Here is a 144,179-nt window from a genome sequence, read left to right as displayed (position 1 = left end):
CAGCCCTACACTTTACCCTATGCCGTACCCTACTCCTGGCCCGTACGCTGGCACTGACCCGTGCGTCAGCACGTAGCCTGAACCTCCCACGTTTCCGTACCCTCACCTGTGCCCTAAGCCTTGCCGTTCCCTAACCCTAACACGAGACCGGAACGGAAACCCACCACCAGCTCTACACCTAACCTTACGCCGTACCCTATTCCTCATCCGTAAGCTGGCACTGACCTGTGCGTCAGCACGTAGCCTGACCCTCCCACGTTTCCGTATTCTCACCTGTGCCCTAAGCCTTGCCATTCTTCACCCTAAGCCTAGCCTGGAACGGAAACCCACCACCAGCCCTACACCTTACCCTACGGCGTAGCTTACTCCTGGTCCGTAAGCTGGCACTGACCCCGGCGTCAGAACGTAGCCTGGCCCTCCCACGTTTCCGTACCCTCACCTGTGCCCTAAGCCTTGCCGTTCCCTAACCCTAACCCTAGCCCGAAACGGAAACCTAACACCAACCCTACACCTTACCCTACGCCATACCCTAATCCTAACCCGTGCGTCAGCATGTACCCTGACACTAACACGTTTCTGTACCCTCACCTGTGCCCTAAACCTTACCGTTCCCTAACCCTAACCCTAGCCCGGAACAGAAGCCTACAACCAACCCTACACCTTACCCTACGCCGTAGCCTAATCCTAATCCGTTCGCTGACACTGACCCATGCGTCAGCACGTATCCTGACCCTAACACGTTTCCGTTCACTCACCTGTGCCCTAAACCTTGCCGTTACCTAACCCTAACCCTAGGCTGGAACGGAAACCTACCACCAACCCTACACCTTACCCTACGCTGGACCCTAATCCTAACACGTGCGTCAGCATGTACCGTGACCCTAACACGTTTCTGTACCCTCACCTGTGCCGTAAACCTTGCCGTTCCCTAACCCTAACCCTAACCCACAATGGAAACCTACAACCAACACTACACCTTACCCTACGCCGTACCCTAATCCTTCTCCATACGCTGACACTGACCCGTGCGTCAGCACGTACCCTGAGCCTAACACGTTTCCGTACACTCACCTGTGCCCTAAACCTTGCAGTTCCCTAACCCTAGCCCAGAAAGGAAAACTACCACCATCACTATACCTTACCCTACGCCATACCCTAATCCTAATCTGTACGCTGACAATGACCCGTGCATCAGCACATACCCTGACCCTAACACGTTTCCGTATCCTCACCTGTGCCCTAATCCTTGCCGTTCCCTAAGCGTAACCCTAGGGCGGAACGGAAACCTACCACCAACCCTACACCTTACCCTACGCCGTACCCTAATCCTAACCCGTGCGTCAGCATGTACCCTGACGCTAACACGTTTCTGTACCCTCACCTGTGCCCTAAACCTTGCCGTTCCCTAACCCTAACCCTAGCCCGGAATGGAAACATGCCACCAACCCTCCACCTTACCCTACGCCGTACCCTAATCCTAATCCGTAAGCTGACACTGACCCGTGCATCAGCAAGTACCCTGACCCTAACACGTTTCCGTATGCTCACCTGTGTCCTAAACCTTACGGTTCACTAACCCTAACCGTAGCGCGGAAAGGAAACCTACCACAAAACCTACACCTTACCCTACGCCGTACCCTAATCCTAATCCGTACGCTGACACTGACCAGTGCATCAGCACGTACCATGACCCTAACACGTTTCCGTACACTCACCTGTGCCCTAAACTTTGCCGTTCCCTAACCCTAACCCTAGCCTGGAACGGAAACGTATCACCAACCCTACACCTTACCCGACGCCGTACCCTAATCCTAATCTGTACGCTGACAATGACGCGTGCGTCAACACATACCCTGACCCTAACATGTTTCCGTACCCTCACCTGTGCCCTAATCCTTGCCGTTCCCTAAGCCTAACCCTAGGCCGGCACGGAAACCTACCACCAACCCTACACCTTACTCTACGCCGTACCCTAATCCTAACCCGTGCGTCAGCATGTACCCTGACCCTAACACGTTTCTGTACCCTCACCTGTGCCCTAAACCTTGCCGTTCCCTAACCCTAACCCTAGCCCGGAATGGAAACCTACCACCAACCCTCCACCTTACCCTACGCCGTACCCTAATCCTAATCCGTAAGCTGACACTGACCCGTGCGTAAGAACGTACCCTGACCCTAACACGTTTCCCTACACTCACCTGTGCCCTAAACCTTGCCGTTCCCTAAACGTTACCCTAGACCGGAACGAAAACCTACCACCAACCCTACACCTTACAATACTCCGAAATCTCATACTAACCCGTGAGTCAGCACATACACTGACCCTAACACGTTTCCGTACACTCACCTGTGCCCTAAACCTTGCCGTTCCCTAACACTAACCCTAGCCCAGAATGGAAACCCACCACCAGCCCTACACCTTACCCTACGCCGTAGCTTACTCCTGGTCCGTAAGCTGGCACTGAACCCGGCGTCAACACATAGCCTGACCCTCCCAAGTTTCCGTACCCTCACCTGTGCCCTAAGCCTTGCCGTTCCCTAACCCTAACCCTAACCCGGAACGGAAACCCACCACCAGCCCTACACTTTAACCTATGCCGTACCCTACTCCTGGCCCGTACGCTGGCACTGACCCGTGCGTCAGCACGTAGCCTGACCCGCCGACGTTTCCGTACCGTCACCTGTGCCCTAAGCCTTACCGTTCCGTAACCTTAACCCTAGCCAGGAATGGAAACCCGCCAACAGCCCTACCCCATACCCTACGCTGTACCCTACTCCTGGCCCATACGCTGGCATTGACCCGTGCGTCAGCACGTAGCCTGACCCTCCCACGTTTCCGTACCCTCACCTGTGCCCTAAGGCTTTCCGTTCCCTAACCCTTACCCTAGCCCAGAACGGAAACCCGCCACCAGCCCTACACCTTACCCTACGCCGTACACTACTCCTGGCCCGTACGCTGGCACTGACCCGGGCGTCAGCACGTAGGCTGACCCTCCCACGTTTCCGTACCCTCACCTGTGCCCTAAGCCTTGCCGTTCCCTAACCCTAACCCTAGCCCGGAACGGAAACCCGCCACCAGCCGTACGCATTACACTACGCCGTACCCTACTCCTGGCCCGTACGCCGGCACTGACCCGTGCGTCAGCACGTAGCCTGACCCTCCCACGTTTCCGTACCCTCACCTGTGCCCTAAGCCTTGCCGTTCCCTAACCCTAACCCTAGCCCAGAACGGAAACCCCCCAACAGCCCTACACCTTACCCTATGCCGTAGCTTACTCTTGGTCCGTAACCTGGCACTGACCCCAGCGTCAGCACGAAGCCTGACACTCCCACGTTTCCGTACCCTCACCTGTGCCTTAATCCTTGCCGTTCCCTAACCCTAACCCTAGCCCGGAACGTAAATCCGCCACCAGCCCTACGCCTTACCCTATGCTGTACCCTACTCCTGGCCCGTACGCCGGTGCTGACCCGTGCGTCACCACCTAGCCTGACCCTCCCACGTTTCCGTACCCTCACCTGTGCCCTAAGCCTTGCCGTTCCCTAACCCTAACCCTAACCCGGAACGGAAACCCGCCAACAACCCTACACCTTACCCTACACCGTACCCTACTCCTGGCCCGTACGCTGGCAATGACCCGTGCGTCATCACGTAGCCTGTCCCTCCAACATTTCCGTACCCTCACCTGTGCCCTAAGCCTTGCCGTTCCCTAACCCTAACCCTAGCCCGGAAAGGAAAAACGCCACCATCCCTACGCCTTACCCTACGCCGTAACCTACTCCTGGCCCGTACGCTCGCACTGACCCGTGCGTCAGCACATAGCCTGAACCTCCGACGTTTCCATACCCTCACCTGTGCCCTAATCCTTGCCGTTCCCTAAGTGTAACCCTAGGCCGGAACGGAAACCTACCAGCAAACCTACACCTTACCCTATGCCGTACCCTAATCCTAACCCGTGCGTCAGCATGTACCCTGACCCTAACACGTTTCTGTACCCTCACCTGTGCCCTAAACCTTGCCATTCCCTAACCCTAACCCTAGCCCGGAATGGAAACCTACCAACAACCGTCCACCTTACCCTATGCCATACCCTAATCCTAACCCATAAGCTGACACTGACCCCTGCGTCAGAACATACCCTGACCCTAACACGTTTCCGTACCCTCAACTGTGCCCTAAACCTTGCCATTCCCTAAACGTTACCCTAGCCCAGAACGAAAACCTACCACCAACCCTACACCTTACCCTACGTCGAACCCTCATACTAACCTGTGCGTCAGCACATACACTGACCCTAACACGTTTCCGTACACTCACCTGTGCCCTAAGCCTTTCCGTTCCCTAACCCTAACCCTAGCCGGGAAAAGAAACCCACCACAAGCACTATGCCTTACCCTACACCGTTGCCTACTGCTGGCCCGTACGCCGGCACTGACCCGTGCGTCAGCACGTAGCCTGGCCCTCCCACGTTTCCGTACCCTCACCTGTGCCCTAAGCCTTGCCGTTCCCTAACCCTAACCCTAGCCCGGAACGGAAACCCACCACCAGCTCCACACCTAACCTTATGCTGTACCCTATTCCTCATCCGTAAGCTGGCACTGACCCGTGCGTCAGCACGTAGCCTGGCCCTCCCACGTTTCCGTACCCTCCCCTGTGCCCTAAGCCTTGCCGTTCCCTAACCCTAACCCTAGCCCGGAATGGAAACGTATCACCAACCCTACACCTTACCCTACGCCGTACCCTAATCCTAATCCGTACGCTGACAATGACCCGTGCGTCAGCACATACCCTGACCCTAACATGTTTCCGTACCCTCACCTGTGCCCTAATCCTTGCCGTTCCCTAAGCCTAACCCTAGGCCGGCACGGAAACCTACCACCAACCCTACACCTTACTCTACGCCGTACCCTACTCCTGGCCCGTACGCCGGCACTGACACGTGCGTCAGCACGTGCCCTGGCCCTCCCACGTTTCCGTACCCTCACCTGTGCCCTAAGCCTTGCCGTTCCCTAACCCTAACCCTAGCCCGGAACGGAAACCCGCCACCAGCCCTACGCCTTACCCTACGCCGTACCCTACTCCTGGCCCGTACGCCGGCACTGACCCATGCGTCAGCACGTAGCCTGGCCCTCCCACGTTTCCGTACCCTCACCTGTGCCCTAAGCCTTGCCGTTCCCTAACCCTAACCCTAGCCCGGAACGGAAACCCGCAACCAGCCCTACGCCTTACCCTATGCCGTACACTACTCCTGGCCCGTACGCCGGCACTGACCCGTGCGTCAGCACGTAGCCTGGCCCTCTCACGTTTCCGGACCCTCACCTGTGCCCTAAGACTTGCCGTTCCCTAACCCTAACCCTAGCCTGGAACGGAAACCCGCCACCATCCCTACGCCTTACCCTACGCCGTTGCCTACTCCTGGCCCGTACGCCGGCACTGACCCTTGCGTCAGCACGTAGCCTGGCGCTCCCACGTTTCCGTACCCTCACCTGTGCCCTAAGCCTTGCCGTTCCCTAACCCTAACCCTAGCCCGGAAAGGAAACCTACCACCAAACCTACACCTTACCCTATGCCGTACCCTAACCCTAACCCGTGCGTCAGCATGTACCCTGACACTAACACGTTTCTGTACCATCACCTGTGCCCTAAACCTTACCGTTCCCTAACCCTAACCCTAGCCCGGAACAGAAACCTACCAACAACCCTACACCTTAACCTACGCCATACCCTAATCCTAATCCGTTTGCTGACACTGACCCGTGCGTCAGCAAGTACCCTGACCCTAACATGTTTCCGTACCCTCACCTCTGTCCTAAACCTTGCCGTTCCCTAACCCTAACCCTAGCGCGGAATGGAAACCTACCACAAAACCTACACCTTACCCTATACTGTACACAAGCCCTAATCCGTACGCTTACACTGACACGTGCGTCAGCACGTATCCTGACCCTAACACGTTTCCGTAAACTCACCTGTGCCCTAAACCTTGCCGTTCCCTAACCCTAACCCTAGCCCACAATGGAAACCTACCACCAACCCTACACCTTACCCTACGCCGTACCCTAATCCTTCTCTATATGCTGACACTGACCAGTGCGTAAGCACGTACCCTGAGCCTAACACGTTTCCGTACCCTCATCTGTGCCCTAAAGCTTGAAGTTCCCTAACACTAACCCTAGCCTGGAACGGAAACCTACCACCAACCCTACACCTTACCCTACGCCGTAACCTAATGCTAATCCGTACGCTGACACTGACCCGTGCGTCAGCAAGTAACCTGACCCTAACACGTTTCCGTACCCTCACCTGTGTCCTAAACCTTACGGTTCCCTAAGCCTAACCGTAGCGTGGCAAGGAAACCTACCACAAAACCTACACCTTACCCTACGCCGTACCCTAATCCTAATCCGTACGCTGACACTGACCCGTTCGTCAGCACGTACCATGACCCTAACACGTTTCCGTACACTCACCTGTGCCCTAAACCTTGCCGTTCCCTAACCCTAACCCTAGCCCGGAATGGAAACGTAACACCAACCCTACACCTTACCCTACGCCGTACCCTAATCCTAATCTGTACGCTGACAGTGACGCGTGCGTCAGCACATACCCTGACCCTAACATGTTTCCGTACCCTCACCTGTGTACTAATCCTTGCCGTTCCCTAAGCCTAACCCTAGGTCGGCACGGAAACCTACCACCAACCCTACACCTTACTCTACGCCGTACCCTAATCCTAACCCGTGCGTCAGCATGTACCCTGACCCTAACACGTTTCTGTACCCTCACCTGTGCCCTAAACCTTCCCGTTCCCTAACCCTAACCCTAGCCCGAAACGGAAACCTACCACCAACCCTACACCTTACCCTACGCCGTACCCTAATCCTAATCCGTACGCTGACACTGACCCGTGCGTCAGCACGTACCCTGAACCTAACACGTTTCCGTACCTTCACCTCTGCCCTAAGCCTTGCCATTCCCTAACACTAACCCTAGCCCAGAATGGAAACCCACCACCAGCCCTACACTTTACCCTATGCCGTACCCTACTCCTGGCCCGTACGCTGGCAATGACCCGTGTGTCAGCACGTAGCCTGACCCTCCCACGTTTCCGTACCCTCACCTGTGCCCTAAGCCTTGCCGTTCCCTAACCCTAACCCTAGCCCGGAAAGGAAAAACGCCACCAGCCCTACGCCTTACCCTACGCCGTAACCTACTCCTGGCCCGTACGCTGGCACTGACCCGTGCGTCAGCACGTAGCCTGACCCTCCGACGTTTCCGTACCCTCACCTGTGCCCTAATCCTTACCGTTCCCTAAGTGTAACCCTAGGCCGGATCGGAAACCTACCACCAAACCTACACCTTACCCTATACCGTACCCTAATCCTAACCCGTGCGTCAGCATGTACCCTGACCCTAACACGTTTCTGTACCCTCACCTGTGCCCTAAACCTTGCCGTTCCTTAAACCTAACCCTAGCCCGGAATGGAAACCTACCACCAACCCTCCACCTTACCCTATACTGTACACAAACACTAATCCGTACGCTTACACTGACACGTGCGTCAGCACGTATCCTGACCCTAACACGTTTCCGTAAACTCACCTGTGCCCTAAACCTTGCCGTTCCCTAACCCTAACCCTAGCCCACAATGGAAACCTACCACCAACCCTACACCTTACCCTACGCCGTACCCTAATCCTTCTCTATACGCTGACACTGACCAGTGCGTCAGCACGTACCCTGAGCCTAACACGTTTCCGTACCCTCACCTGTGCCCTAAACCTTGCAGTTCCCTAACCCTAACCCTAGCCTGGAACGGAAACCTACCACCAACCCTACACCTTACCCTACGCCGTAACCTAATGCTAATCCGTACGCTGACACTGACCCGTGCGTCAGCAAGTAACCTGACCCTAACACGTTTCCGTATCCTCACCTGTATCCTAAACCTTACGGTTCCGTAAGCCTAACCGTAGCGTGGCAAGGAAACCTACCACAAAACCTACACCTTATCCTACGCCGTACCCTAATCCTAATCCGTACGCTGACACTGACCCGTGCGTCAGCACGTACCATGACCCTAACACGTTTCCGTACACTCACCTGTGCCCTAAACCTTGCCGTTCCCTAACCCTAACCCTAGCCCGGAATGGAAACGTATCACCAACCCTACACCTTACCCTACGCCGTACCCTAATACTAATCTGTACACTGACAATGACGCGTGCGTCAGCACATACCCTGACCCTAACATGTTTCCGTACCCTCACCTGTGCACTAATCCTTGCCGTTCCCTAAGCCTAACCCTAGGTCGGCACGGAAACCTACCACCAACCCTACACCTTACTCTACGCCGTACCCTAATCCTAACCCGTGCGTCAGCATGTACCCTGATCCTAACACGTTTCTGTACCCTCACCTGTGCCCTAAACCTTCCCGTTCCCTAACCCTAACCCTAGCCCGAAACGGAAACCTACCACCAACCCTACACCTTACCCTACGCCGTACCCTAATCCTAATCCGTACGCTGACACTGACCCGTGCGTCAGCACGTACCCTGACCCTAACACGTTTCCGTACCCTCACCTGTGCCCTAAACCTTGCAGTTCCCTAACACTAACCCTAGCCTGGAACGGAAACCTACCACCAACCCTACACCTTACCCTACGCCATACCCTAATCCTAATCCGTACACTGACACTGACCCGTGCGTCAGCAAGTACCCTGACACTAACAAGTTTCCGTAACCTCACCTGTGTCCTAAACCTTGCGGTTCCCTAACCCTAAGCCTAGCGCACAATGGAAAACTACCACAATACCTGCACCTTACCCTACGCCGTACCCTAATCCTAATCCGTACGCTGACACTGACCCGTGCGTCAGCACGTACCCTGACCTAACACGTTTCCGTACACTCACCTGTGCCCTAAACCTTGCAGTTCCCTAACCCTAACCCTAGCCCAGAACGGAAAACTACCACCATCACTATGCCTTACCCTACGCCATACCCTACTCCTAATCTGTACGCTGACAATGACCCGTGCGTCAGCACATACCCTGACCCTAACACGTTTCCGTACCCTCACCTGTGCCCTAATCCTTGCCTTTCCCTAAGCGTAACCCTAGGCCGGAACGGAAACCTGCCACCAACCCTACACCTTACCCTACGCCGTATCTAATCCTAACCCGTGGGTCAGCATGTACCCTGACCCTAACACGTTTCTGTACCCTCACCTGTGCCCTAAACCTTGCCGTTCACTAACCCTAACCCTAGCCCGGAATGGAAACCTACCACCAACCCTCCACCTTACCCTACGCCGTACCCTAATCCTAATCCTTAAGCTGACACTGACCCGTGCGTCAGAACGTACCCTGACCCTAACACGTTTCCGTACCCTCACCTGTGCCCTAAACCTTGCCGTTCCATAAACGTTACCCTATCCCGGAACGAAAACCTACCACCAACCCTACACCTTACCCTACGCCGAACCCTCATACTAACCCCTGCGTCAACACATACACTGACCCTAACACGTTTCCGTACCCTCACCTGTGCCCTAAACCTTGCAGTTCCCAACCCCTAACCCTAGCCTAGAACGGAAACCTACCACCAACCCTACACCTTACCCTATGCCGTACCCTAATCCTAATCTGTACACTGACACTGACCCGTGCGTCAGCAAGTACCCTGACCCTAACAAGTTTCCGTAACCTCACCTGTGTCCTAAAACTTGCGGTTCCCTAACCCTAACCCTAGCGCGGAATGGAAAACTACTACAATACCTACACCTTACCCTACGCCGTACCCTAATCCTAACCCGTGTGTCAGCATGGACCCTGACCCTAACTCGTTTCTGTACCCTCACCTGTGCCCTAAACCTTGCCGTTCCCTAACCCTAACCCTAGCCCGGAATGGAAACCTACCACCAACCCTCCACCTTACCCTACGCCGTACCCTAATCCTAATCTGTACGCTGACAATGACGCGTGCGTCAACACATACCCTGACCCTAACATGTTTCCGTACCCTCACCTGTGCCCTAATCCTTGCCGTTCCCTAAGCCTAACCCTAGGCCGGCACGGAAACCTACCACCAACCCTACACCTTACTCTACGCCGTACCCTAATCCTAACCCGTGCGTCAGCATGTACCCTGACCCTAACACGTTTCTGTACCCTCACCTGTGCCCTAAACCTTGCCGTTCCCTAACCCTAACCCTAGCCCGGAATGGAAACCTACCACCAACCCTCCACCTTACCCTACGCCGTACCCTAATCCTAATCTGTACGCTGACAATGACGCGTGCGTCAACACATACCCTGACCCTAACATGTTTCCGTACCCTCACCTGTGCCCTAATCCTTGCCGTTCCCTAAGCCTAACCCTAGGCCGGCACGGAAACCTACCACCAACCCTACACCTTACTCTACGCCGTACCCTAATCCTAACCCGTGCGTCAGCATGTACCCTGACCCTAACACGTTTCTGTACCCTCACCTGTGCCCTAAACCTTGCCGTTCCCTAACCCTAACCCTAGCCCGGAATGGAAACCTACCACCAACCCTCCACCTTACCCTACGCCGTACCCTAATCCTAATCCGTAAGCTGACACTGACCCGTGCGTAAGAACGTACCCTGACCCTAACACGTTTCCCTACACTCACCTGTGCCCTAAACCTTGCCGTTCCCTAAACGTTACCCTAGACCGGAACGAAAACCTACCACCAACCCTACACCTTACAATACTCCGAAATCTCATACTAACCCGTGAGTCAGCACATACACTGACCCTAACACGTTTCCGTACACTCACCTGTGCCCTAAACCTTGCCGTTCCCTAACACTAACCCTAGCCCAGAATGGAAACCCACCACCAGCCCTACACCTTACCCTACGCCGTAGCTTACTCCTGGTCCGTAAGCTGGCACTGAACCCGGCGTCAACACATAGCCTGACCCTCCCAAGTTTCCGTACCCTCACCTGTGCCCTAAGCCTTGCCGTTCCCTAACCCTAACCCTAACCCGGAACGGAAACCCACCACCAGCCCTACACTTTAACCTATGCCGTACCCTACTCCTGGCCTGTACGCTGGCACTGACCCGTGCGTCAGCACGTAGCCTGACCCGCCGACGTTTCCGTACCGTCACCTGTGCCCTAAGCCTTACCGTTCCGTAACCTTAACCCTAGCCAGGAATGGAAACCCGCCAACAGCCCTACCCCATACCCTACGCTGTACCCTACTCCTGGCCCATACGCTGGCATTGACCCGTGCGTCAGCACGTAGCCTGACCCTCCCACGTTTCCGTACCCTCACCTGTGCCCTAAGGCTTTCCGTTCCCTAACCCTTACCCTAGCCCAGAACGGAAACCCGCCACCAGCCCTACACCTTACCCTACGCCGTACACTACTCCTGGCCCGTACGCTGGCACTGACCCGGGCGTCAGCACGTAGGCTGACCCTCCCACGTTTCCGTACCCTCACCTGTGCCCTAAGCCTTGCCGTTCCCTAACCCTAACCCTAGCCCGGAACGGAAACCCGCCACCAGCCGTACGCATTACACTACGCCGTACCCTACTCCTGGCCCGTACGCCGGCACTGACCCGTGCGTCAGCACGTAGCCTGACCCTCCCACGTTTCCGTACCCTCACCTGTGCCCTAAGCCTTGCCGTTCCCTAACCCTAACCCTAGCCCAGAACGGAAACCCCCCAACAGCCCTACACCTTACCCTATGCCGTAGCTTACTCTTGGTCCGTAACCTGGCACTGACCCCAGCGTCAGCACGAAGCCTGACACTCCCACGTTTCCGTACCCTCACCTGTGCCTTAATCCTTGCCGTTCCCTAACCCTAACCCTAGCCCGGAACGTAAATCCGCCACCAGCCCTACGCCTTACCCTATGCTGTACCCTACTCCTGGCCCGTACGCCGGTGCTGACCCGTGCGTCACCACCTAGCCTGACCCTCCCACGTTTCCGTACCCTCACCTGTGCCCTAAGCCTTGCCGTTCCCTAACCCTAACCCTAACCCGGAACGGAAACCCGCCAACAACCCTACACCTTACCCTACACCGTACCCTACTCCTGGCCCGTACGCTGGCAATGACCCGTGCGTCATCACGTAGCCTGTCCCTCCAACATTTCCGTACCCTCACCTGTGCCCTAAGCCTTGCCGTTCCCTAACCCTAACCCTAGCCCGGAAAGGAAAAACGCCACCATCCCTACGCCTTACCCTACGCCGTAACCTACTCCTGGCCCGTACGCTCGCACTGACCCGTGCGTCAGCACATAGCCTGAACCTCCGACGTTTCCATACCCTCACCTGTGCCCTAATCCTTGCCGTTCCCTAAGTGTAACCCTAGGCCGGAACGGAAACCTACCAGCAAACCTACACCTTACCCTATGCCGTACCCTAATCCTAACCCGTGCGTCAGCATGTACCCTGACCCTAACACGTTTCTGTACCCTCACCTGTGCCCTAAACCTTGCCATTCCCTAACCCTAACCCTAGCCCGGAATGGAAACCTACCAACAACCGTCCACCTTACCCTATGCCATACCCTAATCCTAACCCATAAGCTGACACTGACCCCTGCGTCAGAACATACCCTGACCCTAACACGTTTCCGTACCCTCAACTGTGCCCTAAACCTTGCCATTCCCTAAACGTTACCCTAGCCCAGAACGAAAACCTACCACCAACCCTACACCTTACCCTACGTCGAACCCTCATACTAACCTGTGCGTCAGCACATACACTGACCCTAACACGTTTCCGTACACTCACCTGTGCCCTAAGCCTTTCCGTTCCCTAACCCTAACCCTAGCCGGGAAAAGAAACCCACCACAAGCACTATGCCTTACCCTACACCGTTGCCTACTGCTGGCCCGTACGCCGGCACTGACCCGTGCGTCAGCACGTAGCCTGGCCCTCCCACGTTTCCGTACCCTCACCTGTGCCCTAAGCCTTGCCGTTCCCTAACCCTAACCCTAGCCCGGAACGGAAACCCACCACCAGCTCCACACCTAACCTTATGCTGTACCCTATTCCTCATCCGTAAGCTGGCACTGACCCGTGCGTCAGCACGTAGCCTGGCCCTCCCACGTTTCCGTACCCTCCCCTGTGCCCTAAGCCTTGCCGTTCCCTAACCCTAACCCTAGCCCGGAATGGAAACGTATCACCAACCCTACACCTTACCCTACGCCGTACCCTAATCCTAATCCGTACGCTGACAATGACCCGTGCGTCAGCACATACCCTGACCCTAACATGTTTCCGTACCCTCACCTGTGCCCTAATCCTTGCCGTTCCCTAAGCCTAACCCTAGGCCGGCACGGAAACCTACCACCAACCCTACACCTTACTCTACGCCGTACCCTACTCCTGGCCCGTACGCCGGCACTGACACGTGCGTCAGCACGTGCCCTGGCCCTCCCACGTTTCCGTACCCTCACCTGTGCCCTAAGCCTTGCCGTTCCCTAACCCTAACCCTAGCCCGGAACGGAAACCCGCCACCAGCCCTACGCCTTACCCTACGCCGTACCCTACTCCTGGCCCGTACGCCGGCACTGACCCATGCGTCAGCACGTAGCCTGGCCCTCCCACGTTTCCGTACCCTCACCTGTGCCCTAAGCCTTGCCGTTCCCTAACCCTAACCCTAGCCCGGAACGGAAACCCGCAACCAGCCCTACGCCTTACCCTATGCCGTACACTACTCCTGGCCCGTACGCCGGCACTGACCCGTGCGTCAGCACGTAGCCTGGCCCTCTCACGTTTCCGGACCCTCACCTGTGCCCTAAGACTTGCCGTTCCCTAACCCTAACCCTAGCCTGGAACGGAAACCCGCCACCATCCCTACGCCTTACCCTACGCCGTTGCCTACTCCTGGCCCGTACGCCGGCACTGACCCTTGCGTCAGCACGTAGCCTGGCGCTCCCACGTTTCCGTACCCTCACCTGTGCCCTAAGCCTTGCCGTTCCCTAACCCTAACCCTAGCCCGGAAAGGAAACCTACCACCAAACCTACACCTTACCCTATGCCGTACCCTAACCCTAACCCGTGCGTCAGCATGTACCCTGACACTAACACGTTTCTGTACCATCACCTGTGCCCTAAACCTTACCGTTCCCTAACCCTAACCCTAGCCCGGAACAGAAACCTACCAACAACCCTACACCTTAACCTACGCCATACCCTAATCCTAATCCGTTTGCTGACACTGACCCGTGCGTCAGCAAGTACCCTGACCCTAACATGTTTCCGTACCCTCACCTCTGTCCTAAACCTTGCCGTTCCCTAACCCTAACCCTAGCGCGGAATGGAAACCTACCACAAAACCTACACCTTACCCTATACTGTACACAAGCCCTAATCCGTACGCTTACACTGACACGTGCGTCAGCACGTATCCTGACCCTAACACGTTTCCGTAAACTCACCTGTGCCCTAAACCTTGCCGTTCCCTAACCCTAACCCTAGCCCACAATGGAAACCTACCACCAACCCTACACCTTACCCTACGCCGTACCCTAATCCTTCTCTATATGCTGACACTGACCAGTGCGTAAGCACGTACCCTGAGCCTAACACGTTTCCGTACCCTCATCTGTGCCCTAAAGCTTGAAGTTCCCTAACACTAACCCTAGCCTGGAACGGAAACCTACCACCAACCCTACACCTTACCCTACGCCGTAACCTAATGCTAATCCGTACGCTGACACTGACCCGTGCGTCAGCAAGTAACCTGACCCTAACACGTTTCCGTACCCTCACCTGTGTCCTAAACCTTACGGTTCCCTAAGCCTAACCGTAGCGTGGCAAGGAAACCTACCACAAAACCTACACCTTACCCTACGCCGTACCCTAATCCTAATCCGTACGCTGACACTGACCCGTTCGTCAGCACGTACCATGACCCTAACACGTTTCCGTACACTCACCTGTGCCCTAAACCTTGCCGTTCCCTAACCCTAACCCTAGCCCGGAATGGAAACGTAACACCAACCCTACACCTTACCCTACGCCGTACCCTAATCCTAATCTGTACGCTGACAGTGACGCGTGCGTCAGCACATACCCTGACCCTAACATGTTTCCGTACCCTCACCTGTGTACTAATCCTTGCCGTTCCCTAAGCCTAACCCTAGGTCGGCACGGAAACCTACCACCAACCCTACACCTTACTCTACGCCGTACCCTAATCCTAACCCGTGCGTCAGCATGTACCCTGACCCTAACACGTTTCTGTACCCTCACCTGTGCCCTAAACCTTCCCGTTCCCTAACCCTAACCCTAGCCCGAAACGGAAACCTACCACCAACCCTACACCTTACCCTACGCCGTACCCTAATCCTAATCCGTACGCTGACACTGACCCGTGCGTCAGCACGTACCCTGAACCTAACACGTTTCCGTACCTTCACCTCTGCCCTAAGCCTTGCCATTCCCTAACACTAACCCTAGCCCAGAATGGAAACCCACCACCAGCCCTACACTTTACCCTATGCCGTACCCTACTCCTGGCCCGTACGCTGGCAATGACCCGTGTGTCAGCACGTAGCCTGACCCTCCCACGTTTCCGTACCCTCACCTGTGCCCTAAGCCTTGCCGTTCCCTAACCCTAACCCTAGCCCGGAAAGGAAAAACGCCACCAGCCCTACGCCTTACCCTACGCCGTAACCTACTCCTGGCCCGTACGCTGGCACTGACCCGTGCGTCAGCACGTAGCCTGACCCTCCGACGTTTCCGTACCCTCACCTGTGCCCTAATCCTTACCGTTCCCTAAGTGTAACCCTAGGCCGGATCGGAAACCTACCACCAAACCTACACCTTACCCTATACCGTACCCTAATCCTAACCCGTGCGTCAGCATGTACCCTGACCCTAACACGTTTCTGTACCCTCACCTGTGCCCTAAACCTTGCCGTTCCTTAAACCTAACCCTAGCCCGGAATGGAAACCTACCACCAACCCTCCACCTTACCCTATACTGTACACAAACACTAATCCGTACGCTTACACTGACACGTGCGTCAGCACGTATCCTGACCCTAACACGTTTCCGTAAACTCACCTGTGCCCTAAACCTTGCCGTTCCCTAACCCTAACCCTAGCCCACAATGGAAACCTACCACCAACCCTACACCTTACCCTACGCCGTACCCTAATCCTTCTCTATACGCTGACACTGACCAGTGCGTCAGCACGTACCCTGAGCCTAACACGTTTCCGTACCCTCACCTGTGCCCTAAACCTTGCAGTTCCCTAACCCTAACCCTAGCCTGGAACGGAAACCTACCACCAACCCTACACCTTACCCTACGCCGTAACCTAATGCTAATCCGTACGCTGACACTGACCCGTGCGTCAGCAAGTAACCTGACCCTAACACGTTTCCGTATCCTCACCTGTATCCTAAACCTTACGGTTCCGTAAGCCTAACCGTAGCGTGGCAAGGAAACCTACCACAAAACCTACACCTTATCCTACGCCGTACCCTAATCCTAATCCGTACGCTGACACTGACCCGTGCGTCAGCACGTACCATGACCCTAACACGTTTCCGTACACTCACCTGTGCCCTAAACCTTGCCGTTCCCTAACCCTAACCCTAGCCCGGAATGGAAACGTATCACCAACCCTACACCTTACCCTACGCCGTACCCTAATACTAATCTGTACACTGACAATGACGCGTGCGTCAGCACATACCCTGACCCTAACATGTTTCCGTACCCTCACCTGTGCACTAATCCTTGCCGTTCCCTAAGCCTAACCCTAGGTCGGCACGGAAACCTACCACCAACCCTACACCTTACTCTACGCCGTACCCTAATCCTAACCCGTGCGTCAGCATGTACCCTGATCCTAACACGTTTCTGTACCCTCACCTGTGCCCTAAACCTTCCCGTTCCCTAACCCTAACCCTAGCCCGAAACGGAAACCTACCACCAACCCTACACCTTACCCTACGCCGTACCCTAATCCTAATCCGTACGCTGACACTGACCCGTGCGTCAGCACGTACCCTGACCCTAACACGTTTCCGTACCCTCACCTGTGCCCTAAACCTTGCAGTTCCCTAACACTAACCCTAGCCTGGAACGGAAACCTACCACCAACCCTACACCTTACCCTACGCCATACCCTAATCCTAATCCGTACACTGACACTGACCCGTGCGTCAGCAAGTACCCTGACACTAACAAGTTTCCGTAACCTCACCTGTGTCCTAAACCTTGCGGTTCCCTAACCCTAAGCCTAGCGCACAATGGAAAACTACCACAATACCTGCACCTTACCCTACGCCGTACCCTAATCCTAATCCGTACGCTGACACTGACCCGTGCGTCAGCACGTACCCTGACCTAACACGTTTCCGTACACTCACCTGTGCCCTAAACCTTGCAGTTCCCTAACCCTAACCCTAGCCCAGAACGGAAAACTACCACCATCACTATGCCTTACCCTACGCCATACCCTACTCCTAATCTGTACGCTGACAATGACCCGTGCGTCAGCACATACCCTGACCCTAACACGTTTCCGTACCCTCACCTGTGCCCTAATCCTTGCCTTTCCCTAAGCGTAACCCTAGGCCGGAACGGAAACCTGCCACCAACCCTACACCTTACCCTACGCCGTATCTAATCCTAACCCGTGGGTCAGCATGTACCCTGACCCTAACACGTTTCTGTACCCTCACCTGTGCCCTAAACCTTGCCGTTCACTAACCCTAACCCTAGCCCGGAATGGAAACCTACCACCAACCCTCCACCTTACCCTACGCCGTACCCTAATCCTAATCCTTAAGCTGACACTGACCCGTGCGTCAGAACGTACCCTGACCCTAACACGTTTCCGTACCCTCACCTGTGCCCTAAACCTTGCCGTTCCATAAACGTTACCCTATCCCGGAACGAAAACCTACCACCAACCCTACACCTTACCCTACGCCGAACCCTCATACTAACCCCTGCGTCAACACATACACTGACCCTAACACGTTTCCGTACCCTCACCTGTGCCCTAAACCTTGCAGTTCCCAACCCCTAACCCTAGCCTAGAACGGAAACCTACCACCAACCCTACACCTTACCCTATGCCGTACCCTAATCCTAATCTGTACACTGACACTGACCCGTGCGTCAGCAAGTACCCTGACCCTAACAAGTTTCCGTAACCTCACCTGTGTCCTAAAACTTGCGGTTCCCTAACCCTAACCCTAGCGCGGAATGGAAAACTACTACAATACCTACACCTTACCCTACGCCGTACCCTAATCCTAACCCGTGTGTCAGCATGGACCCTGACCCTAACTCGTTTCTGTACCCTCACCTGTGCCCTAAACCTTGCCGTTCCCTAACCCTAACCCTAGCCCGGAATGGAAACCTACCACCAACCCTCCACCTTACCCTACGCCGTACCCTAATCCTAATCCGTAAGCTGACACTGACCCGTGCGTCAGAACGTACCCTGACCCTAACACGTTTCCGTACCCTCACCTGTGCCCTAAACCTTGCCGTTCCCTAAACGTTACCCTAGCCCGGAACGAAAACCTACCACCAACCCTACACCTTACCCTACGCCGAACCCTCATACTAACCCGTGCGTCAGCACATACACTGACCCTAACACGTTTCCGTGCACTCACCTGGGCCCTAAACCTTGCCGTTCCCTAACCCTAACCCTAGCCCAGAATGGAAACCCACCACCAGCCCTACACCTTACCCTATGCCGTAGCTTACTCCTGGTCTGTAAGCCGGCACTGACCCAGGCGTCAGCACGTAGCCTGACCCTCCCACGTTTCCGTACCCTCACCTGTGCCCTAAGGCTTGCCGTTCCCTAACCCTAACCCTAGCACGAAACAGAAACCCGCCACCAGCCCTAAACCTTACCCTATGCCGTACACTACTCCTGGCCCGTACGCTGGCACTGACCCGGGTGTCAGCATGTAACCTGACCCTCCCACGTTTCCGTACCCTCACCTGTGCCCTAAGCCTTGCCGTTCCCTAACCCTAACCCTAGCCCGGAACGGAAAACCTCCACCAGCCCTACGCCTTACCCTATGCCGTACCCTACTCCTGGCCCGTACGCTGGCACTGGCCAGTGCGTCAGCACGTAGCCTGACCCTCCCACGTTTCCGTACCTTCACCTCTGCCCTAAGCCTTGCCATTCCCTAACCCTAACCCTAGCCCGGAACGGAAACCCACCACCAGCCCTACACTTTACCCTATGCCGTACCCTACTCCTGGCCCGTACGCTGGCACTGACCCGTGCGTCAGCACGTAGCCTGAACCTCCCACGTTTCCGTACCCTCACCTGTGCCCTAAGCCTTGCCGTTCCCTAAGCGTAACCCTAGGCCGGAACGGAAACCTACCACCAACCCTACACCTTACCCTACGCCGTACCCTAATCGTAACCCGTGCCCTGACCCTAACACGTTTCTGTACCCTCACCTGTGCCCTAAACCTTACCGTTCCCTAACCCTAACCCTAGCCCGGAATGGAAACCTACCACCAACCCTCCACCTTACCCTACGCCGTACCCTAATCCTAATCCGTAAGCTGACACTGACCCGTGCGTCAGAACATACCCTGACCCTAACACGTTTCCGTACACTCAGCTGTGTCCTAAACCTTGCCGTTCCCTAAACGTTACCCTAGACCGGAACGAAAACCTACCACCAACCCTACACCTTACCCTACGCCGAACTCTCATAACGACCCGTGCGTCAGCACATAAACTGACCCTGACACGTTTCCGTACACTCACCTGTGCCCTAAACCTTGCCGTTCCCTAACACTAACCCTAGCCCAGAATGGAAACCCACCACCAGCCCTACACCTTACCCTACGCCGTACCTTACTCCTGGTCCGTAAGCTGGCACTGACCCCGGCGTCAGCACATAGCCTGGCCCTCCCACGTTTCCGTAACCTCACCTGTGCCCTAAGCTTTGCCGTTCCCTAACCCTAACCCTAACACGGAACGGAAACCCACCACCAGCCCTACACTTTACCCTATGCCGTACCCTACTCCTGGCCCGTACGCTGGCACTGACCCGTGCGTCAGCACGTAGCCTGATGCTCTCACGTTTCCGTACCCTCACCTGTGCCCTAAGCCTTGCCGTTCCCTAACACTAACCCTAGCCCGGAACGGAAACTCGCCACTAGCCCTACGCCTTACCCTACGTCGCACCCTACTCCTGGCCCGTACGCCGGCACTGACCCGTGCGTCAGCACGTAGCCTGACATTCCCACGTTTCCGTACCCTCACCTGTGCCCTAAGCCTTGCCGTTCCCTAACCCTAACCCAAGCCCACAATGGAAACCCGCCACCAGCCCTACACTTTACCCTACGCCGTACCCTACTCCTGGCCCGTACGCTGGCACTGATCCGTGCGTCAACACGTAGCCTGACCCTCCCACGTTTCCGTACCCTCACCTGTGCCCTAAGCCTTGCCGTTCCCTAACCCTAACCCTATCCCGGAACGGAAACCCACCACCAGCCCTACACTTTACCCTATGCCGTACCCTACTCCTGGCCCGTACGCTGGCCCTGACCCGTGTGTCAGCACGTAGCCTGACCCTCCCACGTTTCCGTACCTTCACCTGTGCCCTAAGCCTTGCCGTTCCCTAACCCTAACACTAGCCCAGAACGGAAACCCCCCAACAGCCCTACACCTTACCCTACGCCGTAGCTTACTCCTGGTCCGTAACCTGGCACTGACGACGGCGTCAGCACGTAGCCTGACCCTCCCACGTTTCCGTACCCTCACCTGTGCCTTAATCCTTGCCGTTCCCTAACCCTAACCCTAGCCCGGAACGTAAGTCCGCCACCAGCCCTACGCCTTACCCTATGCTGTACCCTACTCCTGGCCCGTACGCCGGTGCTGACACGTGCGTCAGCACCTAGCCTGACCCTCCCACGTTTCCGTACCCTCACCTGTGCCCTAAGCCTTGCCGTTCCCTAACCCTAACCCTAACCCTAACCCTAACCCGGAATGGAAACCCGCCAACAGCCCTACACCTTACCCTACGCCGTACCCTACTCCTGGCCCGTACGCTGGCAATGACCCGTGCGTCATCACGTAGCCTGACCCTCCAACATTTCCGTACCCTCACCTGTGCCCTAAGCCTTGCCGTTCCCTAACCCTAACCCTAGCCCGGAAAGGAAAAACGCCACCAGCCCTACGCCTTACCCTACGCCGTAACCTACTCCTGGCCCGTACGCTGGCACTGACCCGTGCGTCAGCACGTAGCCTGACCCTCTGACGTTTCCGTACCCTCACCTGTGCCCTAATCCTTGCCGTTCCCTAAGTGTAACCCTAGGCCGGAACGGAAACCTACCACCAAACCTACACCTTATCCTATGCCGTACCCTAATGCTAACCCGTGCGTCAGCATGTACCCTGACCCTAACACGTTTCTGTACCCTCACCTGTGCCCTAAACCTTGCCGTTCCCTAAACCTAACCCTAGCCCGGAATGGAAACCTACCACCAGCCCTCCACCTTACCCTATGCCGTACCCTAATCCTAACCCATAAGCTGACACTGACCCCTGCGTCAGAACGTACCCTGACCCTAACACGTTTCTGTACCCTCACCTGTGCCCTAAACCTTGCCGTTCCCTAAACGTTACCCTAGCCCGGAACGAAAACCTACCACCAACCCTACACCTTACCCTACGTCGAACCCTCATACTAACCTGTGCGTCAGCACATACACTGACCCTAACACGTTTCCGTACACTCACCTGTGCCCTAAGCCTTGCCGTTCCCTAACCCTAACCCTAGCCGGGAAAAGAAACCCACCACAAGCACTATGCCTTACCCTACACCGTTGCCTACTGCTGGCCCGTACGCCGGCACTGACCCGTGCGTCAGCACGTAGCCTGGCCCTCCCACGTTTCCGTACCCTCACCTGTGCCCTAAGTCTTGCCGTTCCCTAACCCTAACCCTAGCCCGGAACGGAAACCCACCACCAGCTCCACACCTAACCTTACGCCGTACCCTATTCCTCATCCGTAAGCTGGCACTGACCCGTGCTTCAGCACGTAGCCTGAACCTCCCACATTTCCGTACCCTCACCTGTGCCCTAAGCCTTGCCGTTCCCTCACCCTAACGCTAGCCCGGAACGGAAACCCATCACCAGCCCTACACATTACCTAAGGCCGTACCCTACTCCTGGCCCGTACGCCGGCACTGACCCGTGCGTCAGCAAGTAGCCTGGCCCTCCCACGTTTCCGTACCCTCACCTGTGCCCTAAGCCTTGCCGTTCCCTAACCCTAACCCTAGCCCGGAATGGAAACGTATCACCAACCCTACACCTTACCCTACGCCGTACCCTAATCCTAATCCGTACGCTGACAATGACCCGTGCGTCAGCACATACCCTGACCCTAACATGTTTCCGTACCCTCACCTGTGCCCTAATCCTTGCCGTTCCCTAAGCCTAACACTAGGCCGGCACGGAAACCTACCACCAACAATACACCTTACTCTACGCCGTACCCTAATCCTAACCCGTGCGTCAGCATGTACCCTGACCCTAACACGTTTCTGTACCCTCACCTGTGCCCTAAACCTTGCTGTTCCCTAACCCTAACCCTAGACTGAAACGGAAACCTACCACCAACCTTACACCTTATCCTATGCCGTACCCTAATCCTAATCTGTACGCTGACACTGACCCGAGCGTCAGCACGTACCCTGACGCTAACACGTTTCCGTACCCTCACCTGTGCCCTAAACCTTGCAGTTCCCAACCCCTAACCCTAGCCTGGAACGGAAACCTACCACCAACCCTACACCTTACCCTATGCCGTACCCTAATCCTAATCTGTACACTGACACTGACACGTGCGTCAGCAAGTACCCTGAGCCTAACACGTTTCCGTAACCTCACCTGTGTCCTAAACCTTGCGGCTCCCTAACCCTAACCCTAGCACGGAATGGAGAACTACCACAATACCTACACCTTACCCTACGCCGTACCCTAATCCTAACACATGCGTCAGCATGTACCCTGACCCTAACACGTTTCTGTACCCTCACCTGTGCCCTAAACCTTGCCGTTCCCTAACCCTAACCCTAGCCCGGAATGGAAACCTACCACCAACCCTCCACCTTACCCTACGCCGTACCCTAATCCTAATCCGTAAGCTGACACTGACCCGTGCGTCAGAACGTACCCTGACCCTAACACGTTTCCGTACCCTCACCTGTGCCCTAAACCTTGCCGTTCCCTAAACGTTACCCTAGCCCGGAACGAAAACCTACCACCAACCCTACACCTTACCCTACGCCGAACCCTCATACTAACGCGTGTGTCAGCACATACACTGACCCTAACACGTTTCCGTACACTCATCTGTGCCCTAAACCTGGCCGTGCCCTAACACTAACCCTAGCCCGGAACGGAAACCCACCACCAGCCCTATGCCTTACCCTACGCCGTACCCTACTCCTGGCCCGTACGCCGGCACTGACCCGTGCGTCAGCACGTAGCCTGGCCCTCCCACGTTTCCGTACCCTCACCTGTGCCCTAAGCCTTGCCGTTCCCTAACCCTAACCCTAGCCCGGAACGGAAACCCGCCACCAGCCCTACGCCTTACCCTACGCCGTACCCTACTCCTGGCCCGTACGCCGGCACTGACCCATGTGTCAGCACGTAGCCTGGCCCTCCCACGTTTCCGTACCCTCACCTGTGCCCTAAGCCTTGCCGTTCCCTAACCCTAACCCTAGCCTGGAACGGAAATCCGCCACCATCCCTACGCCTTACCCTACGCCGTTGCCTACTCCTGGCCCGTACGCCGGCACTGACCCGTGCGTCAGCACGTAGCCTGGCGCTCCCACGTTTCCGTACCCTCACCTGTGCCCTAAGCCTTGCCGTTCCCTAACCCTAACCATAGCCCGGAAAGGAAACCTACCACCAAACCTACACCTTACCCTACGCCGTACCCTAACCCTAACCCGTGCGTCAGCATGTACCCTGACACTAACACGTTTCTGTACCATCACCTGTGCCCTAAACCTTACCGTTCCCTAACCCTAACCCTAGCCCGGAACAGAAACCTACCAACAACCCTACACCTTAACCTACGCCATACCCTAATCCTAATCCGTTCGCTGACACTGACCCGTGCGTCAGCAAGTACCCTGACCCTAACATGTTTCCGTACCCTCACCTCTGTCCTAAACCTTGCCGTTCCCTAACCCTAACCCTAGCGCGGAATGGAAACCTACCACAAAACCTACACCTTACCCTATACTGTACACAAGCCCTAATCCGTACGCTTACACTGACACGTGCGTCAGCATGTATCCTGACCCTACCACGTTTCCGTAAACTCACCTGTGCCCTAAACCTTGCCGTTCCCTAACACTAACCCTAGCCCGGAACGGAAACCCGCCACTAGCCCTAAGCCTTACCCTAAGTCGCACCCTACTCCTGGCCCGTACGCCGGCACTCACCCGTGCGTTAGCACGTAGCCTGACCCTCCCACGTTTCCGTACCTTCACCTCTGCCCTAAGCATTGCCATTCCCTAACACTAACCCTAGCCCAGAATGGAAACCCACCACCAGCCCTACACTTTACCCTATGCTGTACCCTACTCCTGGCCCGTACGCTGGCAATGACCCGTGTGTCAGCACGTAGCCTGACCCTCCCACGTTTCCGTACCCTCACCTGTGCCCTAAGCCTTGCCGTTCCCTAACCCTAACCCTAGCACGGAACGGAAACCCACCACCAGCCCTACGCATTACCCTACGCCATACCCTACTCCTAGCCCGTACGCTGGCAATGACCCGTGTGTCAGCACGTAGCCTGACCCTCCCACGTTTCCGTACCCTCACCTGTGCCCTAAGACTTGCCGTTCCCTAACCCTAACCCTAGCACGGAACGGAAACCCGCCACCAGCCGTACGCATTACCCTACACCGTACCCTACTCCTGGCCCGTACGCCGGCACTGACCCGTGTGTCAGCACGTAGCCTGACCCTCCCACGTTTCCGTACCCTCACCTGTGCCCTAAGCCTTGCCGTTCCCTAACCCTAACCCTAGCCCAGAACGGAAACCCCCCAACAGCCCTACACCTTACCCTACACCGTAGCTTACTCCTGGTCCATAACCTGGCACTGACCACGGCGTCAGCACGTAGCCTGACCCTCCCACGTTTCCGTACCCTCACCTGTGCCTTAATCCTTGCCGTTCCCTAACCCTAACCCTAGCCCGGAACGTAAATCCGCCACCAGCCCTACGCCTTACCCTATGCTGTACCCTACTCCTGGCCCGTACGCCGGTGCTGGCCCGTGCGTCAGCACCTAGCCTGACCCTCCCACGTTTCCGTACCATCACCTGTGCCCTAAGCCTTCCCGTTCCCTAACCCTAACCCTAACCCAGAACGGAAACCCGCCAACAGCCCTACACCTTACCCTACGCCGTACCCTACTCCTGGCCCGTACGCTGGCAATGACCCGTGCGTCATCACGTAGCCTGACCCTCCAACATTTCCGTACCCTCACCTGTGCCCTAAGCCTTGCCGTTCCCTAACCCTAACCCTAGCCCGGAAAGGAAAAACGCCACCAGCCCTACGCCTTACCCTACGCCGTAACCTACTCCTGGCCCGTACGCTGGCACTGACCCGTGCGTCAGCACGTAGCCTGACCCTCCGACGTTTCCGTACCCTCACCTGTGCCCTAATCCTTACCGTTCCCTAAGTGTAACCCTAGGCCGGATCGGAAACCTACCACCAAACCTACACCTTACCCTATGCCGTACCCTAATCCTAACCCGTGCGTCAGCATGTACCCTGACCCTAACACGTTTCTGTACCCTCACCTGTGCCCTAAACCTTGCCGTTCACTAACCCTAACCCTAGCCCGGAATGGAAACCTACCACCAACCCTCCACCTTACCCTATACTGTACACAAACCCTAATCCGTACGCTTACACTGACACGTGCGTCAGCACGTATCCTGACCCTAACACGTTTCCGTAAACTCACCTGTGCCCTAAACCTTGCCGTTCCCTAACCCTAACCCTAGCCCACAATGGAAATCTACCACCAACCCTACACCTTACCCTACGCCGTACCCTAATCCTAATCCGTACCCTGACACTGACCCGTGCGTCAGCACGTACCCTGACCCTAACACGTTTCCGTACCCTCACCTGTGCCCTAAACCTTCCCGTTCCCTAACCCTAACCCTAGCCTGGAACGGAAACATACCACCAACCCTACACCTTACCCTACGCCGTACCCTAATCCTAATCCGTACGCTGACACTGACCCGTGCGTCAGCAAGTACCCTGACACTAACAAGTTTCCGTAACCTCACCTGTGTCCTAAACCTTGCGGTTCCCTAACCCTAAGCCTAGCGCAGAATGGAAAACTACCACAATACCTGCACCTTACCCTACGCCGTACCCTAATCCTAATCCGTACGCTGACACTGACCCGTGCGTCAGCACGTACCCTGACCCTAACACGTTTCCGTACACTCACCTGTGCCCTAAACCTTGCAGTTCCCTAACCCTAACCCTAGCCCAGAATGGAAAACTACCACCATCACTATGCCTTACCCTACGCCATACCCTACTCCTAATCTGTACGCTGACAATGACCCGTGCGTCAGCACATACCCTGACCCTAACACGTTTCCGTACCCTCACCTGTGCCCTAATCCTTGCCTTTCCCTAAGCGTAACCCTAGGCCGGAACGGAAACCTGCCACCAACCCTACACCTTACCCTACGCCGTACCTAATCCTAACACATGCGTCAGCATGTACCCTGACCCTAACACGTTTCTGTACCCTCACCTGTGCCCTAAACCTTGCCGTTCACTAACCCTAACCCTAGCCCGGAATGGAAACCTACCACCAACCCTCCACCTTACCCTACGCCGTACCCTAATCCTAATCCGTAAGCTGACACTGACCCGTGCGTCAGAACGTACCCTGACCCTAACACGTTTCCGTACCCTCACCTGTGCCCTAAACCTTGCCGTTCCATAAACGTTACCCTATCCCGGAACGAAAACCTACCACCAACCCTACACCTTACCCTACGCCGAACCCTCATACTAACCCGTGCGTCAACACATACACTGACCCTAACACGTTTCCGTACACTCACCTGTGCCCTAAACCTTGCTGTTCCCTAACCCTAACCCTACCCCTGAATGGAAACCCACCACCAGCCCTACACCTTACCCTACGCCGTAGCTTACTCCTGGTCTGTAAGCTGGCACTGACCCCGGCGTCAGCACATAGCCTGACCCTCCCACGTTTCCGTACCCTCACCTGTGCCCTAAGCCTTCCCGTTCCCTAACCCTAACCCTAGCCCGGAAAGGATACCCACCACCAGCCCTACACCTTACCCTACGCCATACCCTACTCCTGACCCGTACGCTGGCACTGACCCGTACTGGGGCTCGGGCTATGACTGGGGCTGTGCATGGGGCTACGGCTAGGGCTGGGCCTGGGGCTTTGTCTACGGCTGGGGCTTGGGCTGTGGCTAGGCCTAGGGCTAGGCCGTTAGTTAGGAATAGGGTCAAGGCCTTAGTTACTGTCACAGTCAGGGCCTTAGGTTTAGCATCAGAGCTTTTGTTAGGTATAATGACACGGTCTGACTTAGTAGTAGTGTCAAGGCCTGAGTTAAGGACAATGTCAGGGAAAGGCCTAGGAGTAGCTTAAGGGCCTTTGTAGGATAAGCATCAGAGGCTGGGGCTCGGGCTGGGTTTGGGGCTGGGACTGGGGCTGGAGCTGGGGCAGGGGCTGCGGCTAGGGCTGGGGATAGGGCTAGGGCTGTGGCTAGGCCTGGGCTGGGACTGGGGCTGGGGATGGGGCTAGGTTTAGGGCTAGGCCCTTAGTTAGGAATAGGGTGAAGGCCTTACTTAAGGACTGTGTCAGGGCAAGGCCTAGGAGGAGCATAAAGGCCTGTATAGCATCAGCATCAGTGGCTGGGGCTGCGGCTGGGGCTGGACCAGGGGCCTTAGTTAGAAATAGTGTCAAGGCCTTAGTTACCACATTGTCAGGGGGAAGGCCTAGGAGGATCATAAGGGCCTCTATATGTTCAGGATAAGGGGCTAGGGCTGGGGCTGGGGCTGGGGTTGGGGCTAGGGCTGGGACTGCGGCTGCGGCTGGGGCTAGGGCTGGGCTTGGGGATTGGGCTCGGCCTGGGGCTGGGGCTAGGTTTGGGGCTGGGGCTAGGGCTGGGTCTGGGGCTAGTGCTGGGGCTGGGGCTGGGGCTGGGGCTGGGGCTAGGGCTGGGACTGCCTCTGCTGCTAGGGTTAGGGCTGGCCCTGGGGCTTGGGCTTGGGCTGGGGCTGGTGCTAGGGCTAGGGCTGGGGCTGGGCCTAGTGCTGGGGCTGGGGCTGGGGCTGGGACTGGGGCTAGGGCTAGGGCTGGGGTTAGGGCTGGGGATGGGGCTGGGGCTAGGTTTAGGGCTACGGCCTTAGTTAGGAAGAGGGTCAAGGCCTTACTTAAAGACTGTATCAGGGAAAGGCCTAGGAGGAGCACAACGGCCTCTATAGGATCAGCATCAGGGGAAGGGGCTGCGGCTGGGGCTGGACCTGGGGCCTTAGTTAGAAATAGTGTCAAGGCCTTAGTTACCACATTGTCAGGGAAAGGCCTAGGAGGATCGCAAGGGCCTCTATAGGATCAGAATAAGGGGCTAGGGCTGGGGCTGGGGCTGCGGTTAGGGATAGGGCTGGGGCTGGGCCTTGGGTTCGAGCTGCGGATCGGGCTGGGGCTGGGGCTGTGGCTGGGACTGGGGCTATGGCTAGGGCTGCGGCTGGGGCTGGGGCTGGGGCTGGGGCTGGGGCTAGGTTTAGGGCTACGGCCTTAGTTAGGAAGAGGGTCAAGGCCTTACTTAAGGACTGTGTCAGGGCAAGGCCTAGGAGGAGCACAAAGGCCTCTATACGATCAGCATCAGGGGATGGGGCTGCGCCTGGGGCTGGACCTGGGGCCTTAGTTAGAAATAGTGTCAAGGCCTTAGTTACCACATTGTCAGGGGAAGGCCTAGGAGGATCGCAAGGGCCTCTATAGGATCAGCATAAGGGGCTGGGGCGGGGGCTGGGGCTGGGGCGGGGGTTGGGGCTAGGGCTGGGACTGCGGCTGCGGCTGGGGCTAGGGCTGGGCCTGGGGATTGGGCTCGGCCTGGGGCTGAGTTGGGGCTGGGGCTAGTGCTGGGTCTGGGGTAGTGATCGGGCTGGGGCTGGGGCTGGGGATGGGGCTGGGGCTGGGACTGGGGCTGGGGCTGAGGCTGGGGCTGCGGCTAGGGATAGGGCTGGGGCTGGGGCTTGGGTTCGGGCTGGGGATGGGGCTGGCTCTGGGGCTGGGGCTGGGGATGGGGCTGGGACTGGGGCTGGGGCTAGGGCTGGGGCTGGGGCTGTGGCTGTGGCTGGGACTGGGGCTAGGGCTAGGGCTAGGGCTAGGGCTGCGGCTAGGGCTGGGGCTGGGGCTGGGGCTAGGTTTAGGGCTACGGCCTTAGTTAGGAATAGGGTCAAGGCCTTACTTAAGGACAGAGTCAGGGTAAGGCCTAGGAGGAGCACAAAGGCCTCTATAGGATCAGCATCAGGGGATGGGGCTGCGGCTGGGGCTGGACCTGGGGCCTTAGTTAGAAATAGTGTCAAGGCCTTAGTTACCACATTGTCAGGGGAAGGCCTAGGAGGATCGCAAGGGCCTCTATAGGATCAGCATAAGGGGCTAGGGCTGGGGCTGAGGCTGGGGCGGGGGTTGGGCTAGGGCTGGGACTGCGGCTGTGGCTAGGGATAGGTCTGGGGCTAGGGCTTGGGCTTGGGCTGGGGCTGGGGCTAGGTCTGGGGCTGGGGCTACGGCTGGGTCTGGGGCTAGTACTGGGGCTGGGGCTGGGGCGGGGCTAGGGCTAGGGCTAGGGCTGCGGCTAGGGCTGGGGCTGGGGTTGGGGCTAGGTTTAGGGCTATGGCCTTAGTTACGAATAGGATCAAGGCCTTACTTAAGGACAGTGTCAGGGCAAGGCCTAGAAGGAGCATAAAGACCTGTATCGGATCAGCATCAGGGGTTGGGGCTGCGGCTGGGGCTGGGGCTGGGGCTAGGTTTAGGGCTACGGCCTTAGTTAGGAAGAGGGTCAAGGCCTTACTTAAGGACTGAATCAGGGCAAGGCCTAGGAGGAGCACAAAGGCCTCTATAGGATCAGCATCAGGGGATGGGGTTCGGCCTGGGGCTGGGGCTAGGACTGGGGCTACGGCTAGGTCGGGGGTTGGGGCTAGGGCTGGGCCTGGGGATTGGGCTCGGCCTGGGGCTGGGGCTAGGGATGGGCCTGGGGCTGGGGCTGGAGCTGGGGCTGGGCCTGGGGCTGGGAATGGGACTGGGGCTAGGGCTAGGGCTAGGGCTGCGGCTAGGGCTGGGGCTGGGGCTGGGGCTAGGTTTAGGGCTACGGCCTTAGTTAGGAAGAGGGTCAAAGCCTTACTTAAGGACTGTATCAGGGCAAGGCCTAGGAGGAGCACAAAGGCCTCTATACGATCAGCATCAGGGGATGGGGCTGCGACTGGGGCTGGACCTGGGGCTTTAGTTAGAAATAGTGTCAAGGCCTTAGTTACCACATTGTCAGGGGAAGGCCTAGGAGGATCACAAGGGCCTCTATAGGATCAGCATAAGGGGCTAGGGCTGGAGCTGGGGCTGGGGTTGGGGCTAGGGCTGGGCCTGGGGACTGGGCTCGGCCTGGTGCTGGGGCTAGGGCTGGGGCTGGGGCTAGGGCTGGGTCTGGGGTAGTGATGGGGATGGGGCTGGGGCTGGGGCTGGGGCTGGGGCAGGGGCTGCGGCTAGGGATAGGGCTGGGGCTGGGGCTTGGGTTCGGGCTGGGGATGGGGCTGGCTCTGGGGCAGGGGCTGGGGATGGGGCTGGGATTGGGGCTACGGCTTGGGCTGGGGCTGGGGCTAGTTCTGGGGTTGGGGCTACGGCGGGGTCTGGGGCTAGTGCTGGGGCTGGGGCTGGGACTGGGGCTAGGGCTGGGGCTGGGGCTACTGCTGGGGCTGGGGCTGGGGCTAGGTTTAGGGCTAGGCCCTTAGTTAGGAATAGGGTCAAGGCCTTACTTAAGGACAGTGTCAGGGCAAGGCCTAGGAGGAGCACAGAGGCCTCTATACGATCAGCATCAGGGGATGGGGCTGCGCCTGGGGCTGGACCTGGGGCCTTAGTTAGAAACAGTGTCAAGGCCTTAGTTACCACATTGTCAGGGGAAAGCCTAGGAGGATCGCAAGGGCCTCTATAGGATCAGCATAAGGGGCTAGGGCTGGGGCTGGGGCTGGGGCTGGGGCTGGGGCTGGGGCTGGGGCTGGGGTTGGGGCTGGGGCTGGGGCTGGGACTGCAGCTAGGGCTGGGGCTGGGGCTGGGGCTGGGGCTGGGGCTGGGGCTGAGGCGAGGGCTGGGTCTGGGGCTAGTGCTGTGGCTGTGGCTGGGGCTGGGGCTGGAGCTAGGGCTGGGGCTAGGGCTGGGTCTGGGGCTAGTGCTGGGGCTGGGGCTGGGGCTGGGGCAGGGGCTGGGGCTGGGGCTGGGGCTGGGGCTGGGGCTAGGGCTGGGGCTGGGGCTGGGGCTTGGGCTGGGGCTAGGGCTGGGGCTGGGGCTGAGGCAAAGGCTAGGGCTGGGGCTGGGGCTGGGGCCGGGGCCGGGGCCAGGGCTGGGGCTGAGGCTAAGGCTAGGGCTGGGTCTGGGGATAGTGATGGGGCTGGGGCTGGGGCTGGGGCTGGGACTGGGGCTAGGGCTGGGGCTGGGGCTGGGCCGGGGTTTGGGGCTAGGGCTGGGACTGCGGCTGCGGCTAGGGCTGGGGCTAGGGCTTGGGCTCAGGCTGGGGCTGCGGCTGGGGCTAGGGCTGGGGCTGGGGCTAGGGCTGGGCCTGGGGCTGAGACTGGGGCTAGGGCTAGGGCTGCGGCTAGGGCTGGGGCTGGGGCTGGGGCTGGGGCTAGGTTTAGGGCTAGGGCCTTACTTAGGAATAGGGTCAAGGCCTTACTTAAGGACAGTGTCAGGGCAAGGCCTAACAGGAGCATAAAGGCCTCTATAGGATCAGCATTAGGGGATGGGGCTGCGGCTCAGGGTGGACCTGGGGCCTTAGTTAGAAATAGTGTCAAGGCCTTAGTTACCACATTTCAGGGGAAGGCCTAGGAGGATCATAAGGGCCTCTATAGGATCAGCATCAGGGGCTGGGGCTGGGGTTGGGGCTAGGGCTGGAGCTGGGGCTAGGGGTCGGGCTAGGGCTGGGGCCTTAGTTAGTGTCACTGTCAGGGCCTTAGTTAGGTTTAGCATCAGAGCTTTCGTTAGGTATAATGACAGGGCCTGAGTTAGTAGTAGTGTCAAGGCCTGAGTTAAGGACAGTGCCAGGGCAAGGCCTAGGAGGAGCACAAAGGCTTCTATACGATCAGCATCAGGGGAAGGGCCTGTGCCTGGGGCTGGACCTGGGGCTTTAGTTAGAAATAGTGTCAAGGCCTTAGTTACCACATTGTCAGGGGAAGGCCTAGGAGGATCGCAAGGGCCTCTATAGGATCAGCATAAGGGGCTAGGGCTGGGTCTGGGGCGGGGGTTGGGGCTAGGGCTGGGGCTGGGGCTGGGGCTAGGGCTGGGGCTGGGGCTGGGGCTGGGGCCGGGGCCGGGGCCAGGGCCGGGGCTGAGGCTAAGGCTAAGGCTGGGTCTGGGGCTAGTGATGGGGCTGCTGCTGGGGCTGGGGCTGGGACTGGGGCTGGGACTGGGGCTGGGGCTGGGGCTGGGGCTGGGGCTGGGCCGGGGGTTGGGGCTAGGGCTGGGACTGCGGCTGCGGCTAGGGCTGGGGCTGGGGCTGGGGCTTGGGCTCAGGCTGGGGCTGCGGCTGGGGCTAGGGTTGGGGCTGGGGCTAGGGCTGGGCCTGGGGCTGGGACTGGGGCTAGGGCTAGGGCTGGGGCTAGGGCTAGGGCTGGGGCTGGGGCTAGGTTTAGGGCTAGGGCCTTACTTAGGAATAGGGTCAAGGCCTTACTTAAGGACAGTGTCAGGGCAAGGCCTAACAGGAGCATAAAGGCCTCTATAGGATCAGCATCAGGGGCTGGGGCTGCGGCTGGGGCTGGACCTGGGGTCTTAGTTAGATATAGTGTCAAGGCCTTAGTTACCACATTGTCAGGGGAAGGCCTATGAGGATCATAAGGGACTCTATAGGATCAGCATCAGGGGCTGGGGCTGGGTCTGGGGCGGGGGTTGGGGCTAGGGCTGGGGCTGGGGTTAGGGCTGGAGCTGGGGCTAGGGGTCGGGCTAGGGCTTGGGCCTTAGTTAGTGTCACTGTCAGGGCCTTAGTTAGGTTTATCATCAGAGCTTTCGTTAGGTATAATGACAGGGCCTGAGTTAGTAGTAGTGTCAAGGCCTGAGTTAAGGACAGTGTCAGGGCAAGGCCTAGGAGGAGCATAAAGGCCTCTGTAGGATCAGCATCAGGGAATGGGGTTCGGCCTGGGGCTGGGGCTAGGACTGTGGCTGGGCCTGGGGCTGGGGCTGGGGCTGCGGCTAGGGTTACGCCCTTAGTTAGGAATAGTGTGAAGGCCTTAGTTAGGGTCACAGTCAGGGCCTTACTTAGGGTTAGCGTCAGAGCCTACGTTAGGTATAATGTCAGGGCCTGAGTTAGAAGTAGTGTCAGGACCTTAGTGAGGGACAGTATCGGGGCCTCGGTTAGGATGAGCGTCAGAGCTTTTTTTATGTATAATGGCAGGGCCAGAGTTAGGAGGACATCCAGTCCCTTAGACAGGGACACTGTCAGGGCCTTAGTTAGGGACAGTATCACAGCCTGAGTTAGTAGTGTCAAGGCCTGAGTTAAGGACAGTGTCAGGGCAAGGCCTAGGAGGAGCATAAGGGCCTCTGTAGGATCAGCATCAGGGGCTGGGGTTAGGCCTGGGGCTGTGGCTGGGGCTAGGGCTAGGGCTAGGTCTGGGGCTGGGGCTGGGGCTGGGGCTGGGGCTAAGGCTAAGGCTAGGGCTGGGGCTGGGGCTAGTGCTGGGGCTGGAACTGGGACTGGGGCTAGGGCTGGGACTTGAGCTGGGGCTTGGGCTGGGGCTAGGTTTAGGGCTAGTCCCTTAGTTAGGAATAGGGTCAAGGCCTTACTTAAGGACAGTGTCAGGGCAAGGCCTAGGAGGAGCACAAAGGCCTCTATACGATCAGCATCAGGGGAAGGGGCTGTGCCTGGGGCTGGACCTGGGGCTTTAGTTAGAAATAGTGTCAAGGCCTTAGTTACCACATTGTAAGGGGAAGGCCTAGGAGGATCGCAAGGGCCTCTATAGGATCAGCATAAGGGGCTAGGGCTGGGTCTGGGGCGGGGGTTCGGGCTAGGGCTGGGACTGCGGCTTCGGCTAGGGCTAGGGCTGGGGCTAGGGCTGGGGCTTGGGCTCGGGCTGGGGCTGGGGCTGGGGTTCGGGCTAGGGCTGGGACTGCGGCTGCGGCTAGGGCTAGGGCTGGGGCTAGGGCTGGGGCTTGGGCTCGGGCTGGGTCTGGGGCGGGGGTTCGGGCTAGGGCTGGGACTGCGGCTGCGGCTAGGGCTAGGGCTGGGGCTAGGGCTGGGGCTTGGGCTCGGGCTGGGGCTGGGGCTGGGGCTAGGGCTGGATCTGGGGCTAGTGCTGTGCCTGTGACTGGGGCTGGGGCTGGGGCTGGGGCTGGGGCTGGGGCTGGGGCTGGGGCTGAGGCTAAGGCTGGGGCTGGGGCTGTGACTGGTGCTAGGGCTAGGGCTGGGGCTGGGGCTGGGGCTGGGGCTGGGGATTGGTTTAGGGCTAGGTCCTTAGTTAGGAATAGGGTCAAGGCCTTACTTAAGGACACTGTCAGGGCAAGGCCTAGGAGGAGCACAAAGGCCTCTATACGATCAGCATCAGGGGATGGGGCTGCGGCTGGGGCTGGACCTGGGGCCTTAGTTAGAAATAGTGTCAAGGCCTTAGTTACCACATTGTCAGGGGAAGGCCTAGGAGGAGTGCAAGGGCCTCTATAGGATCAGCATAAGGGGCAGGGGCTGGGGCTGGGGCTGGGGCTGGGGCTTGGGCTCGGGCTGGGGCTGGGGTTGGGGCTAGGGCTGGGTCTGGGGCTAGTGCTGTGGCTGTGGCTGGGGCTGGGGCTGGGGCTGGGACTGCGGCTAGGGCTAGGGCTAGGGCTAGGGCTAGGGCTGGGGCTGGGGCTGGAGCTGGGGCTGAGGCTAAGGCTAGGGCTGGGTCTGGGACTAGTGCTGGGGCTGGGGCTGGGGCTGGGGCTAGGGCTGGGGCTGGAGCTGGGGCTCAGGCTAAGGCTAGGGCTGGGTCTGGGGTTAGTGCTGGGGCTGGGACTGGGGCTAGGGCTGGGGCTGGGGCTGGGGCTGGGGCTAGGTTTAGGGCTAGGCCCTTAGTTAGGAATAGGGTCAAGGCCTTACTTAAGGACAGTGTCAGGGCAAGGCCTAGGAGGAGCACAAAGGCCTCTATACGATCAGCATCAGGGGATGGGGCTAGGGCTGGGGCTGAACCTGGGGCCTTAGTTAGAAATAGTGTCAAGGCCTTAGTTACCACATTGTCAGGGGAAGGCCTAGGAGGATCGCATGGGCCTCTATAGGATCAGAATAAGGGGCTGGGGCTGGGGCTGGGGCTGGGGCTGGGCCGGGGGTTGGGGCTACAGGTGGGACCGCGGCTGCGGCTAGGGCTAGGGCTGGGGCTGGGGCTCGGGCTGGGCTGGGGCTGGGGCTAGGGCTGGGGTTAGGGCTGGAGCTGGGGCTAGGGGTCGGGCTAAGGCTGGGACCTTAGTGTCACTGTCAGGGCCTTAGTTAGGTTTAGCATCAGAGCTTTCGTTAGGTATAATGACAGGGCCTGAGTTAGTAGTAGTGTCAAGGCCTGAGTTAAGGACAGTGTCAGGGCAAGGCCTAGGAGGAGCATAAGGGCCTCTGTAGGATCAGCATCAGGGGATGGGGTTCGGCCTGCGGCTGGGGCTAGGACTGGGGCTGGCCTGGGGCTGGGGCTAGGGCTGGGGCTGCGGCTAGGGCTACGGCTACGCCCTTAGTTAGGAATAGTGTGAAGGCCTTAGTTAGGGTCACAGTCAGGGCCTTACTCAGGGTTAGCGTCAGAGCCTACGTTAGGTATAATGTCAGGGCCTGAGTTAGAAGTAGTGTCAGGGCCTTAGTGAGGGACAGTATCGGGGCCTCGGTTAGGATGAGCGTCAGAGCTTTTTTTATGTATAATAGCAGGGCCAGAGTTAGGAGGACATCCAGTCCCTTAGACAGGGACACTGTCAGGGCCTTAGTTAGGGACAGTATCACAGCCTGAGTTATTAGTAGTGTCAAGGCCTGAGTTAAGGACAGTGTCAGGGCAAGGCCTAGGAGGAGCATAAGGGCCTCTGTAGGATCAGCATCAGGGGCTGGGGTTAGGCCTGGGGCTGTGGCTGGGGCTGGGGCTAGGGCTGGGGCTGGGGCTGGGGCTGGGGCTGGGGCTAGGTTTAGGGCTAGGCCCTTAGTTAGGAATAGGGTCAAGGCTTTACTTAAGGACAGTGTCAGGGCAAGGCCTAGGAGGAGCACAAAGGCCTCTATACGATCAGCATCAGGGGATGGCGCTGCGGCTGGTGCTGGACCTGGGGCCTTAGTTAGAAATAGGGTCAAGGCCTTAGTTACCACATTGTCAGGGGAAGGCCTAGGAGGATCTCAAGGGACTCTATAGGATCAGCATACGGGCCTAGGGCTGGGGCTGGGGCTGGGGCTTGGATAGGGCTGGGGCTGGGGCTTGGGCTGGGGCTGGGGCTAGGGCTGGGGCTGGGGCTAGGGCAGGAGCTGGGGTTAGGGCTGGGGCTGGGGCTAGTGCTGGGGCTGGGGCTGGGGCTGGGGCTGGGCTAGGGCTGCGGCTAGGGCTGGGGCTGGGGCTGGGGCTAGGTTTAGGGCTAGGGCCTTAGTTAGGAATAGGGTCAAGGCCTTACTTAAGGACTGTGTCAGGGCAAGGCCTAACAGGAGCATAAAGGCCTCTATAGGATCAGCATCAGGGGCTGGGGCTGCGGCTGGGGCTGGACCTGGGGCCTTAGTTAGAAATAGGGTCAAGGCCTTAGTTACCACATTGTCAGGGGAAGGCCTAGGAGGATAATAAGGGCCTCTATAGGATCAGCATCAGGGGCTAGGGCTGGGGCTGGGGCTAGGGCTGGGGTTGGGGCTAGGGCTGGAGCTGGGGCTAGGGGTCGGGCTAGGGCTGGGGCCTTAGTTAGTGTCACTGTCAGGGCCTTAGTTAGGTTTAGCATCAGAGCTTTCGTTAGGTATAATGACAGGGCCTGAATTAGTAGTAGTGTCAAGGCCTGAGTTAAGGACAGTGCCAGGGCAAGGCCTAGGAGGAGCACAAAGGCCTCTATATGATCAGCATCAGGGGAAGGGGCTGTGCCTGGGGCTGGACCTGGGGCTTTAGTTAGAAATAGTGTCAAGGCCTTAGTTACCACATTGTCAGGGGAAGGCCTAGGAGGATCGCACGGGCCTCTATAGGATCAGCATAAGGGGCTTGGACTGGGTCTGGGGCGGGGTTTGGGGCTAGGGCTGGGACTGCGGCTGCGGCTAGGGCTAGGGCTGGGGCTGGGGCTCGGGCTGGGGCTGGGGCAAGAGCTGGGGCTGGGGTTAGGGCTGGAGCCTGGGCTAGGGGTCGGGCTAGGGCTGGGGCCTTAGTGTCACTGTCAGGGCCTTAGTTAGATTTAGCATCAGAGCTTTCGTTAGGTATAATGACAGGGCCTGAGTTAGTAGTAGTGTCAAGGCCTGAGTTAAGGACAGTGTCAGGGCAAGGCCTAGGAGGAGCATAAGGGCCTCTGTAGGATCAGCATCAGGGGCTGGGGTTCGGCCTGGGGCTGGGGCTAGGGCTACGCCCTTAGTTAGGAATAGTGTGAAGGCCTTAGTTAGGGTCACAGTCAGGGCCTTACTTAGGGTTAGCGTCAGAGCCTACGTTAGGTATAATGTCAGGGCATGAGTTAGAAGTAGTGTCAGGGCCTTAGTGAGGGACAGTATCGGGGCCTCGGTTAGGACAAGCGTCAGAGCTTTTTTTATGTATAATGGCAGGGCCAGAGTTAGGAGGACATCCAGTCTCTTAGACAGGGACACTGTCAGGGCCTTAGTTAGGGACAGTATCACAGCCTGAGTTATTAGTAGTGTCAAGGCCTTAGTTAAGGACAGTGTCAGGGCAAGGCCTAGGAGGAGCATAAGGGCCTCTGTAGGATCAGCATCAGGGGCTGGGGTTAGGCCTGGGGTTGTGGCTGGGGCTAGGGCTAGGGCTAGGTCTGGGGCTGGGGCTGGGGCTAAGGCTACGGTTGGGTCTGGGGCTAGTGCTGGGGCTGGGGCTGGGGCCTTAGTTAGTGTCACTGTCAGGGCCTTAGTTAGGTTTAGCATCAGAGCTTTCGTTAGGTATAATGACAGGGCCTGAGTTAGTAGTAGTATCACGGCCTGAGTTAAGGACAGTGTCACGGCAAGGCCTAGGAGGAGCATAAGGGCCTCTGTAGGATCAGCATCAGGGGCTGGGGTTGGGCCTGGGGCTGTGGATAGGGCTAGGTCTGTGGCTGGGGCTGGGGCTGGGGCTGGGGCTGGGGCTTGGGATAGGGCTGGGGCTGGGGCTAGTGCTGTGGCTGGGGCTGGTGCTGGGGTTGGGGCTAGGGCTAGGGCTAAGTCTGGGGCTGGGGCTGGGGCCGGGGCTGAGGCTAAGGCTAGGGCTGGTTCTGGGGCTAGTGCTGCGGCTGGGGCTGGGGCTGGGACTGGGGCTAGGGCTGGGGCTACGGCTGGGGCTGGGGCTAGGTTTAGGGCTAGGCCCTTAGTTAGGAATAGGGTCAAGGCCTTACTTAAGGACAGTGTCAGGGCAAGGCCTAGGAGGAGCACAGAGGCCTCAATACGATCAGCATCAGGGGATGGGGCTGCGCCTGGGGCTGGACCTGGGGCTTTAGTTAGAAATAGTGTCAAGGCCTTAGTTACCACATTGTCAGGGGAAGGCCTAGGAGGAGCGCAAGGGCCTCTATAGGATCAGCATAAGGGGCTGGGGCTGGGGCGGGGGTTGGGGCTAGGGCTGGGACTGGGGCTGGGGCTTGAGCTGGGGCTGGGGCTGGGGCTGGGGCTAGGGCTGGGTCTGGGGCTAGTGCTGTGGCTGTGGCTGGCGCTGGGGCTGGGACTGGGGCTGGGACTGCAGCTAGGGCTGGGGCTGGTTCTGGGGCTGGGGCTGGAGCTGGGGCTGAGGCGAGGGCTGGGTCTGGGGCTAGTGCTTTGTCTGTGGCTGGGGCTGGGGCTGGGGCTAGGGCTGGGGCTAGGGCTGGGTCAGGGGCTAGTGCTGTGGCTGGGGCTGGGGCTGGGGCTGGGGCTGGGGCTGGGGCTGGGACTGCGGCTGGGGCTGGGACTGCGGCTAGGGCTGGGGCTAGGGCTGGGGCTGGGGCTGGGGCTAGGGCTGGGGCTGGGGCTGGGTCTAGGGCTCTGGCTGGGGCTGAGGCAAAGGCTAGGGCTGGGGCTGGGGCTGGGGCTGGGGCTGGGGCCGGGGCCGGGGCCGGGGCTGAGGCTAAGGCTAGGGCTGGGTCTGGGGCTAGTGATGGGGCTGCCGCTGGGGCTGGGGCTGGGACTGGGGCTGGGACTGGGGCTAGGGCTGGGGCTGGGGCTGGGCCGGGGGTTGGGGCTAGGGCTGGAGCTGGGGCCTTAGTTAGTGTCACTGTCAGGGCCTTAGTTAGGTTTAGCATCAGAGCTTTCGTTAGGTATAATGACAGGGCCTGAATTAGTAGTAGTGTCAAGGCCTGAGTTAAGGACAGTGCCAGGGCAAGGCCTAGGAGGAGCACAAAGGCCTCTATATGATCAGCATCAGGGGAAGGGGCTGTGCCTGGGGCTGGACCTGGGGCTTTAGTTAGAAATAGTGTCAAGGCCTTAGTTACCACATTGTCAGGGGAAGGCCTAGGAGGATCGCAAGGGCCTCTATAGGATCAGCATAAGGGGCTTGGACTGGGTCTGGGGCGGGGGTTGGGGCTAGGGCTGGGACTGCGGCTGCGGCTAGGGCTAGGGCTGGGGCTGGGGCTGGGCCTGGGGCTGGGGCTGGGGCTAGGGCTGGGCCTGGGGCTGGGGCTGGGGCTGGGACTGGGGCTAGGGCTGGGGCTGGGGCTGGGACTGCGGCTGGGGCTAGGGCTGGGGCTGGGGCTAGGGCTGGGCCTGGGGCTAGGGCTAGGGCTGCGGCTAGGGCTGGGGCTGGGGCTGGGGCTGGGGCTAGGTTTAGGGCTAGGGCCTTACTTAGGAATAGGGTCAAGGCCTTACTTAAGGACAGTGTCAGGGCAAGGCCTAACAGGAGCATAAAGGCCTCTATAGGATCAGCATCAGGGGCTGGGGCTGCGGCTCGGGGTGGACCTGGGGCCTTAGTTAGAAATAGTGTCAAGGCCTTAGTTACCACATTTCAGGGGAAGGCCTAGGAGGATCATAAGGGCCTCTATAGGATCAGCATCAGGGGAAGGGGCTGTGCCTGGGGCTGGACCTGGGGCTTTAGTTAGAAATAGTGTCAAGGCCTTAGTTACCACATTGTCAGGGGAAGGCCTAGGAGGATCGCAAGGGCCTCTATAGGATCAGCATCAGGGGCTGGGGCTGGGGCTGGGGTTGGGGCTAGGGCTGGAGCTGACGCTAGGGGTCGGGCTAGGGCTGGGGCCTTAGTTAGTGTCACTGTCAGGGCCTTAGTTAGGTTTAGCATAAGAGCTTTCGTTAGGTATAATGACAGGGCCTGAGTTAGTAGTAGTGTCAAGGCCTGAGTTAAGGACAGTGCCAGGGCAAGGCCTAGGAGGAGCACAAAGGCCTCTATACGATCAGCATCAGGGGAAGGGGCTGTGCCTGGGGCTGGACCTGGGGCTTTAGTTAGAAATAGTGTCAAGGCCTTAGTTACCACATTGTCAGGGGAAGGCCTAGGAGGATCGCAAGGGCCTCTATAGGATCAGCATAAGGGGCTCGGGCTGGGTCTGGGGCGGGGGTTGGGGCTAGGGCTGGGACTGCGGCTGCGGCTAGGGCTAGGGCTGGGGCTAGGGCTGGGGCTTGGGCTCGGGCTGGGGCTGGGGCTGGGGCTAGGGCTGGATCTGGGGCTAGTGCTGTGGCTGTGACTGTGGCTGGGGCTGGGGCTGGGACTGGGGCTAGGGCTAGGGCTGGGGCTGGGTTGGGGCTGGAGCTGGGGCTGAGGCTAAGGCTGGGGCTGGGGCTGGGGCTGGGGTTGGAGCTGGCGCTGGGTCTCGGGCTAGTGCTGGGGCTGGGGCTGGAACTGGGGCTGGGGCTGGGGTTGGGGCTAGGCCTGGAGCTGGGGCCTTAGTTAGTGTCACTGTCAGGGCCTTAGTTAGGTTTAGCATCAGAGCTTTCGTTAGGTATAATGACAGGGCCTGAGTTATTAGTAGTGTCAAGGCCTGAGTTAAGGACAGTGTCAGGGCAAGGCCTAGGAGGAGCATAAGGGCCTCTGTAGGATCAGCATCAGGGGATGGGTTTCGGCCTAGGGCTGGGGCTACGACTGGGACTGGGGCTGGGGCAAGGGCTGGGGCTGGGGCTAGGGCTAGGGCTAGGGCTGTGGCTAGGGCTACGGCTACGCCCTTAGTTAGGAATAGTGTGAAGGCCTTAGTTAGGGTCACAGTCAGGGCCTTACTTAGGGTTAGCGTCAGAGCCTACGTTAGGTATAATGTCAGGGCATGAGTTAGAAGTAGTGTCAGGGCCTTAGTGAGGGACAGTATTGGGGCCTCGGTTAGGACGAGCGTCAGAGCTTTTTTTATGTATAATGGCAGGGCCAGAGTTAGGAGGACATCCAGTCCCTTAGACAGGGACACTGTCAGGGCCTTAGTTAGGGACAGTATCACAGCCTGAGTTATTAGTAGTGTCAAGACCTGAGTTAAGGACAGTGTCAGGGCAAGGCCTAGGAGGAGCATAAGGGCCTCTGTAGGATCAGCATCAGGGGCTGGGGTTGGGCCTGGGGCTGTGGCTGGGGCTAGGGCTAGGTCTCTGGCTGGGTCTGGGGCTAGTGCTGGGGCTGGGGCTGTGGCTGGGACTGGGGCTAGGGCTGGGACTGGGGCTGGGGCTGGGGCTAGGTTTAGGGCTAGGCCCTTAGTTAGGAATAGGGTCAAGGCCTTACTTAAGGACAGTCTCATGGCAAGGCCTAGGAGGAGCACAAAGGCCTCTATACGATCAGCATCAGGGGATGGGGCTGCGCCTGGGGCTGGACCTGGGGCCTTAGTTAGAAATAGTGTCAAGGCCTTAGTTACCACATTGTCAGAGGAAGGCCTAGGAGCATCGCAAGGGCCTCTATAGGATCAGCATAAGCGGCTCGGACTGGGTCTGGGGCGGGGTTTGGGGCTAGGGCTGGGACTGTGGCTGCGGCTAGGGCTAGGGCTGGGGCTGGGGCTCGGGCTGGGGCTGGGGTTAGGGCTGGAGCCTGGGCTAGGGGTCGGGCTAGGGCTGGGGCCTTAGTGTCACTGTCAGGGCCTTAGTTAGGTTTAGCATCAGAGCTTTCGTTAGGTATAATGACAGGGCCTGAGTTAGTAGTAGTGTCAAGGCCTGAGTTAAGGACAGTGTCAGGGCAAGGCCTAGGAGGAGCATAAGGGCCTCTGTAGGATCAGCATCAGGGACTGGGGATGGGGATGGGGATCGGGTAGCGGAGGGCTAGGTCTAGGGTTAGGGCTAGGGCCTTAGTTAGGAATAGTGTCAAGGCCTTAGTTAGGGTCACTGTCAAGGCCTTAGTTAGGGTTAGCATCACAGCCTTTGTTACGTATAATGTCAGAGCTTGAGTTTGAAGTAGTGTCAGGGCCTTAGTGAGGGACAGTGTCAGGTCCTTGGTAAGGACGAGCATTCGAGCCCTTGTTATGTATAATGGCAGGGCCAGAGTTAGGAGGAGAGTTAGGAAATTAGTCAGGGACACTGTCAGGGACTTAGTTAGGGACAGTATCACGGCCTGAGTTAGTAGCAGTGTCAAGGCCTTAGTTAAGGACAGTGTCTAGCAAAGACTAGGAGGAGCATAAAGGCCTCTGTAGGAGCTGGGGCAGGAGCTGGGACTGGGACTGGGACTGGGACTGGGGCTGGGGCTGGGGCTGGGGCTGGGGCTGGGGCTGGGGCTAGGGCTAGGGGCTTACTTAGGAATAGTGTCAAGGCCTTAGTCAGGGTCACTGTCAGGGCTTTAGTTAGGGTTAGCATCAGAGCCTTCGTTAGGTATAATGTCAGGGCCTGAGTTAGAAGTAGTGTCAGGGCCTTAGTGAGGGACAGTGTCAGGGCCTTGGTTAGGACAAACGACAGAGGTTTGTTATATATAATTGCAGGGCCAGAGTCAGGGCCTGTGTTAGGGACAGCCTCACGGCTTTATTTAGGGCCAGCATCAGGGCTCACTTAGGGATAGTGTCAGGACCTTGGTTCGAGATGGGTCAGTATATTAGCTCAGGATAGTGTTAGGCCTTTAGTTATTGCCGGCAGCAGGGCCTGCATTAGGGACATCTTCCAGGCCTTACTTACAAACAGTGTAAGGGCCTTAGTGATGACCAGTCAGGGCCTTAGTTAGGCACAGTATTAGGGCTTCAGGTAGGGTAAGAGGCAGGACATTAACTACGGACTAGGGATAAAGTCAGGAACGGAGCAAGGGACACTTTGAAGGCCTTAGTTATCGAGAGCACCTGGGCCTTCTTTAGGACCAGTATCACGGCCTTTGGTAGGGACAGTGTCAGGGCAAGACCTAGGAGGAGCATAAGGGCCTCTGTAGGATCAGCATCAGGGACTGGGGATGGGGATGGGGATGGGGATGGGGATGGGGATGGTGATCGGATAGGCGAGGGCTAGGGTTAGGGCTAGGGCCTTAGTTAGGAATAGTGTCAAGGCCTTAGTTAGGGTCACTGTCAGGGCCTTAGTTAGGGTTAGCATCATAGCCTTTGTTACGTATAATGTCAGAGCTTGAGTTAGAAGTAGTGTCAGGGCCTTAGTGAGGGACAGTGTCAGGGCCTTGGTTAGGACGAGCGTCAGAGCCTTTGTTATATATAATTGCAGGGCCAGACTTAGGAAGAGAGTACTGCCCTTACTTAGGGACAATATCAGTGCCTTAGTTAGGGACAGTATCATGGCCTGGGGGCTAAATTCAGGGCCAGAGTTAAGCATAGCATCAGGGCTTTAGTTGCCATAAAAGGCTCGACTTTAGCTAAAGACAGGGATAAGTTATGATCTAGGTATACTGTCAGGACATGACCCAGGTAGAGTGTCAACACCTTAGTTACTGAGAATATCGGGGCCTTCTTTAGAACCAGTGTCAGGACTTCAGGTAGGGACAGCGTCAGAGCCTGACGTACGGAGAGCGACAGGGCCCGAATGAGGCCTAGCATCAGGTCCTCAGCTGGGGACACTGTCAGGGCATGACTCAGGAGCAGCATCAGGGCCTCTGTAGGATCAGCATTACGGTCTTAGTTAAAGACATGATCAGGGCCTCAGTTAGGTGGAGGCTCAAGGCCTCAGTGACGGATAGCTTCAGGGCCTGTGTTAGGGACAGCCTCACGGCTTTATTTAGGGCCAGCATCAGGGCTCACTTAGGGATAGTGTCAGGACCTTGGTTCGAGATGGGTCAGTATATTAGCTCAGGATAGTGTTAGGCCTTTAGTTATTGCCGCCAGCAGGGCCTGCATTAGCGACACCTTCCAGGCCTTACTTACAAACAGTGTCAGGGCCTTAGTGATGACTAGTCAGGGCCTTAGTTAGGCACAGTATTAGGGCTTCAGGTAGGGTAAGAGGCAGGACATTAACTACGGACTAGGGATAAAGTCAGGAACGGAGCAAGGGACACTTTGAAGGCCTTAGTTATCGAGAGCACCTGGGCCTTCTTTGGGACCAGTATCACGGCCTTTGGTAGGGACAGTGTCAGGGCAAGACCTAGCAGGAGCATAAGGGCCTCTGTAGGATCAGCATCAGGGACTGGGGATGGGGATGGGGATGGGGATAGGGTAGCGGAGGGCTAGGTCTAGGGTTAGGGATAGGGCCTTTGTTAGGAATAGTGTCAAGGCCTAAGTTAGGGTCACTGTCAGGGCCTTAGTTAGGGTTAGCATCAGAGCCTTCGTTAGGTATAATGTCACGGCCTGAGTTAGAAGTAGTGTCAGGGCCTTAGTGAGGGACAGTGTCAGGGCCTTGGTTAGGACGAACGTCAGAGCCTTTGTTATATATAATTGCAGGGCCAGAGTTAGGAAGAGAGTACTGCCCTTACTTAGGGACAATATCAGTGCCTTAGTTAGGGACAGTATCACGGCTTTGGGGCTAAATTCACGGCCTGAGTTAAGCACAGCATCAGGGCTTTAGTTGCCATAAGAGGCTCGACTTTAGCTAAAGACAGGGATAAGTTATGATCTAGGTATACTGTCAGGACATGACCCAGGTATAGTGTCAACACATTAGTTACTGAGAATATCGGGGCCTTGTTTAGAACCAGTGTCAGGGCTTCAGGTAGGGACAGCGTCAGAGCCTGACATACGGAGAGCGACAGGGCCCGAGTGAGGCCTAGCGTCAGGTCCTCAGCTGGGGACACTGTCAGGGCATGACTCAGGAGCAGCATCAGGGCCTCTGTAGGATCAGCATTACGGTCTTAGTTAAAGACATGATCAGGGCCTCAGTTAGGTGGAGGCTCAAGGCCTCAGTGACGGATAGCTTCAGGACCTGTGTTAGGGACAGCCTCACGGCTTTATTTAGGGCCAGCATCAGGGCTCACTTAGGGATAGTGTCAGGACCTTGGTTCGAGATGGGTCAGTATATTAGCTCAGGATAGTGTTAGGCCTTTAGTTATTGCCGCCAGCAGGGCCTGCATTAGGGACACCTTCCAGGCCTTACTTACAAACAGTGTCAGGGCCTTAGTGATGACTAGTCAGGGCCTTAGTTAGGCACAGTATTAGGGCTTCAGGTAGGGTAAGAGGCAGGACATTAACGACGGACTAGGGATAAAGTCAGGTACGGAGCAAGGGACACTTTGAAGGCCTTAGTTATCGAGAGCACCTGGGCCTTCTTTAGGACCAGTATCACGGCCTTTGGTAGGGACAGTGTCAGGGCAAGACCTAGGAGGAGCATAAGGGCCTCTGTAGGATCAGCATCAGGGACTGGGGATGGGGATGGGGATGGGGATGGGGATGGTGATCGGATAGGCGAGGGCTAGGGTTAGGGCTAGGGCCTTAGTTAGGAATAGTGTCAAGGCCTTAGTTAGGGTCACTGTCAGGGCCTTAGTTAGGGTTAGCATCACAGCCTTTCTTACGTATAATGTCAGAGCTTGAGTTAGAAGTAGTGTCAGGGCCTTAGTGAGGGACAGTGTCAGTTCCTTGGTAAGGACGAGCGTTCGAGCCCTTGTTATGTATAATGGCAGGGCCAGAGTTAGGAGGAGAGTCAGGCAATGAATCAGGGATACTGTCAGGGACTTAGTTAGGGACAGTATCACAGCCTGAGTTATTAGTAGTGTCAAGGCATTACTTAAGGACAGTGTCAGGCAAGGCCTAGGAGGATCATGAGGGCCTCTGTAGAATCAGAGGCTGGGGCTGGCGCAAGGGCTTGGGCTAGAGCTACGGCTAGGGCTAGGGCCTTAGTTAGGAATAGCGTCAAGGCTTTAATTTGGGTCACTGTCAGTGCCTTAGTTTGGCATAGCCTCAGAGCCTTCGTGAGGTATAAAGTCAGGGCCTGAGGTAGAAGTCGTGTCAGGGCCTTAGTGAGGGACAGCGTCAGGGCCTGAGTTAGAAGTGGAATCAGTGCCTCTCTTAGGAACAGTGTCAGTGTCTGTGTTAGGTGCAGTGTCAGGGCGTAAGATAGGCCAGTGCCAGGGCCTTACTGAGGACGAGCATCAGAGCCTTGGTTTGGTATTGTATCACGGACTGAGCTAGCCGTAGTCTCAGGCCCTGATTAGGGACAGTGTCAGGGCTTTGGTTAGGACTACCATCAGAGCCTTTATTAGGGACAGTGTCAGAGTTTTGGATAGGACTGGCGTCAGGGCCTTCTGTTAGGAACACTGTCAGGGCCTGAGTCAGGCATAGTGTTAGGGACTTTGTTACGGACAGTATCAGGCCCTGACGTTGGACCACCACGTAGGCCTTAATTAAGGACAGTGTCACGGCCTTGGGGCTACATTGAGGGCCTGAGTTATGCATAGCATCAGGGCTTTAGTTGCCATAAGAGGCTCGACTTTAGCTAAAGACAGGGATAAGTTATGATCTAGGTGTACTGTCAGGAAGTGACCCAGTTATAATGTCAATATCTTAGTTACTGAGAATATCGGGGCCTTGTTTAGAACCAGTGTCAGGGCTTCAGGTAGGGACAGCGTCAGAGCCTGACGTAGGGAGAGCGACAGGGCCCGAGTGACGCCTAGCATCATGCCCTTAGCCGGAGACACTGTCAGTGCATAACTTAGGAGCAGCATCAGGGCCTGTATAGGATCAGCATTACGGTCTTAGTTAAAGACCAAAATAGACATTTCTTCAATGAAGATATACAGACTGCCAGCAAACACATGAAACTATGCTCAACATCATTAATCTTTAGAGAAATGCAAATCAAAACTACAATGAGATATCATCTCACACCAGTCAGAATGGCCACCATCAAAAAATCCAGAAACAGTAAATGCTACAGAGGATGTGGAGAGAAGGGAACACTCTTGCACTGCTGGTAGGAATGTGAATTGGCACAGCCGCTATGGAGAACAGTATGGAGGTTCCTTAAAAAACTACAAATAGAACTACCATATGACCCAGCAATCCAACTATTGGGCATATACCCTGAGAAAACTGTAATTCAAAAACAGTCATGTACCAGAATATTCACTGCAGCTCTATTTACAATAGCCCGGAGATGGAAACAACCTAAGTGTCCATCATCGGATGAATGGATAAAGAAGATGTGGCACATATATACAATGGAATATTACTCAGCCACAAAAAGAAACGAAATTGAGCTATTTGTAATGAGGTGGATGGACCTCGAGTCTGTCATACAGAGTGAAGTAAGTCCCAAAGAGAAAGACAAATACCGTATGCTGACACATATATATGGAATTTAAGAAAAAAAAATGTCATTAAGAACCTAGGGTTAAGACAGGGATAAAGACACAGACCTACTAGAGAGTGGACTTGAGGATATGGGGAGGGGGAAGGGTGAGCTGTGACAAAGTGAGAGAGTGGCTTGGACATATATACACTACCAAACGTAAAATAGATAGCTAGTGGGAAGCAGCCGCATAGCACAGGGAGATCAGCTTGGTGCTTTGTGACCACCTACCTAGAGGGGTGGGATAGGGAGGGTGGGAGGGAGGGAGGCGCAAGAGGGAAGAGATATGGGGACGTATGTATATGTATAACTGATTCACTTTGTTATAAAGCAGAAACTAACACACCATTGTAAAGCAATTAGACTCCAATAAAGATGTTTAAAAAAATGATTCTTTGGCAAAATCCTGCACCTTGTTGCTACTTGTTCATTCCTCATTGCTTTCAATTCCTAGAAAGCATCTTTGCAAGGCAACATGGACATTCACACCTGGATGACGCTGTTTCTACAGAAGGCCCTGACACTGCCCCTAAATAACGGCCTGACACTGGTCCCAAGTATGGACCTGATCCTGTCCATAACTAAGGCCCTGAAGATGTCCCTCATGAAGTCTCTGACACTGCCCTTAATAAGCCCCTGACACTGTCCCTAGCTCATGGCCTAAGCTATAACTTACAAAGTCCCTAACACTATCCCCAGGATGCTGACACCCTCCCTGAGGCTTTGATGCTGTCCTTTAGTGCCTAAGCGGTGACAAAATAACACCCTGATTCTATTACTAAGGCCCTGAATATATCCCCAAGAAAGTCTCTGAAGTGTCCCTAACTAACGGCCTGAACTGTCTCTTACGAAGGCCCTCAAGTGACCTCTGAGGGCCTGACAGCACTGTCCCTAACTAAGGCCCCGTTGCTGGCCCTAACGAACGTCCTGATGCTGAACCTAACTGAGGCCCTGATGCTCTTCCCAACTAAGGCCTTGAGGCCCATTCTACCTGAGGCCCTACAACTGTCTGTAACTAATGACCTGACTCTTTTCCTAACTAACACCCTCATTTTGTCCCTCATTAATGCCCTGACACTGGTCGACACCACAGCCCTGATGCTGGCCCAATCTAAGGCCTTGACGATGTCCCTAATAGTCTTAGATGTCCCTCACCGTTGTCCTGACCCTGTCCCTCACCCAGGCCCTGACCCTCTTCCTAACTAAGGCCCGGATGCGGTCTCTACCTCAGAATCTGAAATTCTCATGTCCCGACGCTCCCTAACATCCTGACGCTGCCCCTAAGTGAGGCCCTGGCACTCTTCTTAACTAAGGACTTGCCGCCGTCCCCACCTAAAACCCTGACACTGTCTGTAACTAATGACCTCTTTCCCTAACGAACACCACAGTTTGGGCCCTACCTAACGCCCTCACACGGGTTCTAATTAGGGCCACGATGCTGGCTCTAAGGCCCTGAAGAGACCCCTAAGGAACAGCCCGACCTGTGTCGAGCTAAGGCTCTCACGTTCTCTCTAACGGAAGCACTGACACCGTCCCTAACTTAGGCACTGATGCCGTCCCCTATAGTCTCAGCTGTCACTAAATAATGCCCTGATCCTGTCCACAACTAAGGCCCTGAGTATGTCCCTAAGTGCATCTCTGACGATGTCCTTAACAGCCTGAACTCTCTTCAGGTCATCTCTGAAGCTGTGACACTGGCCCTTCCTAAGGCCTCACCCCGGGGTTGTCCCAGGCTGCTGGGCAGTTCTCTCTTGTCCGCATCTCTGGCCAGCTGCCTGCCACTGGCCACTCTTAAGGTTCTGCGATGCAGTGGTCCCACGTGGGATGCGCCTGTGTAGGCTCACCTGTGGGAGGAGACTCATGGCCACTCCGCCCTCCAGGGGACGGCGGCTCAGGGTAGGAACCTCTCAGCCAGTGTCTGGAGAACGGGTTCTCTGTCCTTGTTTGTTGTAAATCCCTTGGAGTTACCTCTAACATGTTTTAAAGGGATATCCCCCTCAGGATAATTTGATAATAATTTGATTATATCAATAATCAAATTACTGATAAATAATATAAATTACTTACCACATAAAAATTCAGGAATGACATCATGAGAATGAGCAGGAAAACACCGGATGCCCCCCACCCCCAATGATCTATTACTTGCAGGATTTAAAATTCTAATGAGAAAACACTCACTCTCCTCACCCTCTTGGGTGTCAGCACAAGGCGGGAAGCAGCTGCATCCTTTATTTATCCCTCTGATTTTCCAGAACCTTTCCTTCAAGGAGAAATCTCTGAGCTCTGCGGGAGCTGTGAGTGGCGACCATCAGGTAAATCTGAGACTGAAAAGCAAGAGGAAAAGAGACAGAGGAGGAGATGAGAATCGGTGATGGGGAGAAGCAGGGGCATCCCCGTTCAATAGCAGGCCGAGAGTCTGGGTTAATCGCCAACAAAGCTAAGGACCACCAGGATCTGGCCCCATTGGCCTTGTCACCTGGTGTGGGGACTGGGGACAGCCAAACCACCATGACCACTCTCAGAGAAATAAAGAAGGTGGGAGGGCACCCCGAGAGCCAGATTGAAAATGGTCATGCTGTGAGACAGTAACATGCCCTTTTCAGAAAAGTGAAGACTGTTCTCTTGGCTCTCAAAGACTTGCAAATACTCTGTGTCCTTCTGGAGGCATGCTGAAGGCTTCAGCCTTTGAGGGCAGTAATGGGAGTGCATCGGGGCTCAAAACCATCCAGCACTCACTCACTCCTTGAGGGTGCCGAGGATGACCAGTGACCACCCCTCGGGTGCCGTGGGGCCTGAAATTCCCTGATCACCGAGGACGGGAGGGGCCGCACAGACACTCCACTGGACCACCGGGGGCTTGGCCGGTGGGCTCCATACAGTCCTTTATCAGATACATGGTTTGCAAACATCCTGTGCCATTTTGGATGGTGGATTATCTTATTCCTTGCTCCTTTTATACACAACTCCTTTTCATTTTGAGGAAGTCTAATTCATCTATTTTGTCTTTTGTTGCTTGTGCTTTCAGTAGATCTAAGATATCATGACCAAATCCAAGGTCATGAAGATCTACTCTCATGTTTTCTTCTACGAGTTTTATAATTTTGGCTCTTGCACCTAGGCTTTTGGTCCATTTTGTATTGATTTTGTATATGGGGTGGGAGGAGGTAAGGGTCCAGCTTTACTCTTCTGCATGTGGGTATCCAGTTGTTCCACTACCTGTGCTAACTGTTTGGGAGAAAATACCTGCAAATGATGCGACCCACAAGGTCTTAATTCTAAAATATACAAACGGCTCATACAGCTCAAAAAAGAAAAAAAAATCAAAAAATAAGCAGAAGGTCTAAACAGACATTTCTCCAAAGACATACAGATAGCCAATAGGCACATGAAAACATGCTCCACATCGCTAATTATTAGAGAACGCAAATCAAAACTACAGTGAGTTATCACCTCATAGTGGTCAGAATGGCCATCATTAAAATGTCTAGAAAGAAATGCTGGAAGGGGTGTGGAGAAAAGGGAACCCTACTACATACACTACTGGTGGGAATGTAAATTGATGCAGCCACTATGGAAAACAGTATGGAGGTTCCTCAAAAACTAAAACTAGAATTACCGTAAGACCCAGCAATCCCACTCCTGGGCACATATCCAGACACAACTATAATTCGAAAAGATACATGCACCCCAGCATTCACAGCAGCACTATTCACAATAGCCAAGACATGGAAGCAACCTGAATGTCCCTCAGCAGATGAATGGATATAGAAGATGTGGTACATATATACAACGGAATATTACTCAGCCATGAAACAGAATGAAATAATGCCATTTGCAGCTACATGGATGGACCTAGAGATTATCATACAAAGTGAAGTAAGTCAGACAGAGAACAACAAATACCATATGATATCACTTATATGTGGATTATAAAATGAGACCCAAATGAACCTATCTACAGAACAAAAACAGACTCACAAATATAGAAAACAGACTTGTGGTTGTCAAGGGGAAGACAGGGGAGAGGGATGGATTGGGAGTTTGGTATTAGTAGATGCAAATTATTATATATAGGATGGATACATAAGGTCTTCCTGTACAGCACAGGGAACTGTATTCAATACCCTGTAATGAACCATAATGGAAAAGAATATGAAAAATATGTATACATGTATGTACGTATATATGAATCACTTTGCTGTGCAGCAGAAATTAACACAACATTGTAGGTTAACTATACTTCAGTATCAATTAGTTTGAAGGCACTTTTATAAATTAGGTCTTAGTTCTCTTGTCCTTTCACCCTGGGACAAATGTATAACAGAAACTAACCTGGATTACTCCAGGATGAACTCATATCACACAGAACTTTAATTGTTGAACAAACCATGAATACCAGTTACACCATGGGATGTCCTGACCCAATATGAAGTTTGTAAACCTTGTAACAAGCCTGCAGAATCCACTAAATTTGGAAATTCAAACTGAAATGAAGCCACCTATCCCATGACTTCTCCACAACTAGTCATACAACATCAATTGGAAACCATATACGATCAAATGAATGTAGACAAAAACAAATATAGCCTTCCTTTTTTTCCCTTTTAGATGAATACGGTATTTAAGGTGATGTCTTGGGCCGTTTCAGGGTGTTACTCAATTTCCTGGGTATCTGCCATGCACACAGGAGGTACACAGGTTAGTTAACTTGTTTGTGCAACTAAATGAAGGTAGTTAATACCACAAAACTGTATACATAAAGTGAATTAAATGCTAAAGTCGTGTTTTGTATTTTTAATGACAATGAAAAAAAAAGTGTAGCGCTGATATTTGTTACAAAAATGAACGTTAAAAACATTCTTAGTGAAAAAAGCCATATAGAAAAGGCCCCCTAGATCCCATGCTCATCTTGTCTGCTTCAAATCCATCAAGGTTGTCCAAATGAGGGAGAAACTCAGTCATGGTTCCAGAAAAAGAAAACTGGATCAGGATGGAAAAAGACATTTTCATACCGTTCGGACAGTAGGTGAAGGTTGAAGTGGGGCTGAGTATTAAATTATAATGTGGGGTTTCCCTGATGGCGCAGTGGTTGAACGTCCGCCTGCCGATGCAGGGGACATGGGTTCGTGCCCAGGTCCGGGAAGATCCCACATGCCGCGGAGTGGCCGGGCCCGTGAGTCATGGCCGCTGAGCCTGCGCGTCCGGAGCCTGTGCTCCACAACGGGAGAGGCCCCAACAGTGAGAGGCCGGCGTACAGCAAAAAAAAAATAAAATAAAATAAAATAAAATAAATTATAATGTGGACATCAGGATTTCTTCATTTAGGGGTTATGTGCTGGTGCCTTGGGCAAAACACACTGAGCATTTTGTGTCAAGTGGCAAATGTGAGTACTTTTTGACATTATTGCAACTTTTCTGTACATTTTAAATTACTGGAAAGTAAATTACTTTTCCAGACAACCATGTCAGGATCATGCCAGAAAATCAGAGAAAACAGACATCAAATTTTTCTTATAGAGGCCAAGACTTACCCAGACCACGTTCAACCAAAGTTGTGATATTTATTTCCCTTGTAGGAGTCCGCACAGTATTAAGAGGCACCGTGGGAAGAGTGTAGTAGTAGCTACCATGTCGTGGGTCCTGTGGATCACCTGGGGGGCAGTAGAAATGGTGAGATTTTAGTATTGCAATTGTTCACATTACTTCAAAAACTATGTTAAAAAATAAATTCAGTAAAGTTGCAAAATATGCACTCAATATACACAAATCAGTTTCATTTCTATACACTAATAATGAACCACCAACAAGAAACATTAAGAAAACAATCCCATTTACAACTCCATCCAAAAGAACGAACTATTTAGCAATAAATTTAACCAAGGACACGAAAGACCTATACTCAAAAAACTATAAAGCACTGGTAAAGAAACTGAAGACACAATAGAAAACAGTATTCCATGCTCATGCGTCAGAAAAATTACTATTTTAAAATGTTTGGGAGAGGGGGAAGTTGGCGGAAGAGTACGACACGCAGATCACCTTCCTCTCCACAGATACATCCGAAATACAGCTACACGTGGAACCACCCCTACAGAACACCTACTGAACGCTGGCAGAAGACCTCAGACCTCCCAAAAGGCAAGAAACTCCCCACGGGGCTTCCCTGGTGGCGCAGTGGTTCAGAGTCCGCCTGCCGATGCAGGGGACACGGGTTCGTGCCCCGGGCCGGGAAGATCCCACATGCTGCTGAGCGGCTGGGCCCGTGAGCCATGGCCGCTGAGCCTGCGCGTCCCGAGCCTGTGCTCCGCTACGGGAGAGGCCACAACAGTGAGAGGCCCGTGTACCGAAAAAAAAAAGAAAAGAAGAAGAAAAGAAACTCCCCACATACCTGGGTAGGGCAAAAGAAAACAGAATAAACAGAGACGAAAGGATAGGGCCGGGACCTGCACCAGTGGGAGGGAGCCATGAAGGAGAAACGGTTTCCACACACTAGGAGCCCCTTCGCGGGCGGAGACTGCGGGTGGCGGAGGGGGAAAGCTTCGGAGCCGCGGAGGAGACCGCAGCCACAGGGGTACGGAGGGCAAAGCGGAGAGATTCCCGCACAGAGGACCGGTGCCGACCGCCACTCACCAGCCCGAGAGGCTTGTCTCCTCACCCGCCGGGGCCGGCGGGGCTGGGAGCTGAGGCTCGGGCTTCAGTCAGAGCGCTGGCGGCGTGAACACAGCCTGAAGGGAGTTAGTGCGCCACGGCCGGCCGGGAGCGAGTCCGGGGAAAAGTCTGGAGCTGCCGAAGAGGCAAGAGACTTTTCCTTCCCTCTTTGTTTCCTGGTGCGTGAGGAGAGGGGATTCAGAGCGCTGCTGAAAGGAGGAGCTCCAGAGACGGGCGCGAGGCGCACCTGAAAGCGCGGACCCCAGAGACGGGCGTGGGACGCTGGGGCTGCTGCTGCCGCCACCAAGAAGCCCCTGTGCGAGCGCAGGTCACTCTCCACACCTCCCCTCCCGGGAGCCTGTGCTGCCCGCCACCGCCACGGTCCCGGGCTCCACAGACCACATCCCCGGGAGAACGCACGGGCGCGCCTCGTGCTGACGCAACGTCACGCCGGCCTCCGCCGACGCACGCTCGCCCCGCCTCCATGCCCCTCCCTCCCCCACGGCCTGAGGGAGCCAGAGTGCCCGAATCAGCGGCTCCTTTAACCCCGTCCTGTCTGAGCGAAGAACCTCCGGCGACCTACGCGCAGAGGCGGGGCCGAATCCAAAGCTGAGCCCCGGGAGCTGTGCGAACAAAGAAGACAAAGGGGAATCTCTCCCAGCAGCCTCAGAAGCAGCGGATTAAAGCTCCGCAATCAACTTGATGTACCCTGCATCTGTGGAATACCTGAATAGACAACGAATCATCCCAAATTGAGGAGGTGGACTTTGAGAGCAAGATTTATGATTTTTTTCCCCTTTCCCTCTTTTTGTGAGTGTGTACGTGTATGCTTCTGTGTGAGATTCTGTCTGTATACCTTTGCTTTCACCATTTGTCCTAGGGTTCTATCCGCCCGTTTTTTCTGGGTTTTGTTTTTCTTACTTAAAAATTTTTTTCTTAATAATTCTTTATTTTAATAACTTTATTTTACCTTACTTTATTTTCTTTTATCCTCTTTCTTTCTTTCTTTCTTTCTTTCTACTTTTTCTCCCTTTTATTCTGAGCCGTGTGGATGAAAGGCTCTTGGTGCTGCAGCCAGGAGTCATTGCTGTGCCTCTGAGGTGGGAGAGCCAACTTCAGGACCCGGGTCCAAAAGAGACCTCCGAGCTCCACGTAATATCCAACGGCGAAAATCTCCCAGAGATCTCCATCTCAACACCAACACCAGCTTATCTCAATGACCAGCAAGCTACAGTGCTGGACTCCCTATGCCAAACAACTAGCAAGACAGGAACACAACCCCACCCATTAGCAGAGAGGCTGCCTAAAACCATAATAAGTCCAAGACACCCCAAAACACACCACCAGACTTGGACCTGCCCACCAGAAAGACAAGATCCAGCCTCATCCACCAGAACACAGGCACCCTCCACCAGGAAGCCTACACAACCCACTGAACCAACTTTAGCCACTGGGGACAGACACCAAAAACGACGGGAACTACGAACCTGCAGCCTGCAAAAAAGGAGACCCCCAAACACAGTAAGATAAGCAAAACGAGAAGACAGAAAAACACACAGCAGATGAAGGAGCAAGATGAAAACCCACCAGACCTAACAAATGAAGAGGAAATAGGCAGTCTCCCTGAAAAAGAATTCAGAATAATGATAGTAAAGATGATCCAAAATCTTGGAAATAGAATAGAGAAAATGCAAGAAACATTTAACAAGGACCCAGAAGAACTAAAGATGAATCAAGCAACGATGAGCAACACAATAAATGAAATTAAAAATACTCTAGAATGGATCAATAGCAGAATAACTGAGGCAGAAGAACGGCTAAGTGACCTGGAAGATAAAATAGTGGAAATAACTACTGCAGAGCAGAATAGAGAAAAAAGAATGAAAAGAACTGAGGACAGTCTCAGAGACCTCTGGGACAACATTAAACGCACCAACATTCGAATTATAGGGGTTCCAGAAAAAGAAGAGAAAAAGAAAGGGACTGAGAAAATATTTGAAGAGATTATAGTTGAAAACTTCCCTAATATGGGAAAGGAAATAGTTAATCAAGTCCAGGAAGCACAGAGAGTACCATACAGGATAAATCCAAGGAGAAACATGCCAAGACACATATTAATCAAACTGTCAAAAATTAAATGCAAAGAAAACATATTAAAAGCAGCAAGGGAAAAACAACAAATAACACACAAGGGAATCCCCATAAGGTTAACAGCTGATCTTTCAGCAGAAACTCTGCAAGCCAGAAGGGACTGGCAGGACATATTTAAAGTGATGAAGGAGAACAACCTACAACCAAGATTACTCTACCCAGCAAGGATCTCATTCAGATTGGATGGAGAAATTAAAACCTTCACAGACAAGCAAAAGCTGAGAGAGTTCAGCACCACCAAACCAGCTTTACAACAAATGCTAAAGGATCTTCTCTAGGCAAGAAACACAAGAGAAGGAAAAGACCTATAATAACCAACCCACGCACATATGGTCACCTTATCTTTGATAAAGTGGCAGGAATGTACAGTGGAGAAAGGACAGCCTCTTCAATAAGTGGTGCTGGGAAAACTGGACAGGTACGTGTAAAAATAGGAGATTAGATCACTCCCTAACACCATACACAAAAGTAAGCTCAAAATGGACTAAAGACCTAAATGTAAGGCCAGAAACTATCAAACTCTTAGAGGAAAACATAGGCAGAACACGCTATGACATAAATCACATCAAGATCCTATCTGACCCACCTCCTAGAGAAATGGAAATAAAGACAAAAATAAACAAATGGGACCTAATGAAACTTCAAAGCTTTTGCACAGCAAAGGAAACCATAAACAAGATGAAAAGACAACCCTCAGAATGGGAGAAAATATTTGCAAATGAAGCAACTGACAAAGGATTAATCTCCAAAATTTACAAGCAGCTCATGCAGTTCAATAACAAAAAAAGTAACAACCCAATCCAAAAATGGGCAGTAGACCTAGACATTTCACCAAAGAAGATATACAGACTGCCAACAAACACATGAAAAAATGCTCAACATCATTAATCATTAGAGAAATGCAAATCAAAACTAGAATGAGATATCACCTCACACCAGTCAGAATGGCCATCATCAAAAAATCTAGAAACAATAAATGTTGGAGAGGATGTGGAGAAAAATGAACACTCTTGCACTGCTGGTGGGAATGTGAATTGGTACAGCCACTATGGCGAGCAGTATGGAGGTTCCTTAAATAACTACAAATAGAACTACCATATGACCCAGCAATCCAACTACTGGGCATATACCCTGAGAAAACCATAATTCAAAAAGAGTCATGTACCAAAATGTTCATTGCAGCTCTATTTACAGTAGCCAGGAGATGGAATCAACCTAAGTGTCCATCATCAGATGAATGGATAAAGAAGATGTGGCTCATATATACAATGGAATATTACTCAGCCCCCAAAAGAAACGAAATTGAGCTATTCGTAATGAGGTGGATGGACCTAGAGTCTGTCATACAGAGTGAAGTAAGTCAGAAAGGGAAAGACAAATACCATATGCTGACACATATATATGGAATTTAAGGGAAAAAATGTCATGAAGAACCTAGGGGTAAGACAGGAATAAAGACACAGACCTACTAGAGAATGGACTTGAGGATATGAGGAGGGGGAAGGGTAAGCTGTGACAAAGTGAGAGAGTGGCTTGGACATATATACACTACCAAACGTAAAATAGATAGCTAGTGGGAAGCAGCCGCATAGCACAGGGAGATCAGCTCGGTGCTTTGTGACCACCTAGACGGGTGGGATAGGGAGGGTAAGAGGGAGGGAGACGCAAGAGGGAAGAGTTATGGGAACATATGTATATGTTTTACCGATTCACTTTGTTATAAAGCAGAAACTAACACACCATTGTAAAGCAATTAGACTCCAACAAAGTTTTAAAAAAATGTTTATTCTACCTAAAGCCATCAACACCCAGTGCCTGGAAAACTAGACACCGGACTCCAAAGAACGACAGTGGTCACCATCTACACTGCATATAAAGCTAACTAAAAGCACACAGTATTCCACATTAAACGCTTTCTCTCCTGAGTCCCCTGAAGATGCACCCACCCAGCCAGCAGTCAGTTGCACAGGAAGATTCTCCACACTTGCTCATTTTTTCCTCTTGAGGAGTCTCCTCACCGGTGGCTCCTGAGAAAACCCAGCTCCTGTCAGTGTGGACAATGCCTCATGGTCCAGAAACCTAAGCCCTGACAGGAGACAAAGCTCCCGTCTGCTTGTCACCGAGCAAAGTCTGTGGGCAGGGTGCACCTGTGCCCCCAGGGTCAGACAGGTGGGTTTGGCGCCCCCTGTGGGACGTGAGAAAAGTGCCGGGAGTGCCGCACTCACAAACCCAGAGGCCTCATCCGGAAGGCAGTTCTGCTGTATATACTAAGTTTGGAGATCCAAACTGAAATGGAGCCAAGTGTCTCACTGTATCTTCTCTAAAATTGGTTAAGGAGCAATTAATTACAAACCATATGTAATGAAATGAATGTAGACACAAACATTACAACTTAAACCAAAATTCACTCAAAATTGCCCAGAGACAAATTTAAATTACCAAACTATAAAAATCCTAGACAAAAAAAAGGTAATCTACATGACTTTGGGTCTGGTGACCTTATTCAGAAAACAGGAAGACAAACCACAAACTGCAAGAAACTATTTCCAAAACACATATCTGATAAAGGATTTGTACTCAAATTATGCCAACAACGCCATTAAAATTTAGTAAAGATTGAAACACACACCTAGCCCAGGAAGATAAACAGGCAGTAAATAAGCATACAAGAATATACTCAAGATGCTGGTGGAATGCATGTACAACCAACTTTGGAAGACAGTTTGGCAGTTTTTTCCAAATCTAAAAAGTCTCACCTTAGGATCCAAGAAGTGTACCTCTTGTATTTAGACAACTGCTTTGAAAAACTGTGTTCAAACCAAAACTAGCATCAAGTAATGCACAGCAGCTCTATTCATAATGGCTAAAAACTTAAGATATCAGGATGTCCTTCTGTAGATGAATTCATAAGCAAATTAGGGCACATACATGTCAAGGGGAGCAGAATACACCACCCCAAAATATGCCCATTTGACAAAAGGATTATTTTGGACTGGTTAATTTAAGAAACAGCAGACCCAGGAGAATCTTTCAAAACCAAGTAGATGGCTTCCCTGGTGGCACAGTGGTTGAGAGTCTGCCTGCAGATGCAGGGGACACGGGTTCGTGCCCTAGTGTGGGAAGATCCCACATGCTGCGGAGTGGTTGGGCCCATGAGCCATGGCTGCTGAGCCTGCACGTCCAGAGCCTGTGCTCTGCAACGGTAGAGGCCACAACAGTGAGAGGCCCATGTACCGCAAATAAATAAATAAAGTAGAAAATGCCCTTTTAGTAGGTAAATTTCCATTTATTAAGGACATCTCCATTTGTAAGCGTATGTCCCTCTTTGGACCAGGAATTGAAAGATGACTAAATATCAAGAAAAGTTTGTTGGGACTTCCCTGCTGGTCCAGTGGTTAAGACTCCACACTCCCAATGCAGGGGACCAGGGTTCAATCCCTGGTCAGGGAACTAGATCCCACATGCTGCAATTAAGGGCCTGCATGCCGCCACTAAAGATTACACAGGCTGCAACTAAGACCCAGTGCAGCCAAATAAATAAATGTTTTTTTTTTAAAAAAAAAAGCTTGTCAATGAAATAGGCCTGGATGTAAATCTGTGTAACAACCATACCCTTGTTTACTGGGCTTTGACTAATAACATCCCTTAAATGGCTTCCTCCATTCCCTAACATCTTTCTTTTGTTCTCAGCAGAAGACAGCATTTAAGGTAATGGCTTGGGCCATTTCAGGGAGTGACTCAGTTTTCCTGGGTATCTTTCAAGTATACAGGAGGTACGCATGGTATATATTAAACTTCTGATTGTTTTCTCCAGTTCGTCTCTTTTTCATTACAAGGGAGATCTCAATAAAGAACATAGAAGTGTAGAGGGAAAATTATTTTTCCTCTCATATACATGCAGTGCAATAGTATTCAGAGATATAAAGGAATGGATCATCAACCCATGCAAATATATATAGATAGATATAGATGCAACTAACACGTACATTGCTAAGTGAAAGAATCCAGTCTGAAGTGCTACACACTGTATGACCTCATTTATATGACATTCTAGAAAAGGTAAAACTGACACTGGTAAACAGTTTAAGGAATATGTGGTAGAAATAGTCCATATGATACTTTAGTGGTGAATACCTGTCACTATGCATTTGTCTACACCCACAGATTTTTACAACTCAACAAGTAATTTACAATCTATTCAAACTTAGCTACTTAGGATATGGGAGTGTCAAAGACTGGAATACAGAATGTAACAAAGAATCTAACTGTTTCAGAAATGTATGGAAAAACTGACTGTTGGTAGTGGGACAGATGGGCTGACCTAAGTTAACTTTGAAAATGTACAGAATCTGTAGGCCAAAGACAAAATGTGCCATACATACACAGTGGACTCTAAGGTCTTTCCCATGAGGGGTAGTAGCTAACAGTACTGAAACTACTATATCAGTAATCGAATGGAACAAGCACTGAATTTAATAAATGACAAATGGTGGAAGCCAGGTTTCTTACCACTGGAGTGGGATGTTACAGTCAAACAAAGGGAAAAGGTTACGATATCCATGTCATAACAGATCCGGTTGGAGACATTGGTATAAACTATCTTTAGCCTACACATAGTTCCATATGGATATCTTTATAATTATGTGTATATGCATTGGCTGGGATACATGCATGTATTTCTATGTACTGTCAGCTGAGCATATTGAGCTCCCACATGTAAGTTTTTAATACCTTTCTCTAATAAAAGGAACAAGGGCTCTTTGAAGAAAGGGCTGATGCTAGGACTGAGACAGTAAATATATGAAGCAGCGTAATCTTAAAATATCAGAAAGTAAAGAAGTACCCAAAAATTTAAAAACCCACAAAAGGAAAATTATGTAAAATGAAAACAGGAGCAAATGGAAAAAGCTCTCAACAGCCAAAGCAAGAATGAACTAAGCAGTCTAATAATGTAGTGCTGGATTATAAACAAAAGTTTACAGTAATCATTCACGTGTCCAAACTGGTAAAAATAAATTACATAGTTTTCGATGAATGGTGTTAAATAGAAATCTCCTATGCACAAAGCTTCTAAACAATTCATATGCACACTCAGCTGTCCATCAAGGATGTGAAGCTAACACCTCTCTCCTCAAGTGTGGCTTCTGCATTATGACTTCCTCCTAAATAACACACACAGGATGGACATGGGAAAAAAATTAACCTGTGGGAAAACTTGACAAACACTACTTCAGCTAGGTGACCAAAGTTAAGAATATAAGTGAGAAGTTTCCTTAAGAGCCTGTCCTCTTGATATATAGTGAAGAGGAAGCACTTCACCTCTGTGACCTGCTTTTTCAAAGCCAAGTCTAACCACGACAAAAACACCAAGCAAATCCCAGTGCCCGACAGTCTATAAAATACCTGACCAGTCCTCCTCCACACTGTCAAGGTCATGGAAACAAGGAGAGTCTGAGCAACTGTCAGAGCCCAGAAGAGACTAAACAGACATGATGACCCCATGTCCTTTGAGACACTGGAACAAGGAAAGGTATAACAAAGGAATGTGAATAAGGACTTCAGTTAATAGTAAAGTATCAGTATTTGTTCATTATTTGTCATGATTCTGTAGAAGATTAGACAGGAAAAAGTAAACATCAAATAAGAGAAACCTACTGTAACAAACTGGAAACCTAGAGGAAAAGGGGGATTTCTTTGTAAAAACACATTACCAAAATGGTCCCTAAATTAAGGAAAACACAAAAAGGCCAATTAATCACTGAGGAACCTCTTCCTCTACTGGTTATCCTATCACTCTTCCAGGGTTTCCCCCTCCTGGGACAGGGAAGGAGCAGGGACAGAGATGTCTGGCAGCTCCCCTAGTCTATGACCCCACCCAGTGTCTTCACCTCCCCCAGCCACGCCTACCCAGTGAGGACACCTGAGGAAGGATCAGGGATTATTGACTCAGATGTATCAACCAGGACTTTTTCTTTTCCCAGCGACTGGACACACTTACGGAAGTAAAATAAATTAGTATTTATTGTAAGGGTAGAAATACATTAATACTTGCAAGTGACAAGTTGAAGAATGGGTTTGGACCTGACAGGTCCAACGGCTCACACTGTCTCAGTGTGATCTTGCTTCTCTCCAAATCCTTGTCCCGCTCAGTGCCTTTGGGGGACCCCGTTCACAGGCACAGGCTCTCTCCCTGCCCTTGGGCCAACAGCAGTTCTAGGCTGACAACCACTCACCATCCATTTTCCGAGAAAGAGTTTCTCCTTTTCTTGGATTCCAAAAAGTCATGGTTTTAAATGCCTTTGATCTGGCTTGGGTTGCATTCTCATCCTTGACCCAACACCAGAAGATGGAAAATGGGACTGGCTAGATGTGGGTTGTAAACCCTTCTTCGAGCTGGGTGGAACATGGGGTCATCCTTCTGCAACTGTTTGGACTGGAAGCAGGTGAGATGTAATTCCCAAAGGAAAACTGAGGCACTTGGGCCTGAGAACAGATGCTGGCTGGGAGAAAGCAACAGATTCTAAGTCAATGACAGCTCACTGCACAGCACAGAATCTGACACAAAAGGAAGAAAGGGGTTCACTTAGGGTCAGGGGCTGCAGCTATGTATCCAGTGCTCTTACTGTCCCTCCCAAGACTGCAAGAAGTTCTTTCACTTGCTGAAAAGTCAGGATCACTGGTGGTGGTAAACTCAAGTCTCTCTCCTTGGGCATCAGGCCCTCACACTTCAGAGGCTGGCCCAGAACAGCCCATGTGCCCTCAGAAGACCCACAGACCTCATTCCTGCCCCTGAGATGTGGGAGCCCGTGAGTTATGCCACCTCCCTGGCCATATTAACTACCCATCCCTGAAAAACAATACTGCTCCTTTTCCAGTTTCTTCTCTCTCCTTTTCTAAGGGAAGAAACCAAATGCTAGGGTGGTAAGGAAACTCTTGTGCAATGAAGTAACGGGAGGCTCAAGAATTATTCCATGCCATGGAACCCATAATTGTCAGGCTTCCAGAGGCCACATGGATGCATATGGCTCTCCAAGACAATGGCAGTGTCAGTGTAAACCTCCCACTGGGAGGTCCAGGTGCTCCCATATCTTTGATTCTTAATGAATATGCATGTCAACAGTTTCTAACGACTGAAAGGACAAAGGATTGCAGGGCCATGGTCTACTGTATGGGTGTTGTGTCAGGGACACACTCCAATGTTTAGAGGATTATTACTTCTCTTGGCAGCCTATGAGGCTGTGAGCGGGAGGCCTTTTTCTCAGCCACATGCATGTTAGTAGTTGAAACTTCTCAAAGAAATGTCTACACTGCCCAGGTAGCTCTTGAATTGCCCAGCATCATGGTCAGCTCCGTAACTGTACATGAGGGCCTGACAATGCCCAGGCTGGACTGAGCTAGAGGACCACAGATGCCTGCCTGGATAGTCAGAGGTCAAAGGCTGTCCTGCCTGAGACTTGATCATCTATTCATGCCCATTCAGATGGAACAAAGGATGCCTCCAGGGCCAGGAGGGCCCCACCAGCCCTTAAGAAGGCGGCATCTGGGGGCTGGCAGGTCACTGCCCCCAGTCCTGTATAAATCCACACGTGTCCGCTGAGTGCCCTCCTGTCTTGGCTGTGCTGGAACCTGGGGCTGCCCAGGCAGAGTAGGGCCAGCATCACCCTTCCCAGGTAGGAGGGCAGAAGGAAACCATACATGACTTCTGACACCCTCCCCAATCCTTGACAGAGGTTGAGTTGGATAAGAAACAGTCCGAGACAAGAACAGACATTTCATTCTTCTCTCAGAGCCCAGGACTGGGGGAAGGGAGGCCAGAAAAACAGTTATTGACCTCAGCTCCCTGACTCCTGTTTGACCCTGGGCAAGTCCTATCCATTCTGGAGGCTTCAGAGAGAAAGAGAGGGGAGGGCAATGAGGGCCAATTGTGCTTAAACCTAACTCTAACCTTTACCCTAATAACCCTAACCTCTAACCGTAACCCCCTAACAACCCTAGACCCAGACCCCTAGACCCTTGCCCCGACCCCTAAACTCTAACCCCCGACCCTTTAGCCACAGCCCTCTACCAGGACGCTCCAACAATGACCCCTAACCCTAAACCGTGACCCCTGAACCCTCACACTGACTCAAACCTAGGCCTAAAGCCTGGCCTAGTGGGTACCGAGGGATGACTGTATGAACTCTCAAATAAACCAAGGAATTAAATCTTCCTGACCATGAATTTAGCAATGGTTTCTTAGATTTGACAGTAAAGCATAAGAAATGAAAGAAAAAAATAGATAAATTGGATTTCCTCAAAATTACAAACCTTTGTGCATCAAAAGAGGCTATCCAGAAAGGAAGAAGACAGCCCACAGAATGGAAGACAATATTTGCACATTCTATATCTGATAAGACTCTTTACCTAGAATATACCCAGGACTTTTCCAACTCATCAACAAAAAGACAATAACATTTTTGAAACAGACAAATGGCTGCATGGACTGCTCTCCAGGCAAGACGTACAAATGGTCAACAAGGACATGGAAAGATGTCAAACGTCAGTAGTCATGATGAAAATGCAAATGAAAGCCACAGTGTGATGCCCCTTCACACACACTAGAATAAAAATAAACTTTAAAATCAATTTTAAAATATATAAATAAAAATAACAAATGTTGGCAGCAATGCAGAGAAATTGGAACCCTTAAAAGTTACTTGTGGAGATGCACAATGGTGAAGTCTATGCGTACAAACCTTTACCATTTACTTAAAAATATAAAATATAATTACCATGTGGTTCAACAACTCCACTCCTAGATATATACCAAAAAAAATGGAAAACAGGCATTCAAACAAAAACTTGTACCCCAATTATTCATAGCAGCACTGTTCACAATAGCCCAGGGTAGAAAAGATTTAAATGTCCATCACCAGGTAAACGGATAAGCAAAATAAGGTAGATTCATAAGCTACATTATTCTGTCATATAAAGGAATAAAGTAAAATTATACAGCCGCTGTGGAAAACTGTGTGGTGGCTCCTAAAAAACATGGATGTGATCCCTTGATTCCACTCCAGGGTGTACACCCAGAATATTAGAAAGCAAGGGCTGGAACAGACATTTGTACCCCATATTCATAGCAACATTATTCACAATAGCGAAAAGGTGGAAGCAACACAACACATCCTTCAACAGATGAATGGAAAAGTACAGTGTAGTATATACACAATGGAATATGATTCAACCTTTAAAACTAAGGTAATTCTCACACATGCTACAATGTGGATGAACCTTGAAGTCATTATGCTAAGTGCAACCAGCCAGACACAAAAAGGACAAATGTTCTATGATTCCACTAGTATGAGGTATCCAGATAAGTCAAACTCAAAGACAAAGTAGAATAAGGTTGCCAGGGGTTGAGATGAGTTCGTGTTTAATGGTTACAGTTTCACATGGGGAAGATAAAGCTCTGGAGATGGATGGTGAGGATATTTTTACAGCAATGTGAATGTAGTTAATGCCACAGAACTGTGTACTTACAAATGGTTTAAATGGGGCTTTCCCCATGGCACAGTGGTTAAGAATCTGCCTGCCAACGCAGGGGACACGAGTTCAAGCGCTGGTCCTGGAAGATCCCACATGCCACAGAGCAATTAAGCCCGTGAGCCACAGCTACTGAGCCCTTGTGCCACAACTACTGAAACCTGTGCGCCTAGAGCCCGTGCTCCGTAACAAGAGAAGCCACCGCAATGAGAAGCCTGCACACAGCAACGAAGAGTAGCCCCGCTCGCCGCAACTAGAGAAAGCCTGCGTGCAGCAACAAAGACCCGACACAGCCAAAAAATAGAAAATAAAATAAAATAATTTTTTAAAAAGTTTTAAAAAAATGATTTAAATGGTAAATGTTATGTGTTTTTAATCACAATGGAAAAAATGAATGAAATAATGATCAATGTTACAATGTGGATAAACACTGAAAACATCCTAAGTGAAAGAAGCCATACAGAAAAACCACCCAGATCATGCTCATCTTGTACACTTTAAACCCAGCAAGGTTTTTTAAGTGAGGAAAAGCCCCAGTGATTTTTCCAAGAAAAGAAAACTGGATTTGAATAGAAAAATACATTTCCACAAAGCTGGGGCAGCTGGTGAAAGTTGAAGCAGGTCTGTAGGTAGGATTATAATGTGGAAACCATAATTATTCCTCATTTTGGGGTTATGTGCTCGTTCCCTGGGAGAGTGGCCCTCCTACTCTCACAGGGTAAAACAAACTGGAGTATTTTGTGAATGTGGAAAACTTTATACTGCTATTTAAAGTTTTTTATACACTTGAAATTTACTAGAAAATAAAGTACTTATCAAAACAGCCATGTCATACCATGCCAGAAATACAGACAGAGCTATAGGGACTTGCCTGGGGGCGCGGTGGTTAAGAATCCAACTGCCAATGCAGAGGACATGGGTTCGAGCCCTGGTCCAGAAAGATAACACATGCTGCGGAGCAACTAAGCCCGTGCACCACAACTACTGAGCCTGTGCTCTAGAGCCCGTGAGCCACAACTACTGAAGCCCGAAGCCTAGAGCCCATGCTCTGCAAGAAGAGAAGCCACTGAAATGAGAAGCCCATGCACTTCAACGAAGAGTAGTCCCAACTTGCTGCAACTACAGAAAGCCCACGTGCAATAACAAAGACCCAACACAGGCCAAAAAAATTAATTAATTAAAAAAAATAGAGCTACAGAGCATACAGCACTTCCACTCCTGGGTGTGTATCTCGGGAGAACCATAAATCCATAGGACACAGGCACTTCAACTATTAGTGCAGCCCTTTTGCAGGAGCCTCGACTTAGAAACAATATAAATGTCCTTGGAAGGAAAAAATGGATAAAGAAGATATGGTACTTATGTACAATGGAATATTACTCAGCCATGAGATCAATGAAATAAGGCCAGTTGCAGCAACTCAGGTGAACTTAGGTACAATCATTCTAAGTGACATAAGTCAGACACAAAAAGACACTTAGCATAAGATATCACTTATAGGTGGAATCTAAAAATGGCTACACATGAACTAAATTACAAAAGACAGTCACACATTTAGAAAACAAACTTAAGGCTGCTAAAGGGGAAAGGTGGGGTGGGGTGAGGCATAAACCAGAGGGTTGAAATTAGCACAGATAGGGTTCCAAAGACCAAATAGGTAACTGACAAGACCTACTCTATAGCTCAAAAAACTAGACTGGGCACACTCTAGTCACCATAAAAGAATATATACGACTGGTAAGAATCTGAAAAAGAATTTATGGATGTCTCTCTGTAAGTGAATCAAGTGGATGTTCAGCAGCAAGAAAGACAGCATTGAAAATCAGCTATACCCCGTTATAAAAATAAATTACAAAAAAAAAAAAAACCAAGGAGAAACTTACAAAATTCATTCAGGAGCTGTGATGAAACCTGCATTGACCCCATCTAGATCCACAGTTAAACGGGACAAGAGCAGAGGGCTCCATCTCTGTCTTTATGTTTACAGTCTAATGCGAGCTCAAGTCATTTTACCTCTGTTCATACACTGCTGATTATTTTCAACAAATCACAAAGATATTGGTGTTTTATATTTACTATTTGGTGCTTGAGCTGGAGTAGCAGGCAGCACCTTGAGGATATTAATCCTGGCTGAGCTATGCTAACCTGGAGCGCTACTTGGAGATGCCCAAATCTTTAATGTAGTCATAACAGTCCCTGCACTTGTAATAGTTTTCTTTATAGTTGTACCCATTATACTGCAGGGTTCAGAAACTGACTTGGGCCACTAATAACTGGGACACCTGAGGTAGCATTTCCCCAAATAAATCATGTAAACTTTTGACTACTTCCCCCACCATTCTTACTCCTACTCATATTACCAATAGTAGAAGCTGGTTCTGGTAAAAGTGGAACTGTATATTCAGCTCTAGCCTGCAATCTGGCCCACGCAGGAGCCTCTGTCGACCTAACCATTTCCTCCTTACCTTTAGCAGGTGTCTCTTCAATTCTTCGTGCTATTTCTTGTATTACTATAGTCTTTAATCCAAAACCAGCAGTCAAATCCCAATACCAAACACCATTACTTGTTTACTCTTCCCTAACTATAGCCATATTACTATAATTACCACTCTCAGTCCAAGCAGCCAGAATTGCCACACTGTTAAGAGATAGAAATCTCAACACTACATTCTTTGACCCTGCAGGAGGAAACCGAATCCTATAGCAACACCTAGTTTGATTCTTTGGTCACCCTGAAGTGTGTATTCATGGCCTACCAGGGTTTGTTATAATTTCACATATCATTACATACGATTTAGGACAAAAACTGCCTTTCAGCTATTTGGGAATATTATGAGTCATGTCCACTGGCCTTTTAGGATTTCTCTTGTGGGCCCATCTTATATTTACCATAAGGATAGCTGTCGACTCAGTAGCATACTTTGCATCAGCTACCATAATTACTTCTATCCCTACAGGAGTAAAAGTATCTAGCCGATTAGAAACTCTTTATTTAATTTTTAATTTTTTTTATTTTTGGCTGCGTTGGGTCTTCGTTGCTGCGCACCGGCTTTCTCTCATTGCGGTGAGCGGGAGCTACTCTTCGTCGCCATGCGCAGGCTTCTCATGGCAGTGGCTTCTCTTGTTGCAGAGCACAGGCTCTAGGCATGTGGCCTTCAGTAGTTGTGGCTCACGGGCTCTAGAGGGCAGGCTCAGTAGTTGTGGCGCACGGGCTTTTTGCTCCGCGGCATGTGGAATCTTCCTGGACCGGGGATCAAACCCGTTTCACCTATATTGGCAGGCCAATTCTTTACCACTGCATCACCAGGGAAGTCCCTGATTAGCAACTCTTCACGGAGGTAATATTATATGAGATCCCACTCTATTATGAGTTTTAGGCTTTATTTTCCTTTTTACAGTAGGTGGTTTGACAGGAATCATCTTAGCCAACTCATCCCCAGACATTGTCCTCCAGGATACATACTATGTAGTAGCACACTTCCATGACGTACTGTCCATGGGAGCAGTCTTCACTATTATAGGAGGCTTCCTACACTGATTCCCACTATTCTCAGGTTACACAGTTAACTCAGCAGTAGCAAAACTCACTTCACAGGTATATTTGTAGCAGTAAATATGACTTCCTGCAGCACTTTCTTGGCCTCTCAGGGAGGTTACTACATTCCTCTGAGGCACACACAACATGAAATATTTTGTCTTTAGGCTCATTCCTCTCAGTAGCAGCAGTAATGCTAATAATCTTCACACTGTGAAAACCATTTGTGTCCAAACGAGAAGTCTCAGCAGTGGAAACTGCTGCTCCTAACCTAGAATGGTTGCACGGATGCCCTCCACCATATCCTATATTTGAAGTCCTACCTATGTAAATGTAAAATAAGGTAGGACTCAAGTCCTTTTCAAGCAGTTTGAAGCCAACAGCATAACAATTATGTCTTTCTCAATAAATGAGATAAAAGTAAAAAGTGATGTAAAATTTTCAAAGTGAAATTATAGGCTAAAATAGTGTATATCACAAAGGCATATCAATTTCATCTAAGCTCTCAAGATACATCACCGATTATGGAAGAACTTTTACATTTTCATCACACACATTAATAGTGATTTTTAAAAGAAGTTCTCTAGTACTCTATATTATTTCACTAATATTGACAATTAAACTAACTCATATATGTACAATAGATGCACAGGTAGAGAAAATTTGAACATTTTACCAGCCATTATTATAATCTTAGCTGCTCTATCATCATTGTGAATCCTTTACATGATACATGAAATCAATAACTCTCCCCAAAGCATAAAAACTATGGGTCAGTAATGATACTGATGCTACAAATACACAGATTAAGAAGATTTAAATGTTGACTGCTCTGTAATCCCCACATCAGAGCTAAAACCAGGAGAATAGTGATTAATAGAAGTCAACAACCTAGCACTATAGAGATAGTCATTGAAGATTAGTTTCATCTGAAATTGTTGTACACTCCTGAGCTGTTCCTTCTCAGGCCTAAAAAGAGCTGCTCTCCCAGGACGCCTAAATTAAAGAATCCTAATACAGACAGGACCAGGCCTATGTTGTGGACAAGAGAGCTCGTTTTCCTGAGGTCAAAGACAGGACAGAGGGATATGGCTGAGATATGGAGTGAATCTGGAGCCCATGGGGATGCACCCTCCAAGCTCCAGGATAGGAATGGGGCCTCTGGGGTCCCAGGCCACCCACCACGCCCTCCCGAGCAGGATCTTGGCAACATTCCCTGTCAGTGATAAGGGAGCCCTAGCACTTGTCACGCCCCAATGCTGTGTCCTATGTGGGTCCCATGCTCTTGGGACCACACCCACACTCTGCAGGTCCACGCTGCAGGGTCCTTCCTGCCTCAGGAGTACAGACCCCACAGCAAGCAGTTTCCTCCCCAACCAGCAGGAGGAGGGGAGGAGAGCAGGGGCACCAGGGGAATCTCACTCAGACAACACCCCAGGGGTGCCAGCGGGAACAGTGATGATGCAGATGAGGCACAGACCAAGAGATGGATCCAGAGGACCCAAAAGGCAGCTGGTCAGGTCCTGGCTCATCTGTACCTCAGACACCTTTGTCCCTCATACAGCCCCTTCCTCATACACCCTCTCCTTAAATGCAGATTCTTCAGATGCAAACAGGCAGAGCTTCAGGCTGAAAGTCAGCTCTTCCAAAGTGACCCCTCAGCAAACACTGCAGGATTCCACTCCAGTGGGTGCCCTGGAGTCCACAATTCAGGGACTGAAGTGGATATCGGTGCCAGGGGCAGTGGGAGAGAATGGGGAGTGAGACGTTCGTGGTTGTGGAATTTTGGTTTTGCAAGATGAAAAGTCCTAGGAATGGTGGTGATGGCTCCACGAGAAAGTGAATAGATCTGATGCCTCAGAAACGTGCACTTAAAATGGTGATGATGGTAAAGGGTATGTGACGTGTGTTTTATTTCACTTAAAATAAATTCTTAAAATAATGTCTTGTTCACTGTGATTCCATTTCGACTCCCCTTCATCACAGATGTCGGAGGCCCAGACACAGTCCCCTACCTTAGGGGCCATCACGGTACCCTCACATGTCACATGGGAGACCATTCTTAGGGGGGGCTAGTCTGTGCTCACCTGACCTCTGTCCAGGGGGACCCAGGCAGTGGTGACCCCCATAGATTAGACATATGATATGATATGTTATTAATATGATACCACCAAGCATTGTCACTCACCAGAACACAGAGCAGCAACCCACTCAAACATGCCTGACCTCACATGAATGTGAGAAGACTAAGAGAAGAAAAGGTACCACAGGTTAATCAGGTCAACACCCTTAATGCAGAGGTTGGAAATCTCAAAGGGGAAAAGACACACTGCAGGCAAAGAGCACATATGGGCTCTCCCCATACTAGTGATCCTGACCCATGCAGATGTGGTGAGAGCCACACAGTCCCCACACCCTTTACCTAGGGTCGCACGTCCACACTCACCACGGTGACCCCACCTCCCTAGACCCTGCGCCTAAAGTCACACGTTCTCTCTCAACAGGTGACCCCTCCTACCCAGACCTCTCCACCTGAGTCACATGTCCACAGTCCCAGGGTGAACCGCCCTCCCCAGACTCCCCCAACTGGGGTCACACGTGCACAGTCTCCAGGGTGACCTCACCTCCCCAGACCCTGCACCTGGGGTGACATGTCCCCTTGGTCAGGACACCATGGCTCTGCTGGTGGATCCCCTCATGTGGAAACAAGCTGTGTTCCTGGGGCCTCCTGGGATGGGAAAATGTGGCAGGTGGGTCTCCTCTCCCCACACTTGTACCAGAGAAGTCCTCCTCTTTTCAGTTTGATTCTGTTGATTTTACCTGTGTTTAAAGCTTTCATGCTAAAGTTGAACACACTACTTGGTTCTGGCGGGCTCAGTCCTTTCTTGTCTCACATGCTTGTTGAGATCACTCACAGGACAGCAGGGCTGAAAGCAGAGGGGCAGCTCTGGACGCTTCTGAGTAGGGACGGTAGACTGGAAGGAGAGCTCAGCAGCGGCCTCAGCTGTTACCCATCGGGCTTTTGCCCGATCTGCGTGCCCTGCAATCAATTCACCAGCTAAACCTGCCTCCCTACGCACCATGCACGTGCTGGTGAATTGGAATTATTGCCAGGTAGCCCTCCTGTGGATTCTCCACGAGCCCCAGGGAAGGTGAACCTTACAGGGATTAAGACTAAGGCCCCGACCACAGCACTGACCCTTGGGAGGACCAAGTAACCACACTCAGAAGAGAGGCTGTTACTTAGAGAAGCCCACCTCAGTTCCAGACCCCAGACATTTAAGCACTCACCTTCAGATGCAGGCACGGAGCTTCCCAGTCCTGAGGCCAGGCCGGGTTTCTACCCAGGTTCCCATAGTCCTAGCGTACACAGAACATGGTCAGGCCTAAATCTTCTTCTTATAGACAACACATGGTCAGCTCTGAACATAATCAGTAGAAAGGACATGCAGAGGTCTAAATCTACCGTGTAGACAGAACTTGACCATGTTTAAACTAGCTTAGGGCTGATCTCATAGGAGGTACAGATCACACACATGGGTCTCTCATCTTTGGACACCCACATCAGGAAACTGAACAAAATCTTTGTCATTAAACATTTCAACAGGCAAAACAGAAATGTTACCAGTTTCTCTGGCCACCTGATGGTCAGGATCCATGGGTGAGCCATGAACTTCTGAGAGTGCAGCCCCGTCTGCTGCCAGGACAGACAAGAAGTGGCCTGATTCCAGCCTCCCAGGCTTCCAGAAGGAGGCGGCCGCACTGGAACCCAGGCAGGACAGTCCTGCATGGTCCAGGCCGGGAGATCCGGTCTGTCCATTCCACTGGCCAATTCCGGGCGGGGCGCTCAGGGCCGCTGAGAGCCCTGCACTCAGGTCCTGCTTCCCTGCAGCGTGTGCATGTGCATGTGCGTGTGCGTGTGCGTGTGCGTGTGGGTGTGTGTAGAGGGGGCGGTGGCTGACGGCTCCCATGGCTCCCGTCCCGGGCACCGCGCTGTCTTCGAGGGGAGTCACGGGGAGAGGTAGGGGCACAGAAGCTGTTGGAGAGGAGAACCCACCGCGGAGCTCCTTGCACACTGGCTCGCCCCACCTGGTGACCCGCCTGCCCATCGTGGGCCGCATGTCACCCCCCAGACCCCACCCCCGAGGGCAGGGCGCCTGCTCTTTCAAAAGGACAAGGTCTCACATGAAGGAGACCCAGTGGGGACTGTCACGCCCCCACTCTTGATGCTGACTTTGGGAGAATGAACCCCCTTGACTGGGCGATGGGACACTGTGAGGAAAGAGGTGGCGGCCCCATCCAAGTCGGGGCCTGGCTGAGAGATGGGAACACAGGAGCCAAGTGCAGGGCCTGGAGGCCAGGCCAACAGGAGGGGCACCCCCAGCCTTGGCCGGGCTCTCCAACTGTGACATTGTAGCTTTAGGGGACCTGGGGCAGGTGACTGAATGTAATGGGTGTCTAAACTGGACCCTGAATGGGGCTTAAGGAAGGTGTGAAGGATGTTACTGAGACCGTGACAGTCATTGGAAGACAGACTCTGTGTCAGGACATCCTGCTCCATCCATTTAAATCCCTGAGATCTGTGACCTTTACGTGGCTACGCAGGATTGTTAGAGCAGCTGCGTGTGGATATATCTGCAAGTGGTTCCAGCAAACACACAGTTGTGCACACAGGCGGGCACAGCACACACACACAAACATATGTAGGTGCACAGCACAAATATATTCACACACTAGCATATGAACACACATGCACGCATATGCCCATGCACACACTAACGTGAGCAAGTGCACACTAACGAACGTGTGCAAGTGCACATACCTATGCACATGCACAGCATAGGTATGCAAACAGGCACATGCACACGCATGTACATAGCACACACACAGGGAATAAAGTGAATCCATAAAGTGAGTCCGTAAAGCATTAAGTCCTGAACACAAGTGAAGCTGACATGTATTTTTCCCTTTTCTTAGCTTTGATGTTTTTCACAATAAAAAGTTTAAGGAAAAAGTTAATGGCAAATGACTTTTGATTCATAGGACTTTCTGACGTTATTCCACAAATATGACAGGAGAAATGAATGTAGATAGTACATGTGTCCACTAATGGATGAATGGAGAAGAAAAACATGGTCCATCAATACAAGGGAATGTTGTTCAGCCTAAAAGGGAAGGCAATTCTGACACAGGCTGCAGCAGGGGTGATCCTTGGGGGCATTAATGCTCAGTGATGTAAGCTAGACGCAGACAAACAAACAGTGCTTGATCCACTCATACAAGGCCCCTAGAGCAGTCGGAAACATAGAGACAGAAAGTAGGATGGTGAGTGCCAGGGGCTGAGGGAGGGACAATGGCGACTGAGTGTTTAATGGGGACTGTTTCAATTTTGCAGGATGAAAAAATTCTGGAGGACGATGGCGGTCAGGTTTGCACAACAGTGCGAATTACTTCTGGACCCTGAAATGCGCACTTAAAAACGGTTAAGATAGTAAAGTTTATGTTTTGTGTATTGGACCACAATTTTTTAAACTTTTAAAAGAAAACAACAGGAAGTAGTCCGTGAATAACACAAGATGCACAACTTCACTAACGACCGAGGGATTAAAACCGTAAGAAAACTACTGTGCACACACCTACCAGAATGGCAGACATGAAGACACAGTATCAAATATCAGCAGGATGTGGAGCAATGGAAAGCCTGGTGCGCAGCGGGGGGTGCAACCACTTCTGAAACAATTGGGCCTCAGAGAGCGAAGTCCATGCACACAGACCCACAGTGTTCCTCCCAGCTGAACACAACCCCCCCAGCCCTGCACCAGGACACACGGACATGGACTCTGCAGCCACAGGAGCCAAACCTGAAAGAACCTGAAGACCATCACAAGCAGATGCAGAAATGAACCATGCACGCTCCTATGAAGGAATATTCCACAGCAATGGAGTACATTTTGTTTAAAGGCAGTAAAACTATAAAAAATTATTTTTTTGAAAAAACTATATTCACAAGATGAAAGAATCTATAATTCTGGCACCTAAGGATTGTCGAATGCTCCTAAAAATAGATTGTTGTGGAAACGTTTATTATAAGGAAATTGATATATTCTCTAGGAAGGACGGGGTGAATGGGCCTGCTACATTTTCTACATTGAAGACATATACAGGTTTTGATTCTACTTCTGTTAAATCAAGAGGGGCTTCACTGGATTTCTGCTACTGTGGAGATAATCAAATTCTGGGTAGGGGTCAGGAGAAAACTAGTCATAGGCGTTCTCGTGTAATAATTACTGTTGAAAGTGTAAATGATCCATTTATCAGTAAGACTGAGAGTAGAATAACTGCTACATTACTTCATAGGAGGTTGTGTGTGCTACTGTCCCTAGGGCTCCAGTGAGTGAGTATTTTGAATGTGAAGCTCATCCAGATCTGAGAATGGAATAAGTGGCTAGGTGTGATATGGCTAATATAAATAATATGCCAACATTTATATTAATTAGTGGGTAAGATACGGGAAGAGGAATTCATGTTGTGAGAGCCAGGGTTAAGGTTAGCATTGGGGGGCTTCCCTGGTGGCGCAGTGGTTGAGAGTCCGCCTGCCGATGCGGGGGACGCGGGTTCGTGCCCTGGTCCGGGAAGATCCCACATGCCGCGGAGCGGCTGGGCCCGTGAGCCATGGCCGCTGGGCCTGCGCGTCCGGAACCTGTGCTCCGCAACGGGAGAGGCCACAGCAGTGAGAGGCCCGCGTGCCGCAAAAAAAAAAAAAAAAAAAAAAAAAGGTTAGCATTGGGGCAATAATATATAAATTGATGATGTTGATGGACATAGTGGTTCTTTAAAAAGTAATTTGTATGCCTCAGCAATGGTTTGTAATCATCCATGGGGGCTGAGGATTGTTGGCCCTTTCTGGATTTTTATATAGCCTAGGATTTTCCATTTAATTAATATGAGGAATGCTATGGTGAATTAAATTGGGTCATTTGTGAAAGAATGTTGATTATAAACATATTCTTAGGAAGAGGACTTGAACCAGTGCAGATAAAGGTTTCAGTTTTACATAATTACCGGGCTCTGCCACCTTAACAAACCCGGTTCTACAGCAGGGTATGTATAAATTAATTGAATGTAGATTATATCATCATTTAGTTTCCAGACATTTTGTAAAGTAAGCCGTAATGCTCTTGTCCTTTCCTACTGGAAGAAATCTGCAATAGACAGAAAGCAACCAGGATGACTCCAGTCTGAACTCAGATCACGTGAGACTTTAATCGTTGAACAATTAAAAGCAGTTATACCATTGAAATGTCGTGATCCAGCATCAAGGTCATAAACCTTATTGCCGCTATGAACTCCAGAATACAATTACACTGTTATCCCTAGTAAAACTTGTTCTGTTGATCAGTGTTTTAGAACAGGTGATAAAGCATTTTGACTAGTTGGTCTAAATTTTGATCAGTCAGAGGTGGTTGCTTCTCCAAAAAATAAATGACACATGGGCCCAAGGCACACCAGCTTCAGTAGTTGTGGCACACAGGCTCAGTAGTTGTAGCCCACTGGCTTAGTTGCTCTGTGGCAAGTGGGATCTTCCCAGATCAGGGATTGAACCCGTGTCCCCTGCATTGGCAGGCAAATTCTTAACCACTTCATCACCAGAGAAGTCCCAGAATCGCAGTCTCCCTTTTAGTATACCTTAAGCCCAAAGAATCCATGGAGAATTGTTACAGAAAATAAGACAATAAAATATTGTAAGGACTGTAACAGAAGTATATAGTACACAGTTCATATAAACACAGCCCAAGCAGTTACAAAGTATATTAAAAGGGAGGCTGCAATTTTATTTTATTATTTTTATTATTTTTTAACATCTTTATTGGAGTATAATTCCTTTACAATGATGTGTTATTTTCTGCTTTATAACAAAGTGAGTCAGTTATACATAAGCATATGTTCCCATATTTCTTCCCTCTTGCATCTCCCTCCCTCCCACCCTCCCTATCCCACTCCTCTAGGTGGTCACAAAGCACCGAGCTGGTCTCCCTGTGCTATGTGGCTGAGGGAGGCTGCAATGTTAAAAGAATAAGATAAATTATACCCACAAACTCCCAATCTTTCCTGAAACGTTGCAATCTGGAACCCTATTGTAGGAAGCAGAAGATTCCAGGAGACATTCTACAAATGAAGGACTCTAAACCCTGTGGTTGGATAAGGAATTCTGGAAGGAAGGTATCCTCACCCGAGGAGAGCAGGTTCCTATACTTGTCTAACATCACATACCTGGATAGTTCCCACTGATCTTGGGCCAGGCATTGCCTGTCCTCTTGAGAGAAAACTATGGCCATATCCTGGAATGTCAGCAGTCCCTGAAATTAAAAGTACACATACCGTGTGGCCACGGGAAGAGTTCATAATGTGACCCAAGAAGAAAAGAGCAAGTTAAGAGAACTGGTTTTAATTTAGAAGAGTGTCTTCAATTACCCACTAATATATATATATATATATATATATATATATATATATATATATATATTTTTTTTTTTTTTTACAAAGTAAGTTTCTCTATCTTATTTCTAACTACAAGAAAAGAGTGTGGCATGTGATCCACAAAACCAGTATAGAGACTATACTTATCTGGAAAAGAAATGATAAAATGATGGTTTCAACACAGGCATATGCATTTTTGAGTGTTTTATTTATATCAAATTGGATAAAATGTGTGTATTTCTCAGACAGAAAAGACGTGTCGAGGTAGAAATGTACCTTTCAACTATTCATGGGTACACAAGGACACTGGGGAGATTGTAAAAGTTCAGATTGTGATTCAGTAGGTCCGGTGGGCCTGAGTTCTATTTTTTTAACAAGCTCACTTTTAACTAGTGATGCCACAGTCTCTGATTCATTAACGACAATTGTGAATAGCAGAGACATAATTAGAAAGGTAAAAATTCATATTTAATTTTGAACTTAAAGTGTTTTATGGATTTTACACCTTTAATAGGATAGAAAGCACAGCAGCAACAATCATTTGTGAATATTTACCATAGACCGTGTATCTTTCTAACTTTGTAGTGTAGGACTCCAGGAAAAATGCCTGGGCTGCGGTCACAGTGGGCGGGGCCCTCAGGCCGGGCCGCCCCTCCAGGACCCCCGACGGGGCCCTGCGCTCCTGGCGGCTCCCTCCCCCGGCGCCTCCGTCCCTCCCAGAAGGCCTCGGGGCAGAGCGGTCCCACCCACTGCGCCCAGAACGGAGCCCGCGTTTCCGCAGAGCTGGAGCTCCCGGCTCGGGGTCTCTTCCCTCCGCCTTCACGGAACTGCCCCGGAGCCCGCGGCGAGGGCGGCCTCACTGACGCTGCCAGCCCTGGAGGGGCCCCGGAGGCCGAAGCCGCGACAGTCGTGCGGACGGCGGGCCGGGTAAGTGGGCGCCGACCCTCCGCCTGGTACGGTGCCCTGGCGGCAGGGCAAGACCAGCTTCTGAGGGGCAGGGGTTCGCTGCCACCCGCCGCTGCTGTGCAGAAAGGGCGGCCCCCAGCGTCTGGTCCCGGGAACTTCGGTCCCTCCTCTCGCCCCTGCCCTCGGCCTGGCTCGCGGGGCCTGGGGGGCGTGGGGAGGGGGTCGGCCTGAGTGTCCTGAGGGGAAACGGGGCAAGGGAGGCGCAGGGCCCGGCTGCAGCGTCAGCGCGCCTCCCCCCGACTGAGGGGAAGGCGGCTAAAAACTCCTCCCGAGGCTCGCAGGCCCCTTATTCAGCGGAGTCCCTCTGCCCTCCTTCGTCCCTGAGCTAAAGGACCGGGGCAGGGGATAGGGCAGGGCACTGGCGCAGGTAATGGGGACCATCAGCAGGTGATTGTTAACTAAGGAAAACCGGCTCTCCCAACGTGAGGAATGCAGCGCTTTTCTTTGTTTGCGGAGATGCCAGAGGCTGGGCTCCCTGAATTCCTTCCTTTCATATGCACCTCAGCGCTCTGGGGCCTGCATTCTGTATTTGCATATCCTGACATCCTCAGGGCTCGCGGCTCACACTGGAGGGCTGCAAGGGCTGATGACTGTGATATCCTTTGTTTACTGAGATGGCAAGAAATATTCCATTTCTCACAGGCTTGAGGGGCACAGAGTGAAAAGGGTAGGAGAATCTCACTCGGCATGTACTTTGGTTTACATATAGATAATATGTACACTTAACTGTGCTACTAGAGGTTCTCAAGTGTGATCAACTTGTACTACTGCCCTCTATGTATTAACTTCATGAATATCATAAGATACATGCCTATAGAATTGACTTAATCCATTTAAATAGGATAATGGTTTTTAAAGGAAACATAATTGAAATATGACAACAAATCCCTTACCACTAAAGGCTGGGTCTGGAGCAACCTAAATAAATGTTCCATTGTTAAAATATTGAAAGATGTATTCAATAGAAATATCAACAAAAATGACAAATGATGAGGGCAGCAGAATGTTGAAATGTTCTATCTTTATCCTTAAAGTGGCAGAACATCATGTATTAGTAGGCGCTGAGGGCAGAAGATGCCTGATTTATACCTTTGTCATATTTGTACAGTTGTTTCAACAAGTAACTTAAAGACCAAATGGAAAAAAAGGAGGTTTGTGCCTGAGATCATGTTGATGTGAAACCAGGGATGGCCACCTTGTCCCAGGTGAGTTAAGTTTACCTGGCAGGTAGACCACAGAGCTCCTGAGAAGCAAGGGTTGGAATTTTTCTGCTGGGTGCCCCTTAGGTTCTGTGACTTGACTGATTGTGAGTCATGTTTCGGGAAAGACCTGATCACAGGAAAAGGGTGGGGAAGAGTGATTTGGGGAGCAGCTAACAACATGCATCACGGCTCATGGCTTGAAGGAATTTTAAAGAAACAGGAAAACAAATGCTTCTTATGGAATCAGAGAATGTCCAGCCGGACAATCCCAGAAAATGAGGAACACCCATCCCATTTTCCAGATGAGAAAACAGAGGCCCAGCAAGGTGAAATCCCTCACCCAAGTTGCACCCGTCTCTCCTCCCCACTACATGGTTCATGAAAGCACGACTTTTCCTGTCGTGATCACTGCTGAACCCCAAAAAGGACCAGGCATCTAGCCGCTGCTCCAAAAATTTTGGTTGACTGTAGGAACAATGCTATTTTTTTCTTTCTCACTCTTATTCAGGATTGTGCCAAGAACTCCCCAGGCTGCAATGTAATTCGATAAATGTAAATATTAATTGAGTTTTGTTGTGATGAGGACTTAGGCTTTGGAGGTAACAGACTTGGTTCAGATCTTGGTTCTGCCACTCAATAGCTGTTTGGCTTTGGGAACATTACTAAACCTCTCTGAGCTTATTTCCTCCTTTGTAAAGTGGGGATACATGTATCTGAGCCAGCAGAGCACCTGCATGAGAGATGTGCACTAAATATTGGTCTTTCTCACTCTCCCACGCCATCTCTGTGCTTCCCAGAGAAGATGTATAGAAGGATATAGTACTTTTTAAAATTAATTAATTAATTAATTAATTTTTGGCTGTGTTGGGTCTTCGTTGCTGTGCGCGGGCTTTCTCCAGTTGCGGCGAGCGGGGGCTACTCTTTGTTGTGGTGCGCGGGCTTCTCATTGCAGTGGCTTCTCTTGCTGCGCTTGTTGTGGAACACCGGCTCTAGGCCCACGGGCTTCAGTAGTTGTGGCCTGCAGGTTCACTAGTTGTGGCGCATGGGCATAACTGCTCCGCAGCATGTGAGATCTTCCCTGACCAGGGCTCGAACCCATGTCCCCTGCGTTGGCAGGCATATTCTTAACCACTGCGCCACCAGGGAAGTCCAATGTAGTACTTTATAAAGAGGGGTTTTAGTTGATTTCAGATAGTGTACATGTTTCTTGTAGAAAAGATTTTTCCACTATAGAAACATTAACATGCAATACCACTACAAATGCAGTATTCTATGGGTTAGATATTATCAGTAAATTTTATAAGTAATTGGGCAAAGGCCAAAGCACTAGGTACTGGGGAGTAAGAAGTCTCAAGTCTGGGGTGCCCCCCCACCCCAATTTCAAGAGCAGGGTGTGTTTTTCAAATCCATATTTCATCTGGTCTTTGTTTCTCATCCATCCTCTGTGTCTGCCTTTCACAAAAGGCTCAGATCCTCCACTTTCACACCCTCCTGGCTGGCTGTGCTCCAGCTCCCGTCCTGGAACCTCTGCACGCATGGGTGTGCCTGCTCTCCCTGGGCCTCACCAGCTTTGCCAGGGAGCTGCTGTATCGTGCACTGCTAGCTGTACCCCAGAGTGCCTAGACCCTTCTGGTACATGAAGTACACCCTCATCACCATGAGTGCACGCCCATCCCCTTACCTTATATCCTGCCTCTAAGCCAGGCTTGGGGGTGACTAGTGTGCATTCAGCTATGTGAGGTGCTGGGATCAAAGTGAAGTTCCCACCTTTTGAAGTTGCAGGCTTGAGGGGCACACAGTGATGTAAAGTCGGGTCACCTGACTTAAAGGGGGGGCTGATTGATTTAAAGCCAGGGCAGCTGGCTTAAACCCTGCGTCCCTCCGCTGCAGGACGAGACCAACTTTGGCGCTGCTCGGGTTTGCTCCAAGCCAGCACTGCTGTGCAGGAAGAGCTTCCAGTAGCGCCTTAGTGCGGGGGGACTTGGTCCGTTGTCTTGCCGCTGCCCTCAGAGCGGGGCCACCTGCTCTTCTGGAGGAGAATCAGGGAGGGGGAAGTGCAGAGTCCCGGCTGGAGTTGCGGCACCCCTTGTCTGATGGCAGGGAAGGGGGGACGGGGCTGTGTGGTGTCCTGGGGCTGGACTCACCAGGTCGACTCAGCCTCTCAGCCTCCTAACCTCACCCCACACACCCCACAAGAGTCTCCGATAATATGTAATTGCGCCTTAGGTTCCCGGTCTTCAAACTCATACCCAGGCTCCCAGGTCCCTTGATTTAGCCAATTCCTCTGTGCTCTTTCTTCTATTAGATACAGACCCAGAGGGAGGGGCTGGGGGATGGGACTGGAGGGACCCCGGCAGCACTGGCCTCAGCTGACTAAAGAGATCCAGGGCCTGCGCTATGACACATGTGCGAGGACCCTTAAGGCGCAATCGAGGGGGGCAGTTAGAGGCAGTCCTTGTTGCCTCAAGTGAGTATGGATCACCGTCGGGTGGGGAGCATGCTGACCCCTGAGAAGTACTGTTAGAAGGATGTGTTCCTCCCTCGGCTTCAAGGACGTGGGTGGGCTTCAGGGCTCCATTTCCCCTCCAGACCTCCAGGGCTGACTGCACCCCAGCGGCCTTGCAGACCTGGCTTCCTGTCCCAGAACTTGCCAGGCTCCAGGAAGAATCCAGACTGCAGAGATGGTGCTTGAGCGCTCCAGCTTAAGAAGTGCTGTCCCTGGGGACCCAACAGTGGAGGGAGGAAGGGTGAAGGGAGTAGGGGGGTGGGGTAGGGAGGGGTGGCTGCCCTGGGAGACGTTGAGATAGAAATATCGCCCCCCACACCCCCTGCCCCCTGCAACTGACTGACCCACTGATGCCATAGGATCTCAGGCCCTTTTAGTCAGGGATGCCTCGGTTTCTTTACTCCTGCGTTCAAAACTATGCAAAATCAACTCTTCATCCTCCTGCTGCCTGGCCAGGACTTGTAAAGCACTGTTCTTTTGGAGCACTCGTTCCCTAAACTGCAGTTTGGAGCTGTCCCAGCTATTTAAAGGTGTTCTCCTTAAACTGAGACTAAATCCTACTCTTTTGGAAAAACGCCCTGCACTTCCGAGGAGATCATGTTTTCTGCCCATTCCTTCCTTCTACTTCCCTCTTAAGAAGCCCTGTGCTCAAAGGGCTTGGTGACTTATTTTTTGCTTGATGTCAAAAAGAAACCTTCCCCATGCACCGCAAAAATCTTTCCTGGAGCATAGGTGTTTCAAAACCATGACCGTGTTTTGCAGTCAGTATACACTGGGTAGACTGCCTAGCAGTCCCTCCAAGAGCCAGAGGTGAGCGTAATCAACTTATCTGATTGGATGCCCTTCAAGTTTAGGAAGGTCCCATTCTTATGCCCCAGCAGATAAAACAGGGCCCTGGATGGCTGTGGCTGTGATTAGATAACTTCTGATGATTTTATTTCCCTTACTGAGCTGCTGCTTCTAGGTTAAATTCATTTTATTACCTGTCCTTTTTTTTTTTTTTTTTTTTTTTTTTTTGCGGTACGCGCGGGCCGCTCACTGTTGTGGTTTCTCCCATCGTGGAGCACAGGCTCTGGACGCACAGGCTCAGCGGCCATGGCTCATGGGCCTAGCCGCTCCACGGCATGTGGGATCCTCCCGTACTGGGGCATGAACCTGTGTCCCCTGCATTGCAGGCGGACTCTCAACCACTGCGCCACCAGAGAAACCCTACCTGTCCATTTTTAAAGAAAGACTGAAAAAGTCACTGTAATAGGTCAGGAGTCTGAGCTCAGGGTTAATCAAAGGTACTCACAGGGAGGAAGGTGGATAAACATAGGTGCGTAAAATAGGAGGGTTGGCAAGTACAGCCAAGACAACCGGGCTCACTGTGCGCACTAATAAAGGCCAGAATCTCCTCATTTATCTCTGGTGGGAAGTTCTGATGGTTTCTCAGGATCAAACTCAAATCATATTCAAACTAGGGGGCTTCCCAGAAGACGCTGAAGCACCGGCAGAGCCCACCTGTGCTCCCACCTTGGCACTCCAGGATCAGAGTTGGGTTTGGAGATGGGGTTGCTGTAACCCCAAGGAGGTGAGCAGAGAGGAGGAGTTGATTACCGGTCTCCTCTGACTCTCTGGCCCAAATTGCCTGGCTTCACGGTGGGGGTGCAGAGTTTTGCTTTGAGCAACTTATGGGGCACTTCCAGACTGGTGGGGTTGCCCAGTGGCCCGACAGTCTGACAGGCTGGCTGCGGTGTGACCGCCCTTTGTTTCTTCAGAATCTGTTCATCAGGAGGTGCATGGTTGCGGAAGCCCATTCACCGCCCCCCCCACCCCGAGGGTGATGGCACCTTCCCTGGCTGTACCCTATGATCACCAGGTACTTGAAATGAATGCAAGGTTTTTGACTTCAAGGAAGAGCTCACATAACCCCTTCTGCCTCATAATGTGTGGGATTTACTATAATGGAAGGACATTATAAAGAACAGGTAGAAAACTCACCTGTTGGTCTCCATGTAGGAGTTTATTTTGCATGAATCTCTCCTACATGAGTAGATAGCAGAGGTTTATTTTTGTTCCCGTGTGTGTAGTTGTGGCAGAGGACATAGGTATGGTGGTTTGAAGCCCTCAAAGAAATATTCTCAGAATTCTCAAGACTTCTCTTGATTGGAACCGAAAGAGACCTGGGAAAGGAGGAAAAGCAAAGGAGGAGGGAGAACGAATGGCTGTTTCTCAGTAAATTCACCTTCCTGGTTGATTTTTCTGTCTTCTCATTTCTTTTAACTTCTATGTATGTCTAATGGAATGATGTAGAAAGGCTGATTTTTATGCTTTAAAAGATTTTACATCACAAGGAAACTAGAAGTGGCTAACAGAACTTATTCACATCAATGTTACATAGAGACTTTGATATTAAATTTGTATACTAAAATGGGTTAATCCAAATTTTCTCTTTCTTTTTGAGTGAATATTTGTAACATATTTTTGTAGATAATAATTTATCCTAGATATACAAAATTGTGAGAATGGGTACCATTTTTCACCACTTAAATGATTTCTTTTAAATGAATAGATCGTACACTTTAAAGGCCAATGTTGTCTTACATGTTGTTTTTTAATTCCTTGATTTCCAAAGCTTGTGTTTATTTAATTGATTTCTATCTAATAATCTGTCTCTCCTTTATTGTTTCTTACTTTATATTTTATTGATCTGTAGTTAATTTACATTATTATATTAGTTTCAGAGGTACAACATGGTGACTCATAAATGTTTAGGTTCTTCTCCATTTATACTTATTATAAAAGAGTGGCTCTATTCCCCATGCTATACAGAACGTCACTGTAGATTATTGATTTTATACATAGTGGATTCTTCCTCAGAATCTCCTACCACTATTTTGCTCCTCCACCCTGTCTCTCCCTGCTGGTAACCACTAGTCTGTTCTTTAATCTGTGAGTCTGTTTCATTGTTGTTGTTGTTGTATTCAATGTTTTAGATGCCACGTGTAAGTGATAACCTACCAGGCTTGTTTTCTCTGTGGCTTATTTTACTAAGCATAATACCCTCCAAGTCCATCCATGTTCTTGCAAATAGCAAAATTTCATTTTTTGCTGAAGTCATCATAAATATCATTTTTTATCCCCTAACCTATTGATGAACACTTAGTTTGACTCTATATCTTGGCTATGGCAAATAACGCTGTTATGAACATTGGTGTGCAGTTATTATTTTTTTTTTTAAATAGTGTTTTTGTTTTCTTCTGATATACCCAAGAGGGAAATTGCTGGATATTATGGTAGTTCTATTTTTAGTTTTTTGTGGAACCTCCATTCTTCTTTCCACAGTAGCTGCACTACTTCACATTCACATCAGGAGTTTACAAGAGTTTCCCTTTCTCCACATCCTCACTAACCTTTGTTATTTGTGACCTTTTTGATGACAGCCATTCTGACAAGACTGAGGTGATATATCTCATAGTTTTGATTTGCATTTTATTGCCGATTAGCTATGTTTAGCATCTTTGTGCATTCTGGCTGTCTATCTGTATTTTTTCCTTGGAAAAATGTCTATTTAGGTCTTCTCATTTTTAAAAAAAATATTTTGGGTGCAGTTCTGATATTGAGTTGTATGTGCTGTTTCTGTAGTTTAGATATGAACCCTTGCTTGGTCATCTTTTTGGTGTTAACCTCTTATCATGTGCAAATATTGTCTCTCCTTCAGCAGGTTGTCTTTTCATTTTGTCTTTGGTTTCCTTTGCTGTGCAAAATCTTTTAAGTTTAGTGAAGTCCCATTTGTTTATTTTTGCTTTTGTTTCATTTGCCTTAGTAGACTGAACGCAAAACTGTTGCTATCATTTATGTTGAAGAATGTTCTGTATTTTCCTCTCGGGGTTTTGTGGTCCTACATTTAGGTCTTTATTCAGTTTTGCGTTAATTTTATATACGGTGTGCTAAAATACTCTAAGTTTATTCTTTTCCATGTAGCTGACCAGTTTTCCTAGTACCACTTATTGAAGAGACAGTTCTTTCTCCATATTGCCTGCTTTGTCATAAATCAATTAAATATACGCGTGTGGGCTTATTTCTGGGATCTCTGTTCTATTCCAGTGATCTTTGTGTCTGTTTTTGCTCCGGTCCGATGCTCTTTGATTACTGTCGCTTTGCAGTATAATCTGAAGTAAAGGTGCCTGATGCCTCCAGCTCTGTTCTTTCTCAAGATTGTTTGGCTATTTGGGGTCTTTGTGTTTCTATACAAATTTTAAAATTACTTTTTCAAGTTCTATGAAAATGCTTTGGTATTCTGATAGGGATTGCATTAAATCTGTAGATTGTCTTTGGCAGTATGGTTATTTTAACAGTATTAATTCTTCCAGTCCATGCACCTGCTATATTTTCTCATCTTTTTCTGTTGCCTTCAACTTCTTTCACCAATGGCTGATACATTTCTGAGTACATGTCTTTTACCTGCTTAGGTGTGTTTGTTCTTAGGTATCTTATTATTTTTAGTGTGATTGCATATGGTATTGTTTTCTTAATTTTTTTCTTTCTGACAGCTTTGAGTTTTGTTTTTTTCTTCTTTTTCTAATTCCTTCAGGTGTAATGTTAGGTTGTTTATTTGATATTTTTCTTGTTTCCTATGAATAAGCTTGTGTCACTATAACTTCCCCCTGTGAACTGCGTTGGCTGTGTCCCATAGATTTTGGATCACTGTGTGTTCATTTTCATTTCTCTTTGGTATTTTTAGAATCCCTCTTTAATTTCTTCACTGTTCCTTTCTTCCCCTTTTATTCATCTGTGATGTGAGGACTATCTTTAATATTATGTTTGGATTTCTTTCAGTTGTGTGTGTGTGTGTGTGTGTGTGTGTGTGTGTGTGATTATTTAAGTTGCTGAGCTCTTAATTTTACATGGACACTAACAACCCTGCATTGTTACTCTGCTCCCCCACAGTTACTGAATTTGACCTTATATTTTACATCTACTTGTTTTGTGTGTCCCTTAACTTCTTATTGTGAATATAGATGATTTTATTACTGTTTTCTTTCATCCTTCCTATTAGCTGTGTACATGGTTGATTTACTGCCTTTGTTGAATATTTGCCTTATCCAATGAGGTTTTTCCGTTAGTAAGTTTCCTTTTCTAATTTTTATGTTTCAGTCATGGCCTTTTCTTTTTCACTGAGAAAAGCCCCTTTAAGATTTCTCATAAAGCTGGTTTGGCGATACTGTGCTCTTTTAGTTTTGCTTCTCTGTAAAACTTTAGATCTCACCATCAAATCTGAAGGAGAGCCTTGCTGGGTAGAGTATTTTTGGTTATAAGCTTTTCCCTTTCATGACTTTAAATATACCATGCCACTCCCTTCTGGCCTGCAGAGGTTATCCTGAAAAGTCAGCTGATAACTTAATGCAAGTTCGCACGTTTGTAACTTGTTGCTTTTCCTTTGCTCCTTTTAATAGTGTCTTTTTATCTTTATTTTTTTGCCATTTTAATTACAATGAGTCTTGGTGTGGTCCTGTTTGGGTTGATCCTGTTTTGGCCTTACTGTGTTTAGTGGACTTGGATGTCTGTTTTCTTTCCCAGGTTATGGAAGTTTTCAGCTCTTATGTCTTCAGGTATGCTCTACACTGCTTTCTCTTTCCTTTTTGCTTCTGGGACCAGTATAATGCAAATATTAGTACACTTGATGTTTCACATGTCTGTTCAACTTTCTTCATTTCATTTTAATCTATTGTTTTACAGTTCATCTTCAGTGATTGCCAGTACTCTGTCCTTCAGTTTTCTGATTCATTCCTCTGTGTCATTTAGTCTACAGTAGTTTCCTTTTAGTGTATTTTTCATTTCAGTTATTGTATTCCTCATCTCTGTTTTGTTGTTCTTTAGTGCTCTAACTCTTTTTAAAAAATTCTACCTTCTTGCTCTGGTCGTCCATTCTTCTCCTGAGTTCTTTGGTCATCTTTGTAGTCATTACCTTGAAGTACTTTTTGAGGAGATTGGCTACCTCCACTTCACGTAGATCCTCTTCTGAGTTCTTTGATCATCTTTGTAGTCATTACCTTGAACTACTTTTTGAGGAGATTGGCTACCTCCACTTCACGTAGATCCTCTTTTGAGTTCTTTGATCATCTTTACAGTCATTACCTTGAAGTACTTTTTGAGGAGATTGGCTACCTCCACTTCACGTAGATCCCCTTCTGAGTTCTTTGATCATCTCTGTAGTCATTACCTTGAACTACTTTTTGAGGAGGTTGGCTACCTCCACTTCACTTAGATCTTCTCCTGAGTTCTTTGGTCATCTTTGTAGTCATTACCTTGAACTACTTTTTGAGGAGGTTGGCTACCTCAACTTCACGTAGATCCTCTTCTGAGTTCTTTGGTCATCTTTGTAGTCATTACCTTGAACTACTTCTTGAGGAGATTGGCTACCTCCACTTCACGTAGATCTTCTCCTGAGTTCTTTGGTCATCTCTGTAGTCATTACCTTGAACTACTTTTTGAGGAGGTTGGCTACCTCCCCTTCACGTAGATCCTCTTCTGAGTTCTTTGGTCATCTTTGTAGTCATTACCTTGAACTCTCTGTTGAGGAGGTTGGCTACCTCCACTTCACGTAGATCCTCTCCTGAGTTCTTTGGTCATCTCTGTAGTCATTACCTTGAACTACTTGTTGAGGAGGTTGGCTACCTCCACTTCACGTAGATCCTCTTCTGAGTTCTTATCTTGTTCCCTCATTTGGATCGTGTTTCAGTGTCACCTTATTTTTCTTAACTTGCTGTTTTTATTGCTGTGTATGTAGTAGGTTCGTTACGTTTCCTGACCTTCTAGAAGTGGCCTTTTGTAGGAAAGGTCCTATGTGTCCCAGAAGCCCACTGTCCCCTGGTCACTAGAACTATATGTTCTAGGTGTACCCCCTATGTGGGCTACTTGGGCTCTTCTATTGTGGTGGGCTGACTGCTGTGGGTGGTCTGGTAGGCTTGGCTGCCCCCAGACGGCTTGTTTGCCAGACTCTGCCTTGTGTGGAGGCTGTCTGTGCTGCTTGGTGAGGCTAAATCATAAGGCAGTTGGCTGCACGACTCTGTGGGACACCAAATCTAGTGCTGGTTCACTTATGGGTAGAATTGCAGTCCAGGTGATATCAGGGCTAGTGCCCAGTCACTGGGGTGATGCTGGCTACTGGGAGGAAGACACAGGTCCTGAGTTCTGGCTGCAGGGCCCAGGAGTCTCAGAGTTGGTGTTGGATCACTGTTCCTGACACAGCTATCTGCAGGGTCTGGGGTATCCCTAATCTTGTGCTGTCATTCTGATGGGCAGGGTCAAGACCCAAACGAGTCCATGGCTGCTTCTGGCCTGCAAGTGAGTGTTCTGGTCACACAGGCTGCTGGGCTGTGGTATTCCTGGAGCTGGTGTGTGCCTGTTGGTGTATGAGGCTGATCCCACTGCTAGAGCAGATTTGCTGTTGGGTAGGTCCAAGCTCCATCCAGTCCCTGTGCAGTAATCACCTGCCGACGGTGACACTGATTCCAAGGCCAGAGCAGGCTCACTTGTCAGAGGGGCCAAGGACTCTGGGGCTGGTGCCTCTCCACTTAGGTGTGGAGGCTGGTCCTGGGGCTTTTGGTGGCTGGGCCCATGTCCAGCGGCAGCTGTGCATTGAGAGGGTCTGAAAGCAGCCTGTTTGCTGGTGGATGGGGCTATGCCCCTGCTCAGTCAGTTGCTTGGCCTGCAGCATCCTAGTACTTGTGTCTATAGTCTGGTGGAAATGGGTAGGGCTAGACCCTGAGGCTAAAAAGATAGAGGGAGGACTCTGAAATTACGCTTGCTGGTACCAGTGGCCACAAGGTAGAAGGAGCTCCCCCAAGTGGCTGCTGCCAGTGTCTGTGTCCCTGAGGCTGTGCTGTAGTTGCCTCTGGACTCTCTGGGAGACTCTCCAAGACCAGGAGGTAGGTGTGACCCAGGATCCGTTCAAATGACTGCTTCTGTTCTGATTCTCGGGTCATGTGGGATTTTGTGAGCATTTTTTTTTTTTTTTTTTTTTTTTTTTGCAGTACGCGGGCCTCTCACTGTTGTGGCCTCTCCCGTTGCGGAGCACAGGCTCCGGACGCGCAGGCTCAGCGGCCATGGCTCACGGGCCCAGCCGCCCCGCGGCATGTGGGATCCTCCCAGAACGGGGCACGAACCCGTGTCCCCTGCATCAGCAGGTGGACTCTCAACCACTGAGCCACCAGGGAAGCCCTGTGAGCATCTTCTAAGTGTGGAATCTCTATTTCCCACAACCCTCTGGCTCTCTGGAAAATAAGCACCACTGGTCTTCAAAGCCCAACTTTCTAGGAACCCTTCTTTCCAGCACAGGGTCCCTGGGCTTGGGAGCCTGATGTTGGGTTCATACCCCTTGCCACCTGGGTGCACCTCAGAAATTGTAATTATTCTCCCATCTGTGGGCCACCCACCTGGGGGGATGGGTCTTGACTCTGTTGAGATTTTGCCCTTCCTTCCTGTCTTGCCGAGGTGCCTTCCTTATATCTTTAGCTCTAAAACATCTTTTATGGTAGGTCCCGGCCTTTTTCATCAATTGCTGTTCTGTAAACAGTTGTGACTTTGGTGTGCCCATGAGAGGCATCAAGCTCTGGGTCTTTGAATGCTACCATCTTAGACAGTCTCTCCACTTCATTCTTAAATCATATGATTTAATTTTTCTTAGTATCTTATTTGACTAGCGACAGTTTAAAATTTATTATCACTCATGTTTACTTCTCCTGTTTTAAAAAAAATTGAATAGTGCATTCATTCATTTTGAAATGAAGGTAGTGACCTGTGAATTTCCATACCTCAAAAAATCAAGGGTAGAACAAAAGCATTTTCTACCGGTTTTACCCTCAAACTCTGCACCCCACACCAGACTGGGGATTAACCTCTTGCACCCATGCTCACCTTCTTTTTTTGGACCGTTAACCATCGCTGCATCTGTATGTGTGTTGACAAAGTGAACTCTAGTCTTTCCAGTTTTTGTGTTTTGTTTTTTGGATTAGGGAACAGTCCTACTATCAATGTACATTTACTGGTCTGCTGAAGTTCATATTAAACCTGTCAAGCACATTACCAGAATTGGAATTGCTTGTGTATACACTTTGATAAATTTTAGAGACAATGGTAGAACAGAAGTAAATTGTATTTCAAATCCCACAATATTCTCACACCATGAAAACCCTTCCCTTTTTAATATATTTGTGTGTAGTTTATCTTTTTGCCCATACTGTATTTCCCAGAGATGGGTAAGTGTTACGTTTCTTGCTAGCATATTTACGGTATTGTTCAAAGTCAGGCGTTTAGTGATTTAACATGATCATATTTCCATGAACTTGCAAGTACAAGATCTTCTCTCACACTGTCTTTTACTCCCTGCTTTTTTATATTGCCCTCCTAATTCTCAGTCCTGGTCTTTCTTTATGTTCTTCATCAACCTGGATAGGTTATACTATTTTTTCCCTTATTCAAGACCAATAGAATAGAATAGAACACCCAGAAATAAACCCTGATATATGGCCAAATGGGTTTTGACAAGTTGCCAAGTCTTTTCAAAGTAGAAAGGATAGTATTTTCAACAAATGATGCTGAGAAGTCTTGTTGTCAACATGCAAAAGAAGGAAGACGGACTCTTACCTAACATCATATGCAAAAATTAATGAAAACATATCAAAAAACTAAATATAAGACCTAATAAAATAAAAAGTCTTAGAAAAAGACACAGGAGAAGAGCTTCATGACATTGTATTTGGCAGTGATTTCCTCAATATGAAACGAAGGAACAACAAATGTACAGCTAACAAAAAAATAAACAATTTGCAGTACATATTTAAAAAAAATGTGTATCAAAGGAATGTAAACAGAATAAAATGGCAACCCACAAGATGGGAGAAAATATTTGAAAGCCATCTATCTGACAAGAGATTTCTATTCAGAATATACAGAGAACTCCTACAACTCAACAAGAAGCAAACACCCTGATTCAAAAATGGATAAAGGACTTGAATAGATGGTTCTTCAAAAAGACGTACAAATGACTAAGTACTTGAATAGATGCTCCATATCATTAAATGCATGTTTATATATTTGTGTGCATGCATACACACACAAGCACACACACACATACACAAGCAGAAAACAAGTATTGGTGAGGATGTGAGGGAGTTGGAAGCTTTGTGATCTGTCAGTGGGAATGTAGAATGATACAGCTGCTTTGCAAAAGAGTATGGCAATTTTTCAGATATTGAAAAATAGAATTACTACATGATCCAGGAAATTTTTACTATGAGGTATACCCAAAGGAATTGAAATCAGGGTCTTAAAGTAATATTTGTACTGCAGTGTATAGAGCAGTAATAATCACAGTAGCTAAAATATGAAAGCAACCTAAATGTTCATCCACTAGTTCATGGATAAGCAAAGTGTGGTATACCCATATAATACAATATTATTCAGTGTTAAGAAGGAAAACATCTAGGAATATGCTACAACATGGATGAATCCTGAGGAAATTTAGCTACCAAATATGCCATTTTTGTGACTTTTAGTGAGTCATAACAATGCAACTACTTATTTCAATTATATGGGGTACTTAGTGTAGTCAAAACCATAGAAATTGGGAGGGTAATGATGCTTTTCAGGTGGTTATGGAACAAAAAGGAAAGTTATGTTTAAAGGATATAGAGTTACAGTTTTAAAACGTAGAAAAGAATTAAAAAGATAAATGGCGATGTTGATCGTCCAATAATATGAATGTATTTAATATCACTGAACGGTGCACTTTATAATAATTAACATGTTATACTTTATGTTATTTGATGTTACTAACATACAAAATTGGGAAAGAATGTAATATCAGGAAAGGGAGTGGCCCTGGGATACAGCAGAGAGTAATCAGAAGGGTGAGACACTGCATATGTTGAAGAAGAAGAGCTGAGAGTCTTCATTGGACAGAAGAGACTTTATACAAAAGAAACAAAATCCCTCTGAGGGTGTATTAAATAGATATCTGTGGGTGTACTGCTATCTCCCCTGGGTTATCTTTAAGAGTCTTTACTAAAGTCCATAAGGCTTGCTGAGGCTTTTTTAAAAACTGGATTCCCTAGGAGATAATTAGAGGGTGGTACTTAAGTCTATGTCTAAGTTGACAGATTTTGCAGGGAAGACGAACCTGAGAACAGTGGAGGTCCTGAGAGTGTAAGTACATGGAAATTGGAAAAAATAATAATAAAGGGAATTAGGAAAACTTTTGACTTCGAAGGTCATGTATTACTGAGTCATACCTGAGGTTTCTAAGGAGTTATATACACAGTTGCTATTTGGATTGCTTGTTGATGAAGATCAGTGGAAAAACTAGAGTCGTTTCCAAGTGTAGGTAAGATATAATGAGAGGATGGAGGTGGGAAGTAGGGAGGCCCAGACAAAAATGGGAAGGTCATACTGGGCCAAGATGGTGGTAACATCCAGCAGAACGGATGGTAGGGCAGACTGTGGTTTCATCTTTTTTATTTCGGCTCCCCACCTCATCCTTAATAATTCTTTGGGAATATTTCATTGCTCTGTGATGCAGGTACAGAATTCGAGTGAGGAGACTACACCCTCAGCGTCCAGCTGTCTGAGTCCTCAGTGTGCTTCAAATGATGGAGAACTATTGCTGCTTTATGAGAAGAGTTAGTACCTCGTAGCTAAGCTTTAGCTGGAGCTTATGCAGGATTGATTCCAATTTATATATACTGTTGGCATGGAGGTTCCTCCTCCTCTTTTCTTGACCATTATGAAATGAATCTATATTTCTCAATATTTGTGTATATCAGATAAATACATTAAGTAAAGGAATCTTATATATTGCTCCCTGCATAGTTTGCCCTTTCTTGTTTCTCTTTTACCTTTACTAAATTAGCACAGTGAGAGACCGTGCAATGTTCTAATCAGGAGAGATTAGAACATCATATTTCTAGAGAGGTTGGTTGGACAGAGCAGGGGTCCCAGTGAGAATCAAAGCTTCTGTTTCTACTTGGAAGTGTACCTGTATAGAGTAGAGGGCTCCAGGAAATATCCTAGAATATTGCAATGTCCCTGCGGGAGATCATTAAGAGAGGCAGGATCTGGTCCCAGATCAGTGTACTATGACATGTTTGTCAGTCATCTGGTGTGAGATTCTCAGAGCCAATCCCGTATGGTAAAGCTGAGTGCAGAGTATGAAGAACCTGTGAAAGCCTTTGATTGAATGTTAAAGATGAAGCTCTGATTTTGGGGAGAATTTTCTTACCTGACTGAATGTCACCCTTCTGTGGGGATGAGATTCTGTGCTTTTCTTCTCTTGATGACCACTGACTGAAAGTCATTAGAGGATCATGTCTAGACAGCATTCTTTATTTAATTTCTTAAAGAAGAAAACATAGAAAACATTTTTATCCACTTTCAAATTGAGGGTCAAGGGGAATGACATCAGTGAAAATGTCAGAGTAGGGAGCTCTAGCTTGTGTCCATCACCAGAAGCACTGACATACGTGGTAAAACCTGTCAGAATGATCTTATCAACACATGTAAGTTTTCTTTTCTTTTCACCCTGTAGATTTATCTTTCACTGAAACTTAACTTACTACAAGATGTGGAGAATAAACAGGGAAGTAGAAACTGCATTTCCTGATGAGAGGATCACTAAGTCACATTAGTTGTTCTGAGCTATGTCTTACTCACTGTGACTGTAATTAAAACAAACAAACAAAACACTTTTTTTTGGTAAGTCAGTTCTGACATTTCCTCGTTAAAGACAAGGTAACAGATACAGATTTAGATCTACCAGAATTGAGCAAAATGTTGATTGTACCTGTGCTGCATATATGAGCATGACCTGCTACAAATCTTCATTATACTTATTGCCACAACTGACAAATTCAGTTTGGCCACTCCTGATATGTTGCATGTAAGGAATGCATAGGACACTAACCCCAGCTGGTCACAGGTAAACTCTGCCACGTGGATTACTGCATGTTTTCCTGCTGGAAGACCACACATTCTCGAGTATCATGACTGCAGAGTATGTGGGCTCTTCTTTTTTCTGGATAAAGGTTAGATAATCACCTAATTTTATGAGAAATATATAAATTGTATTTGCATATTCTTCAGGTTTTTATTTATCCATTCTCTTTCAAGTCCTAAGTGCAAATATTAAAGTGATTTCCAAGAGGGTGGTAAATAAGACAGCTACGTTTATGCTCCAAAATTAGCAATAAAGCATAATACAATTGTAAATGCATTAATGTGTGATTAATATGTAGATACTATGTAAATGCAATTTTAGTAATGCTTTGTGGAGAGCTTCAGAATCTAGGTATTTAAAAAAAAAGAAGAAGGAGTTTTTGAAACTCTCAGGGAATTATATAGAAGTTTTTGTGTCTATAATTATCAATCTGGAATAATGCATTTTCTCAGAAATAAACTAGGCATAAAATTGTAGGAAAAAACTTCATGAAATGAAAGAGCATGTGAGATGGGCATACAAGAAAAAGAATATTCTCAGAGAATAATGAACAGTGTGAAGTTAATGAACAGTGTGAAGTTAATGAACAGTGTGAAGTTCAGCAGAAGTGTAATACAGAAGTGTAATACAGAGTAAAACTTTGGAGAGCCTAATTATGAGTTCCTCATATTGCATCTTTGGAGAGACGGTAGTCATTTGAAATATGATGTTATAAGATGACGTTAACATACTTAAATACTTTCGTTTAGAAATGACCACTTAGAACCAGAATAAATGAAAGAGAGCACAAAATTATGTTTTTGTTGATTTTTGAAGATCTCAGGTGAGTGCTGATAATTTAAATATATATGATGTCAGGCTTCCCTGGTGGTGCAGTGGTTGAGAGTCCGCCTGCCGATGCAGGGGACACGGGTTCGTGCCCCGGTCCGGGAAGATCCCACATGCCACGAAGCGGCTAGGCCCGTGAGCCATGGCCGCTGAGCCTGCACGTCCGGAGCTTATGCTCCACAATGGGAGAGCCCACAACACTGATAGGCCCGCGTACTGCAAAAAAAAAAAAAAAAAAAAAAATGGTGTCTTTCACTGCAAAATAAAGGAGCTGTGGAGGATTCCTGGAATGAATGTCAATATTATGACAATAGTATGAGTGTGTTTCATGTTTGGTAATTACAATCATTGTTGCTTTTGCCGTGGTCATCCATTTACAATGTTTGGTGTCAGTTGATTTTTCTCTTGTAAAAATAAAATGCAGTCTGTGTGTGTGGAAAAAAAACATACATGATGTCGTGATAAAGTTGTATGTAATTTGAGATCTGGCAAAAAGCATTTCTTTTCTGTAATGCTAGGATGCTAATTGGACATTTTTGCAAGAAAGAGATTCCAGGATGTAAATCTCGTGTCTCTAAGGTGGGAAGCCAGTTCATGGTGGAACATTCTATTAAACTTGTGTGAGTGCAGAAATATTTCTTTGGAAGAAAGAGGTCATGAATCCCTTTTTAACAGTTAGTGGTTTATAGTATACTGAATGAGCAAAATGGGTATTTCTGAACTTTAGAAAAAAAAATATAGTTTTTCTGCATTTATATTATGCAGCTGATATAGAATATCAAAAATTCTTTATTTTGAAAAACAATGTAATCAATTTGACATAATTCATATATATTGAACCTGTGGTACACACACACAATAAAACATACATTCAAAAAATCTTTTTCACTTAAGAAGTATTTTCTAGTGTAGTTGATTTACAACGTTGTGGTATTTTAAAATACATGTTTATTAGAGTATAATTGCTTTATAACACTGTATTAGTTTCTGCTTTACAACAAAGTGAATCACCTATATGTATACGTATATCCCCATATCCCCCCGTCTTGAGGCTCCCTCCCAGACTCCCTATCCCACCCCTGTGGGGGACATAAAGCACCGAGCTGATCTCCCTGTGCTATGCGGCAGCTTCCCACTAGCTCTTTTACATCTGGTCGTGTATATATGTCAGTGCTACTCTCTCACTACGTCCCTGTGTCCCCTTCAGCCCTGTGTCCTAAAGTCCGTTCTCTACATCTGTGTCTTTATTCCTGCCCTGTCACTAGGTTCGTCAGTACCATTTTTCTGAATTCCATATATATGTGTTCACATACAGTATTTGTTTTTCTCTTTCTGACGTACTTCACTCTGTATGACAGACTCTAGGTCCAACCACCTCACTACAAATAGCTCAATTTTATTCCTTTTTATGGCTGAGTAATACTCCATTATATATACAGGCCATGTCTTCTTTCTATATTCATCTGTCGATGGACATTTAGGTTGGTTCTATGTCCTGGCTATTGTAAATAGTGCTACAGTGAATATTGTGATACATGTATCTTTTTGAATTATGGTTTTCTCCAGGTATATGCTCAGTAGTGGGATTGCTGGGTCATATGGTAGTTCTATTTTTAGCTTTTAAGGAACCTCCATATTCTCCATAGTGGCTGTATCAGTTTACATTCCCACCAACAGTGCAGGAGGGTTCCCTTTTCTCCACACCCTCTGCAGCCTTTATACATTATTGTATTAATTTCTGCTGTGCAGCAAAGTGATTCAGTCATATATATATATATATATATATATATATATATATATATTCTTTTCCATTATGGTTTATCACAGGATACTGAATATAGTTTCCCCTGCTGTACAGTAGGTCTTTGTGGCTTGTCCATCCTATGTAGAATAGTTTGCTTCTGCTATTCCAAAACTCCCAATCTTTCCATCACTCTCTCCTTGGCAACCACAACTCTATTTTCTATATCTGTGTGTTTGTTTCTGTTTTGCTGACATGTTCATTTGTGTCCTGTTTTCGATTCCACATGTAAGTGATATTATATGGTATTTGTCTTTCCTTTTATGACTTACCTCAGTTAGTATCATTATCTCTATGTCCATCCATGTTGCTGCAAATGGCATTATTTCATTCTTTTTTATGTCTGAGTAATATCTATTGTATACGTATACCACACTTTCTTTATACATTCATTTTTTAATGAACATTTAGGTTGTTTCCATGTCTTGGCTATTATAAATAGTGCGTCTATGAACATAGGGTTATATATATATTTTTGAATTATAATTTTGTCTAGATATATGTCCAGAAGTGGGATTGCTAGATCATATGGCAACTCTCTTTATAGTTTTTTTGCGGAACCTCCATACTGTTTTCCATGGTGGCTGCACCAACTTACATGGCCACCAACAGTGCTGAAGGGTTCCCTTTTCTCCATACCCCATCCAGCATTTGTTAATTGTAGATTTTTTTTAATGATGGCCATTCTGATCTGTGTGAAGTGATACCTCATTATAATTTGGATTTGCATTTCTCTAATAATTAGTGATGATTAGCATCTTTTCATGTGCCTATTGGCTATCTGTATGTCTTCTTTAGAGAAATGTTTATTTAGGTCTCCTACCCATTTTTCCATTGAGTTATTTATTATATTGTTATTGAGTTGTAGGAGCTGTTTGTATAGTTTGTAAATTAAGCCGTTGTCAGTCTCATCATTTGCTAATATTTTCTCCCAGCCCATAGGTTGTATTTTCATTTTGATTATGGTTTCCTTTGCTGTGCAAAAGCTTATAAGTTTGATTAGTTCCTGTTTCTTTTTTGCTTTTACTGTAAGTCCGCTACGTATGAACAAGTTCTGTTCCAAGAGTGCATTTGTAAGTCCAACTTGTTTGTAAGTCCAACAAAGTTAGCCGAGGTACCCAGGTTACACAGTCGGCTATATGGTATTGTACCATAATAGGTTTATAATACTTTTCACACAAACAGTATATAAGAAACAAACACAAAAACAAAGAAGACATTTTTAGTCTTACAGTACAGTAACTTGAAAAGTACAGTAATACAGTACAACAGCTGGGATACTGGGGCTGGCATCGAGGGAACAGGCGAGAAGAGTTACTGATTGGAGGAGGGAGCGGAGGTGGGAGATGGTAGAGGTGAAGTAGTATCAGCAGTAGGAGACAGAGGGCAAGTTCCAATTTCACTCATACTTGACATTGATGACACAGGTTCTGGTTCCTTGCTGGATTTAATTCTATCTACCCTCTTGAAAAAATGATCCATTGATGTCTGGGTCGTAGCTCGTTTCTTCTCATCATAGATGATGACATGGTAGAACTGGTTTGCATTCTGAACGGCTGCTGCCACCTTTGGGTTCCATTGTAGGCTCGAGCCCTGTGCCTCCAAAACTAACAGTGCCTCCTCAAATTTAGAAGACGCCCTTGGCATTTTCTGTGTCGTGAATCTCTTCAGTTCTTCAGTTACTTCTTCTTCCTCCTGTCCCTCTTCATCCTTTCTCTGCGCCTCCAATTCCATCAGTAAGCTCCTCATGTTGCACAGCAAGGAGTTCAGTGAAATCGTCCTCTTGCAGATCTAGCTCCAGCTTCTCACTGAGGGTCACTACGTTGCTGAAGACCTCTTCAGACTTCTGATCTGCCTTCTCAAATCCACAAACATCATGAACAAACTGTGGGCAAAGGTTCTTCCAAACCCCATTCATGGTGACCAACATACACTCACACCATGCAAAGTCAATGTTTTTTATGGCCTTGTAGATGTTATAGTCCTTCCAAAATTGTCCCTAGGTTCTTCCTGATTTCTCACTTACCTTTACTGCCTGACAAAAAGTGTGACATAAATAATATTTCTTGAAAGTCGCTATAACTTCCTGGTCCATAGGATGGATGAGCAATGCAGTATTCGGTGACAGATGCACTACTTTGACGTTGGGAAAAGTCATCCATGAAAGGGGCGTGGCCCAGAGCATTGTCAAGCAGCAAAAGAATGTTTTTCTGGGACGTCCTTCTCCGAGCAGTATTCCTCTACATCTGGGATAAAGTGTTGGCAAAACCAGTCCTGGAACGTGGCCTGTGTAATCCAGGATTTGGGGTTACACTTCCACACAATAGGAAGAGAGTCATTGGCTATGTTTTTAAGGGTTCTTGGGTTCTCTGAATGATGAACTAAGAGAGGCTTCAGCTTCATATCACTGGAAGAATTGCCACCAAACAACAGTTAGCCTGTCTGTTGCTGCTTTACAGCCCGGCATCAACTTTTCCTTCTTACTGATGTAGCTTCGGTCTGGCATCCTCTTCCGGTACAGTTGTGTCTCATCCACATTAAACACCTGGTTGGGTAAATGCACACCATCATCAATAATTTCTCAAAGTGTTTCAGGAAGTTCCTGGACAGCTACCCTATCTGCACCTGCTGCCTCTCCACTTACTTTTACCTTGTTGAGGTTGGCTCTACTCTTGAACCGATGAAACCAGCCATGGCTGGCATTAAAAAATATGCCCTCTGATTCTTTCCCGTGTTTCTTCTTCAAGTCTTCATAAAGGCTTTTAGCTTTCTCTTGAATCACCATAAGCTGAGCAGGATTTAGCGCTGATGTTGATCCTGCACCTGCACACTGAGAAGTTTCTCCATCTCCTCCATCACTTTTCCGTGCTTCTTTGATATTTTGTCATGAGCATTGAATATTATATTGGCTGTGGGTTTGTCATAAATAGCTTTTATTATGTTGAGATGTGTTTCCTTTATACCCATTTTAGTAAGCGTTTTTATCATGAATGGATGTTGAAGTTTCTCAAATGCTTTTTTGGCATCTATTGAGATGATCATTTGTTTTGTGTTTTTCCTTTGTTGATGGAGTGTATCATGTTGATTGATTTGCATATGTTGAAACAACTTTGTGACACGGGGGTGAATCAAATTCGATCATGGTGTATGATCCTCTTATGTGCTGTCAGATTCGGTTTTCTAATATTCAGTTGAGAATTTTTGCATCCATATTTATCAGAGATATTGGCCTGCAATTTTCTTTTTTGCTAGTGTCTTTCTCTGTGTTGTTTTTTTTTTTTAAGTCTTTATTGAATTTGTTACAGTATTGCTTCTGTTTTATGTTTTGGTTTCTTATTTGTGAGGCATGTGGGATCTTAGCTCCACCACTAGTCATTGAACCCACACCCCCTGCACTGGAAGGCAAAATCTTAACTGCAGGACCACCAGAAAAGTCCCCATCTGTGTTTTTTTATTTTTCAGTAAATTTATTTATTTATTTATTTTTGGATGCATTGGGTGTTTGTTGCTGTGAACGGGCTCTCTCTAGTTGTGGCGAGTATGGGTTACTCTTCGTTGTGGTGTGTGGGCTGTTCACTGCACTGGCTTCTTTTTTGCAGAGCATGGGCTCTAGGTGCGTGGGCTTCAGTAGTTGTGGCTATCAGGCTCAGTAGTTGTGGCTCGTGGGCTTTAGAGCACAGGCTCAGTAGTTGTGGCACACAGGCTTAGTTGCTCCACGGCATGTGAGATCTTCCCGGACCAGGGCTTGAAACTATGTCCCCTGCATTGGCAGATGGATTCTTAACCACTGTGCCACCAGGGAAGTCCCCCCCATCTGGTTTTGATATCAGGGTGATGGTGGCTTCATAGAATGTCATTGGATGTATTCCTTAATCTTCAATCTTTTCGAAGAGTTTGAGAAGAATCAGTGTAAGTTTTGCTTTGTATATTTGGTAGAATTTGCCTGTGAAACCATCTGATCCTAGATTTTTGTGAGTAGGGAGTTTCTGTAAATTACAGTTTCTATTTTGCTTGTAGTGATCAGTCTGTTTAAGTTATCTATTTCTTCTTGATTCAGTTTTGTTTGGCTGTAAAAAACAACATATATTTTTAAGTTATGTTAGCAGCTAAATACTTACCATGTATTAGACCACAAAAGAGCAGAGAAAAAAATATTAAAGTAGTTTTTCAAATAGAAAAAGTAGGGCTTCCCTGGTGGCGCAGTGGTTGAGAGTCAGCCTGCTGATGCAGGGGACACGGGTTCGTGCCCCAGTCCAGGAAGATGCCACATGCCACGGAGCGGCTGGGCCCGTGAGTCATGGACACTGAGGCTGCGCGTCCGGAGCCTGTGCTCCGCAACGGGAGAGGCCACAGCAGTGAGAGGCCCGCGTACCGCAAAAAAAAAAAAAAAAAATAGAAAAAGTATTGAAATATTTTTAAGAAATTGGGATAATAGTACTAGTTACAATAATGACAAATTGTTCTGAAATTAAACACTACTTTATCTAAGATGCATATCATATGCTTATCGTTTTACTGTTTTTAAATACATGGAATGTTTTCACCTTTCTAAAGTAATTATTTTATTTTACCTGTATATTGGGAAAAAATTTTAGTTGCACATAATATAAAAACTTACACTTTAATAGGAGACATTAATCCATTTATCTTTGCTGTAGTATTGAAAATACTTAGGTTTAGAGTTACCATGTTATTGAGTACCCTTTTTTAAAATTAATTAATTAATTAATTAATTAATTAATTAATTTTTTGCGGTACGCGGGCTTCTCACTGTTGTGGCCTCTCCCGTTGCGGAGCACAGGCTCCAGACGTGCAGGCTCAGCAGCCATGGCTCACGGGCCTAGCCGCTCCATGGCATGTGGGATCTTCCCAGGCCAGGGCACGAACCCACGTCCCCTGCATCGGCAGGCGGACTCTCAACTACTGCGCCACCAGGGAAGCCCTATTTATTTATTTTTAAAGAGACTTAATTTGGGGGAGGTATAAATTATTTATTTATTTATTTATTTTTAGCATCTTTATTGGACTATAATTGCTTTACAATGGTGTGTTAGTTTCTGCTGTATAACAAAGTGAATCAGCTATACATATGAATATATCCCGATTTCTCCTCCCTCTTGCATCTCCCTCCCACCCTCCGTTTCCCACCCCTCTAAGTGGTCACAAAGCACTGAGCTGATCTCCCCATGCTATGCAGCTGTTTCCTACTAGCTATCTATTTTACCTTTGGTAGTATATATAAGTTAATGCCACTCTCTCACTTCGTCCCGGCTTACCCTTCCCCCGCCCCATGTCCTCAAGTCCATTCTCTACGTCTGCGTCTGTATTCCTGTCCTGCCCGTAGTTTCTTCCCAACCATTTTTTTTCTTTTTTTAGATTCCATATATATGTGTTAGCATACAGTATTCGTTTTTGTCTTTCTGACTGACTTCACTCTGCATGACAGACTCTAGGTCCATCCGCCTCAATATAAATAACTCAATTTCATTTATTTTTATGGCTGATAATATTCCATTTTATATTGAAGACGTGCAAAATCTTTTTTATCCATTCATCAGTTGATGGACACTTAGGTTGCTTCCATGACCTGGTTATTGCAAATAGAGTTGCAATGAACATTGTGGAACATGATTCTTTTTGAATTATGGTTTTCTCCAGGTATATGCCCAGTAGTGGGCTTGCTGTGTCATATGGTAGCTCTATTTTTAGTTTTTAAAGGAACCTCCATACTGTTCTCCATAGTGTCTGTGTATCAATTTACATTCCCACCAATGGTGCAAGAGGGTTCCCTTTTCTCCACACCTCTGCAGCATTTATTGTTTGTAGATTTTTTTTTCTTTTTTTGCGGTATGCGGGCCTCTCACTGTTGTGGCCTCTCCCGTTGCGGAGCACAGGCTCCGGATGCGCAGGCCCAGCGGCCATGGCTCACGGGCCCAGCCGCTCCGCGGCATATGGGATCCTCCCAGACCGGGGCACGAACCCGTATCCCCTACATCGGCAGGCGGACTCTTAACCACTGCGCCACCAGGGAGGCCCTGTTTGTAGATTTTTTGAATGATGGCCCTTCTTACCTGTGTGGGATGATACCTCATTGTAATTTTGATTTACAATTCTCTAATGATCAGTGATGTTGAGCATTCTTTCATGTGTTTCCTGGCAATGTGTATATCTTCTTTGGAGAAATGTCTAATAGGTCTTCTGCCCATTTATGGATTGGCTTGTTTGTTTCTTTGATATTGAGCTGCAGGGGGTGCTTGTAAAGTTTGGAGATTAATCCTTTGTCAGTTGCTTCATTGGCAAATATTTTCTCCCATTCTGGGGGTTGTCTTTTCATCTTGTTTACGTTTTCCTTTGCTGTGCAAAAGCTTTTAAGTCTCATTAGGTCCCATGTTTTTATTTTTATTTTTATTTCCATTTCTCTAGGAGGTGGGTCAAAAAGGATCTTGCTGTGATTGATGTCATAGAGTGTTCTGCCTATGTTTTCCTCTAAGAATTTTATAGTGTCTGGCTTTACATTAAGTCTTTTATCCATTTTGAGTTTATTTTTGTGTATGGTGTAAGGGAGTCTTTTAATTTAATTCTTTGACCTGTAGCTGTCCAGTTTTCCCAGCACCACTTATTGAAGAGGCCGTGATTTCTCCATTCTATATTCTTGCCTCCTTTATCAAAAATAAGGTGACCATATGTGTCTGGGTTTATCTCTGGGCTTTCTCTCCTGTTCCATTGATATATATTTCTGTTTTTGTGCCAGTACCATACTGTGTTGATTACTGTAGCTTTGTAGTATAGTCTGAAGTCAGGGATTCTGATTACTCCAGCTCTGTTTTTCTTCTCAAGATTGCTTTGGCTGTTCGGGGTCTTTTGTGTTTCCATACAAATTGGGAAATATTTTGTGGTAGTTTTCTGAAAAATGCCATTGGTATTTTGATAGGGATTGCATTGAATCTGTAGATTGCTTTGTGTAGTATAGTCATTTCACAGTGTTGATTCTTCCAATCCAAGAACATGGTATATCTCTCCACCTGTTTGTGTCATCTTTGATTTATTTCATCAGTGTCTTATAGTTTTCTGAGTAAAAGTCTTTTGTCTCCTTAGGTAGGTTTATTCCTAGGTATTTTATTCCTTTTGTTGCATGGGTAAATGGGAGTGTTTCCTTAATTTCTCTTTCAGAGTTTTCATCTTTAGTTTATGAGAATGAAAGGGATATCTGTACATTAATTTTGTATCCTGCAGCCTTACAAACTTCATTGATTAACTCTAGTAGGTTTCTGGTAGCACCTTTAGGATTCTCTATATATAGTATCATGTCATCTAGTGGCAAACAGTGACAGCTTAACTTCTTCTTTTCCGAGTTGGATTCCTTTTATTTCTTTTTCTTATCTGATTGTTGTAGGTAAAAATTCCAAAAGTGTGTTGAATAATAGTGGTGAGAGTGGGCAACGTTGTCTTGTTCCTGATCTTAGTGGAAATGGTTTCACTTTTTCACCATTGAGAACAATGATGACTGTGGGTTTGTCATATATGGCCTTTACTATGTTGAGGAAAGTTCCTTCTATGCCTACTTTCTAGAGGTTTATCATAAATGGCTGTTTAATATTGTCGAAAGCATTTTCTGCATGTATTGAGATGATCATATGGTTTTTATCCTTCAGGTTTTTTAATATGATGTATCACATTGATTTGCATGTATTGAAGAATCCTTGCATCACTGGGATAAACCCAGCTTGATTATGGTGTATGATCCTTTTAATGTGCTGTTGGATTCTTTTTGCTAGTATTTTGCTGAGAATTTTTGCATGTATGTTCATCAGTAATATTGGCCTGTAGTTTTCATTATTTGTGACATCTTTGTCTGGTTTTGGTATCAGGGAGATGGTGGTCTCATAGAATAAGTTTGGGAGTGTTCCTCCCTCTGCTATATTTTGGAAGAGTTTGAGAAGGTTAGGTGTTAACTCTTCTCTAAATATTTGATAGACTTTGCCTTTGAAGCCATCTGGTCCTGGGCTTTTGTTTGTTGGAAGATTTTAATGACAGTCTCAATTTCAGTGCTTCGGATTGGTTTGTTTATAGTTTCTATTTCTTCCTGGTTCAGTCTTGGAAGTTTGTGCTTTTCTAAGAATTTGTCCATTTCTTCCAGGTTGTCCATTTTACTGGCATATAGTTGCTTGCAGTAACCTCTCATAATCCTTTGTATTTCTGCAGTGTCAGTTGTTACTTCTCCTTTTTCATTTGTAATTTTATTGATTTGAGTCTTCTCCCTTTTTTTCTTGATGACTCTGGCTAATGGTTTTATCACTTTTGTTTATCTTTTTAAAGAATCAGCTTTTAGGGCTTCCCTGGTGGCGCAGTGGTTGAGAGTCCGCCTGCCGGTGCAGGGGACACGGGTTCGTGCCCCGATCCCGGAGGATCCCACATGCCGCAGAGCGGCTGGGCCCGCGAGCCATGGCCGCGGAGCCTGTGTGTCCGGAGCCTGTGCTCCGCAACGGGAGAGGCCACAGCAGTGAGAGGCCCGCATACAGCAAAAAAAAAAAAAAAAAAAAAAGAATCAGCTTTTAGTTTTTTTGATCTTTGCTGTTTCCTTCATTTCTTTTTCATTTATTTCTGATCTGACCGTTATGATTTCTTTCCTCTGCTGACTTTGGGTTTTTTTGTTTGTTTCTTTCTTTCTCTAATTGCTTTAGGTGTAAGCTTAGCTTGTTTATTTGAGATGTTTCTTGTTTCGTGAGGCAGGATTGTATTGCTATAAACTTGCCTCTTAGAACTGCTTTTGTGGCATCCCATAGGTTTGGGGTCGTCATGTTTTCATTGCCATTTGTTTCTAGGTATTTTTTAATTTCCTCTTTGATTTCTTCAGTGATCTCTTGGTTATAAAGTAGTGTATTGTTTAGCGTCCATGTGGTTGTATTCTTTTACAGATTTTTTTCCTGTAATTGATATCTATGCTGATAGCGTTGTTGGAAAAGATACATGATACAATTTCAATTTTCTTAAATTTACCAATGCTTGATTTGTGACCCAAGATATGATCTATCCTGAAGAATGTTCCTCAAACACTTGAGAAAGAGTGTATTCTGTTGTTTTTGGATGGAATGTCCTATAAATATCAATTAAGTCCATCTTGTTTAATGTATCATTTAAAGCTTGTGTTTCCTTATTTATTTTCATTTTGGATGGTCTGTTCATTGTTGAAAGAGGGGTGTTAAGTCCCCTACTACGATTGTGTTACCTTCGATTTCCCCTTTTATGGCTGTTAGCCTTTTCCTTATGTATGGAGGTGCTCCTATATAGGGTGCATAAATATGTACAATTGTTATGTCTTCTTCTTAGGTTGATCCCTTGATGATTATGTAGTGTCCTTCTTTGTCTCCTGTAATAGTCTTTATTTTAAAGTCTCTTTTTTCTGATATGAAAATTGCTACTCTAGCTTTCTTCTGATTTCCATTTGCATGGAATATTTTATTCCATCCCCTCACTTTCAGTCTGTATGTGTCCCTAGGTCTGAAGTGGGTCTCTTGTAGACCGCATATATACCGGTCGTGTTTTCAGATCCATTCAGCCAGTCTGTGTCTTTTGGTTGGAGCATTTACTCCATTTACATTTAAGGTAATTATTGATATGTATGTTCTTATTACCATTTTCTTAATTGTTTTGGGTTTGATATTGTATGTCTTTTCCTTCTCTTGTGTTTCCTGCCTAGAGAAGTTCCTTTAGCATTTGTTGTAAAGCTGGTTTGGTGGTGCTGCATTCTCTTAGATTTTGCTTGTCTGTAAAGGTTTTAATTTCTCTGTCGAATCTGAATGAGATCCTTGCTGGGTAGAGTAATCTTGGTTGTAGCTTTTCTCCTTTCTTCACTTTAAATATGTCCTGCCTGTCCCTTCTGGCTTGCAGAGTTTCTTCTGAAAGATCAGCTGTTAACCTTATGGGGATTCCCTTGTATGTTTTTTGTTGTTTTTCTCTTGCTGCTTTTAATATTATTTCTTTGCATTTAATTTTTGATAGTTTGATTAATATGTGTTTTGGCATGTTTCTCCTTGGGTGTATCTTGTATGGGACTCTCTGCACTTCCTGGACTTGATTAACGATTTCCTTTCACATATTAGCGAAGTTTTCAACTATAATCTCTTCAAATATTTTCTCTGTCTCTTTCTTTTTCTCTTCTACTTCTGTGACCCCTATATTCGAATGTTGGTGTGTTTAACATTGTCCCAGAAGTGTCTCAGATTGTCCTCAATTCTTTTCATTCTTTTTTCTTTATTCTGCTCTGTGGTAGTTATTTCCACTATTTTATCTTCCAGGTCATTTATCCATTCTTCTGCCTCAGTTATTCTGCTATTGTTTCCTTCTAGAAAATTTTCAATTCCATTTACTGTGTTGTTCATCATTGTTTGTTTGCTCTTTAGTTCTTCTAGGTCCTTGTTAAACATGTCTTGTATATTCTCCATTCCAGTTCCAAGATTTGGGATCATATTTAGTATCATTACTCTGAATTCTTTTTCAGGTAGACTGCCTATTTCCTCTACATTTGTTTGGTCTGGTGGGTTTTTACCTTGTTCCTTCATCTGCTCTGTGTTTCTCTGTCTTCTCATTTGGCTTTGTGGACGGTGTTTGGGGTCTCCTTTACGCAGGCTGAAGATTCGTAATTCCCGTTGTTTTTGGTGTCTGCCCCCAGTGGCTAAGGTTGGTTCAGTGGGTTGTGTATGCTTTCTGGTGGAGAGGACTGGTGCCTGTGTTCTGGTGGGTTTGTCTGGATCTTGTCTTTCTGTTGGGCAGGTCCGCATCCAGTGTTGTGTTTTGGGGTGTCTGTGACCTATTATGATTTTAGGCAGCCTCTCTGATAATTGGTGGGCCTGCATTCCTGTCTTGCTAGTTGTTTGGCATTGGATGTCCAGCACGGGATCTTACTGGTCTTTGAGTGGAGCTGGGTCTTAGCATTGAGACGGATATCTCTGGGAGGCTTTCACCGTTTTGATATTACAAGGTGCCCAAGGTCTCTGGTAGACCAATATTCTGAACTCTGCTCTCCCAACTCAGAGGCACAGGCCTGACACCCGGCTGGAGCACCAAGACCCTCTCAGCCACACAGCTGGGGGTGAGAGCAAGAGCTAGCTTTGGTACATCTCAAAGAACACCAATGAGATTCACTCACCATTTTCTCTCCATCAGTGAAGAAAACAAAATTCAGTGTTCGGTGAGTCAGCCACCTTGGTAGCCAGCCTCCAAGAAGGCCCTAATCATACCCTAATTATCTCCCAGTCATCATGCACCTGTGTGCCTCCTCACAGTTGAAAAGGGCTGATGTTTTAACTAATAAGACATTGCAGAAATGACAAAGTGCAGCTTCCAAAGGTATAAAAGATATTGAAGCTTCTGCTTTGGTTTCTGCTAGATCACTCATCCTGGGGTAAGCCAGCTGCCATGTCATGAGGACACTCAAGCAGCCCTAAGGAGAGATTCATGTGGCAAGGAGCTGAGGCCTCTTACTTACAGCCACATGAGTGAGTCATCTCACAAGTCACAATACTTAATTTTATTTATTTATGGTTGTGTTGGGTCTTCGAGGCTGCACAGGGTTTCTCTAGTTGTGTCGAGCAGGGGCTACTCATCATTGTGGTGCATGGGTTTCTCCTTGCTGTGGTTTCTCTTCTTGTGGAGTATGGGCTCTAGGTGCATGGACTTCAGTAGTTGTGTCACGCAGGCTCAGTAGTTGTTGCTTGCAGGCTCTAGAACGCAGGCCAAGTAGTCGTGGCACATGGGCTTAGTTTCTCTACAGCCTGTGGGATCTTCCCAGACCAGGGATTGAACCCCTGTCCCCTGCATTGGCAGGCAAATTCTTACCCACTGAGCTACCAGGGAAGTCCAGTGTGCTCTTTTTTAAACCTAGTCTGTTTTCATTATTTTCTGTCTTAACTGTTCTATATTAAATAAAAAATAATAATACTCCTTTCTACCCCTCCTCTTTGAGGATGATATATAAAGAAGTATGTCTTATTTATTAATCTGAAATTTTCACTTTACTTTTAAGAAGTAATCACAGTGTCAAGTATTTAATACCTTTCACTTCCACCTTGAAAAGCATGGATATTAAAGTGCTAATATAATTACCTTCCCTAGTCTATCATTTTTACTTTTTGTTATGTATAAAAAACAACTAAAAATATGCATGGTTTGTAAGGAAATGACAAATTTCAGAAAATTCAGAATCTGCATACACTCTATACGTAGCTTCCAGATACAGACACAGAAAATTGCCAGATACTCAGAGCCCCCCTTGTCCAATTCTAGTGACTCCCCTTAAGGTTTAATATTGTTCTGGTATCTAACAAAAAGATCACTTTACCTGTATTTTGTATTTTATATAAATGTAATGGCACAGTAAAATCACTTTTGGATTGGGCTTTTTTATTTTATGTTGTTTATGAATACGCCTATATGGTTGCCTGTTGTTGTCATGCACTGACACTGTTGCAAAGGATTCCATAGTGTAAATATTTAACTATTAATTAATTTTTTCCAAAATGTATTACAATATGAGTGATTTTCAGTTTGGGTCTATTGAGAATTGCACTGGTATATACATACTAGAACTTGAGCTTTGGTGGTATGTGTATAAATTATTGTTCAATATACATGTAGTAGTAAAATTTTTGACTCATAGCTTTCATCTGTTTATCTTTTAAGATACTTCTAAATATTTTCAAAACATTTGTATGATTTTTCATCCTCAGCAGCAGTGAATGAGATTCAAGGATTACACACATTCTTGTCAAACTTGATAATACCTGTCATTTTCATTTGAACTTTCTGGTTGGTGAGTGATAATTCCAGGTATGACTTTTTTGCATTTAATTGACTACTAAGAAGCCAAGCATCTTTTGATATGTTTACTTAACGTTCTGTACTCTCTTTCTTGAAATATCTTTTGGTATATTTTTCCCATCTTTGCTATTACATTATCTTCTTATTGAAGACTTTTTTTTTTTTTAACATCTGAAGACTTCCTATTTAGGAGTTTTAAATATATACTTGATATAAGTTCTTCTGTCTTTCTGTCTTTCCTCTTTCTTTAGATGAGTGTCAGTTTTTAATGTTAATAACATCTAATTTGTTATTTTCCTCTATTTAGTCTTATTTCTATTTATTTATGTAATCTTATCTGTTGCAGAACACATTATATATTCTAAACCACAAATATGTTTTCGTTTCTTCAATAAATCTAATTGTTAAGCTTTAAATTTAAGTTAACTTTCTGAACTAAATATGTTGTATCATAGTGAGCATTAATTTGTCTGTGACAGCTGAAAGGTTACATTTATTCAGAAAATGTTGTATTCAGCTTTCTTTTCATTTGCTCCTACTTCTCATTGATTCACAGAGGTAAACATCACTTCATCCATGGATCTGACTTTTCTTGATTTCTCATGGTCATTCTCATTAATTCTTCTTGCCTCATGAAATCTTTAGGCATTGCATTATTCCACAAAAGCAAAAAGCTTCCTTGGGCCTTTTTCCTCAGAAGATTGATTATTCCCACATTTTAAATGGGAGATTGCAATAAGTTAGGAGAAAATGCCACAGGGGTCTCTCTCTTTTTTTTTTTCTTTCACATCTTGTATCAGCCTCTGCTTGCACTCTGTGTTCAAAGATTTTTGTACAACACAGTGATAGAAGTGCCAGGTGTTTCTCTCCTTGGGGCAAAAGACAGATTAATTACCTGACAAATAAAATAAAGACAGTGTCCTTCTCTGTTCACATGTTGGAAAGGATTGCTTGCATCCTAATTTAAAAGTTTCAGGTGAGTGAAGCTTAAGATTCCAAAGCTTTAATCCATATTTGCACCATGCACAGCATCCAACAGGACTGCTTTACATAACCCCATGAGACTTTTGTGTGCAAGTGAAATAGATAAAAATATAAAACTATTGCTGTCTTTTTGGGTCATAAAAAAGATTTTTTGTCTCATTTAAAATATTTTTTTTCTAAAATCCAAAAACGTGTCAGGCTAAAATATTGGAATTTCAAATATGGTAAAACCCCTTTGGAACGATGCGAAGTGTGACTTCTTTGTAGTGCTGATTTGCATTGCCCACTTGCTTGGTTGGCCAAAAAGGGCCTACGCGTTTTTTCCTTAATATATTCAGGGAAAAAAAACGTATGCCCATTTTGGCCAACTGCATCATTGTCGAAGTTCTGCCGCTTTTCATGTGCTTTAAAGGCGACTCCGATCTACCTCTTGAAAACGGTTTCCTGCAATTCTGCCTTGTTTTCAAATCCTCTTCGTTGCCTTACCTCAATAAGGTACGAAAGTTATCATTTATTATCCTGCAGGTTTGTGAATTTTAGTGCCTCTGAGATTCATTTTTCAACTCGCCTTTTTGGGAGCTGGCCTCCAAACCGCAGGATTGCTTCAGGCCCTATTCTGGTTCCGGGGGGCAGGCAGAGCCTTTGGTTAATTCTTCTTCCTGATTGGAAATTAGAGTGACATGTGTCTGTCCAAACACCTAGAGCTGATCTCTCATTGGTTCCCCCTCTACCCGTTCAACCTCTGGACAAATTGCAAACTGTACGAAACAGGAGGTTAAAGGTGCTGATTCTCCAAGTGGGGAGATTGTTGGTAAAGCAGCTGGAATGGCGAACCCGAGCACCACGAGATGAAAAATGAGGTGCGTTTTAGAAACGTTTCCTGATCATATGGTGTACCATCCTCTGGGTTTCCCATGCATGTTTTAGCTGTAGGAAGATTCCCTTGAACCTGGAGATTTCTGACCCATGGAATGGGTAGCACGCAGTATTACTTTAAAGGGTCTGCATTTGCTCACGCAACCTCACCAATCCGGTCGCCCCCAAGAGTGTCCAGCCTTATGTCTCTTCCAGCTGTGGGTCTAGATGTGGTCAATCCAGGTTGCACCACAGCCACTGAATGAATTTTGTAAGAATTTCTCTCTCTTTCAGTATCTTTGCTTTTTTTGTAATTTGTATTTATAATGGGATTTAGCTGATTTTCAATGCTGTGTTTGTGCCCCTTTACACCCACTATATTCACTTACCAAGAAATATCAATAAATACTTTTTAAGATTCTTACTATGCGGATATATTCTTCTGTGGTGAATAAGGTGTGTTGAGTCCAGTTCACTGAGCAATGAGTATGTCTTCTCTATTACATATTTGGTTGATTGAACGGTATCTGTGCTAATTTCAAACTGTTGTTTTATGCATCACCCCACCTCACCTTTCCCCTTAAGCAGCCATAAGCGTGTTTTCTAAATGTGTGACTCTGTTCTGTTTTGTAATTTAGTTCATGTAGCGATTTTTACATTCCGTCTATAACTGATATCTTATGATAAGTTTCTTTATCTGTGTGATGTATTTCTCTTAGAATCATCGTACCTAAATCCACTCATTATGCTGCTACTAGCCTTAGGACATTGATTTCATGGCTGAGTGATATTCCATTGTACATAAGTACTACAACTTGTTTATCCATTTTTCTCTTTCATGAGATACTTAAGATGTACCCGAGTCGAGGATTTTGTGAACACAGCAGCCCTAAAATTTGGGGTGCCTGTGTCCTGTCGATTTTTGGTTTTCTCAAGATATAAGCCCATGAGTGGAAGTGCCCTGTGCTCTGTAGCTCTGTTTTTTAGATGTTTTAGGAAACACCATACAATTTTCGAGAGTGGCCGTTGGCAATTTATATCACGCCCATCAGCGGAAAAAACGCTCCCTTTTCTCCTTGACTTGCCCTGCATTTCTGGTTTTTACACTTTTTCAGCATGGCCCTTTTGACCAATGCCTAGTGAGACTTCTTTGCAGTGTTGATTTGCATTGCCCGTTTCTTTGGTTGGCCAAAAAGGGCGAATGTGTTTTTTCCTGAATATATTCAGGTGCTCACCAGGGCATGTAGCAGGTGTGGGTGAGTGTCACGTAGCGCACACCCAGCGCATAGAAGGTACGCAAGATGGAGAGGCTACTGTCCAGTGAGTGGCCGCCCTCCACACCAGTAAGGCAAGCCAACTTCCGGGTATTGTTGAGAGCTGGGGGCACATAGGTCAGATGATCATTTTCAGAGGCAGGGGTAGCTTACTGAAGTCCCTAACACCCACTACCACCAGTCTGTTTACCTTTTTTTTTGGCCGTGCCACGCAGCATGAGGGCTCTTACTTCCCCCACCGGGAATCAAACCCGACCCCCCTGCAGTGGAAGCGTGGAGTCTTAACCTCTAGACTACCAGGGAAGTCCCCCGTCTACCTTTAACTGAGGTCACAAGCTCCAGCTCAGAATAGGAGGCACACATGAGGTGGATGAGGTCAATTTGTTCCAGGATGAGGCGCACAGCATCCCGTTCGTGGGTCTGGCATGGGACGTAGGCTGACCAGAACTGAGGGAAGGCCAGGGCTTAGTTTGGGCTTTGGAACTCCTTGGGCTTCTCATAGCCTCCTCAGCTGGCACAGCACTTACTGTGCCCAGAAGTCACATGTAATGCGTTGCTTTTTCTGTGGTACTTGGAAGCCCATCAGGTGGGCTCACTGTGACCCCTGTAGCCCCCAGCATCCATGGCATGGCACTTTCTAGGTCACTATGGTAACTTCGTTCCAATGTGACTAACCTGTGGCCTCTGTGGCCCCCAAACTGCCCCACATTCCCCAGCAGCCATGGTGGCACCTTGTGTGTCCCTTTGGTACCTGGCCACCCACGAGACCATCTTTCAGCCTGTCCAAGCTGGTCTAGCCATGGCTGAAATTGCGCAGATTACCATGGTATAGCCCATTGTGGTAAAACTGCCTCAGGACCAGGGGCATGTTGTTGTGGCTGGAGGGAGGTCAAGGCAAATGGGTGGGCTCCTTAGGTCTTGGGATCGGGCAGGACACATTGCCTGGCCTGGGCCAGCCTGGGGGTCCCCCACCTCACACTGTCACACAGACTATACTAGGAGCAGCTGAGGCCTGGGCTGAGGGTTTCCCACCAGGGAGGGGATGACAGAGAAGGGGAAGGGCATCCATAGATGATGGAGAGGACATCCAGGGGTGGTGTGAGGGAGCCTCCCCAATAGCGCTACATGCTCCGGACCTCCTCCTCTGCCCAGGGCCAGGCTAGGCCCCCACCGGCCCCCAGCAGCCCGCACACACTGCAGCCACCCTTCCACAAGCGGGAAGTCCCGCATCAGGGCCCGCGTGCGCTCCCGCGGACTTGGGGTGCTGGAGGTGCCCAGCGTGGTCTGCACGAGGGTTACCGGTCACAGCAGCAGACCCAGCAGGAGCAGCAGGCACAGCAGAGGCCGCTGGCTGCGTGCACGGGGACCTTCGAGGCCCCCGGGCCGCAAGCTGCGCAGGGCCAGGCAGGCGGGCAGAGGCGGGTGTGAGAGGGGCGGTTGATGGGGTTCTGCCCGTCGACACAGGCCACCCAGCGGCACGGCCTCACGAGGGGATAGAGTCACAGGACCCTGCGACCCGTGTGCCGAGAGCCGCGATCCGGGAAGCTCGGCAGCCACAGGGCGGCACTGCCCTCCCGCCCCCTGCTCAGAGGCAGCTCCCGCGGGCTAAGCTGGCCTCTGCTGAGCGCCCACTCGCCTCCCATCGCGGGTTCCCTCCGCCCCCGCCCCTCTTCCCACACCCACTGCTCCGAGGGGGCGCCCTAGGGTGCTCTCCCCCGCCTCTAACCTTCCTGTCCAAGCTGGGGTGCTTCTCTCAGAGGGCCACCTTCACCCCGAGGCCTCCCGGGAGCACACCTCGTCCCCATCTGCCTGCAGCCGGCCCCGCCCACCCCGAGGGCTGCGTTCGAGGGTCTCTGTGACCACAAGTGCTCTGGGCTCCCGGTTTCCCGGTACTGGGCCATGGGGGCTGGTGTGGGGGTAGAGATAGTTTCTGGAAATGGGGGGGGTAAACTTGTGAGCTCTGGATTCAGGAGGGGGCCCTCTGCCCCCAACCTTCTCTCTCCTCCTACTTGACTCCCCAACCTGCATGACCATTCTCTGGGGACTTGAACCAGCAGCACCTGGGAACTATCAGGAACCTCCCCCACTTCTGTCAGCCAGCCTCAGGAGAGTGCCCTCAGGAGCTGCTACAGCTCCCCACGGCCTGAATAGAGGGACTTTTGGGATGTGAACTGAACAACCTTCTGGGGAGAGTCAACACCCTTTTACTCAACAGAGCAGGAACTCAGTCAGTAGGCTATTTGTGTGGAAGGAAATGAAGTCGCTTCCATGGCAGAAGAGCCCCCACCGCAGCAACCTTCGTCCCAGAGCTGCTGGCTGACCTTCTGGCCAGGATCCCTCCTACCTCAGCGTGGAAGGCCCGGCCTCGTGGAGAAGTGTAGGTTCTGAAGAAAGACCTGGCACCTGGGCTCTGCTGCTACACTTGCCTTATCTCGTGGCCCTTGTGGCTCTAGCTTTCCCAGAAACCTCAAGGGCTAAGTGCCTGTGCTTGCTCAGGGGCCGCACGCTATTCCCCATTTCCAGCCTCAGGCCCTCCCGCTAGCTGCCTCCTCTAGGGACCCCCTCCCCCCGACACACACACACACACACACACACACACACACACACACGCACACTGGGGATGTGCCTTCTCACAGCAGCTCAACCACTGAGATGATTTAGGGACTGTGCCCAAACTCCTGCATCCCCAGCCTCTCAAGTTTTTGCTCTGATCCCTGGCACACCCTGGCGCTGTTCCACCTTTGGAATCTTTCCCAGGTGGCAGGAGTGCCTAGCACAGGGGTAGTGACCCAAGTCTGAGCACTGGCGACCCTAGAAATCTGTTACAGAAAAGCATTTTATTGAGCAGTAAGGGACGCCACTGGGGACGGAAAGGGCTGGCAATAAAGGAGCATGTGAACCTCGGGGTGGGGTGCGTGCTGCTTGACTCTCCATCCTGTTCTTGCTTCAGGGAGCAGGGCTTCCTGGGCCTCTCTATCCTGCCTCCTGAGACCCCAGGCAGGAGGCTCTTTGGGAAGCCACAGATTGCTGCTTTCAGTTTCAAAAAGCCCAGCTCCCCACTGGTTTGTGGTGGTGGCCGCTGACAATGGCCCAGGGCAGGAGCCCATGTGGTAGACTGCTAAGGCTTCTCTGCACCGTGTATCTGCTCCTGCATCCTCCTCGGCTCGCAGAGTGCAGACTTCACTTTCTTCAGCTCACAAAGGGGCCCGTGAGGATTGAGCAGAGGAATGCCAGGTTTTCTTCCAGGCCAGCTTCCGCCCTGGGATGTTGAGGGCAGACTCTCATTTCAAACCTCACTTTCTGAGGCTCCTGGCTTATGGCCATTGAGTGTGCAGGGAGGCTCCTGGCTGAGGAAGGCTCAGACAGAATGACGCAGGTTCTAATCTGTGGTAGTGGGCAGTGGGGGGGGGGGCGGAGGGGTCACTGCAGGAAGAGGCATTCGCTGTCTTTGGCAGTTAAACCATTGCCCTGTCTTCAGAATGGTTCAGCCAGCAAGATTCTGTGGAGTCCGCCTCCTGGCACCATGCTACAATCGCCGGATTTTGGGTCTGGAGCAACCGAGATCTTCGTCCGACTCTTCCGGAGCGTGCTTTCTCTCGGGAGCACGTCTGGGGACTGGCTTCTCAGCTTCCGCCTTTGCTGGCATGGCCAAAGGAGCATCCCCGTAGGCCCGGTAGCCACCAACCAGGCAGTATGTCTCCCCGTGCCGGCCCACCTGCGTTTCTCCACACCCTCGGTTGAGGACATGGTAGTGACCAGGTGTAGGAGGAGAAAGGGGAGCCACAGCTGCTGCAAAGAAAATCAGAACTGATCAGTCACTTCTGCTGTACACAGTCTCCTGCCAGAATTTCCCTCTCTCATGTCTCTCCCAGTTTCTGACTCAAGACCTTTAATCTACTTTACATCCAAAACACAGACTTGGCCCATCACCTCTATGAGTCCCTAGAGAAGGGACACTGGCTACAAAAGCAATTCCTAGAGCCTACGGTTGCTTCAGGTGAGGTGGTCTCTTCACCGTTTCCGGGGAAAACAGTAGAACCCGAAAGAAATTGCAGTCATGATCCTCTCCATCTCTCCCTTCCACAACAAAGAAAACATTTCTTGCAGTGTGTCACTTCTGAGGCTTTAATGGAAACGTCTTTCAAGTTTTGGAAAAAGATAATCTAATATAAATTGGTTAAGGACCCCTCCCACTTTGGCAACCCCTCTTGGGCCCCATTTATAATGCCTGTTACAACCACACTGAACTCTAGCCCTCTGATACTTTTATCTAGATTAGAACAAGGCCAAATACTGAGGCAGAGTGATCAGGAGACTCAGAACCGGGTTCTGGGTACCAAGTGTAGGCTCACATCCACCCAGCCTCCTGGGACACCATCTGCTCAGCCCTCCAGTCTCACTAGCACTTCATCACCCCCCTTGGTTCTTCCGGTCTTCCCATGAATATGGCACCACCCTCTCCCCTAGTACTCAGCAGCTCAGTATGGGATGTGTCTGAGGGGACCGATATAGATGTGTACATGACAGCACAGAGGTGCCTGGGTTGGAAGGTGTGGTTCAAGAGTGGCCCTCTTCCTCAAACTGCTCCGTTTACCATCTGCCAACAAAAATGCACTTGCCTTTTGCTAAGAGGCCAATCAGGAAAGGGTCTGAATGGAAGCATCCTGTAGCCCAAAGCAGAAGGCAACATTTATAAAGATCAGAAGCTTCCTGCACACTAGTTCAGGGATGACCTTTCACTTGTCCTCAGCAGTGAGCACTGTGGGACCCTGAAGGTGTCCCAGGTCACTGGTATTACTTACAGCTGGGAAAGTGCTGAGGTTTACGTAGTGGGCAAGCCCCACAGGAACATGTGGCAGCCAGGTGAGGTTGTGTGTACACCATGCCTCTTCTACAGGTGCCCGGTCTCGGTGTACCTGCTGCACTGCCCAGCCAGGGAACAGAGCACAGGTTTGAGTAAATATAGACGATCCGGTCAGACATTCTCTCTCAGACAACCAAAGAGATTGGTATCTGGTGGAGAACTGGTAGGGCAGTTTCTCTGAGGGCAGCACGTTTCCATAGTTACGCTGCCATGGAAACTGTGAGAAGGCCTGTGAGGTCATCACTACCCAGTGAGGTCATAATAAGGAACCTGTGACTTGCGGGTCAGGCTTCAGGAGGAGGGGCAGTTTTGTGGAGGAGAGCAGGGTGGAGGCAGAGGTACTCTGCCTGGTCCCTCACACCTGGGCCTCCCCACCCATGCCCTAGTCTAGCAGACACCCCACGTGGGGCGTGCAGGTGAGCTGGTACAGCCCCAGGGGCCCCAGGAGGGCAAGAGAGACCCACATTCTGAAATTGGCTTGAGAGGCAAGATTAACGTTAAGAGACAGCTAGGTTGTATGGCACTGACCCTAAGAGGCAGAGAATTGTGTGGACTGGAGAATCAGGGAAGGCTCCTTGGCAGTGGGCCTGAAGGACAAGTGAGATTTGGACCCATGGGGAAGAGAGGGAAGACATTCCAGTTTGGAAGAATAAAAGCAAAGACACACTCTTCTCGACCTTGTCCTGCCCCAAATATAAATTCATAGAACCCTCACATTTTTACACCTGAGGGCTTAGAAAAACCAAGATGTTAAGGAGCCTACCCAGTGTTACACAGGTAGTGGAGAGATGTTCTGCTCAGGTGTTACGTTCATGTTGGGGCTCCGGATTTACAGCTGATAGGAATGTGAGGACAAGCTCATGCCATTTCAAACATTTCCAAGTGATACTGAGAGAGATGTTAAAGGTGCAAAATGAGGGTGCTGAATGACCTCACAAAGTGGGAATGGTGGGCCCATTTTAATATGAAATTCAAAACAAATTCATGACAAAAGGACATAATACAAAATGCCAACATAATCATTACACTCCCCTCTCCCCTAGAAGTAAAAATCATTATAATCCTCTCTCTCTCCACCATGAAAGGATGAGATAAAGGCTCAGCAGCAGCCCCCGTGAAAATCATGGTCAACACTGTGAAGAGGGGTTAGTAAGACGACTTGGTCCGACTCAGAGAAGGAAAGAGACAACTCTGCCCTTAGCCTGATCAGGCCCACAGGAAGGAACCACATTTGGGGCAGCTTTTGATAGTGTGGCAATGAGAGAGAACCTTCTTTAGGAGGGGACTCCCTGTTGCCGACCTTGAAAAAGCAAAGATGGGACCTTCGTTTACTGGGGCTGTTGCAGAGGGGATGTGCCCAGGAGGTAGAGACTGCTTGGACTACCCTTTTAGAGGTTGGGCCACCCTGGTTGAGAACCACAGCACCTTCTATCCCTAAACTGCTTGAATCAGTGGGTGCCCGTTAGGACAGACGAAGTCAGGCCTCATTGGAGCAGACTGCCTTTTGGAGTGGTAGAAGGTAAATGTGAAGGGGAATGCTCTGGTGGAGGTTTGTCACGGCAGGTGGACCAGCATGAGACCATTCAGAATCTCCAAGGCTCCAGAGATTACTTAGCTGGGAGCATCCCTCTGATGTGGTGTGGGGACTCCTACCTTAACAGGACCTGGCTGGGCATGTGGGGGAGGCAGAATAAACGGTTTATTAACTTAAGAGAGCGAGAGAATCACCTGGGGGGTTCCACCAAACCACTTAAAAAGCCTTGTACCTGGATTCTTGAGCCAACCCTCAGAAAACTTATCTAGATCTGGAGTAGGGCTCAGGAAGCTGCACTTTTAATAAGCTTCCTGGGCAGTCCCACCACAGTGGTCCATGGATAGAGAGACCAAATTATTGTGTATTCTCGGTTGCTTTTGGGAGTCAAAGTGGGCAATATTAAAAACTGCAGCAGGCATACGTATAAACAGGGAATATTCAAGGCAAGCAGAGGTGTATAGTTATTCTATGCATGAATCAGATTTGAGAAAAGCTAGCCTGGTGGTTAAAGAACACAACCCTTAGGACAGACAGACCAGATTCTTTCCTACTTACTTGGGTGATTTTGACCAAGTTCTTTTATCCTTCTGACTGTTTCTTCATATGGAATAGAGCTATGACTGTACATTTAGCACAATATTCTCTTTCGGCAAAGGTTGCTCTGGGTCCATTTGTGTTCTCTGCAACTTAACCCTTTCCAGTGTGCAAGCATTTTTAAGTTTGGTGAAGTATTACATTTGACTTTCAACAGTTCATTACTTTGGGCAAAGCTTAATGCTGCAGGGACTAGAACCTATGCAGAGATAGTGAGAGGATGTTATAAGCTTATTCTGCTGGTTTATAAAAAAGTTTAACCTTTTCTCCTCTTCCTCCACCTGCCACCAAGAGATGAGAAAGAAGGCAGAGCCTGGAAATGCACACCAAGCAATACTTCGGTGTCAGTTTGCCTTTTATTCCTCTGCCAGTACTTCCCAGAGAGATTTCACCAAAAGTGCCTAAGCTTCCCATGGCCATTGTTGTGAAGAAAGTTTCTCTCTATTGCTAGTCACATCCCCTTTTCCTTCTCCTGGGGGCTTAATGGATGTTTGGGGGCAGGAAACAAAATTTAAACTAAAACATCAATTGAAAGAGCCTTCGTCCTAAGTGTGGTAGCTTGGAGTGTGCACCTTCTCAGAGTCTACTGAATTCTGCCCCAGTGGAAACTGTTATTAAGGGGCACCCATAGAAACATCGCTTATTGTTAGAAACCATGACATAATACAGAGCCAAGATCGACATTATTCTTCACGTGAAAGACTACAGAGAGCCAAGCTCAGTAGTTCACCCTCAAGTGTTGGCCAGCAACTTACCTTTTGAAGCCAGACTGCAGCCCGGGTCTTCAGAAGGTGACTAGGCAGCCCAGAGCACCCTACTGACAAGTGTGCTCACTCATCCAGCACAGAGGGAAAGGTCCCTGTTATGGCATCATATATAAGCCTGCTGCAATAAGGTTTGCTGGTGCAAAGGCTCTCTCACTGAGGACCCCAGTCCTGGAAGGCTTCTCCTCTGGCGAGCTGCCAGTTCAATCTTCTGAGCCAGGCTCACGTCCCAGGGATGGGTCACAAAGCTGACGACGGTGCCTGGCACCTCGCTCCCCATCCGGCCCACCCTCCCTGCTCTGTGGATGTAGTCTTGCAGGGTGAGAGGGAAATCATAATTGATGATTAGCTCCACCTGGGTGCTGCTGTCCAGGCCCCGAGACGCGATGTCTGTGCAGAGAAGAATGTCTCGGGAGCCCTTCTGGAAGGACTGGAAGATGCCTGCTCTCACTGAGGCTGGCATCAGTCCCTGCAGTCTTAAGTGTTGGATTTTGTGGTCATCCAGAATATATACCCCAGCCAGTTCACAGTGCTGGAGCAATTACAGAACACCAGAACAGTTCCTGCGGGGCCAGTCCTATATGCTCTGTCATGCTGCCTAAGGATCTGTACCAACCCAGTCACCTTCTCTGTTCCCTTCGGCCTCATGAATGTCTGTCTGACATGAGGCATGATGCAGTGGAGCTTGTCACTGGTAACGGGGGTTAGAGAGTCTAAGCTGGCAACTTTACTCAGCAGCTGGCCTACACCTTCGGGAAATGTGGCCTCCACCAGCACTAACTGAGCTTTGGGATTGAAGGGGTCTTTTAAGTCAGCTGGGCCTTCTGCTATATGGCTGCCCTCCAAGATGTAATCCACCAGTTCCAGGAAGCTTTCATCCAACAGCGTGTCTGCATCATCCAACACCAAGAAGGAGAGCGGCTCCAGGCTGATCAGTTGAGTTTTCAGGGCCTTCCACAGAGCCCCCGGAGTGGCCACCAGAATATCTGCTGGAGGTTGTTTGGACAGTTGCAGCCTGGTCCTCCTCATGCCATGGCCTCCCCCTAACTCCAGCACCTGGAGGTCCAAGGAGCTGCCCAAGGCCTGGGCCACGGCACACACCAGTTCGGCTAATTCTCGAGAAGGCACAAAAACCAGGCCTCGAGGAGCAGGGATACGACAGGGGTCCAGGCTTGGCTGGCCCAAGAGCCGTTGAAGGAGAGGTAGCGTGTAGGTGACAGTTTTGCCACTGCCAGTTTCTGCGGCGCAGAGGATGTGGCGGCCGCGAAGGAGTGGGGGAATGGTACTCGACTGCACGGTTGTGGGCCGAACAACTTCGGGAGCAGCCTCTTGTAGTGCGCTCAGAACGCGGAGCTCCAGACCCAGTTCGGTTCAGCAGCCGTTGGGCGAGAGGTTCCGCAGCGCTGGAGTCTCATACTGCGCGCGCTCGATGGAGAAATGGTCCGCGTGGGCGCGCCGATTCCTCCAGCGGCACGAAGCGAGTGGCGCGGGCTCCCAAGGGCCCAGCGTGAGGTGTGCCGCTGGTTCAACTCCGGTCGCCGCGCTGGCCCCAGTCGCGCCGGCCCCGGCCGCGGGGGGCTCCGCTGCCCGCTCTGCCGCTCTTCCTGCCGCCGCTGTAGAGCCCGCGGGATGCGCACCACAAGCAGGGGCTCGTTGGGGCCGCGGACCGTTAGGTCCCAGCGAGGCGCCAGAAGCAACCGAGCCGCGAGTGACCACAGCCGCAGCCGCCGTGCCAGAGCCGTACTCCCCTTGCTGCGGGAGAGGCGCACGACAGTGACGTCACAGGCGCGCCAAGGCCTCGCGGATGGTGGCTGGCGCGGCTCAGTAAGGCCCGCGGACTCGGCGAACTGTGTGGAAGGAGCGGGATCTGTAGAGCTCAGCAGCGGCAAGGTCTGTAGGTCCGAACCGGGGATGGTGACTCCAGACCCCGGCCAACCTTGGGGAAGGGTGCGCGATGGAGGCAGGACCGGGGTCCGGCGATACGCGGCGATGAGGCCCTGGCATTACAAACCAGGAGGGCGGAGGGCTTCTGGCGATCCGATGTCCGATCCCTGCCGTGCTCTGTTGTCGCCCTCACAGCTCCTGTCATGGCTTGGCCAGTTCGGGTCTCCCCCTGTGACTTATGAGGGTGCGGCGATGTTTTCCCACATGTGGTCCCCGTGTAAGTTCTTTGAATACAAGTATTTATTGAGAGTCTGAGTGAATGGTCAGACCTGGGGGCCGAGACCAGGAGTCCGGAGTCGTAGGTCCAGGCTCACCCTTCCCTTAGAGCTCCCCAGAGAGCTGAGGGCCCCTAGGGCAAGCTGATGGCTTTCAGCGTATCTTCTCTAAAGTCAAGAGAACTCATCTCTTGGTACTTTTCCCCTTTCTTTTCAGCTGAGGTTCATTCTCCCCTCCCTTGTCACCCTTTCCAACTTCTCATCCTGAAGCCACTGCTTTCTTGGGTAGTTCACCTCCAACGGCTTTCCAGTCAGATACCTCAATTCCGTAAACGGCAGAGAGGAGGGTCCTGCTACAGGTTTGTGGCTTGTCTCACAAAGCCACGGTCAGGCAGAATATTTTACTTGAATTCAGTTGTTCAGGTTGCCAAAAAGCCTTACACTACTGGTACTTCTTGAACGGATCCCGAAAATGGGTGTCCGATCATTTCTGTAATTTCCAGTGCCTGGGGTAGGAGATAAGGTAAACATGGATTAACCACCTGGGAGGTTCTTAACATCTGGAGAAAGAGTTTTACTTTCATCAGATACCGTTATAGAGATAAATACTACTAAATTTCAAATAGCATTTTGATACATGATAGACTTTCTGGAGAGTTACCTGTTAAGCCCGCAGAGGAGAGAGGTTTGAGTACTCATGGGTGAACAGAGTCACCCATGGATAGTCACCCATTGGATAGAGCAGTGACTCTTGAGTGAGGGTGATTTTGCCCTCACCCTTCCTCCAGGACGTTCGACAATGGCTGGAGACATTTTTCTTTGTCACATCCGGGGTGGGGGGTGGTGGTGGTGCTGCAGACATCTAGTGGGTGGTGGCCAGGATGCTACTACATATCGTACAAGGCATAGGACAGCCCTCCCCACCACCCCAAAAGAATTATCTGGCCCAAAATGTCAATAGCGTGCTATGGAGAAACCTTGGATAGAGGCTGAGGACTGAAGAGAGGCTGAGGTTGTCACATGTACTCTCACTTCAGGTAGTCAGTCACATTTGCCAGACTCTTGTGTGGCCCTGCCGCTTTCCCAGAATCTGTAGCAGGCACACTGATGCCATTGCTTGTCACGGCCTTGGGATGAGAAAACCTTGGGAGCTCCTCAGAGTCATAAACACAGGAAGGAGAGATTTAGGAGGGTGACGTGGGAGAAGAGAGTTTTAGGCAGAACAAAATTGTCCTCAGGTGTTTGGGAAATGTGCCAGATGGAAAAGCGATGAGGTGTGCCATGGGGTGTACCATTGCAGAAGGCAGACTGGGACTGATGCGTGACAGGGAGTCAGATTCTGAATTTGATATAGGCTGCTGTAGCAACTAGAAATGCCTAGATCTGTCTAGAGAGTGCTGGGTTTTCTGTCACTGCAAAGTTCATGTATAGGCTGATGACCACAGATTGGTGATATGATAGAGGGGAGTTGATATAAAGGATGCTCTGAGATATTGTGATTCTACACTACTTTTACGATTCTTTCCCAGAACTCGGAGCTCCTCGTTTGTTAGCTGAAGTGCTCGTTGGATGTCTGCTCTGACATGTTTCATCCATTTACATGTGCCACTCATCTTTCAGGTACAAAACAAAGAATCGCTTTGCACAAAGCCAGAAGGGATACACTGAAAGAATGATCAGAAAAGAATAATACATAGGTAAGCATTTACATTGACTTTCTCCACATATTTGAGACAGGGTAGCTGGTTAGTGGCTGCTTTCTCATGCTCGAGCCCTTACAACGTGATCTCCTCAGAATGTCATAGGGATTGGAGCCTATCTAAGCCTCTGTGTCTCTGCCCGTGGCCCCTAGTTTCTTCGTGTCATTGCTTTAGATACTGTGTAAGGCCCTTCTCTTTTCCTCCCGCTCACAGCAGACATTGAGTAACCTCTAGTTCTGACTGAGATGCATATTTCACAGTATAGTACTTTAGAAATGAGAAAGGTTTACTTATTGGGGAAACAAATGTAGGCCCCTGGGAGTGTTAGTGTCACTTGGTAATGATTTCCCCAGGGCTGCCATGGTAACTGACGTTGCCTGGTTACTCCCTAAGTTTTGAAAAGAATTCTTCCTTGGATCTCAGGTGATAGTGGTACATTCCTTCCTTCATTTATTCATTCAGTATATATTTTCTGAGCACCATGTATGTGCCAGGTACTTTTCATATGGACAGTGAACGAAATAGACAAAATTCCTGCCCTAGTGAACTGTATATTCTGATTTAATTGGCTTGGGGTGAGGCCTGGCCATTGGTAGTTTTAAAAATCTCTCCATATGATTCTAATGTACAGCTAGGTTTGAGAACCACAGTTTTAAATGAAGCACTTTGGGAATTGCAAAGGCATTGCAGAAATAAGAAGTGGCTATTGGTATTCCTTTGCTATTCCTGCATTCTCCTGCCTGCATCAGGACTGTTGTACAAGTGCTGATCATTTTCTTTTCAGCCCTTTTCACTGTTTGCCTAGACCCTTTATCCCTCTTTCTAACCTAACACCCTACCTCCTTCTGGTCTTTCAACCTCCAGTCCCTCATCTGTTTGGGATTTATCCTACACTTGGTGGGAAGCCATTGCAGGGTATAAACAGAGAAGTGGTGTTAGCAGAGATGCCTTTTTCAGACACCATACTGGCTATTGTAAGAGAATGGATAGGAGGGGGCAGGAGAAGATTTGGGGAGACTCATTAGGAGACTGGCTTTGTGCACAGTGGTGGCCTTGGAGATGGAGTAAAGCAGGCAGGTTAGAGTCATATTTGGAAGGTTAGTGATGGCTTGGAGGCGAATAGGAGTAAGTGATAAATTGGATGTGGGGAATGTGGGTTAAGGATGTGTAATTGGGTAAATGGAGGTGCTACCTACTGAAATGGGAAACATTTTCTCCCCACATATTGGCCTGATAAACACCTTCTCACCCTTTAGACCTTGAATCAGAGATACTTTATTTTTTTATTTTAATATATTTCATTTTATTTCATTTTTATTTGGGCTGCGATGCCAGCTTGCAGTATCTTAGTTCCCCAACCAGGGATTGAACCCAGGCCCCCTGAACTGGAGGCACAGGGTCCTAACCACTGGACCACTGGGGAATTCCCAGCAGAGAATTTTTCTTTGTTTTTTTAAAAATATGTTTTAATTAATTAATTAATTAATTTTTGGTTGCGTTGGGTCTTCGTTGCCGCTCCTGGGCTTTCTGTCGTTGCGGCGAGCAGGGGCTACTCTTCGTTGCGGTGCACGGGCTTCTCACTGCAGTGGCTTCTCTTGTTGCGGAACACGGGCTGTATGCGCACGGGCTTCAGAAGTTGTGGTGCACGGGCTCAGTAGTGGTGGCTCGCGGGCTTAGTTGCTCCGAGGCATGTGGGATCTTCCCGGACCAGGGAGCAAACCCATGTCCCCTGCATTGGCAGGCGGATTCTTGTGGGGTTTTTTTTAAACATATTTGTTGGAGTATAATTGCTTTACAATGGTGTGTTAGTTTCTGCTGTATAACAAAGTGAATCAGCTCTATGCATACGTATATCCCCATATGCCCTCCCTCTCGAGTCTGCCTCCACCCTCCTGATCCCACCCCTCTAGGTGGTGGCAAGGCACTGAGCTGATCTCCCTTTGCGACGCCGCTGCTTCCCACTACCTAGCTATTTTACATTTGGTATTGTATATATGTCAGTGCTACTCTATTACTTCATCGCAGCTTACCCTTCCCCCTCCCCGTGTCCTCAAGTCCATTCCCTACGTCTGCGTCTTTATTCCTGTCCTGCCCCTAGCTTCATCAGAACTATTTTATTTTTTTAGATTCCATACATATGTGTTAGCGTACGGTATTTGTTTTTCTTTCTGACTTACTTCACTCTGTATGACAGACTCTAGGTCTATCCACCTCAGTACAAGTAACTCAATTTCGTTTCTTTTTAAGGCTGAGTAATATTCCATTGTATATATGTGCCACATCTTCTTATCTATTCATCTGTCGATGGACACTTGGGTTGCTTCCATGTCCTGGCTATTGTAAATAGAGCTGGCTGGCGGATTCTGAGCCGCTGCGCCACCAGGGAAGTCCACAGAGATTATTTTTTGAGGGAGGCCCTCCTCAACCCCCATCAGTCTCTTCGCTGCTGAGCTAGACTCCTACAGCCTTACGTAAGTGCTCCATCACAGCACCATGCACACTTTTATTTTCACACATATTTGTAAGTTCCCTTTCTATAACCCTCTGTTCTATTGAACCTTACCCTCCTGCCTCATCTTTCTGTCTCTAGTGCCTAGCAGTGCTTGGCGTATCTTAGGGGCTCAGTAAGTGTCCGCTGAATAAATAATTGGAGACAGAGTACGAGGCTTAGGAAGGTTGATCAAGGCTTTGTTTTCTACACATGGAGTAGGAGATGCCCTTAACACATCCGAGTGGGGATGTGTTTTGAGCAGTTGGTGTGCGGTTGGGATGCCTTTGGAGATGATCATGGCCAATATTTTAAACCATGGGAGTGAATAAATTTGTGGGGCAGGATGTGTGAAATTAGAAGGGAAGAGGGCCCACGACTGAGGAGCAACCTCAACATGTGAGGGCAGGAGGTGAAACCAGGAAAAGAGACTGCAAAGCAGGGGTAGAGAGAAAACCTGGGAGAGTGTGCAGTCGACGAACCCAGGGAGGAGAGAGATCAAGCAAGAGGGGAGGCTTCACCGTGCCATGTGCTGCTAGCAGAACAAGACTGAGGACAGGTCAGTGTCTCATAGATTGAGCCACTTCGAGGTAATTGGTGACTTTAATCAGAGCAGTTTTGGGAGAGTGGCAGAGGGGGAGGGCATGCCGGAGTGGGCTGAGTAGTACAAAGGTAGTACCTCTGAGAAGAGCATCCTTGGCAAGCTTTGTGGTTTTTAGGAGGGACCGCATTTGCTTAGCATAAATAAATTAACAGTTATCTCTGGGCCACGGGATTTGGATTTTCTTCGTTTTACTCCTGTTGCTCTACCTTCAAAATATTTTTAGAATGTGACCACTTCTTGCCACCTCCCCTACTGTCTCTCCGTCCTGAGCCACCATCATCTCTGACATCGGTGGCAGAAGAGCCTTCTGATGATCTGCCAGTGTCTACCGTGGCCCCCACAGTCTGTTTTTCATACAGCAGTCGGCGTGATCATGGGGAATGTGATCAGTCGTGCCACTCCTCTCCTTAAAATCCTTCACTGGCTCCTATCGTGAAGCGCTAACACAGCCCGCAGAGCGTCCGACGAGGCCATTCGGGGTCCGACCGCTGTGTCCTGCCTGCTCACTGCTCTCCATCCATTGTGTATCTGACTTCCATTACCCGCTTCTCCTTTCTGTGCTGCAACCACAGTGGCCTCCTTCCTGTTCTTCTAACACCAGACAAGCTCCTGCCCCAGGGTCTTTGCACCGGCCCTTACCTCTCCTGTGCGCTCTTCCATTAGATACGAACTTGGCTAACTCAAATCTCTGCTCAGATGTCACCTTCTCATTGAAGTTTATCTGGGCTCCTCTATTTAAAATTTTAACCTATGGGGATGAGGTGGGGGGGAAATGGGTGAGGGTGGTCAGAGGATACAAACTTCCAGTTACAAGACAAATACGTTCTGGGATGTAATGTGCAGCATGGCAACTATGGTTAACAATACTGTATTGTATCTTTTTTCATTTTATTTATTTGTTTACTTTTGGCTGTGTTGGGTCTTCGTTGCTGCAGTGGGCTTTCTCTAGTTGCGGTGAGCGGGGGCTCCTCCTCGTTGCGGTGCGCAGGCTTCTCATTGTGGTGGCTTCTCTTGTTGCGGAGCACCGGCTCTAGGCGTGTGGTCTTCAGTAGTTGCGGCACGTGAGCTCAGTCGTTGCGGCACGTGGCCTCAGTAGTTGTGGCGCACGGGCTGTAGAGCGCAGGCTCAGTAGTTGTGGCGCACGGGCATAGTTGCTCCTCGGCATGTTGGATCTTCCCGGAGCAGGGCTCGAACCCGTGTCCCCGGCATTGGCAGGTGGATTCTTAACCACTGCGCCCCCAGGGAAGCCCTACCTCTCATTATTAACTCAATGTATTAACTCAATTTTGGCTATAATTAGTGCAGTTTCTATTATCATTAATGAACTGGGGGAAGATCGGGTGGTTGTCTAAGTAGGCTGAACCGACTAGAGAGGAAGTCCCTGAGGCACAGGGGAGGAGGTGTGCCCACATCCAGAGCAGTCTAGCCGTTGGAGGTCCATGGCTCATTAAGTAGCCTGAGATTCTGGGCTGTGTCCAAATAGGTACAAAGATCATTTGTGATCTAGGCATGTTCTCTCCTTGGGCATCTGAACCAGAATTCCCTGAAAGATCCCCAGGTGGTACTCAGTGGGTCAGGATGTGGATGGAGGTGAGCTACACAGAGGGAACCGAGTAAGGTCCACCCTCCCGCAGCCAGAGCCACCCACTGTCTTCTTCCACTGCTGAGGCAAGCCACCTGGGTTTCCTCAGGCCACTGCCCACAGGCCTTCCTTTAGTATCTGGTGTCTAAACTGCAGAGTGCCCCACCAAACCCCAGTATTGGGAGCCTGCACCACAGACCCCACCACGGAGACAGACACTCATGCTGATTCCATTTTTAAAACATTTATTTTCAGGACATGTTTGTGTTCGTATGCAAGGAAACTTTGTGGGGTATCTGTGGCTGCCAAAGTGACATCTGGCAGGATTAACTGGATCACCAGAGCCAAACAATGAGGATTGGGAAGGCGGCAATAACTGTGAGGCCTGGGCCCATGTGGGGGCAAGATTTTGAGAATGACCACTTAGGTGACAACATGGGATTCCCACGAACCGCAGCTCTGATTAGTTTCTGGTCTGGAGCCAGATCCTCTCTCTGATGCAGACGTGGGAGGACGGAGCAGCAAGAGCTGCCCAGCTGCTCATCTGGGAACTCATCCTCCAAGCGACTCTGTCCCTCGTCCTCCTCCCGTACCTGGAGGCGGCAGTCAGCGGGCAGAACCTCTCACAGCACCCCCACGGACACCTGCTCAGACCACCTGCTCAGAGCTACTCTTTTGCCCAGCCCAGCACACCTGTTCCACCTGTCTGAAGACCCGCCGCCCCTTTCCTCGAAGCACACCCCAGAGCTCTTCCTCACTCCAGCCACGCCCCAGCAACTCCTCTATCAGTACCGGGTATATGGACACGTCCTCCAGCCCCTGTGGGAACCTGTGTGGCCGCCAGCCAGCCAGCTCTTGGGCCTCAGACCTATTCCCTGGTCCTGAGTCAGAACCAAAGCCCTATGTGTCCAGGGTCCACTGAACCCCAGCCCTGGTCAGATATGGAAAATGGAGACTTGGAGAGAGTAAATGATTCACTCCTGCTCTTCATCCTTCAGAGGAAGACCCCAAAAGCGCCTCGAGTATTCATCAAAAGTCATTGAGTTGTACTGTTAAGATCTATGCCTTTCACTGAATGCACTTTTTGCCTCCATTTACAAAGAGAAGAAAAGCTTTTTAAGAACTGGGTTGAGCCCCCTGCATGCACAGACCCAACTGCAGGCAGAGAAGATGGTCAGCCCAGCCCAGACCTTGCTAAGAGTCTGCTCAGAGGCCATGGGTCTGGTCTGCTGGCACTGGATGGGTGCAGATGCTGGGCAGTTGATCTCTGTGTGGTGTTTTAGACAAATATGATGACCTAGAGTAGGGTCAGACAGACAGGAGAGCCCAGGAAGCAGACCCTGGGAGAGGGGAGATACCATTTGGGCCAGCACACCTGAGGCTATGGTCAAGGCCATGAGGACCACAGTGTGGTGGGCACAGTGGCTGTGAAAGCCCCACTGCTGCCTAGCCAGCCTGAGACAAGCCACGGGGAAGCACCCACCGGCCAGCCCCGTCATAATCTCCGCCAATCCTGATGAACTTGCATCCAATGACTGCCCTGATGTGGTCGAAGTGATTTGAAGAATGGAAAGTCAGCAGGGTGGGGCTTCCAGGGCAGGGGTGGGGTGATGACTGACCTCTCTTGATTCCCCTTTTTGTAGCCTGTAGGCCAAACAGGCCAGTTCCTTCATGGCCTGGCACCGAGAGTACCAACTAGAGGGCCCTGAGGTTTGATCTGAAGTGATCCCAGCTGGCTCTAGAACTGGACTTCAGATTTGGAGTGGACCCCAGAGCCCCTTGTTTGGGCCATTTCCCACCCAAGATTCACCCTGCCTCCCAGTCTCCTTGAGAACCTGTGGGGGCTCCTTTCCCCGGGTGTGGAGGATGAGAGAGGAACAAGAGTACAACTGGTGAAGACCCCAGAGACCTAAGGAGTTGTCCAGTCCCTTGGCCAGAGGTAGGGGCAGTGTGCTTTAGGAGCCCCTGCAGAGGCACAGATGGGCAGCACCCGGGCTCTGTGTCTGACAGCCTCCCTGATACCCATCATTATCACAGTTTTGATTCCATGGCTCCAGTTCCACATGGCACCAAGGTGCTGTGTACCGTCCATTATTGGGTTTTGGGGAGCTGTACCTATTGCCAACAGGTGGGTCAAACCTCTGGGGCTCTTCTGAAGTCCTCCCCAAATTTGGACCCAGCTTCAGCTCCAAATCAGAGTTTTCAGAGAGCCCAGGGCGAGGCTCACCTGCCCCAGTAGACACGTTGGCTAACGGGTTGCACTGCAGCACCCGCACGGACAAGGACAGCATCACGATGCCACCGTTCATCTTCTGCAGGGGCGGACCGGTGGACAGTCAGCTTGGCTCCCAGCACAGCCACCTGCCTGTTCACTCTCTCGGCCCCTGTGAGAAAGGTGTTCAGCCCTGGCCTTGAGGTCAGAGTCATCTCCTCTCTGGGTTTGTGTGAATGGAGGAGCCGCAGCCCGGGTCTGGGTTGTGTCTTGGCCCTGGGTTTCCGGGTTTGGAGGAGTATCTTACCACCTAGACCCCCACCTAGGGCTCAAGAGTTCAGGGGCTGTGGACCGTGGGTTTTGGGGGCAGAAGATATTTAACCTGGGGTTTGAGGAAATTGAGGAAGAAGAGGCTCAGGTTCAAGGGCTCCTGGTTTGAACTTCTTGCTTTAGGGATTAGGGCCAGGGCAGTCTCTCACGAGAAGCTGCAGGATATCATCAGGAACATTCCGAGTGTTCCTGCACACGCCCCGGGCCGCTGAGTGGGAGAAGATGACAGGTGCCTGTGACACTTCTAGGGCTCGCCGTGCCACAGCATCCGAGACATGGGACAAGTCCACCATCATGGCCAGGCGGTTCATTTCTGCCACCACCTTCTACAGGAACAGGATGGGGAGAGGGCATCAGGGCTGCATTTATCTTGTGTGCATTTATCTGTAGGGAACAGGCGGGGCTGTACATTCATGTGGGGCAGGGTATGGAACCCGGGTACTTACCTTGCCAAGCCGGTGAGCCGACTGACATTGCTGTAGAAGGGGTGGATACCCTTTGCTGTGCTCTGTGCCCTGCAGGATGGCCAGGAGGCAGTCTGACTGGTGGCCATGACTTTGCTACAAGAGCCTAGAAAGAGGTTCTTTCGAACTGTCTACACCTGCAACTCCCTGGTGCAAGAGGAGGGACCCAAACTGGGCTGTGCCTGGCAGTAGGAGGGCCCTTCTGGGGACTCAGTCTTGACTATATTCAGGAAAAAAAATGCATACACCCTTTTTGGTCAACTGCATCATTGTTGAAGTTCTGTCTCTTTTCACTTGCTTTAAAGGCGACTCCAATCTACCTCTTAAGAACTGTTTCCTACAATTCTGCCTTGCTTTCAAATCCTCTTCGTTGCCTTCCCTCAATATATTTTTGGACGATAGTTGTCCTTTATAACTGTACAGGTTTGTGAATTGCAGTGCCCCTGAGCTCCATCTTTCAACTCGCTTTTTTGTGAGCTGGCTGCAAAACCGCAGGATTGCTTCAGGCCCTATTCTGGTTCCGGGGGGCGGGCTGAGCCTTTGGTTAATTCTTATTCTTGATTGGAAATTAGAGTGACATGTGCCTGTCCAAACACCTAGAGCTGGTCTTTCATTGGTTCCCCCTCTCCCCGTTCATCCTCTGGACAATTTGCAAACTGTACGAAACAGGAGGTTAAAGGTGCTGATTCTCCAAGTGGGGAGATTGATAGTAAAGCGGCTGGAATGGCAAACCCGAGCACCAGGAGATGAAAAATAACGTGCGTTTTAGAAACCTTTCCCAATCACTGCGTGTACCATCCTCTGGGTTTCCCATGCATGTTTTAGCTGTAGGAAGATTCCCTTGAACCTGGAGATTTGGGACCCATGGAATGGGTAGCACACAGTATTACTTAAAGGGTCTGCATTTGCTCACGCAACCTCACCAATCCTGTCGGACCCAAGAGTGTCCAGCCTTATGTCTCTTCCTGCTGTGGGTCTAGATGTGGTCAATCCAGGTTGCATCACAGCTCCTGAACGAATTTTGTAAGAATTTCTCTTTCACTATCTTTTTTCTTTTTTCTTTTTTTTTGTAATTTATATTTATAATGGGGTTTAGCTGATTTTCAATGCTGTGTTTATGCCGCTTTACACCCACGTGATTCACTTACAGAGAGATATCAATAAATACTTTTTAAGATTCTTACTATGCAGATATATTCTTCTGCGGTGAATAGGGTGTGTTGAGTCCTGTTCGCTGAGCAATGAGTAGGTCTTGTCTATTATATATTTGGTTGATGGAAAGGTATCTGTGCTAATTTCAAACTCTTGTTTTATGCATCACCCCACCTCATCTTTCCCCGTAAGCAGCCATAGTGTGTTTTCTAAATGTGTGACTCTGTTCTGTTTTGTACAGTTCATGTGTAGAGATTTTTACGTTCCGTCTATAAGTGATATGTTTCGTTACCTGTGTGACTTATTTCTCTTAGTATCATCGTACCTAAATCACTCATTATGCTGCTACTAGCCTTAGGACATTGATTTCATGGCTGAGTGATATTCCATTGTACATAAGTACCACAACTTGTTTACCCATTTTTTTGTTTCCTGGGATATTTAAGGTATACCCGAGTCGAGGTCCTTGTCAACCGAGCAGCCCTAAACTTTGGGGTGCCTGTGTCCTGTCGATTTTTGGTTTTCCGAATATACACGCCTATGAGTGGAAGTGCCCTATGCACTGTAGCTCTGATTTTTAGATGTTTTAGGAAACACCATACACTTCTCCAGAGTGGCCGTTGGCATTTTACATCCCGCCCATCAGCGTAACAAGGCTCCCTTTTCTCCATGGCTTGTCCTGCATTTCTGGTTTTTACACTTTTCCAGGATGGCCCTTTTGACAGATGCGAGTGAGACTTCTTTGTAGTGCTGATTTGCATTGCCTGCTTGCTTGGTTGGCCAAAAAGGGCGTCTGCGTTTTTTACTAAATATATTCAGGAAAAACGCATAGGCCCTTTTTGGCTAACTGCACCATTGTCGAAGTTCTGCCGCTTTTCATGTGCTTTAAAGGTGACTCCAAACTATCTCTTGAAAACTGTTTCTTGCAATTCTGCCTTGCTCTCAAATCCTTTTCGTTGCCTTACCTCAATATATTTTTGGAAGATTGTTATCATTTATAACCCTGCAGGTTTGTCAATTGCAGTGCCCCTGAGCTCCATTTTTTAAGTCCCTTTTTTGGGCACTGGCCACAAAACCCCAGGATTGCTTCAGGCCCTACTCTTGTTCCGGGGTGCAGGCTGAGACTTTAGTGAGTTCTTCTTCCTGCTTGGAAATTAGAGTGACATGTGCCTGTCCAAACACCTAGGGCTGGTCTCTCATTGGTTCCGCCTCTTCCCGTTCATCCTCCGGACAAATTTCTAACTGTACGAAACAGGAGGTTAAAGCTGATGATTCTGCAGGTGGGGAGCTTGTTAGAAAAGAGGCTGGAGGGGTGAACCCGACTACCAGGAGATGAGGAGATGAGGTGACTTTTCCAAACTCTTCCGGGTCAAAACGGTGTACCATCCTCTGGGTGTCAGGCATGTTTTAGCTGTAGGTAGAGTCCCTTTCATGTAAGGAGGACACCAGGGATTTTTCCAAATCAGTGTCTCCCCGAACCCCAAACTGGGAAATTTTTAAGCTATGGGTACACGTATGTTCATTAAGGGCCTTAGGCAGTAGTCAGAGTCTGAGCTTTAGTTGACTGAAATCTTCAGGGTCAGAAGCGCTCACCATTGGCCTCCCTTAGGTTACATTTTATCTGTCATTGATACATGATGTAGATATAGATATGTATTCTTTTTCAGATGATTTCTCCTTATAGGTTATTACAGAATATTGAATGTTGTTCCCTGTGTTATACAGAAGTTCCTTGTTGATGATCTATTTTATACATAGCAGTGTGTATGTGTTAATCCCAAACTGTTAATTTATCCCTCCTCCCACGTTTTCCGTTTGGTAATAATACGGTATAAGGTTTTATACTTCTCGGAAATGGGGGAGCTGAAAGAGAGGTCTCATTTTCAGTGGAAAAGCATTCAAAACAAGATTGAAGCTTCAGCCAAGATTATTAGATGTCCATCCTTGGAAAGGTATCATGTCATTTCTCTAATATTGACCTGACAAATAAGACAAACCCCTCTACTGAACTCGCTTATAATAAAGTGATGGAAATATCAAATGGAAGTCTTAGAAACATCTTATTTTACCCGAGCCTTATACACTGCTCTATGTTAATTACAGGGGTTTTTTAATTAATTTATTTATTTATCTAACTCTTTTTTTTTTTAAATAAATTTATTTATTTATTTTTGTCTGTGTTGGATCTTCGTTTCTGTGCAAGGGCTTTCTCTAGTTGCAGCGAGCGGGGGCCACTCTTCATCGCAGTGCACGGGCCTCTCTTATTGCGGAGCACAGGCTCCAGACGCGCAGGCTCAGTAGTTGTGGCTCACGGGCCCAGTTGCTCCGCGGCATGTGGGATCTTCCCAGACCAGGGCTCGAACCCATGTTCCCTGCACTGGCAGGCAGATTCTCAACCACTGCACCACCAGGGAAGCCCTGTTAATTACAGTTTGGCTCACACATCTGTTCATTGAAGTTACAATGTTCTCAATTTCTGTTACTGATCCTCCAGAGCGGACCCCAACAAGGGTCCCCCTGCCCAGTGTCGTTGGAGCCAAAAGAACGAGACTGAGTTTGGTTCAGAAGCAAAGGAAACTTTATATTTTGATCAGAGAATGGAGAGGTGACAGCATGCGCTCCCCCGCGGGCTGTGGGCTGGGCTGCTGTGTAGGGATCCCGGCAGCGGGAGGGAGGGGGCGGAGCTCTCGAGGGCCAGGTTGCCTGCAGCTCAGGCTCTATGTCGCGGAGTCTGCAGGGGCCCCGCGAGCTGAGGTGTCGGCCCAGCCATTCTGCACTAGGAAATCGGGTCTGAAGTGCCGGGTGTGGGACCTCTGCATGTGGAAACCTAGGAGCAAGTGAAATTAGACAAAGCACTTTATTTTATTGCCCAGATTCTAATTTTATCTCCCAGGAATTTTGAATGGGCTTTGCCGGTGACAAACCCTCCTCTGCCTTTTGTCCCGTTCCTCATTCTTGGGGTGCTGAGGGTGCAGACCCCTCTTCTGTAAGTGCTTCGTGCTGAGTTGGGAGTCCTCATACCCGGGGGGAGGGGCAGAACGTCTCCCCAGCAGCCTCCAGGTGAGGTTGATTGTCCCCAGGGCTCCTGCCTCACTGCTCGTCCGCCTGAGCACCAGCAGTGGAAGTGTTATAGATTCTAATGACCTCTAAGGGTCCAGGAAGGAGATGCGCAGAGACGCTGGGGGGGGGCAGGTTTCACCCCGCCCCACAGTTGTTCGGCCACCTTAGGCTGACGGTTTCTGCCAGCCTAGATGCTCTGACCGGTAGTCTGTGTTTTCTTCAATTAGGCCCCTCAATTAACGTACAAACAGCACCAGGTGTCGGAGCCCTGCCTGCTCAACTCCCAGACAGTCCAGGGTCGGTGGTGATCCAGGACCATGACGGCCACTGAGTCAACGGCCTTTTGAAGTAGCCAGGAGTCCAGCCGGTCTTATTGGCCGCCGTCGCCGCGGTGTCTGTAGGCTTTTCTATGGTGACAGCGTGATATACGGTTCCCCCGCCAAGCTTATTAGCTCCCCTCTGGGTGCAGTAAGTCCTGCAAGCAGTAGTCTGCTCTTTCGGGGCACACTCTTGTTTTCTGAGAGAAACTCCAGGTCAAGTGATGGTCACATGAGTCGTCATTGGGGCCCGTTGCCCCCGGTTGTCTCTCTGGAGGTTGGAGTAGGAGGGCCTCCTCTCTCAAGGTCTGTGTGTCCACGGAGCAACCCCTGCAACTTCAGGGCATGGTGGGTGGTTAAGATCACCACGTGGGGTCTTTTTCCCTTGGGAGGGAGCTGGCCTTGCGGGCTGCTGATTTCCAGGTTTTAGATACCCCCAGTATCCTGGCCTGATGGGGCGGCGGGCAAAGCCCTTGGTGACCAAGTTTATCCTACCTGAAGGGCATTCTTGCGTTGCTCCATTTCAAGTGGTCCCAGTTTTTGCACTAATGCTCCAAGGGCGATTCACCTTCGACCGGGAATGTAAAGGTCAAAGGGTTCAGCTAAATTAGGGAGTTCCAGGGCAAGGGTCTGAACTGACTGCTCTTTCCATTCTTGAAAGGCTGCTTCTGGATTCTATTCAAAAGGATCATCATCTTTTCGTGTCAGTGTTTCATGTAGAGGCCCAGCTATTAGACTGTAGTTAGGGATCCAGATGCAGCAAACCTCGGCCTCCCCAGGAACCCCTAAGCTGTCTTCTAGTTTTAGAAGGGGTAAGGCTGCAAATGGCTTCTTCCCTTTCCTGGGATGCCCTTCTCCGAACTTCTGTGAGAATGAAGCCCAGGCAGGTCACCTTAGCCTGGGATATTTGAGCCTTTTTCTTGGACACCTTCTATCTTTATTGGCTAGGTAGTTCAGAGGCGTCCTTAGTAGGGCTGGCGATCAGAATGTGGTCTGCATATTGAAGGAGGGTTCCCTTTTACAGAGGCAGAACTTTAGGTGTTTAGATAACCTTTCCCCAATGATGGTGTGGGAATGTTTGTGAGGCGCGGGGCCTGAGGAACAGAGGGTATGCAAATACAGAATGCAGGCCCCAGAGCGCTGAGGTGCATATGAAAGGAAGGAATTCAGGGAGCCCAGACTCTGGCATCTCCGCAAACAAAGAAAAGCGCTGCATTCCTCACGTGGGGAGAGCCGGTTTTCCTTAGTTAACAATCACCTGCTGATGGTCCCCATTACCTGCGCCAGTGCCCTGCCCTATCCCCTCCCCCCGGTACTTTAACTCAGGGAGGAAGGAGCGCAGAGGGACTCCGCTGAATAAGGGGCCTGCGAGCCTCGGGAGGAGTTTTCGGCCGCTCTCCCCGCAGTCGGGAGGAGGGGCGCTGACGCTGCAGCCGGGCCCTGCGCCTCGCTTGCCCCGTTTCCCCTCAGGACACTCAGGCCGACCCCCTCCCCACGTCCCCCAAGCCCCGCGAGCCAGGCCGAGGGCAGGGGCGAGAGGAGGAACCGAAGTTCCCGGGACCAGACGCTGGGGGCCGCCCTTTCTGCACAGCAGCGGCGGGTGGCAGCGAACCCCTGTCCCTCAGAAGCTGGTCTTGCGCTGCCGCCCGGGCACCGTACCAGGCGGAGGGTCGGCGCCCACTTACCCGGCCCGCCGTCCGCACGACTGTCGCGGCTTCGGCCTCCGGGGCCCCTCCAGAGCCGGCAGCGTCAGTGAGGCCGCCCTCCCCTCGGGCTCCCAGGGCAGTTCCGTGACGGCAGACGGAAAAGACCCCGAGCCGAGAACTCCAGCTCCGCGGAAAGGCGGGGTCTGCTCTGCGCGCAGGGGGTGGGACCGCTCTGCCCCGAGGCCTTCTGGGAGGGACGGAGGCGCCGGGGGAGGGAGCCGCCAGGAGCGCAGGGCCCCGTCGGGGGTCCTGGAGGGGCGGCCCGGCCTGGGGGCCCCGCCCACTGTGACCGCAGCCCAGGCCTTCTTCCTGGAATCCTACATTAAAAAGTTAGAAAGATACACGGTCTATAGTAAATATTCACAAATGATTGTTGCTGCTGTGCTTACTATCCTATTAAAGGTGTAAAATCCATAAAACACTTTAAGTTCAAAATTAAATATGAATTTTTACCTTTCTAATTATGTCTCTGCTATTCACAATTGTCGTTAATGAATCAGAGACTGTGGCATCACTAGTTAAAAGTGAGCTTGTTAAAAAAATAGAACTCAGGCCCACCGGACCTACTGAATCACAATCTGAACTTTTACAGTCTCCCCAGTGTACTTCTGTACCCATGAATAGCTGAAAGGTACATTCCTGCCTCGACGTGTCTCTTCTGTCTGAGAAATACACACATTTTATCCAATTCGATATAAATAAAACACTCAAAAATGCATATGCCTGTGTTGAAACCATCATTTTAACATTTCTTTTCCAGAAAAGTATAGTCTCTATGCTGGTTTTGTGGATCACATGCCACACTCTTTTCTTGTAGTTAGAAATAAGATAGAGAGGGCCTCCCTGGTGGCGCAGTGGTTGAGAGTCCGCCGGCCGATGCAGGGGATACGGGTTCGTGCCCCGATCTGGGAGGATCCCATGTGCCGCAGAGCGGCTGGGCCCGTGAGCCATGGCCGCTGGGCCTGCGCGTCCGGAGCCTGTGCTCCGCAACGGGAGAGGCCACAACAGTGAGAGGCCCGCATACCGCAAAAAGAAAAAAAAAAAAAAAAAAAAGAAATAAGATAGAGAAACTTACTCTGTAAAAAAAAATATATATATATATATATATATATATATATATTAGTGGGTAATTGAAGACACTCTTCTAAATTAAAACCAGTTCTCTTAACTTGCTGTTTTCTTCTTGGGTCACATTATGAACTCTTCCCGTGGCCACACGGTATGTGTACTTTTAATTTCAAGGACTGCTGACATTCCAGGATATGGCCATAGTTTTCTCTCAAGAGGACAGGCAATGCCTGGACCAAGATCAGTGGGAACTGTCCAGGGATGTGATGTTAGACAAGTATAGGAACCTGCTCTCCTCGGGTGAGGATACCTTCCTTCCAGAATTCCTTATCCAGCCACAGGGTTTAGAGTCCTTCATTTGTAGAATGTCTCCTGGAATCTTCTGCTTCCTACAATAGGGTTCCAGATTGCAACGTTTCAGGAAAGATTGGGAGTTTGTGGGTATAATTTATCTTATTCTTTTAACATTGCAGCCTCCCTCAACCACATAGCACAGGGAGAGCAGCTCGGTGCTTTGTGACCACCTAGAGGGGTGGGATAGGGAGGGTGGGAGGCAGGGAGATGCAAGACGGAAGAAATATGGGAACATGTATATGTATAACTGATTCACTTTGTTATACAGCAGAAAATAACACATCATTGTAAAGCAATTATACTCCAATAAAGATGTTAAAAAAATAAAATAATAAAACAATTGCAGCCTCCCTTTTAATATACTTTGTAACTGCTTGGGCTGTGTCTATATGAACTGTGTACTATATGCTTCTGTTATAGTCCTTACAATGTTTTATTGTCTTATTTTCTGTAACAATTTTCCATGGATTCTTTGGGCTTAAGGTATATTAGAAGGGAGACTGCAATTCTGGGACTTCCCTGGTGATGCAGTGGTTAAGAATTCGCCTACCAGTGCAGGGGACATTGGTTCGATCCCCAGTCTGGCAAGATCCCACTTGCCACGGAGCAACTAAGCCAGTGGGCCACAGCTACTGAGCCTGTGCACCACAACTACTGAAGCCCGTGCGCCTTGAGCCCATGCGCCATTTATTTTTTGGAGAATGAAACCACTTCTGAGTGATCAAAATTTAGACCAGCTAGTCAAATTGTTTTATCACCTGTTCTTCTAAAACACTGATCAATGGAACAACTTTTACTAGGGATAACAGTGTAATTGTATTCTGGAGTTCATAGCGGCAATATGGTTTATGATCTTGATGCTGGATCACGACATTTCAATGGTATAACTGCTATTAATTGTCTGTTCAACGATTAAAGTCTCACGTGGTCTGAGTTCAGACTGGAGTCATCCTGGTTGCTTTCTGTCTATTGCAGATTTCTTCCAGTAGGAAAGGACAAGAACAATACGGCTTACTTTACAAAATGTCTTCAAACTAAATGATGATATAATCTACATTCAATTAATTTATACATACCCTACTGTAGAACCGGGTTTGTTACGGTGGCAGAGCCCGGTAATTATGTAAAACTGAAACCTTTATCTGCACTGGTTCAAGTCCTCTTCCTAAGAATATGTTTATAATCAACATTCTTTCACAAATGACCCAATTTAATTCACCATAGCATTCCTCATATTAACTAAATGGAAAATCCTAGGCTATATACAAATCCAGAAAGGGCCAAAAATCATCAGCCCCCATGGATGATTGCAACCCATTGCTGAGGCATTTAAATTTAGTATTAAAGAACCACTATGTCCATCAACATCATCAATTTATATATTATTGCCCCAATGCTAGCCTTAACCCTTGCTCTCACAACATGAATTCCTCTTCCCATATCTTATCCATTAATTAATATAAATGTAGGCATATTATTTATATTAGCCATATCACACCTAGCCATCGATTCCATCCTCAGATCCGGATGAGCTTCACATTCAAAATACTCACTCACTGGAGCCCTAGGGACAGTAGAATATACAATCTCATATGAAATAATGTACCAGTTATTCTATTCTCAGTCTTACTGATAAATGGATCATTTACACTTTCAACAGTAATTATTACACGAGAACACCTATGATTAATTTTCTCCTGACTCCTACCGAGAATTTGATTATCTCCACAGTAGCAGAAATCCAATGAATCCCCACTTGATTTAACAGAAGTAGAATCAAAACCTGTATATGTCTTCAATGTAGAAAATGTAGCAGTCCCATTCACCCCGTCCTTCCTAGAGAATGTGTCAATTTCCTTATAATAAACGTTTCCACAACAATCTATTTTTAGGAGCATTCGACAATCCCTAGGTGCCAGAATTATACACAGCCCAAGTCATCATTAAAACACATCTAACAATCTCCTTTCTATGAATTCGAGCATCCTACCCAGAAGTTTGATATGATCAACATATACATCTCTTATAAAAAGTTTTTTTACTACTAACATTAGCCCGATGTATATGAGAGTTTTCACTACCTGTCACCAGACCAGTCAACCCACCACAAACTTAAGAAATATGTCTGACAAAAGAGTTACTTTGATCGAGTAAATCATAGAGGTTTCAATGCTCTTCTTCCTGGAATTGAATTCTTCCGAAGAATTTTACATTCTCCATGCTACCACATTACACCACATGCTATATAGTAAGGTTCTCTAATTAAGCTCCAGGCCCATACCCGCAAAATGTTGTTTTATATCCTTCCTGTACTAATAAACTCTCATTGTTTTTACTATCATCATTCTACTGACTGTTATCTCAGGAAATATAATTGTATAACAAGCTCACACTGGTTAATGGTATCCCCATTCTAATAAAAAAACACGAACCCATAAGCTACAGAAGCATCCAACAAATATTCCCTAAAACAATCCACCACATCAATACTAATAATGGCTATTATCATTCATCTAATATACTCTGGTCAAAGCACACAATGAATAACAAAAATCTTTAATCCAGCAGCATCCACCCTCATGACAATCACCCTTGTCGCAAAAGTTGGGCTTTCCCCATTTCACTTCTGAGTGTCTGAAGTCACACAAGGCATCCCATGAACAGCAGGTCTGATGCTATTTACATGACAAAAGTGCACCCCTATCAGTTTTATACCACATGTCACCATCCATCAATCTAAATATACTATTAATC

General features: G+C 49.2%; 1 protein-coding gene, 1 long non-coding RNA gene and 2 pseudogenes across 3 annotated transcripts; 1 reads left to right on the top strand and 3 right to left on the bottom strand.

Moving 5' to 3' along the window:
- The first annotated feature begins 79,003 nt into the window (after positions 1-79,003).
- Positions 79,004-137,604, top strand: LOC132503139 (uncharacterized). 2 transcript variants are annotated; one of them, XR_009534554.1, is made up of 4 exons: positions 79,004-79,192; positions 80,340-80,436; positions 126,009-126,085; positions 137,415-137,604. It is a non-coding gene; the product is annotated as an uncharacterized LOC132503139 (long non-coding RNA). The 2 variants fall into 2 exon arrangements; XR_009534555.1 differs by lacking the exon at positions 80,340-80,436.
- On the bottom strand, positions 114,431-116,116 carry LOC132503215 (dipeptidase 2-like; annotated as a pseudogene).
- Positions 117,382-121,013, bottom strand: LOC132503214 (DPEP2 neighbor protein-like; annotated as a pseudogene).
- LOC132503212 (probable ATP-dependent RNA helicase DDX28) lies at positions 122,308-124,318 on the bottom strand. Its single transcript, XM_060119634.1, is given in 4 exon segments — positions 122,308-122,740; positions 122,743-123,749; positions 123,752-124,226; positions 124,307-124,318. Coding segments are annotated over 4 exon segments (1,899 nt in total). The 3' UTR covers positions 122,308-122,335.
- Positions 137,605-144,179: the final 6,575 nt, after the last annotated feature.

Source organism: Mesoplodon densirostris, chromosome 15, assembly GCF_025265405.1.
Source record: "Mesoplodon densirostris isolate mMesDen1 chromosome 15, mMesDen1 primary haplotype, whole genome shotgun sequence".
Taxonomy (NCBI): Eukaryota; Metazoa; Chordata; class Mammalia; order Artiodactyla; family Ziphiidae; genus Mesoplodon; species Mesoplodon densirostris.
Note: the sequence above shows the minus strand (reverse complement) of the source record. Positions and strands in the feature narration are given on the sequence as shown.